Here is a 142,997-nt window from a genome sequence, read left to right as displayed (position 1 = left end):
GCATTTGGAGTGAGTAAGTTGTGTTTTGCCCTGCAATATTCCACCAATATCACGGCTTGAGACACCAGAAATGGGCGTCACACATTGTGCCCATATGGAGAATCAAGCCCAGGTTTTCGGCGTGACGAGCGAACGCTTTAGCCACTGGGCTACCCCCACCGCCCTAATGTCATTTAGAAAGCACGTAGAAAATGACCATATAATTTTAGCCACCTTCTTACCAGTTGAGTGGAAACACTCACGTGTTCTGCCCTGACTCTCGCCATGTCTTCGAATGAGTGAGTGAATTTAGTTTTACGCCGCTTTCAGCAACAGCTTATCAATATCACGACTGCGGACCATGATGTCTGCGATGAAAACAATAGAAACGCAAAAGGTAAAGAACGAGGTAGATGTGTAGGGGTTCGTAATGGGGATACCCGGTTTGTTAACTGGACATCCTGTCATAAGTGAGGAATTACTATGAGAGAAGCCCTATGAGAGGGAACCATGTTTGATTTTCACAATATAATGCCCATACATTGCATACCCCGTTATGTGTACATTGTAATTGCATACTGGACGATAACGTATTTTATGCACTAGGAAACAAGTAGTGCTTATAAAATATAATCATTATTCCAAGTCCTTATCTGCAGTGGCTAATGAATGTATTTCTGCCATGTTCTCTGCCTGTTGTTACATGTGTACTTGTGCTGGTTGTTGCATGGTATGGTCTTGTCTTACGGTACAGGAAGGTGTTTTTGATGATATGGTTTTAGGGTGTGTTGTGGTGTGGTGTGTTTCGTTGTGCTGTGTTCTGTTGTGTTGTGCTGTGCTCCACTTTGCTGTGCCCTAAAATGTGCTGTTCGCTCTGCTCTACTTTGCTCTGCTTCTCTGCTCTTCTCTGCCGTGCCGTGCAATCCTATATACGTAGGTATATACGTCTGGGCGCTAAAATCACATCCTTCCGTAAATAACTATTGTGTATATAAAAGAACTATATAATATGCGAGACACAAAGCACCAACTTGTATGAGAACATGAAAGCGTGCTATCCCCTAGCTGTTTCCTGCATGGGTGTGAGACGCTGTCCTTGACCGAGTCTTTCACCTGATTCCTACGTTTGACAATGCCAAGCCAAATAAAGAAAGCCAAGGTGACCCAGATGACACAGGTGACCCAGGTGACAGCGACAATTACCGAGATAATCTTCAGTAAGCTGCATGGAGAAATGATTTACGTTAGTGTAACACTCTCTGCTCCTAATCCGGATCAACATATCAATTAAGACGTAATCCGTATTCTGGAAGCATAATAAACAGATAGGTCTAAATGTATGTTTAAATTATCCTAGAAAATAATTTCCATTGTATATTTTGAAAATAATTCTACACAGTATTTTTTGAAAATAATTCTACATTGAATATTTTGAGACTGCTTTTGATTCAGTACCGCAAAGTGGATTAAGGATGATGATTATTGAAGACATGCGCAGCCATTGTTCTTTTATTAGAATTTTTCATAACACATAAGGATGTATAATATTATCAAGTTGCTCATACCTGAGCGTTAATCGAGATTTTTTTAAATACGACTAATCTGATTGGTACCCGCCAAGAGTCCCTTGGTACAAAAGTCTCTCTGAACTTAAGCCCCTCGCTAATTTGAGCCCTCCTGTCAAATCCCCCTCGATTCATGTATATCATATACGTAAAAATGTTCCTCACTGCACTTATATATTACATATAGTATTTTAAGTCGGAGAAAGCATTTGATGTTTTGGTTTTTTTTATTTCCATCTTTTGTAGCTACATTTTTCCATCTTGTGTGAATTGTCATAGATCAAGTGTGCATCAAAAGTGCGACTGTTGTGAATGTACTAGCAACAGATACATACATACACATGTATAGATTCTGTATATTATATAGAATTTACAGGAAGTATTTAATATTTCATTAAGTATAGTTGACTTTTCTCATTGCTCTTATATATTTTATGAAGTATTTTATTGTTTAATCAAAATTTAAACGCTACAAATTTCATGTCATTAATCATTTCTTGTAGACTTGTTATCATTTGTTTGATGATACACATTTCCTGTTCAATAAAATCATTTACGAATTACACATTAATTTATACAATATATATGATCTTCATCTTGTGAAGCAATACATTCTTTAATGCCTTAATCACTTTTGTCTTTATTTGTGTTGTTGGGTTTTGTTGTTGTTGTTGTTTTTCTTTTTACTAATTAACATTAATCTATACACTATATATGATCTTTATCTGATGAAGCAATACATTCTTTCGTGTCTTAATCACTTTGTCTTTATTTTTTTAATGTCCTCATAAATGATGTTCAGTGTAAAGAAAATGTACTGTCTCTGTCTCAAACAAAATTTCAACGATTTACTACCCAACGCAGTCTGTCTCACAGTCGCTGAACGACGTCATTTTACTTACTGTCAAGTCCTCTCTGAAATGCTAGAGCCTTTAATGGAGTCTAGATTTCTGCAGTTCAAATAGGTTTGTTGTTATTGTTTGATTAAAAATTAAATATTCAGTGAAACTCTGCTTCTCGTACCTTTGCATACAATGAAATATATGGCTGAAATTGTGTGATTTCGAATCCAGCAAAATTGCTTCTACCATGTGAATGATAAAAATACAAAGGTTTTGTTTGTAGTATTGTGTGTGTTTTGCCAAAGGTGTCATAGCTAAGAAGTTACATCTCAAGAAACGAAATACTGAAGAGGGCAAATACGATCATTTGGACAATGCCAGAACGGGACACAATGATCTTCCCATCTTCCCAAATATTTAAAGAGTCCTTTCAAACAATAATTCCAAAATTGGAAATACGCGGAGAACGGTAATAATATATTACATACTTATGGAACACATTACATGTTTATTTTGAAGACCATGCCCAAGGACCTGGTGACTGGATGAGGAACAGCTGGTTATTTTTCATCCAGTAAAACCACTTGCAAGGGTGAGATACAACATAAAGCGGCAAAACGATTCTCAAGATCATAAGTAAAATCTGTCATCATCATCATCATCATCATCATCATCATCATGTGTTAATACATGTCCAGCGTTGATACCAGGTGTACGCGACAAGACAAAAGTTGTGATACAAAACCTGGGTTGTAGTATATCCTGATTATCGTTGCATAATATGTTTATTAATTATATCATTGTCGATCGGGGTCCAGTCCGTGATTATCGGATCCCGTACATTAACGTGTTGAGAAACATTCCTTGGCGTAACTAATGACATGTGTCGACCAGGTCGGCGAGCCTGACCACCCGATCCCGTTATTCGCCTCTTACGACAAGCATGGGTTACTGAAGATCACTTCTAACCCGGGCCATAACGGGTTCTTCAATACTGTATTGTTCCATTCATGATATAGTTAGCGGGCCATGACAACGCGCTACTTCCAAACCTTTGCCACTCTAGTAACTTTACCTTCAATGACAGTTTTCTATTTTCGTAATTTATACATTTTTAACACATGAATTGTTCTTCGCACGATGTGGTTGAAGTAATGGCTGTGTGACGATAAATAACTCACTCACGCCATGCGTATATGATCCTCGACTATATACACGTTTTCTGCTGTTGACTTAGGTTAGCTTCATGGAGGTACATCATTTAATTGCAAATTTCCCAGGGTTTTTTTCGCGACGGTTCGGCGAAGTGGACAAAAATACTTGAAGTGGGTGATAAACATACTTTCGCCGTTGATCATGCTGTGTGAACAGTAAACTCAAGCACGGGATTTTCATGCTGTATCAACAACACTCACCAAAAACTGTGTATATGCATTTCAATTGTCTTGTTATAGCCTGCCATATATAAATTGGGTTTGTTTGCATAAGTTCTTTGTAAGCCAGAGAATACCCACTTTACACCCTCACGAATTTGCTTGCAAAAATTGATACTCGATAGTCGGGAAGCCCATCTACCAAGTTAATCCAAGAGGGTCTTGTTTTTAAATTTTTGTCCAGTACTCTTAACTGTAATCCATTTAGAGCACGTCATTTACACAATTTCTCTAAAGCTGCAAACCCATGTTCATGTGCAGAGGGGCAAAGTAAAAGGGGTATACATTTTGATATTTGCTTGAAGTGCACTTCAATTCCCAGATCTGCCTTAGAAGAGGTCAGGACTAAAAATTTACTTTTTGACATAACAAGATGGGTTACTGGCTTGTATGAAAAAGGGTACTGGGTAAGTCCTGTTGAAACGCCGTTGCTAACTTGAATATTAATCACGCGGTTACTAATCGGCTAGCACAGACGCATGTGAAAACAGTAAAGTAAAGGATCGTCCAAGACCTAGAAGACCAAGGAAGACCAGATACCGTGATGCCGCAGTCGTGCCACTATAACTATCACCTTACTGGGCGTCCGGCTCTCACGGATGACAACTCCTGGCCGCATCGTTTTCATAGCCCATTAGCAGAACAGCACCATCGAAAGATTACCATAGGCCCAAAGAAGCCCGATCTAAATTCCATCGAACATCTTTGGGGCAGAGATGTGCCTTTGCTCAAAATATGCTGGACTAAACACATCAACTGCGCTAGGAATGGCTGTGGTTCGGACACTGCAAATTCGACGCCTGATTGCCAGAATAAGGAGACTGACATGTGGTATCCATGGGAGGGCTGGCGTCACCATGTGGCTGGCGTCACCATGTGGCTGGCGTCTCCATGTGGTGTGGTTGTTGATGGAGTCGCAGTCACAAGAACCTGTGACTGTCAGAGTGGTGAGATATCCATGGTAACAATACTTTCCGGCAATTTTGATGTGTGTATTCCTGTCATGATACAAGTAAAGTGTAGTCAAATTTTATCAAAGTTTTCTTTTCATTTCAACCACAGTGAAATGTGTTACAGTTACCATTTTAATACTTGGAACTGGATTTTCAAAGAATTTACAGGAACATGTGGATTTTTTTACTTATATAACCGCGTCTATAGTCCTTGATACATGCTGATTCACGATGGAACGTGGGGTCGAAAATTGTACTTCATGTGAGGAGCATTAGGTAATGGAATGATTCATTTATCCAGTGGAACCCAACAGACTCGCACATTATTCGTATTTCAATGTAGAGATTCATATAATGGCACATTATAAACTTGTTCAACAAAGTTCTTCCAGGCGAGACTCCATAGCAAAGACATTTTGAAAGATTCTTTGTGTATATGTTCATCTCCTGTGTGGTTCTTCACATCATATACGCAATCCCTGTCGCTTAACCTTTTTGTCATCATTTCAAACGCTGCTTTTGGCAATAATTGATAAAAACCCGTGCCTTCAGTGTTTATTGTAGTCTTTGTTGGTAAAGTACACACTCAGATGAACAAGGACAGACTGGTGCTTGTATGTTCGTTTTTGAATTGCGTCATCTGAATATACTGAAAGCAACTAACCTCGCTGTACCTTTCTACATCTGTGGGGCGTTTTTAATAATATGCTTTAGAGCAGTGAATTATGTTATCTGTTGAAACTGTAGTTCATCATGTGTGACAGAATATATCCCTAACTTGCTGTCTGGAAAAACTCGCAAGTATCTCGAGCCTAAGTAAATTTGCTCACAATATCCATTTTAACTGGCTACTATCGGATCTGGTTCTAATTAAGACTCAAATATGTCCAAAAAATTAAAACTGATATTTCATCGAAATTTTGTCAGTCATATCAAAGCCAGTTTTAAAAGCTGTTTTCATTTCCGAGTGAGGAACATGGCTTTTAGGCTTGGAGCAATATTATAGCAATATCACACGCAATAAACAGGCACGGACTGATTTAACATGTACCTTACAGTTAGTGAGTGAGTTTAGGTTACATCACTATATACATTACAATATTTCAGCAATAAATAGACACACACTGATTTAACATGTACCTTCCATTGAGTGTGCATGTTTAGTATTACGTCACTTTTAGCAATATTCCAGCAATCACACTTCGGGACACCAGAAATGAAGTTCACTCATTGTACCCATGGGTGATCGATTCTAGTTATGTGGCTTTAACGTTTTATTTTGACCACAACGTTACCCCACCACCACCAGGCCAATGCACTTGTGGGTGAGTGAGTGTGTAAGTTTAGTTTTCTGCAGAACTCAGCAGTATTCCTGACAATTCAGTGATCAACAGCATGAGCACCGGTCTACGCAGTTGGGATACGATGACATCTGTCAACCATGTCAGCGAGCCGTTAGTCTCCCCTTACGACGAATATGGGTTACTTAAGATCAGTTCTAACCCGGAACTTCAAAGGATTATAGAAGTACAAGGAACAACAAGGCAAATCCGAGCAAACATCGACACTACCTGGTTCCATACATGTTGCTGGAGATATTCAAACACATATGACACCTTGTGATTTAGTTGTTCTTACCTTGGCACTCATGTAAACACGTTTTAATCAAAAGTCGTGGAAAACCTGTTGAATAATATATCAACACTGTGGTGCAATATTTACGATATCCCTTGGCCTGCATTGTTTGCTTTGAATGAACGGGGACATGGTGTTAGCGTTCGTAGGGATATCGATCGCTCGCCGATAGGTTGCCGTTGGCAACCAGGTAAACACGATGGCGGTCTAGAAAGATTTCCCTTCTGTCGTGTAGTGTAATGCTGACTAATCACACAGGCGAGTCATTTGACAAAGTAGGTCTATCTCAACATTTGGGATTTTACAACCGGATTTCAACATTTTCCAGCCTCGTTCACCTATCGAGCCTGTTGTGAAATACCCAACAAGGGTATTCAGAGGGAAAAGCCAATCAGCAAGCGCCTGGGTATTTACCTGTGTGTTAGGACGTAAAATCGACCATGTATATTGTGTTTCAGCACGTTTAGTACCCCGTGTGCTGGCAAGGTTGTGAGTACAGTTTTATTCCACACTGGATGAAGGATTCACAGGAATATTCCAGATTACATGCAGCATTCGCAGGTCTTTGCTTATATGCATGTTGTTGAAAAAACATTGGTCATATGAAGAATAACGGTATATCGGGAGAAGCCCAAGACGGTGTAATTATGAGCAATGGCAGAAAGGACACGCAGAACGGGTATTTGAACGAGGATTGGAACCACAATATCACGCTACCGGTCCAGGTTCGACCGAGACATGTTGAAAATGGACGAAAACGGAAACTGGTTCTTCATTTTGATGTGCGGAATACTGTACTGGTCGCGGATTCGGTGACTAAGGTTCACATGGAGCAAGCTCTCAACAGCTACCTATCTGGAGTTGTATGGGGTAATGTACAAGAGGATGGCGCCTGGAAGTGGCAGTGCGATGAGCCCTCACTGGTGCCCCCGCAAGATGGCGTCATTACGTTCTATCGGCATCTTGAAAAAATAACGGTAAAATGTCCGAGCGACCGAGAACGGCTCAGGTTCCTAACGGGAGATTTCACGGATACTGATACCGGATTAAAATTCTTGCCGCACTTCAAGAAACATTTGGAATTGCTGAAATGGAATTACTCAAGCGACGAAAGTTGTGAGCGGCGTCTCACCATGAAGGGAGTTGACGGTAAACCCTATCATTACATACTACCATCTGTATACAAGCTTATACATCAGTTGAAAGAGGACAGGAGAGAATTCGCCATTATCATAAGGACATACGGTTTGGATTGCAAAAATGTTTTATCAAGTTTATCCTTCGGACTGAAGGGGAATCACCCCGGTTTCCCTCAAGATGCCCGTGTGCCCGTGAGCACTTTTCCCGGGCACATCCGGCGCACGCAATCAGGGGAGATCACTCTGGAGACTTGGCAAACTGGTGTTGGGGATGTTTCAGAGAAACTTCAGCATGAAAGGGACATTTATCGTCATTTGTGCAATTCAAGTGGCATTACAGGGTACAAAGATGATTTTCAAATCTGGCAGAATAACAATTATCATCATTCTGTGGCAAAACCTCTGTGGATAGATCCGAGTGACCATCAAGTTCACCACATCTTCTTCGACGACAACTTCCGGGCTTATGAAGAGGACAGTATTGTTGACGTCCGCATGTTTGATATGGATGATAAGACCAAGGCTCGTGGTTTGACGAGGAAGGAACTAGAACGTTTTGAGGACGTGTGTTTAGTTCAAGCGAACCTCTTAGAAAGTATAGAAAACGAGAACTATTTCATTGAGAAGGTCAGCAAGTGCGAGATGGAGTACTCGAAGTTTCTCAAACTTGGTGCATTGTGATCACGCAGACATCACACATCCTCTCTCAACCAAAGCATTTCTCTATAAAGATGCACACCCAGATCGCCTCTGTAGTATCGTTTTCAGGACGCTGAAAATGTCACGAGGCTAAAATATAAATATACAAAGAATCTACTGAGTGAGTAGGTACGCCGATTTTAGCAACATTCCAGCAATATCATGGCGGAGTATAACAGAAACGGGTTTCACACACTGTACCCATGTGAGGAATCGAACCCTGGTCTTCGGCTTGACGAGCGGATGCTTTAACCACTCGACTAACAGAACGATGTCTGGTGTCCATCAGCGTGATATTGTTGGAATATTGTTAAAGGCGGCTTCCAGCCCACTCCCTCCGTCATTCTCGACGCGACTATGGTGGCAAGTATATTCCTTGTAATACAATGGCGCTATAATGCTCTAGACTACCGAGTACGATAACGTGGCATTGTCGGGATTTTCAGAATGATATTTCATGACTATTTACCAAGTACTTTCACAGGACCGGATGATATAGGTCATTATGTGATAATCTATAGCAGCTGAGGGTGTCCGAACACACAACGATCGCCATGCTGATAGTGTTCCTCGACAAGGTACGATGCCAAGGTAATAATGTCAGTTTCGAAAATGCATCGATTGTACCTGTGTAGCGTACCTTCTAAGTAATTCAATATAGTTTGCAGATTACATGAATTAGTTACACTAGGTGGAGCTGTATAATTTGTATACAGATAATTACTGGTATATAAATATATAAATATGTATGTGTGTGCGTATACATGTGTGTGTGTTTGTGTGTATACATGCATATGCCACATATATATGTTACATACATGCATATACATATATATATATACCAACAATTATCTGTATACAAATTATACAGCTCAACCAACTAACTACGGTGAGGTGTTTGGGCACGACAGCGTTTCAGTTAGGCTTAGTGCAATGAAATGTGATATTTCTGTTCTGCATGAAGGCCGACCATTTCATATTCTGGGAGTTGAAAATCGTTTGGATTGTGTTTTCTAAAGATATCATGATCAGATGCTAACGTTTCAGATTGTTGAAAAAGAAGAAATCGTGAGCCGTACAAATATAATGTTGCAGTCTGTTTTGCTTTATTTGTAATATTCGTTGTTTATAACTATTTATTGTAGGTTTTGGTGCATATTTCTTTTTTTCCAATTTCGAGCTGTTTTGGAGTTTAGGAGTTTGTTTTCGAGGGTGACTGGGGAAACAAACACGGTAGGCGTTTTATCAAATTAAAAAGTTTTTCATATACGCAGCCAACAAAATATCTGGTAAAAATGTCATCCTACCCCTCTCCCGGAATATCAGCAGGTCGTTCCTTTATACACTGTGTACGAGTATATTCCAAAGATACGTATACTGCTGAAGACAATCGCTTGTGTGCAGCTGCTAATAGCATCACTGTAAATCACAATGCTTTGTTAAAATGTTTCTACTTAGATAATCACTAAACAACAATGACATATGTGACCCGAAGTCCAAGAGGCATTATCCACTTGAATACTACAGACACAGTGATGACGTCAGGGAATGAATGAATGAAGGGATGAATGAGATTTTAGATCTGTATATAGAAATGAGGCATCGTTATTCAACCCCACCTGGTAGAAAATCAATTTTATAATGCACATTTGTGTCCTATGTGAAAAGTGAAAGTTTTTCGAGAATTTCAGTTTCATGTCATTGGATCTACCTCTGATTTTAAATTTACCAAAGAATCTATAATTAACCGCAAATGTGTCATTAATTTGAAATACAGATGCTCAGGGTTGTTATCGAGATTTATTATTCTGCAGAAACCAGTCGGTGACGTGACTGTTTTTTTTTTACTGTGCCCAATATATCGGTTTTTGGATGAGTGAAAGTGAGTGAGTTGGGTTGAATGTCTTTTTGAACAGTATTCAAGTTACATGACAATGTGTCTGCTAAAAGCGGGAGGAAATCCCGAAGTAATGCACGTCACACACAATTACCACCTTTCTACAACCACCAACACCAGTTCGAATACGTACGTAGACCTGTAGGAACAAACGGCTCAAACTCTGGGAATGTTTTTATAACTCCGATTCTAATGTAACTGCCAAACAGAATGGAAACATGTGATATGAGACTATACATTACGAGATGAAGATCAGCAGTATACAGTTGTGCATATGTAATGAAATCCAAAAAATACCTGGCGATAAAGTTGAAACGCTTTGGAGGAAACTTCGTGTGATTATTTTGTGGATTTCTTTACATCTATATCAAATATATCGTTATGTTTTGAAATTTTATTTTGTCATTTCACCAGTATCTTGTGTACAGCATTATATACAAGTCCTCATAATAGACATCTGTCCTCACACAAGAAAATTACTTAGGTAATATGTAATGATTTTAAGGCATAATATTTCTGTCATACTGTGATACCAGTGCCATTCTACTTCAGTAACTGCTCGCTGAAATATTCTTTATCATTTGGGATAAATGGTTGTTTATAAATGTATTGAAATGATAGGATATGTCATATCTATATGTCTTTCATAGCTGAAGCGGTGAGGAAACACGCAAGCTCACACAAGTTGAAACGTTCTAAATACAACATATTGAAATGGGTGTTCTTTCTTTGTTGTTTCTTCACAGTCTTCAGTCGGGGCGGGTGTCGAATCCCAGAGTCACACCTGAATTGATTATTCGTTTCTCCGCGCCATGAAAATACATTCAGGTACAAATATCAGACAGAAGCATGAATATAATTAATCATAGGCTTTTTTTAGATCTCCTTGTTTCATTTATGTCATCTGATAATATTTTTAATATTTTGAGTTTAGATATTATTTTTATTCACACCTCTTTTCATTTTTTTCACGCTGCAATCCATGCCACACGTTAGTACCAGGCTAGCTGGTTTCGTACTTGACTTATAGCAAAATAAAATAAAACGGTAAGATACTTAGCACCACATTGTCAGACGCATATAAATGGTGAATCTTAAAATATCAAAAGGTCTGAGGAAACCGTTCAAACTGAAAAAGAATGTATGATAAAAGACGTTAAATCGGACGGCACAGTAATTGCTTCCTGTGGAATTATCTTGATTAACGAAGCACAAGATTTACCCGGTTCAGTTGTGCTCAGCTAGTACATACTTGAAGCGCTACGCTTGTTTTACCCAGTCACTGGTTTGGTTGGTTGGTTATCAACATGTGCTTATCGGTGACATTATCAAATATTATACTACGGGATATTTTCGAGTTGTATAGTTGTATCATAAATAAAATAACGGTTTCATGGCGGTTTTCACTTTATAGGATTTCGGGTTGGAATACTCACAAGTCCCCACCTACCTAGGTTTGCATACTGGGTGCACGGGTTGATGATCATGATATATATATGACTGGTTTGGCGCATAAGACACGATCATTTAGACTGAGTCGTCATGCAGCTGAAATGCTGCAGACAGTCTGTCGAACAGACCCCTGAAGCAAATATATCCAAGAAAGCCCATTCAAGTCTAGAAAATGTGGCAAGTCTAGATTTCCTTAACTTCAGAAAATGAAGAAAGTCTCAGGGCTCCTACTTATTATATTACTTTTCTAACTATGAACATTTTTCATTAAAATATGTTCATTTCAGGGACTGGTTGTTACTCTACACTGCAGAGTGTGACGATAATTATAAACAACAATCAACAGTATCGGGTGACTCAGTGCGTAAACGGGTAGTGCAGTACTGTATACTCGTAGGTATTGTATCCCGTCACCATGGCAACGGGTAATGGACGTAACCGATGAACATCGGTATGCATTCAATGCAAGTCAAGTACTGACTGTCTGAAGGAACCCCACTGATACCGTATCTATCTATATTAGACACGCTACGTTAACACCGTACCTATGCCGTACACTATACAATGCATGGACGACAATAGGACGAGATCGACCCAGTTCAATAAATAGAGGCTAACGATCGTTAGGGATCCACTCAAACGGCGCTCAAGCGCTAGGAATGTGAAGGTCATAAGCCGGCGTACTTACCATTCGGAGTCAATACCTATGGCGGCCGGTTTATAGGAAAACGTTCCGCTTGAAGCTTCCCTGTTGTTGACAAACATATCAGTGATTTGAATGAATATATCGGTATCTGCTGCTGGAACGATGCTTTATATTTCTTTCATATTGCAGCACTGTTTTGCTATCGATTGATCTGTGGACATTTCGAACTATGGCCTATATCCATTTGTTTATTTAGTTGAATCAGCTTGCCATTTTGCTGAGGTAATTCATATGTTCCGTACTGATATATACATGTTATATTCTTTTTGGGCTGACAGCTAATGCATAAAGTGACATACTTCACGACTGAGTTTTAAGCAATGTTTCACAATTGAAAGACATACGTGGGCCTTTGGAGGTATAAACTGATAACCACACCATGCTGATTGTCGGTTGATAGGGTGTCACTACGCCCTGACGAAGTGATCTTTGATCACTGGATCGTGAGGTCGCGATAACTTGAGATGTGGTCATCATGCCGTCGTCATATAGATGCATCATGCATGGTGCGGTATTAAATGTGCAAATATGGACATGAACGCACACGCATACGCGCACACACACGAATGCTCATACACCCCACGCACACCAAACGCATCAGTCACCACACATAACGCAGCACAACACAGTCGGTTTGATAAAGGAGCAAATCACAATCAGTTCAATGTACTCACCTTAAACATGCTTGTAGCTCTACACTTTCATTACCCAATCAGTGTATATTCCATTGCCATTCTCTACTCCCTTGGGAGTATGCAACCCCAAAATGTTAACAGACATAACAATTTCAACCTACCGGATACTTATTCACTGCTGGGTAAGACCCGTGAAGATCCGGTTTAGAATTGATCTTCAGTAACCAGTTGTGAAAGACGACTAACGGGTGGTCAGGCTCACTGACATGGATGGCAGATGTCATCGTAGATCGATTCTCATTCTTTCGTTCACCGGACTGACTGGTCAAGACTCGGTTATTTACAGACCGGAATATTGCTGAATGTAGCGGAAAGGTAAACTCACTCACCACGGTACACGCTTGTAACGCCACATTTGTGTTATCCAGTGGGTAGATCGGTGTGCATTATATTGTCATTCTCAACTCCTTGGGCAACATACAACGCAAGAAGAAGATACACATAACCATTGCATCCTGGTCTCATGACTTGTGTAAGTCTGTGATAAAAAGGACCTATTTCACAAATGTATGTTAGCTTTCGGCATGTCTATGTTAAAGTATAGGACCAGGTTCACAAAGAGACCGTAAGTCCTAATCTCTGGTACAGACTTATTGACAATTTTCTGTGTTTATGCCTGCCTCAGTTGGCAACGTAGACTTTAATGGTTCATATACATGCTGACTTTTTAACTAATAATTGGATGCTAATTAAAGCACTGAAACATGAAACACAGAGACGATCAAAATAATGATTTTACAATTAAATACCACGAACTGGTGTATTTTGTTTCAAACCATGGATCAGAAATGATGGTTGTTAGCTTCGAAAACGGGGCCTACTTACACAAAGCGATCTTAGCGCTACGACAATCTTAATCTTATGTTGGAGAATGGGAGTTACAATCATTGTAGCGCTAAGATTGCTTTGTGCAGGTGGGCCCTGGTCGTGTAACAGAACAACTAGAAACCGGTGCTCATCGTCTGAATATTTTGTCATTTGCGTTTCTTCTTACGAATGTTTACTCCGGTAGATAAACATTTTGATAAGAAATCCTTCTTTAGATAAATCGCCATTCATTGATTTATCAAATGCGTTTTCATTATTTTTCACCAGAAATGGGCTTCACAGATTGCACCCATGTTGGTAATCGAACTCAGGTCTTCAGTGTGACGAGCGAACGCTTTAACCACTAGGCTACCCGGCTCTCCCCACGCAGATCCGATTTGCATGGACGTTTAGAGACAATTAAAGTTTTGGAGTTAATCCAAATACCACAATGCAGGTATTCTATCTCTACTTCAAAACTAATGGCTATGAAAGCAATGGTCAATGTATGTGTTGCATGTAAATGGGGAATCGAACCCAGGTCTTCAGCATGAAAAGCGAACGCTTTAACCAGTAGCCTACGCCTATTGATAAACTGCTAGACATATAAGCATGTCGTGCATGTATTTACAGTTTGACACATCTTCATCGAGGAGGATTACGTCATAAGGAAGAAACCTTGAACGACTTGCTATACATAGAGTAAGTCACACTGAGTCTTACATATTCTCTGATTTTGAACTTGACGGGGAATGGGTTCGTTATAGCTTTTAAGCTCTTGCAGGGGATCATCCTTTGGTTAAGTCTGGATATAGAGATTATCAGCTCAGCTTTTACAAATCATAAACACCATGCATTGAGAATACAATCATACTACGTAGAACATACACACACGAAGTACACTGTGGTTAAAACAAACTCATTTCGATCACAAATTATAATTTAATTACTTCAGTTTAGTTTCTAAAATTTAAAATAGGGACAAGGGCATACCGTTCGTTATGTACGTGTTCGCTATTAACATACTTTACTGTATTAGTATGCTGGGATATGTTTTACATTTACAATAACATTCGTAGAGTGGAGGTGCGCGGTCCTCTGAAAAGAGCTCAGGTCACAATCACTTAGCAACGTTGAGGTTGGAGAGTCCTTGGATGGGTGACCGTGTTTGGCAACATGATTCCTGAGATCTTCTTGGACGGCAGTCCTGCCCCACAACGAAGTACGTGTGATACATGTGGTCTCACTTAAGGCAAGTGAATTTGTTCAAATCTGCCTCGTTCATCCAGCAGAAAATGGGTACCCGGTGGGGACACGTCATGTGACTATAACCTTCTAGCACCTCACAGGCAGCTTCGATCATCCGGGATGATAGTGAACAGTCTGTTTGTATGCCCTTCGAGCATGCACTCGGTGTATGGAATTTAGCACTATAGAAGTACGTATTCTTATTATTATCAATAATATTATCTTATCATTTGATGTCATTTTGAAACTTTTTGTCTGTTTGTTTATCACTTAACGCTTCACTCAGCAACATTCCAGCTCCTAGTGTGTCGCTGGCGTCTGTAGATACTTGAATCTGGAAAAAGACAATCCAGTGATCAACAGCATGATTATCGTTCTATGATGACATGTGAGCCTGACACCCGATAATCATGGGTTATTGAAGACCAGTTCTAACCCGGATCCTTCCTGATCAAGTAGCTAATGTGTAAGATATTATTTCCTTCGGTGAAACAGATGTTTGACGAGGAACCATATATAACCGATGAATGGATCTTAAATATACTTCCTGACTGTTGACCTAATTCACATCAGATGGCGATATGAGCTGACGGTATCGGATTGGTTAATCTCATAAAAAAATTGTTAATCTCTATGCGACATGTCGCTTTATCTGCATTTACGTAGCAGTATGATGTAACCAGGATTTTCGATCCCGTTATCCAAATGCTATTTTAAATGGCAATTCGAAACCGTAAAGATAGGGTGGTCTGTTACCTGTAGCACGAGTGTTCCGATGATCTTACACATCGCAAATCTCTGCGCGAGTTATGTTCCCTTGTCATTCCAGGATGGGCTGCTGGCAGTTTTAACTATGATCGGTGATGCTGATGCACTAAAAGTTAAGACCCGTGACGGTCCCGGGGTAGAATAGGCTTTCAGCAACCCATGCTTGCCATTAAAGGCATCTGTGCTTGTCGTAAAAGGCGACTAACGGGATTGGGTGGACAGGCTCGCTGACTTGGTTAACACATGTCATCGGTTCCCATTTGCGCAGATCGATGGTCATGTTGTTGGCCAATGGATTGTCTCGATTATTTACAGACCGACGTCATATAGCTGTAATATTGCTGAGTGCGGCGAAAAACAAAAGTCACTCACAAAAAGTTACGCTGCATTAAAACGACACTTTTGCTATGTTTCATCTGTGTCGTTGCTATCAGTCTCTGCCAAACAAACACGTGCAGTGAAGTCATGTTTGTCGCTTCAAGACTGCATCGCTATTTCTGTTTCAGTGGCTTATATAAAGCTGTAGTCTTATACGACTCATGGATTAGCCGTGTCATCAGTCTTATGGTTACAACTAGGGCGGTTACCATAGAGGAATGCAAATACCAAAAGTAAACGTAATGTCACCATTAGTACAGTAGAGACACAAGTTTGCCTTGCGTGTGACGGGGAAACCCATCTACCAGCCTGAACCTGTCAGACCTATATATGGCACTGAGTAATTTCTACTATTAGAACGTATATTGACCACTGGCGTAAACCACGTGGTGTCGGGTGTTACGTAGGCCATTAACGGGAACCAGCAGTTTTATTGAACAGTCGTTGAACTAGCAGTGTTACTGAACACTGCCTGAAGCAGCAGCGTTCATGAATGAATGCACGCCCCACACTTTAAGTGATCAATGGCATAATGAGAAGAGTGTCACTTGTCATCGGTGACTCCACATGTGATACACGTGCCTTAACGCGGAACAAATTACGAAACTCTCAGTGTCCAAACTGACAAACAAGTTCTTAATTTAACTCCGAAACACCACCAAAGGTAGTACATTAGCTATAATACTTAATCATAGAAACATAAGTTACAAGATGGGACAAAAGCCAAGAAGTAAATTAAAATATTAAGAAACATATTGTGGCTTAATAAAATATTCAGAAACATATAAAAGAAATGTACCAATTGATGTACAATATACATACAATCACATTCAATTACAAATTCATCTACACAGCCTCGAACATCACAGTAAAAGGCGACTAACGGGGTCGGGTGGTCAGGCTCGCTGACTTGATTGGCACATGTTATCGGTTCCAAATTGCGCAGATCGATTCTCATGTTGTACAGACTCGACTATTTACAGACCGAGGCCATATAGCTGGAATATTGCTGAGTGCCGCTTAAAACTAAATTCACTCACTCACTTTACATCACATGATCTGTTCCCTTTGCTGTGTACAGAAGACCACGTGACACCATTAAAAGACAAGCATGGTGCACAAACACTTATCTGACATGTAATGCCTGCCTTCTATTCCCTGTGGGATAAATAATCTGTAAAAGAGGAAGATTTATTTGTATGTGTCTCACTGAATAAATATGGGTATTCTACAGTCAATAACTGCTGGTATATCCCCACACAATGAAACAAGTTGTCTTTTATGGGTGTGTCTCAGTTGTTGTTGGACTGCGACAGAGAACGTCACGTTTACATAGCCGTAATGAGGAAAGCACTGAGTAAAACGGCAATATTTTGCAGTAGACACGTAATTCACGTGGCGAAGGCAATAACTGGATTGTTTTACATTCCTGGCGTCGATTTTGTGTAATAAGGTTGAGAACTGCACGGTGAAAACAAAAAAAAAACCCAGCATGTGTAAAAGATTCAAGCCTTGGACAATTATAGATCGAGAAACCAAAACGATGGGCACGTTATGTACATGTATGTATTTCTTCGAAGGCTCTTTAATATCTGGGTTATCTGTCAAACAGAATGCTGATTGATTACCGGTGTTTTGCACGGATTGCACGTGATATACTCAAATCATTGCAATGTACTACACATACCCCGTCATATCGCTCCCCGGCACGTAACCAGTTGTATCATATGACAAGGATTTATGCCTATATAAGGCGTACTGCTTAGTTAAAGGAACGTGTGCAATACGTGTAAATAGCAATGCGACCACCACGTTGTGGTGTGTGCCTGGTAATGTACATAGTAAACAATGATAACATTACGAAGGACATTAAGTGCTATTATGTTTCTTGTCACGGAAGCCAATTTATCAGTTAACACAGACCGTCATCCCACGGGGGTGGGTGTTGGGGAGAAAAGGAGGAAGAATGCAGGACATGTGGCAGTTTGACGAGTAAACAGAACAAAACGTAAGGAGTAAATAGAACATAAAGAACTCTATTGATGAGTTCCTTCCTTCCTTGTCATCATCTAGCCTATTTACACCAACAATGTTACATTGTTCTTCCACTGTTCAAACTAACAATATATATTAATGTCACATTGATCTGCTGTATTACACTACCAATATCACATTGTTCCTTTGTTATTTACACTTACAATAATATTGTAAACATTAAACACTTACAATAATATTGTAAACATTCCTCTGTTATTTACACTATCAATGTTACATTGTCCTTATGTTATTTACACCATCAATGTTACATTGTCCTTATGCTATTTACACTATCAATGTTACATTGTTCTTATGTTATTTACACTATCAATGTTACATTGTCCTTATGTTATCTTAAAGTTCAATGACATGTTGGCGAACGTCTTGTTCCTAGGTGATCAAAACAAACAAACATTAAATCGGTGATTCATTTCAACGTTTCAACCATGTCATCCTGGAACCACCATCCGCATCTGTTAATCCTCGGACCCGTGACGATCAGTGTTAGAATCGGTCGTCAGTAACCCACGCTTGTAAGAGATGGGATCTGGTGGTCAGGCTCGCTGACTTGGTTAACACGTCATCGGTTCCCAATTGCGTAGATAGCTGCTGACCACTGAGTTGTCTGGACCAGACTCAATTATTTACAGGCAGCCGCAATACACCTGGAATAATGCTGAGTGCGGCGTAAAACTAAACTTACTCACTAATCCTATAGCGTCGTCTCAGCAGTTTGTAGCTCTGTGTGTCGTCTTCACAAACCTACTAGCTATTTTAATCTTCTATATATCGGTGTGGCCAATCTGCCTGTATCTGTTAATATCATATATATGTATGTCTGTCTGGAAGCTCTGCTTGTATTTCTTAACAAAATAATTGTCGCACGAACGAATGAATACATGCAGTAATTGAACTGAACGTACATTTTTATTAAATATTGGATAGTTAATAATTACTTTATCCATAATGGTAATTTTATTCGTGACTATGTTGATGTCTAGTAATGGGAGTGACTGAGTCACTGAGCTTCAGTTTTTGAAAAGGCCTGAATATGTTTCAACTAAATCTTGCTTACCCAAGCTGTACAAAGTATAATAATCTACCTAATACATCAGATACAGCGTATAAACTCGGGCATGGCGCTGGCAATCCAAGGAGGACGCTGACACAGGAGCATCTTGGCACAACCAAGGCATGCGAGCCGGTGCTCTGATTGCAGAGGCCTAGTCTGTAGTACAGACCCTGAAGTAAATATATCCAAGAGAGCCCATGCAAGTCTAGAAAATGTGGCAAGTCTAGATTCCCTTAGCTTTCATTCTGGAAATGAAGACAGTCTCAGGGTTCCATTTCATAAATTATTATTTTATAACTATGAACATTTTTCAATAAAGTTTGCTCGTTTGAGAGACTAATGGTTAGTCCAGCAGAGACCTAAACCACTGGATCCTCCTTACCCTATCAGGTTAGTCTAGCAGAGACCTAAACCACTGAATCTTCCTTAACCTATCAGGGTCTGACAGTCATTGAAGAGTTACGATACTTCCAGTGTTTTCCAGTGACGACACTGCTCTTCGTGGAAGAAGTACCTGTGGTTAAATCGATATGTTCCACGTCAGATATAGGTACTGTTGCACGGCAACCTGAATCGATATGTTGATCCTAAGATCCATAATGCTGTACCATGTCCCGACAATGGGAGCACTCCCGTGAGTGGGCGAAAAGTTGCTGAGGAAGGATTTTTATGTATACTGAGTCAAACAAGAAACTTCACATTCTTTCTTCAAGGAACTATAAAAGAAAAAGAGATGGTAAGATGGTTAAATTGTTATTATTTCATTGCTGAGATCTGTGTGATGTACGCGATACACTGACAGTGCCAAATCGGTTCCATTAGGCTACAAAACATGGGTATACAGAATGTCAAGTAACATGAATATAAAATGGGCCATGAGCCGCCATGAATGGAAAGAGTTGAGGGTTAAGCACCTGGTTGCGGTAAGCAGCAGGGTCTCCTACACCATGCAACTTCCGCCCCCGAATCTGTCGATTTCCTGTGCACAACAATGGGCAAACCGTTCAGGACGTCGTCTACAGACTCCATGCCTGTCGTCCGCGAATTTGAATGTAAACCTGGATTCATCGCTAAAGGCGACTCGATTCCAGTCTCTCTGGGTCCAACGGAGGTGACGTTGGGCCCACAGCAGACGTTGATGTTGATGAAACGGCGTCAATATTGGCCTACGATATGGACGTCGGGAATGGAGATTGGCAGCCCGCAGCCGAGTTCGAATGGTCTGTGGGGATAGTCGACCTCTAAACATCTCAGCCCTGGTTCGTGTAGCCGGCAGAAATCTGTCACATGGGTGACGTAGGGCGATTTGACGGTCATCTGCGTGGACGTCAGACGTGGACGACCCGACCTTGGGCGATCAGAAGTGGTGCCAGTTTGTTGTAGACGACGACGCAAGTCCTACACAGTACGACGGCTGCATCCCATTGCTCTTGCGACGTCAATAACTGATCTTCCCGCTGGCAATATGCCAACGGCACGTTCACGTTGCATATTTGTCAATCGTGGCATTTAAAGTACTGTTAGAACTGTGGTTTAAAAGTGGCCTCAATTCTTGAGGCCAATGCAAACACATGCAAGTGAAGAAAACTTCGATGCGAAGATCACGTGAGCGACTGCCTGTGCAAACTTGAGTTGACACTAACGTCATTTCCACGACGAATGGGATGGGTTTGAGTGAAGTTGAAAGATAGGGATCCCATTTCGGATACATAGATGTATCTTCAGAGAAAGAATATTCATTACGTTTAAAAATTACATTTTGTGAAGTTTCCTGTTTGACTCAGTATATGTTTGACAAGTACTAACTACAGAAGCATATATCCTGAATTTATTTATTTATTTATTTATTTATTTATTTATTTATTTATTTATTTATTTATTTATTTATTTATTTATTTATTTATTTATTTATTTATTTATTTATTTGGCATGGCATTAAGAGACATCTACTTCACTGAGTCAACACAAACAAATAACAATCATCCTGATGATGACAGTTTGTCATTTCCCTAGTGTATGGTCAAGTATACTGCGTCGTCACCCCTGTAGTGTCATGTCAGTATGTCGTTAATACGAGGTACCATGCCGCGTACAACGTAATGCTTTGAAGACAGGGAGTTCGACAGGGTTCGCTTTAAACACAATTTAACATGCTTAGGTTCAGTAATGTCAATATGTATTTGATGTCGTCCCCAATCAGAGGCTCTCTCCAGTGTGTCACTGAACCCCTCATGCTCTGATGGCTGGAGTGTAAGGGCGGCGAAAGTTAAGCGTGTGTTTTGGCGTTTTGATAACCTCAAGAGCATTCTATCAGGACTTTGACAGGAGCGTGTGATTTGACTTACTACTCCAGTGCTTTATAAGCGTCGCGTGTTAAACTGAGGTTGTAAATAGTCTCTCCAAGTATGTCCCACGCCATGGGGTCACAAGGAAACGCCATCATGTCACCCTGCCCCGATATCCAGTACAGTTTGATCGCCTTTCCCAACAGAAAAGACAAATGTGCTGAGGATCCGGGTTTGAATTGTCATTAGAGGCGACTAACGGGATCGGGTGGTCAGACTTGCTGACGTATCGTATCTTCTTGCATATATTGATGCTCATAATGTTGATCATTGGATTGTCTGGTCTAGGCCCGATTATTTACTGGCCGCAGCAGGCTTGATTACTTACAGTTGGAAATTGTTGACTGTGGCTTTATACAACAAACAAACAAAACAAAGCAAAACAAACACTTACATTCTGGTGTATCAACACGAGAAGGACTGTAAACAACAACGGTAACTAATATTATTTTTGGAGACGAATGTATCGTTATCGGTAACAGGTCAGATACATTTCTTTCCACCCTTTGAATGGAAATATTTCGCAGTTATCAAAATAAAGATAATTAGATATTGTTTAGACCCCTGAGGTCACAGGGTGGAACAGGTCTTAGATCAGCAACCCATGCTTGCCACGCAATTGCGCAGATCGATGCTCATGTTTTTAATCACTGTATTGTCTGGTCCAGACTCGATTATTTACAGACGAAGCGACTTATCGGGTGGTCAGGCTCGCTTACTAGGTTAACACATGTCATCGGTTTCCATTTGCGGACATCGATGCTCGTACTGTTGATCACTGGATTGTCTGGTCCAGACTCGATTATTTGCTGAGTGAAGGGTAAAAATAAACTCACTCACTCGATGCCAAATTAAAATGGAGAAATGCTCTTAAGTCAGTTGGAGACACGTACACCCATAACATTTACTATTCGAAAACATTATCCGATACACAATTTTTTTAAACATCATCACATTCTTCTTGTTTGATTGGCAGCCGGAAGTCACATGACATTCTTCTTGTTTGATTGGCAGCCGGAAGTCACGTGACATTGTTCTATGGCTTAATAAAGCCTAGTCTTTCCGTATTCCCGGATAACACAATGAACACGTAATCGAAACACGAGCGAGTTATGTGTATTTTCGCACGTATTAATCCTAACTTGCCAAGAGTCAATACTGACCTTTTGCGATAGTGGGATTTATCAAACAAACCTTGTCACCTTAATACAATCCACAAACACAGATACAGTGCAGTACAAAATAACATTCCATATGTTTCTGGAATTATATCATGGGTCGCTGAGAACAGAGCGCGGGTGCTGGTTTTACTTCAATTTTTAAAATATTTTTCCATTGCCACGGGTAGCAGAGTGTGATAGAACCACTCAGTCAAACCGAGGGAATCATTTCATAAATGAATCAGTAATATCGATAATACCTTCCGCTTTATTGTGATTGTGTGATAGAACCACACACACGCGCAAGCACGCACACACATCATTCATCATGGTGTCTCTATTTCTTGTTTTTTTACGCTTGGTTATTGAATATATTTATTGTATATAAGGATAAATACAAATACATATACATATGACAAAGAAACAAGAGGTAGAGTCACCATTGTAGATTAACAGTGTACATCAAATCTGTTTGTTCACAGCGTGCATTGGGTATGTATGTATCTAGGTAGACACGAATAGGCTGTGCGGGATTGATGTTTGACATCAAGTTGATATCAACACCTTATTAATCTTTCATGATTATCAATGGTGAGTGAATGTATCGATTTGTTTCTAGGTAATTAACAAGGTGATGTTTGAAAAAAATAACTCTTAAGTCGGCAAGATAGGATCATAGTATAGACATAATGCAAATCAGTAATGATTCCGTGTACCCATGTTGAAATTTTATAATTGTTCTGTTAATGCTGCCTAGGGAAATGTCACAGGGACTTTCCAGTATTGTTGGAATACTGTAAATTAAAGTTCCAGGGCCTAAAATTTCGAAGCTCTCTTAGCGCCGAGATAGTTATACGTGCCATCCATTAATGTTAACTTGCGACTATCTTAGTGCTAGGAGAACTTCGAAATCTGGCCCATCATAAGAACTGAAAACGGCAGACATTACCTCGTTCCAATCCTATATACCATGTGACTTGTGAAACAGAATATCAATGTTTTCACTGGGTGAATGAGTGAGTGAGTGAGTGAGTGAGTGGATAGCAACACCGACAACATTCAGAATGTGTGATATATACTCTACTGCTGTGATAAGACAACAGTATATACAAATACGACGACGACTTTTACTGATATATTGATAAACACCTAACTATTCACGTATTAGTCATGCATGACGTCATCGATCTAAAGATAAGCCAGGGGGTAAATCAATGCCTCGCATTGTATAGGCACAAACAAAAGAGCTCCGATCAGTCAACAGTCACTGTGTTGATACATATAATAACACATAAACACCTGCCTATATTAAACAGCTGAACGTGCCGTTCTTTCTAGACTTGCACATGTCTACAAGGTAATAATTAACAGTTTAAATGATAACTTTTAAAAAATGTAAATATTCCTCCAACAGACTGATGTCCTTAGTACTGGCCGTTTATCTAGACTTTCCTCTTTAAAGAATAGAGTTGCTATGCAACAGCCTTCAGTACAGCCATGGAACAAGGTACATTAGGCAGTGGGCTGTCAACAGGGGAAAGTATTACATTTGGGGATGGGGCGTTGTTTGATCCGGTACAGTGCACTTAGACTGTGAAATGATCGATAGGCAAATACGTACAAAATTATTGAACTTATTTTTCATTTATATGATTTCTGACGTTTCATTTACAATCGATATTATTTACCTGTCGCTATGATATACCTGGAATAATGCCGTGTTAATCAACATCTACGTAATAAGTATCATGTAACACGTGACATATACGTCATATAGACCCGTGAAGATCCGGGGTGGAATAGGTCTTCAGCAAACCATGCTTGCCATAAAAGGCGACTCTGCTTGTCGTAATCACTGGATTGTGTTGTCCAGACAATTATTTACAGACGAAGGTACTTATCGGGTGGTCAGGCTCGCTGACTAGGTTAACACATGTCATCGGTTCCCAATCGCGGACATCGATGCTCTTACCGTTGATCACTGGATTGTGTTGTCCAGACTGGATTATTTACACACATATATAGCTGAAATATTGTTGAGTGCGGCGTAAAACTCAACATGGCAACACGAACCCGAACGCTAGTGCTTGAAATTAAACACCATTACCTGCAAGCATTCTGTGACAGTTAATGAAAGCTGCAGTCGTCATTTGCAATTCAACTGGAAAACACGCGTCAAAATACCCCAGTGTTTAACACACTGGCATCATGGCAAATGGTACATAGGCACCAACGAAACGATGCAATGATAATGCGAAACAAATTCATACCAGTGAGTCTTTCAAATGGTTGATCGTGTCGTTTGTTAGGCATCGACAGTTGACATTCACTCCTCTGGTCATGGTTCACGTCTCATTCAGTAGTAGCATGGTCTCCCTATTCGTATCTCTTTGTCGTATCCTGTAGATTTATTCGTCTTGAAAGTATTTTGCCTTATCGGATAGTTCTATGTCATGCTAATAATTCACGTAATGATTAGAATAGTAGAAACAGTGCCAAAACAAACACTGTCGCTTCTAGTTGCAAAACACTACCCCTCAACTACCCATCATCATAATTATAAGATATCGAAATAAAAGATATCAAAACACTTCATTGGGTCCGTTGAGATATGAACATTTTAAAACTTTTACAAATGTTACGCCACCTGCGGAAATATTCATATTTCTAACCCTAAAAATGAGATTCAGATATGCATAAGGTATAGAAACCATGACAAATAGAAGGTAGTGTGGCATAAATACACATCGTAATTAATTGTCATGCATTGTTTGATCATGAACCCTTGTCCGAACATCGACAAAGTTGGCCTTGGAATTCCTGTTTCTGTTATTTTTTCATGAGCTGTTATTCAGTCGCGACTTAATGTTAATTCAACGTTTGTATCAGATATTAGTGTGTGTACGATCATCGGGGAGGCTATTTGACAAGGTGCCAGTATGAGAATAAACACTGGCTTTTCACTTGCTATTGAGTCAGTGGCGCCATTGATCAATGACAGGGACTATTCTGTATGTCAACATTATATGTTTGTACTTTACCTCATCGCTTAATTCGGTCAAAGGTGGCAGCTGTAATGATTTTACGCCTCTTCCAACAATAATTTGGCTGATTGACATTTTAAGCTGCGCTCCGAGCACACGCACAAAGATTTCGAAGAAAACACATAGCCTTTCCTGTAAAAAATTGAATGCGTGACTGTTGTCGTCAGTACTGCCCCAAATTCAAACATAGGTTACGTGGGCTGTCTTCCTCATCCACTTCTTCTTGATCTAACCTGGGCTTCTTCTCAGAATTAGCCCTCGTCGCTGACTCATAAATGGGCTATTTTGAAACCTCCTAACTATGATACCTCTCTACATGTTGGCCGCAGTAGAGCTGGGCCTAGATTTTCGTAGCTGTCATAAGTGCCATACGTTGACTCTAATTTACGACTATCTTCGCGGTAAGAGAGCTTCGAAAATCTATACCCAGGAATATTTCTGAGTGCACCCTAAAACAACAACAACCTAAAAAGTGACCCATCTTGTTGGTGGTTATATCAGGTCTCTGCATCGATAACGTCTAGGACTGATTGGTTGGGATGTTGCTTACCTCAGCAATATTCCAGTTATATGGCGGCGGACTGTAAATAAGCGAGTCTGGAAAGCGAGTCAGTTGATCCAGTGATCAACATCATGAGTATCAATCTAGGCGAATAGGATATGATGACATGTATTAGCCTGCGTAGTCAGCGAGCCTGACCACCCGATCCCTGTAGCTGCCTCTTCAGGGCGGATCCAGATGAGAAGCGAATCCCAGTGGATAGGAACGTCCATGGTCTGCGGTGCTTACCATAACATTTTACTAAACTGAAATGTCTCAACAGATTTAACCAGCCGGGCCAAAACATATGTCGTTGAAAACTGAACATAACTGACGTAAACACGTAGCGCCCATGACACAAACAGTGAAAAGTCATTAAAACAAAGTGACCACAGCAAGAGGCTTCTTGTGACAAGATTTGGGTACATGTGTGTGGGACGGTAAACAAACAAACACATTTCCACTAGAGCGTTTATTACATTCTACCTCAAACAAGAGAGACGTATATGACAATTAAGAAAATTTCATTATTATTCAACAATAAAGCACCTGCGAAGAACTTTGAAAATTACAATCCTTTCATGAAAATTTTGGGAAGAAATAAATGAATGGCGAAGTATCTCTACCATATTAGCTGTCACATTATTACACACAATTCAGCATTTGAACTTAAACAAGACGAGTCTGAAATATCGGCAAATTATACCATTTCTGTATATCTTTTAGCGACATGGCAACTAAACAAAATGTCTCTAATAAAAAAGATAGGTGTGCGCAGCCATCTGACGGCTGTATAAGAAAAGATCCTTACGTTATTTACAAAATTAAATGTGGACTCGACCAAAATATATTACAATCGCAAAGACACATCTTTCCAGTTATTGGCGGTAAATGTTCTAAATGTACTGTGCATACATTCCGAGCATGCTCTCTTGCTGACCGAGGCGGGCGGCAAAGGCGTAGAAACGTTGACGTCGCCGGAAGTAGCTTCCCTCCAGCGCCAACCACACCAACAGCACCCCCACGGTCAAGGTTGCGCAGAACAGCAGGAAGGACAAACAAATGGAAAACGTTATGTATGAGTCCATCCTTGCTTGACCAGTGCTCCAAGGGTCAAGGTCAATGCGGTGGAACTCTCGCTCTGTGCTGACGGTGAGGATGCCCGTTGCCGACGTCGTAATGGCGAGAAAGAGAGACAGGGAACCTAGGAACGCCCTCTTGCGTCTCGTCATCGGCCGCAGTTGGGAATACTGCTGATATACTGCTTCTATCCTCTACAAAACATATCGTGAAAATGAAATGGCTGATTTCACGATATTTAAGTCAATTCTTAATCATACTGAGAAGAAGTATTCCGTGTACTGTATTACACTGACTATATTCATGGAAATTATTCTTGTGCTACGGATTTCAGGATTAAGGGGTATTTTCAAAATCAGGCCTATTTACAAAAATTAATATTTTGTTATTTACCTTTTTAAATATTAACACGCGAGAGTATAGAAGAACAGAACATCTGTAAACGAATTCAAACAAGTCTGATATAATGGCAACATTTGAAAGTTTTCCTTAACGTTCAGAGTTGACATTTCAGCTTCAGCCAGCAAAAAAACGTTCTCAGCATTGTCGCTGAAACAATGACGTTTATAGCGTAGGATGACAATTGTATCTTACCCTCTGTTGTCTTTCCATGGACGCCGTCCTTGGTGGAGGAGATACAGAAGGGAAGACAACTCCACAAAGCTCGCACGTGTTGTCGCGCTTGTAAGTGACCCACTGAATGAGGCAAGACCTGTGAACTGATTCCAGTCCTCCTCGGCAGTCACACGATGTAGCCGTCATAGGTTCACCTGGATCACGAGGAAGATACGAAACAAGGTAAGCGAGTCTAGTTTTACGCTGCACTCATCAATCTGCAGATATGGCTGTCAACAGGTTAAGCATCATCAGACTCTTTCATATAAATACACGGGCAATGGAGCCGAGTGGTTGGAGCGATCGCTCGTCACACCGAACACCTGGGTTCGATTGACCCACATGGGTTCAATGTGTGAGGCCCATTTCTGTGAACGCCTCAGTGCTGCTGTGGTTAGAGCTTCCCCCGGAGAGCGGAAGGTCGCAGGTTCGATCCCCAACCGCGTCGATCATGTCAAAAGACGTAAAAATGTGGTACTTTTGGTCCTGACCGGCAGTCGGCATTAATGAGTACAAGAACGATTGGTCGGCATGGAGTCAGTATAACGTGTCTGAGAGGGGTATTCATGCTTACCTGAGACATTGTATCTTAGTGAGATGGTACTATAAAATCAGCTTACGTCTGGGCTAGTACAAGCAGGCACATATACACGCGTATTAATGTCGTCTTATAAGTGAAATACTGTCAAGTGCTACGTTAAACTCGATGTCACCTCATAGCCCCATCTCTGGTGTCCCACGCCATTATATTGCAAAAAGCGGCGTAAAAGTAGTCTCACTCACTCACAACTACGAAGTCAGGCTATAAGGTACGTCAGTTTGTGGGTTTGTACCAGTGGCGGGTGAAATGAGCAACGATTTCAGTCTTGCAGCAGTATATTAAAAGAAGTGTTTCAAGAAAGATTGTATCAAGAAAGAAAACGCCGACATGTTAAACAACCAAATAAAATACAGATTTATTATATAATCAGACACCAAGACCAATGCTGGATTGTGAACAAATGTAATTAGTTCCCTGTGAAATATTCAACGATTCCTTAAATGCATATTTACCCGTTTCTTTCTGGGAGAGCTGGCATATTCTGCAGACAATGGATTCAGTGGAACTTGCCGAGCTGACATCGATGCTCTCTTGCCTCACAACCCGTAACAATGGTCCATTGGAGGTGGTGTCGCTCTGTAAAAAGTGAGTGTGCGAGTTCTGGAAATCGAGATCTTGGTAAAACATCGATGGAAATGATAATAATATTACTGAAGGAGGTGTCCATTCAGCTGTGTTCATAACTTTAGCAGTGAGAGCCGTACCAATTTACTCTCAGAGGGTTGCACAAAGTAAATGACCTAGACAACTAGTTGTTAGACTTCCATCATGGCATTTGTTAAAGCTGCAGTGGCTGACTGGATTACATCACAGAAAATGGGTGAGTGTGCATGGTTTTACGCCACTTTTAACATTATTTCAGCAATATCACGCCGGAAGACACCAGAAATGGGCTGCAGATATTGTACCAATGTGGGGGAATCGAACCCAGGTCTTCGGCATCACGAGTGGACGCTGTGTAGCCTTGCGATTAATGCTTCCGCGCCTGGTCCGATTCCCGACATAGCTACAATGTGTGGTGTCCCCCGTTGTAACATTGCTGGAATGAAGCCGCATGAAACCCGACTCAATCAAATTGAACTATTACGATAGGTCCAGAAAAGGCAAAATACACTCGGGTCATTCCTACCAGCTGAGCCGGGTCGGTAGGAACTTCCGAGCTAGATGTCTCGTCTTGTGTATCAGAACTCTCATGTTGTGTATCAAATGGTGTCTCCTGCACTTCTCCACTGTCACAACTCGCGGCCTTAGTGGGTTGGTCCGTCGCTGAAGGTGTAACACCTAATGCCAATAACTCCATCTCCTGGGACGGCTCATTTCTCCTATCTTCAGCGGTGGTTTCGATGGCACCTTGAACATTAGTACCTTCAGTTGCCATTGTGACTCATAATTAAAACATGAATGCCATTGTCAAGATATTACACCCTGCCTGTAAGCTCATTGAAACTGAGCCTTAGACCTTGAGCCACGTGAGACACATTCCTTTATGACGTCATACGTTTGTGACGTCACCATTACCATGCGTAAACTTCAAGAGACTTCACATCATTCGTAACTACTCGCCTCTTTCCGTAACCTGAAAGAAGGCTTTCCGGAATGACCCGAGTAGTTACGAATGACTTCACATTTGATTTGTCACACTCGCCCCTTTCCGTAACCCGGAATAACACGAGTGGGTCACGAATGGAGACTTCGTTGAGAACTCGGCTCTTAATACCAGTGAAGTAGTTCGCGTTTTTGTTTTTGATTTCTTTTTTGAGGGAGTGGGTGTGTGTGGTGTTTTTTTGTTTTGTCTTTTGGAGGTTTTTTTTTTTGGTTTGGTTTGGTTTGGTGTTTGTTTGGTTTGGGGGTTTGGGGTTGTTGCTTTTTGTTTTGTGTGGGTTTTTTTTTTGTTGGGGGGGTGGGGGGGCGCCTGCAATATATATAGTTTACTATTTTCTCATTTGTATATGTTACTATTTGTCTTTGGTGTCAAACAGTATTGAGGGAGAATAAAGTTACAGTGGTCTTCTGGCATTCAATGTTTCTACAATAAAATATGGCCATGCCACAAATGGGTGAGTTTATAGTGGACATTGGTTGAGGCAGTATTGCATTACCCCAGAGACAGTGGTTGAGGCAGTATTGCATTGTCCCAGAGACAGTGGTTGAGGCAGTATTGCATTGTCCCACATTTGTCATTGCTGCCAACTTGCGTGCGCATATGCTTCAGTGTATGCACTTGAATAAACAGTTTGTTCATTGATATTGATGTTGATGTTACCTTTTTCATTCATATAATTTATTACATAAAAAGGTATACAATAACTGCCCCATACTTGGCTGTAAACTAACCCTGGCTGATACCACAATGTGTAATGTTCCTTTGGACACAAAGTACAAGTTTTCAAATGCAGCCTGGTCACAAACAGATTTGCTAAGGATCTAAATACAGCATAACTAAGAAACACTTTCAAAACGTGATATCTGAGAAGAGGAGAAGTGAAATACTGAAAACAGTAAATCGACATTGAGAATCCTGATATAAGTGCACTGTTAAGAACAACACAAGAGTCATTAGGCCATAAATTTATTGTAAATATTAGCATAGCAAATTACGATAAGAAGTTCAAAAAGTCTTAAACATCCATTTAACCAAGTATTGCAAGATAACACTTTGTTTTAAGTTCCGGATTACACAAACTGGAGGAGATTTTTATCATTTTTCAAAATAGTAGTCCTTTTGATAAATCATCAATAATGATCAGAAGTTACAATATTCATTCACACACAAAAATAATATCATCTGCTCCAAATGCTAGTTCGAACAATCTGGAATCTGAAGAAAATCAAAATTATGCAAATAATATAATGCTGTTAATAAAAACAGCATGAAATGGAATACATTTTGCCAGTTCTAAATGGCTCCAAACTACTGTTTAGAGAAACAGAAATGCCAATACCAAAACTGGTTTGCAGCTTGGAAATTCAAATACTTCAAAAAGATACCAAGCAAAAAGAACATATCCATTAACAAAGCAATTGCCTGTATATGTTTACTTATTATGTCACTATTATTTACCCTGAAACCTGACTTTTCATGATCAGCTTATTCTGGTTTCAGTGATCTGTTCACATAATGTTCAACAACATTTTGCATTTACACCCAGTTTCATAACATGAATAAAACTAGTTATTCTTTTCCATTGGTGTTTTATATTTTCTGCCAGATCATATCATTTAACAGTAATTAAAAAGTTGCTTTGAAGTGCATATTCTAGTGAGAGAGTTCGATGGACTAGTCTTTCATCCATGTCAGATTGGGTTGGACTGCTATGGAAAGAAAGCCATGAGTTTTGCTGGTTGAAAACGTTTACCAGTTTGTTGTACCAACCAGCTTCAGTATGGTGTCTACAGACCAAGAATCATAATTTCATAGACTCAATCCAAAGGCAACAAAGACTGAAATACCAAAAGAATACAATTCTCTACAAGTCCCCTCATAACCGAGAGAATACAGTTCAATCATTCTTACATGAACAAAATTACCATAGGAACAAAATACTGTTATCTTACAGTGCTCTATTTGTAGACACCTGTGGACACCGCAATAATTGTTCATTTCATGATATCACCCAATACAATCTAACATATCTATTTAAAAATTTCCAGGCAAGAATTTTGCACATGAAAATGTACCATGGAATGTAAAACACATCATTCTCTTGTATCATGATTATCATGTTGATGGACAGTCATCATCAAACAATTATGTCAAGATTTCACTTACACATTCACAAGCACAACATTAATAAATCAAACAGTTTGACTGTACCAAGTTATCTCATGGTCAAACGATGGACATCACCAATAGATGCATGTAAAATTAGCAGATAAATATATTACAAAAAGATAAGGAGTGAATGAAATTATCTAGGAATAATCAGGACATCATTAATAAAACAGATGAACACATCAAAAGGCTGCCAGTAACGAAAGAGTAAAAGGCAGTCAGTGTTACATACTTTACCATCTACTCGCCTTATCTTGTAGTTTGACATTATTTTCAATAAATTCAGTCCTGTATGAGTACTAGAATATGTTCATGTTTTGAAAACTGACAAAAATTTACAAGACCTGATTTTCATCTCAAATCATCTGTAAGGATCTTGACTATTTCAGATATTTTCGAAAATATTGTAACAAGCAATGAATCATTACTCAAAGCTTAAGTTAATGTGTCTCATACGGCAAACAAGGAAATAGTCAGGAATCAAATTTCACATGTACCTTCAAGACAAGAAAATCAAAAGAAAAAATACAATCATGAATTGTTTTTAGCAATAATGAATGACTAAATCAGTATTTTCCAATGGATTTCAAAGAGATAAAGCACAGCAAAAATCAAATCGAAGTTGCTCAAAAATACTCATAAAACAGCACATCAGTAGTATGGTCTGTAGTTGAAATTACACATTTTTGCTCAAACAGTAATACATCACAAAGGTGTATACAATTCTGAAACACACATATTCAGCCTCATGATAATGTCATAAGCAATTAATGTGATCAGATATTGTTTCAGTGTGCTACTCTCTTCCTTGACTTAACTTTGGGCAAATATGTACTGGTGATCTGATTCATGATAATAAACAAAATACATGAAATGCAACCAAGACAAGCATACCATGTTGTCCCAGTCACATTCTTACAGAACCAGTTTGAAAACATAGCAAGCATGAAGCTCACACAGACAAGAATGAAGGACACCAATCCTGATGTAGCATGGACAATTTTCAGATCTGCCAGTTTTAATTTTATTCTTAGGATACTAGCAAGAGCAGGATATTTCAACACAGAGCCACCCAGCATCTGCATGCAAGAATACCCAACGGCTGACATTCCAATGAGACCATGCCATGATGTGAAATGTTCTTTGTTATTTATTTCTTTATTGTAGTAGATAGCTGCGAATCCTCCAATAGCACAGGTAAGGGATGTAACCTGTAACATCCAGTGAAGCGTGACCTTTGTAGCTCTCGACTGTCTTGGTACAAGGGAACTGATTGGAGAAAATACCAGTAAGCCCTCAAACATTAGCAGCAGAAACTGAAAGGAAGTGAATGAAGCATCAGTCAGTGTGCACCCTTCATAACATGCAACTAGTTATCCTGTACCAATTTCAGGGATAATTTTCAACAGAAAACTATTAAGATTTAAAATAAATAAATTTTCTTTCAAATCAAAATATTACAAGTTTTCATACAAGTAAATGCTGTATACATGGTATACAGACAAGTAAATGGAGAACATGGCAAAGATATCTAAGCAAACAGGTTCATGTTCATGAAAACAGACACTCCATGAATTCAATGTACTTTATTTACAAACATAGCAAGGTTTATTTCTGAGTAGAATCATAAAAGTGTCCTTACTGCAATGGCCATCAGTGTTGGGTGCCATGAAAACAAGCCTGAAACAAAACATATATTTTTAATACAAGATCCTTGCACAGGGAGTCACAAGAAGTTTTCAGGGCAGAACTAAGGGCTCTGGCTCAGTTGGTGTTCTCTGTGTTCTTCATGTGCAGTAAAATTATATTTTGATCTTGCACTTTACCATGATTACATGCCAATGGTAGATCTGCACGTATCACATGTAATCAAGACAACTGGATCATAAGATCAAGTGCCTGCAGCTGAGTTGAAAGTGCTGTGTGTGCAAGATATTAACCTCATATATCCTAATATGTTGAATGACATATTTGATGTGTTTTGAGCCAGGGAATAAGTTAGAGAACTTTTCAGGACATAGACTAGAAGTTGTGAAACCAAAGTGTGTCCTCTGCTTACAAGCACTGTACTGGCAGCAAAATTCTATATTTTGGGAAACCCCAAAAGCAAGTATACATCATTAAACCCTGAAATAGGGATAAGAACTGATACATAAAACTTCCAACATCTCTAATATCAATTTCCATATACTGTGAAGTCAACTGTGTGGCAGTGTGAAACCTGACAATGGCAATTAATGTTTCTTAATCAATAAATATTAGAAAGAAGTCATTTTAGTAAACCGAAATCGGTAATAATTTACACAATGGTAATGCATTTTAAAAGCATCTATATGCATTACATTTTACACCCTAAATTCTGATAAAATAATACGACAAGGAAGTCATTCTTTCTCAGGGATGGCAGCAGATGAAAGTGATTTCAGCTTAAAACCAGCTGGTTGTCTGAGGCCCAAAAAGGGTCCAGGATTGATTGATTTGCATTTAAATCTGTGGATTTCCGGAAAACTGTCATCCCTGCTTATTTTTCTAAAAGCATCTCAGCAAAAAAGGAATCACTGTTATAGAAGCATTTTGGAAAATGTAGTTGATTCACCATATTTCCTCTTTAATGCACTACACAAATAACAGATGCATTCTTACATGACCCATGTCAATAGTTTACAAAAGAGTAGGTGCTTCAAAAGAAGTGATGAGTACTTTTAAAAACTACTCCTAAGAATCAAGCTTAGAGACAATGAGTAATGTATTAAATTCTGTTTAAGTTAACTCTCTATCTTGAAATACGTTTTGGAAACATGTTTTGTATGGAGACTTTGTAAAAGGTTGTAGGCTATGCAACACTATAGTTGAAATATCAACTGCCTATCTTGGCTTGCTAAACGAAAAGACTCTGATGCACTCATAGGAGGAATTAGATGGCACTTCTGTGCTTCAGACAACCACTGTTTCCTTCTCATGAAATGATGGCCTATCCTACATTGGTACACAGAACCTTAGCAAGGTAAAGATAAATATATAAATGTACACACGGTTGCAAAACATACATGAAACAATTCCGAATATCAAATTAAGAAAGAACGCTCCACCACGTGAAGACTAAGGAAACAAATCATGTTTAATTTCAGTGTTTATTTCCCTGTTCAGTTTTCATTATATCGCCCTTCAGGGGCACTATATATCCGTTTTGTTTTCACTTACTGGAGCCAGGTGCAGCGGTATATACGATGAATCCTGTAAAGAAAAGAGCGACAAAATGTGCAACCATTGTGAAAAAGAAGCAGATTTGAAGAAACTGAAATAATATGTGACCACAGGCTTATAGTATTCTAGAACAAACGACGTAGGCCACAACAATAACTGTCGTCTGCATTCGGGCAAAAGCCGAGTCCGTGATGGGGTACTAAAAATATCATTTGTAAAGATATGATGGATTATGATTTTTAATGTTTATTAGAATGTTCATAAATGGTCCACTATACCCGAGAACTGAAAGCTATATAACCCTGTTTGTCCTTTTTAATGGACGTACATATAACATGAGCTAAATGTGCTCTTTATAAATATGTAATATCTAAAGTGTCGTAGTTCCGTTTTAGTAAAGCATTTTGTACTTTACCAAGGGACATCACTCTAAATTACGGTGTTCGTGGTCAAGATGAATGCAATCAAGTGCATATTCTTTAGTGAATTCCACCCAACTGCTGGTCCAAAAATTACATATCAGGCAAGACATTGTCACTTTGTGTCCGAGATGAGAAAATGCAATATGTATATTAATAATCATGTTATGTGCACACAATGGTCCATTCACTTGTCGCGTTGTCTCCGCCTTCATCAGCTGTTCGGAAACAGCTGATCAAACTGATCCGTAACACTACAATCAGTGATAATCAGCTATGACATGACAATCTGAGGAAAGAGTTCATTCCGTTCCCCAACATTCTTTCTTCCTCAGACTAACAGAAGTACCACTATTTGGTTGAACCTTATACTGTACTTAATTTGGGGGGCTTTTAATTACTTTTATAACTCCTCTACGGCTCTAGTTTGTTGTGTTAGGTTTTGTTAATAATTCGAGAATATATCAAGTTATAAACATTATTTGGGATGGGGGACCGGGAAAAAATCCTTATCCAATCTAAACATATCATGGCATCTGGATCAGACAATTGGCACTGGTCCACTTTGTGCATACTACATGTATTTGCAAAGTCACTGAATCGGACTACCATATTCATTTTGATAACCCATGCTTTTAATTTAAGACGACTACAGGAATCACATGGTGCAATTCTGCATGCCCAGTGATTTCTTGGTTGACACATGTCATTGTATTCCAGTTGCATAGATCAATGCTCATGTTTTTCATCACTGGATTGCCTGGTCTAGACTCAGTTCTTTATAGACTGCTACATAGCTCAAATATTGCTGACAAACCAACCTACCAACATAGCCTTACACACACAGCTAAAATGATTTCGATGCACCAAAAGAATACCAGCTATTTACCAGCCATATTGTGTAGTGTCACATGCTGTAAAAGGTGAAAAAATTCAATGAAGCATCAAAATAAAAAATTTCATTAAATCAGAATATTTTTGGGACAACTTTCACTTAGTAGAAATGAGCAACGATTTTAAAAATGAAAGGTAAGTTATCACAAATGAAAAATATATGCACCTTTGAATAGAACTACAGAATTGTTTAAGTCAAAATGAATTAGCATGTGAAATTCCATAACCGTAACCTAATGTTTATCCTAATTTAACCCTAATGCTGTCCATTAAACTAACCCTGAAGGAGACAGTAATGAATGTCCATAAGAATTCAGTATTAATGAATCTCCACTGGCTCCCAGTACAAGCGACCAGTGAAGGTACAGGGTAGAATAGCCCTTCAGCAACCCATGCATGCTGCTGCACCAGGATATCTGAAAGAACTTTTCCAGAAATATAGTTCAAGCAAAAACCTGAGATCCAGTGATCAACTTTTGTTTACCATCCCCAACATCAAAGCTTTCAGCCAAAGACCGGTACCATTCTCATTCTGCTCCTTCTCTCTGGAACTGTCCTCCTTCTGATGTCAAAACCTCCATATCTTTAACTGTCTTCAAGTCCAAACTTAAAACCCATCTCTTCTCCAAGTGCTATCCGTGATACCTGTGCTTTGAGCAACTGCGACAGATGGAAAATAGCGCAATATAAAGTCATTTATTATTATTTTTATTATTAAAGGGCTAAAAGGAAAGTAACCTAAGATAGCAAAGTACTGACAACTCGAGTCGAGTTGCTCACATTTTTTTGCTTAGATTCAAACATGGTGGAAGGTATCCGGTATTCTGTAGTCTTTCCAAGATGTATTAAAAAGATACTGTACCTACCTGTAAATCAAGAGTAATGTACTTTTTTTTAAATTTCAGTTTAATATTTAATGAATGTATGTTGAAAATTGACATATGTGCCAAGTAATGATGGTTGTATGTTCAACATCCAACAAGATGATGTCAAAGAAATTGACATGTACGTAAACATGATAATACAAAGATTCCTTGATTTTACTCGTAATAAATTCATCTTGCCATTTCAGGTGCCAGAGGACTTCATGAGCAAAGAGGTTTTTGATTCTGTACACATTTACATCATCACCAAACCGGAACTTCAGAACAGACTCATCACTGTGTTTGTATAATCTTGTATTTTGACAATCCTCACCATCACAATGCCATGATCAAAATAAGTGATGTTCCTCACTCAATTTCTCTTTTTGAGCTATATGATATCTAGGTATTCCACAAGAAAACAGGGAAGATGGGGTAGCCAAGTGGTTAAAGCCTTTGCTCATCATGCCGAGCAGCCTGGTTTGATTCCCTACATGGGTACAATGTGTGAAGCCCATTTCTGGAGTGCCTTGCCATGATGTTGCTGGAATATTGCCAAAGGCAGTGTAAAGCCAAACTCACTTGCTCTCTCACTCAATCACAGTAAAACAGGTTGCCAAATATGCATTATAAACAGTGGAGGGCGAGCTGGCTAAAGTGCCAGGCTAGTGATCCAGTGAGGTTGAGGTGTCTGGATGAGCCCACCTGTGACCGGAGGTGAAACCTTGGAGTCAACTTTGTGTGCAGATTCTTCTGTGTTGTTGCAACCCCTAGTGTACAGTACACAACCCTGTGCACTTAAAAGAAATCATGAATCGGTTGGTATATGACCAGATGGTGGCCACATGAATACGTGCAAACGGCTAGTTGCAGGTACAACAGCATGTAGTAAACTTGGACAAAGTATTGTGACTGTGTGTCCCAGTCCTCCCAGCTGTGGATTCGATACCTCATTAGGATGAGAGAGTCACAACAAGTGTTGTATACTCCCAAGGGAGCTGAGATTGATAATACAATGTGACACTGAGATTGACATCCAATGATCAAAGGAAACAAATACCAGCGCCTTGAGCAAGCAATAGTTCCATGGATATGTGTGCTATATAAATATCCTAGAACAGTTACGACCAGCTTCCTTCTTTCTGTGCCAAATATATGCACCGTTGCAGAAAAGAAAATAATTTTGTGGGCAAGGAAAGTAAACTTGCTGAAAGAGTGTTGTTGAGCCATATTTTGGGCTGCAATAGGAACAACCAACAAGCTCATTGTATCATTTCTTTGGTGAAATAAATACTTGGTCTATGATTTCTTTCAAAATGTGCCTGTGGTCTCTTTAGTGCCAAAGAGCGATTCTTTGGAAGTGATTGAAATAAACTTGTAAATTTCAAGCAGCATTGCCTATGTAAAGATTGATGTCTGTTTTGTTCTTGTTGACAGAAATGCTTGGAATCTGAAAATAGTTGGCTGCCCCGTTTGTATTGATGATCCAAAGTACAAGAGGAATGCATTGATGTTTAACCTGTGTTTTGTGTTCGACAAAGATACCCGCACATGCAACTATGGATCAGTTGTTAAGAAACTGGCAGCTTACTTCACCCAACTGGAGGTAATTATTCATGCATCACATCAAGAGGTTATGTTGGGATTTATATAGAAATGTTTATTTAACTTTTGACTGACTGTTAACTTGTTAAGTCTTAAATAAAAATACTTCTTGTTTTTAATTGTATTGTGTTATGATATATGTGATATCTTCCTAACAGCTTCTATATTAGGAACCATCTCTTGCTATAACCATGAAGACATAGTGATTCAGTCACATTTCTTATCATATTGGGGTACAGTGGGGTTGCTGAGTGGTTAAAGTGTTCATTCATCATGCTGAAGACTCAGGTTTTATTCGACACATGGGTACCATGTGTGAAGTCCATTTCATATTGTTGGAATATTGCTAAAAAGAGTGTAAAACTAAGCTCACATTATCATGTAAGAATGATCAGTCATGATGCCATCAGCTTAGTCACAGCATAGGCATGCTTTTGCTATTTACCATACCACTAATCCCAAAGAGAATACACTACAGTACTTTTTACAGGTGTCCAGATATCTCTGTATTTTCAAATTTCAGCTTGAAACTGATGAAATCAAGGTCTGTCAAAGTATTGTAGACTTATTTTGAATTTTTGAATATTTTTGTTTTTGGGGTACTGGGTGACTCGTTTAGTGGATAGACATGTTGTACAACCCTGGTTTTGGTCCTTCTTCAGCTTGAAAGTGGTTTCCTGTTTGATGAGGAGAAGAGACAGCAGATACCGAAGATTATAACGCAAATCCTGACGGACCTCAATAAATATGGAAACTGTGCCATTCCCATCAGTTAGTACACCAGCAGTACCTGTTCAGTGCATTGCTATAACATGCCACATCTGGGACAGAATCGGTCTTCAATGACACATGTTTGTTGTAAGAGGCAACTAACAGGATTGGATGGCCAGGTTCACTGACTTGGTTGACACATCTCATTGTATCCCAGTTATGATGCAAATGATGTTGATCACTGGACTGTCTGGTCCAGACTCAATTATTTATAAGCCACTGCCATGTAGCTGGAATATTGCTGAGTGCAGCATAAAATTAAACTCATTCATTCTCTAGAATTGGTCTTCAGCAACCCATGCTTGTCAAAAGGGGCAAGTTACAGTATCAGGTGGTCAGACTGTCTTGGTTCATCTATATATCCCAGCAGGGTAGAGTGATGCTTGTGATGTCAATCACTTGGTGTGTGATCCAGGCTTGATTATTTATAGGCTAAGGTCGTATAGCATGAATATTCCTTAAAGTGACATTAAACAATAAACTGACAGGCCAAAACAGACTTTCCATTTTCCACATAGAACTGACGACAGAAATAAAGTTCTTTTAATTTCCTGGAAGATGTTAAGGTCGGCTAACACCTTACTGAAAGAAACACAACTGTATAAGCATTGGATGATGCCGAGTGCAATAATAATATGTTAATTAACCCAGTCTGTTGCAGTGTAGCACTTCTAATCTGGTAAATACTGATGAACCAAGATTACAACATGACCAAGAATAGTTTAAAAATATTGAAAGTGCTGCAGTATTACAAATCAACGGGGTCTTTGATTCTTGTGCCGTAAAATTTTAAATTTGTTGGCACCCAAAGTTTGAATATTGTTATAATTACAAGATCCTCTTGGCTATGATTTCTTGTTTCTGACACTGATAACAGATTTTGTTTTCTAGGGGAGTCATGTACTATATACCTGAAGGTAGCACCAGCCATATCTGACCCTCCACAAGTGCAGGACTACGACGTGCCAATACTGTTCAGAGACAAGGAGAGTGTTGTGGCATTGCCGTTGGATCTGACTACACAGCAGGTGAGAATGTCAGTGAATGATGATCTCACTACACAGGTGAGTCTGTGATTGCTGATCTAACTACACAGGTGAGTCAGTTTTTGATTGGTGATCTCACTACACTGGTGACACAGTTTGTGATTGGTGATCTCACTACACAGCAGATTAGTCAGTCAGTGAACGTAGGTTATAGTTTATTTCAATATACAACAGGAGATTAACCCTTTGTACAGAACAGGCAGAAGTTTTAATTTCACACGAACAATTTATTTTTCCCTGAGCCACACAAAATCTAAAAACACCCAAAGAACCAGGCTTCATTGTTATCATGTCTGCTGGAATTATCTCCCTTGATACAAAATGCTAAGCCTTGATCTATAGTCCAGTTTGTTAATGTTGGTATCAATACAATATATATGTTTGGTATTTACAGATTCTGCACTATGTTGATGGTTACTCCCATGTTGCCAAGATTGCTGCAGAGGCTGATGTCGAGATCAACTTGGTCAAAGCCTGTCTCCAGAATCTGATGTGAGCAGTTTGAGCTAAACTGTTGAGGATAAGTTTACAGTGAACAGGAAACCTACAGTAGAAAGTTTCTTCAGCATTAGCAGAAATTATAATCAATGTTGCTGCAGTAAAATGTCTGAAGGATTGTGATGTCATCAGTTGTAATGCTATCTCAGTTAAATACCATCACCAATGTCTCTGTCGCAAGGTGCTCCTCTGTACATTTGCACATGAGACACTTCTTATTACCAGGGACAGTGGGGTAGCCTGGGGGTTAAAGCATTCCCTTTTCATACTGAAGACATGGTTCAATTACCCACATGGGTTCAAAGTGCAAAGCCCATTCCTTTTATCCCAATATGATGTTGCTGGATAACTGCTAAATGCAGAGTATCTTACATTCGAATTTGTCATCAGATATTTCTTTGCTTGATAAAGGTTTAAAGCACTCAGTGTTTTAATTTAAATTGACTTGTGTTTATTTATTTTTATAACAAAAACATGAAGGCTAGATGCTGTAAGGTTTCAGGAATAAGAGGCTTGTACTGTGCGTACAGAGTTTGTTTGCTCTTATCTAATATTTGGAATATTTTTTCAGACATTACACTGTGATTAAACTGATATCCATTTTCCAGGTGAGTGTCATAAACATTTTTTTTCATGTTTGTGTTAAATGTTAGTTTTTTAAAACAAAACATGAACTGAATTTAGTAAGATCTGAAACAGAAGGATTGTACGTTGTAATGCCTGAAGACTTCATTAAGATTATTAATGAAGTGAAGAGATTTTTTTGGGATAGGCTAGCTGGGAAAGGCAGGGGCCATGGGCCATTGTGCACATCAGAATACAAAAATGGCCCTTTAAAATTTTGAAGTTTACTATTGATAGAAGGACAGTGGCCCATTCTAAATTCAGGAAGTGGCTAATAATCCTATGGCCCATTGTCAAAGTTTTCAATCCCAATCCCAGCATCTGTCAACTCTTTCACAGGCAGTAAGTGAAGCAATACAGAGTTGCATCCCTTAGGTTTTTCAGAATCCTGTGATAATTTGAATCCCTGATCCTCTTAGGTTTCACAATAGTGGAAAGCACCAGGTGTTACTTCCACCACAATCTGACATGTTTGAGTAAAGTTGTTCAAGATAGTGTTACCTGTAAATCCAACACATACTCACTCACTTTTCATTTCTTGATTGCAGTATTCAAATGTATACACAGTAACGCCAGAAATCAACACACTATTTGAAAACACAGCCCTTCAAATGGAATGTGTCCAGTTTGTAGCAAGAAAGGGTAAAACGACTACATATTTGGAAAAAGTGTCTGATAGTTTAGAAGTTTGCAATTTCTTTAATTGCTACCCTATGTTTAATTCCAGTCAAGAGTCACAAGTGCTTACAAAAATGGAATAGAAATTTTAGTCAGGCCCTGTGACTTCACTGAATGTTTCTCACTATGACTTAATTGTGTGGACATGTTTTCATGATTTGAGTGGGTTCGATGTATGGTCCAGTCTTGATTTGCAGGACATCAATATGTGACCAGTAGCTGGGGTATTGCAGAAAGTGGTGTAAACAATTATTCAGTCTCTCATTGGTCACAGTACCAAGGGGAATAGTTGTGTGGTAGCCTAGTGGTTGATGCATCTGCTCATCATGCCAAAGACCCAGGTTCAATCCCCACATGGGTACAAAGTATGAAACCGATTTCTTGTGTCCCCAGTGATATCGCTGGAATTTTGCTAAAAGCAGCGTAAAACCCAATGCACTCAGCTCTGTTGCTTTACTGCACAAAACTAAACTGACTCACCAACTCACTTGAGTTACAGGTTGTTATAGCCATGTATTTTTGAGTTTCTGGTGGTATTTTTATTGAGCTCAAAGAACATCTGTACGATGTTCATCTAAATATATCTGTCAACTTGTCAGGTCACACGCTGCCAGCGTTCCGCGATGTGTTCATGCTCTACAGTTCCTTCAGCCCGGGGACTACAGTCAAGGACATTTGTAACAGGATTGGCCCACATGCCCTTAAGGTGGACGAGAGGTACTTCCACACATGTATAGATATGATGGGATGAATTTCTGTCTTCAGCATCAATGAATGATAAGGGTTGGTGGGGTAGTCTAGTGGTTAAAGTATCATCACACCGAAGGTCTGTGTTCAATTCCCCACCTGGCTGATATGTGTGAACTCCATTTCTGATGACCCCGCCATGATATTGCTTGAATATTGCTAAAGGCAGCCTCACTGCCTCACTTACTGAATGATAAGGATTGGTGGTGTAGTCCACTGGTTAAAGTATTTTTTCATCTCGTGGAAGGTCTGGGTTCAATTCTCCAGTTAAAATCTGTGAACACCATTTCTGGTGACCCCTGCTGTGAACACCATTGCTTGAATACTGCTAAAATCAGCCTCACTCACATAATATGATGCATAACTGAAACATAGCTAAAACAACACAAAGCCAAACTCTCCCACTGTGAGACTAGATACACAAAACCCAGATGTCTTTCATGTGTTCACCTTTTCTATCTGGTTGGTTCTTCCAGGAAACTAGTTCAGTTCGGGCTGATGAACGGTCTGATTCGCCACCTTCACAAGTACCCAGTCAAACTGCCGAACGAACCTGGCCAGTCATCACGGCTACATCACTTCTATCAGTATTTTAAAGGGGTTCATCATTCAGATGAAATCTGCTGTCGGCATGGTATGTATGCATTTTCTTATTACCAAGATTTTGGAAACAGGTATCCAGTTTCCAGAACAAAAGAAAGTACATTGTGTCTTTGAATATCATAAATACTTCCCTACCCAAAAATGAAGATTAGTATGTGTATTGTATTTCCTTATCCTGACTCATGCTTATTATGCTTATCTAATCCCATTTTGTGAAGACAGTGGAACACTTGAAATCCCTTGAAGTACCTCTCTAACTGAAGCGGATGTACAGGATTTAACTAGACGAGGACATCTTCAACTATGCCCATTAAAATGGTTCCTGATTCAGCACCTCGACACCTCAAATCAGATAACTCTGCCTGTCTGACATTTGGATCCCTGCAAATAGACCTATTTGCCACAAGGTTCAACAAACATTGGTATCACCAGTGCCTGATCCATTAGCATTGGTAACAGACACTCTTAGCATCTCATGGGAAGGACTGAATGCATGTGCATTCCCTGCTCCAGTACAACTACTGAAGTCATCGGAAAATGAAAGCGACAACACTGATACAATTGATTTTTGTTCATCTCACAGATGAATATTGGAAGAACAGGACAGAACTATGGCTGCAGCAGTCCCTAAAGTGGGGAACTACTGGACATACCTATATTGCAGTCAACAGAATCCAGTGTGGCCTGACCCACCACCGTTTCTGTCGGATTCTGTAAGCATAAGCAGCTTGCATCAGGACAAGGAAGAACATGTAATTTTCAGAATATAATTGCTATTTTATACTCATCCTGACTAGGCGTCAAACCCTCCTAACCACCCATCTCATGCACGCTGAATTCCTAGTAATTCTTGTGTTGAGTTAATGAGTTTTCAGAAAGTGACAAGCATGGCTGGTCATGTGACCGTATTGGCAGGAAAGGGAGGGTTCCCGTGGGTGAGTGTATTGTACATCCGCTTCAATTAGAAAGGAACTTCAAGAGATTTCAAGTGTTCCACTAAATTTGCATAGAGGGAGGAAATAAGCATGAAAAGTATGAGTCAGGATAAGTATAAACTATCAATATTTTATTCAGAAAATTATATTCAGAAAATTCAGAACATTTTTGACTATGGAAACATGTCCTGGAGATGATAAACAAAAAGTGCTGTTCCAGGATGAGTAATGTTATTATTTCAACACAGTGATAAAAGTGAGTCTGAATATACCAAAAGTAGATAGCATGCATTATTTATAAGCAATTATTGTACATCAAAGTATTGATGTTTCTTTCTGTTGTTTTACGCTGTGCTCAGCAATTTGCTAGCTGTATGATGGCAGACTCTGAATAATCAAGTCTGGACCAGACAATCCTTTGACACTATAGGTCCCATTACTAAGTGTTGCTGGCAAGACGCAAATTAACGTAGGCATTTTGCAACAATGATGTTGACAAATCTTTGTCCAGGGATATTCTCGCAGGGTGTAATTTCAGATAGATTATAAAATAGGTATGAATCAGTGTTTTCAATATAGACCTTTGAATGGTTACCATGGTTACAGGTATCAGTCAGCAGGAGCTTGATGAGCGGATAGAGAGTGACTCCAGTGTTGTGGTGTGTTGGAAATGACCTGTGACTGAGAATTTAGATCAGAACAACATGGACCAACAAGCAGCCCAACCTCGATATCTCCAGGGTATACGATCTCCACTATACCCTGGACGCATCTACGGCTCAGCCCGATAATTTTATTACCTCCCTTTGCTGGCTCCGCATTCTCACAATAGCCAAACAGCTAGGCCGCCGTTGTAACCAAGCCTTTCAGTGTCAACAAAGGTAGCAGTCACAAAGGTTTGCTCACAGTGCATCTCATATTTTGGAGATATCATACAGACAAATTTATAGGTCCGAAACTTTTAAAAAATATATGCAAAAACTCTTTCTACCTCTTACTGAGAAACTTTTCATGGTTTGTTTTGCCAAGTTTAATCAGTTACATAATTTGAAAAGCGAAAGCGAGTTGTGATTGGTTCGCTCAACTTCCCAGCGTAACACCTGATTGAATGAAAAGCCAGCCAAGGGAGGGAATAAATTTAACGGGCTGAGCCGTAGATGCATCCAGGGTATAGTGGAGACTTATCTCCAGAACGTATGCCCTGGAGATATCGAGGATGCAAGCAGCCATGTCAAGTGGCAACAGACATTTGCAACAATTTCAATGGCAGTGCATTCCAAGTGGACTGTTCGAAGACTGGTTGTTTGTGACATCGTGTGATCTGATTCCCACAATGTGTAAAAGTTTGACAGCATCAGAAAGTGCTCAGACATTATTCACTGGGGATACACAACATGGTTGGTGTAGCTGTGTTTCTGGAGCTGTGACTCTTGAAGACATTCAAAATGAAGTGTGTTTTTAAAATATTTTACATGTTTTCCAACCCAACCCAATCAAAGAAGCTTCTTGATGGAAGCGTGTCTAAAATTATTTGTTCTTTCAACGAATCCTGTTTGTCTTCTTACAGTCTCACACCTTCACAATTGCTTTGCCGGTGTTGGCTCCATGGAAGAGTCCAACAAAAGCTTCAGCCATATTCTCAAAGCCTTCTGTGATTGTTTCACGATACTTTAACTTGCCCTGAAAACAAAACCAAAAATAACACTGAGAATGTGAGATTCTTCTAACAAGTATTCCATTTCACAACTAACAAAACATTCTGACAGTTGTTCATGTCAGGGGTCAAAATGTAATTTTAAAGTCACCTGTGAAAGGGCAAATGACTTTTAGAAACTTGTCCTGACTTATTTTCCACTTGCCCTAATTTTACAACATAATTATAATGATGTAATTATGAAAGAATGGTATCTGATGTAAATGTTGAATGTTTAATGAACTGTTTATCGAAAAGTGATAAATAGCAAAGAAAGATAACTCTGCTTAGTTTATTTGCAGTTTGAAACCATAAGCTGAAATTATCTAGTAGCACACAGACAAGTAAGATGCCATTATCTGATTCCCCAATATGAAAACTGACTTGTCCCAGGCATTGGGCAATGGGATTTTTTAACCTTTGCATGATATGCAACGTAGCTGCCCAGTGTTAGAAGTGATGGAACCTCATTTGAACAAACCTGGTCATTTGTTCATTACCTGTTTTATCCAGTTGATGACCTGTAACTTGGCTTCTGGCCAGTGTTGGAAGTAATGGCGACACATGAACCCCTTCATTGTGAGCTGCTTGATCAGCATCTGCCCATACACCAGGGGACCTGCATCAAAAGTGAACAGCAACAGCTAAACCACAGCACATGCAGAATGAAATTTGGGTTAGGCACAGTGAGGATATAGCTTAGCTGGTGGGTCACTCCAATACTCTACCTACCCAGTGGTACCTAATACATCTGCCACAGGCCACATGTGATGATTCTTCACACCTTACACAGTCCATTCAAGCAATGGCACAATTTTTTTTCTGTTTCACTTTTGACATGTCTCCACATCTAAACATACGTATGAGATATGATGACCTCATCATTCTAAAATATGCAGTCTAATTACACGTAGTCTCAGTACTTTTCGTTATACTCCACTACTGAGTCTACCAAAACCTAACAGAAGGTAGCGTTAGGTAACCTTTGAGTGAGCTATGACCGTCCCAGCAAATGCGGGAAGGCCAAACGGATTTAACCAATCAGACAACTGCAACTGTTAAGGGTTTGGCAGGACTTAAAAAATTCGCTAGTCACTGACACTGATCCCTAAATAAACATAAATCTGCATAAAACACTGGTATTTGGCCTGCAGTATATACGCTTAGGGCTTTCTGATGACATGGTTACCATAAGCTAAGATTTCCACAAGCTGACATCCTTCAATATTGACAAAAACGTTATTTTCAGGGACTGTTTACTCAATGTTGACAGTATTGTAGCGTGCTCCATGTGCGTTACCCGGTAACGACCATTTGGAAAATAGCATTCGGTTTTGTTCGGGTACAAACCTTTACGAGGTGAAAGTTCATAATGTATGTGCAAATGTCTACTTTCGTGATTTGATAAGCTATGTTCTGATTGGTCAATCTCAAAGGTTACCTGACGTGACCTCATAGTAGGTTTTGTTAGACTCTGTAGTGGAGGTGTAACAAAAAGTACTGAGACAAGTTTACTCCGACTGCTAAGATATGAAAACAGCGATTTCCAATTGCATGGTTATCTGTTGTTGACGTTGGTTCAGCAGCTCCACATGCTCTCATCAAAGCCATTCAGGGCATTTACACACTGTCTGCATCATTATAGAGATGCTACACATCTATCTATCTATCATTCAGTTTTTATAGACACCACGATGGCAGTGTGGGTTACGTCACAGAATTTGTGTGCCTGACTCTGAAGGCAATGCTCTGAATCATTGGAGGGACTCAGGCTTCACAACTCCAAATTTGTTCAACCAATATCCTTGCAATCATTAATGGATCATTTCCAGATTGGAATAATCACTTGTTTGTTTACAGGACAGGTACACATCTTGTATTTTTTGTCAAGAATATTCATTATTCAGTGTTGTTCAGCAGACGTTGGGAGTCATGGTCGCCATTCTTTGGCTTGAAATTACACTTTTTAAAGTACTGAGATGTAACTGAGCTGGTCAAGTCTTGATTATCTAAAATAATTATACTAATACAACTTATCACTATATCTCTCCTATAGATATAAAAGGTGATCCCAAAATTAGAAAACAATACATTCAAATGTGTTCAAGTTATTGACAACTGAAATTCCATCACGTCTAAAATATGTCAATTGATGTGTCTCTTCAAAACTAAATATATTGGAATGCAGCTTTCGACTGCATTTTCCCTTCAAACAGAGATGTAATTTTCTGAATAAAATTGATATTTATACTTATCCTGATTCATGCTTATTATGCTTGTCTCCTCCATGTATGTGAAGATAGTGAAACACGTGAAACCCCTTGAAGTTCAGTTCTAATTGAAGCAGAAGTATAATACACTCACCCACTGGAAGCCTCCCTTTCCTGCCATTACGGTCACATGGCCATCCATCCACTATTTTCGCAAAGAGGGAGGAGATAAGTGTAATAAGCATGAGTCAGGATAACAGTCTTCCAATTTTGAAAACAATGCCACCAATGCCTTTTCATGTTTCTGGTTGAAATTTGTAAATCACTGTAATTCTTTTGAAAAACCTGTAATCCAGTTTGCACGGCACCTCTCCACTCACCTGTCTGCGGTTTGCCGTCGTACCTGTACTCATCTATCTGACCACACACTGCAATACGGCCAAACTGCTTAATGTTGAACATCACAGTGCTGGAAAACTCACCCCCAACCTGCAACAATCACATGACGCTGCTCTCTCTTTGAGTCAACTAGTTATTCTGTTATTTGTATCAAGTCATCATTTTTATCCCGTGGCATGTAATGCGGGGGTATACAGTTGACGCCTAGTCCGTCTGTCCGTAATCAATTTTTTTCTGGAGCATAACTCAAAAACTGTTCAATATTTTTAGACCAAAATTGATAGATATAATAATCTGAACATAGGGTTGTACCTCACACAAGCCACATGGCTAATTTACAAGACAACAAGAACCCCCCCATTAAGAACTGTAGGAGAGTTATTGTGTGATGTGTCATGCCTCCAAATACAGACATGGAAAGAAATTATTACCAGATTGTAACCTAACTGGATACACTGGGCAGTGTTTGCCCTTAACCCTGAAAAGATGCAGGTTCTAAGGATCCAGAGCCATAAAACGTGTGTAGAGCCAGTATTTTATCTACAACATAAGTAATTCCCAGCAAAAGAACACTGACAAACTGAATTAAATAGTTTGATTTAACTCAATATTGGGGATGAAAATACTATAAGGACATGCAGAAAACAAAAGCAGTTCGTCCAAGTGTTTTTCAGTCCGCTTCAGGCCTACGGACAGACGTTAATTTCGAACAGTGACCCTGGGTTTTTGTGGAGATGGTGGTTAAATAGCTGGATTCTGGATATTTATAATGTGTTACTGTAAAAGGTGCTTTAGCTTTCAAACCATAACTGAACTGATAGTACTAGGGAAGATGGGAATAACAGATGAGATCCGTGCCCCAACACACCAGAGTTATGTACCTTGGCGTTGTAAAGCGTTAGGGAGTGTCAAACTTAAAAGTTTCATTTGAGTGAGTTAGTTTAACTCCACATTAAGCAATATTCTAGCCACAGCACGGCAGGGAACATCAGAAATGGACTTAACTCATTGTACCCTTGTAGGGAATCGAACCTAGGTCTTCGGCGAGACGAGCAAACACTTGAACTATTAGGCTACCTCACTGCCCGATAGCTTCATGTGTCCCTGAACAACATCAATGGTCTTGACCATGTATCTGATAATCACTAACTATTACAGTCGATCAGCAGGAAATCATGTGACTTCGGCTACTCACGTTGTCGAAGTAACAATCCACCCCTTCAGGAGCTGCTTCCTTGATGCTGTCCTGCAGCTTTGTCTCCTTATAGTTAAACACTGCATCAAACCCAAGTTCATCTTTCAGCCAATCACATTTCTCCTTGGTTCCTGCATAGCCAATCACTTTACAGCCCTACAATGCAGATGATGCTTCATTACTTTAAATGTTGTGACTGTTGACACATTGCTGCAAAATGTTGATGCAACATGAAATTTTACATCACATTTTAGTGACACAAATATGACACAGTTTGTCGGTTGTTTCTATGAAGGAATGTTCTGTTACACCAGTCGATGCATATTTCTTTCACAACAACTTGCTATCAATCAAGTTTGGGCAGTTTTAATAAGTGACAGGAAGCACATGCAATGAACCACAAGATTTGGCCATGATGATGTCCCATTCCTCAACCAGCATAGTGCAGGAGTAAGCAAGTATTGAACATCTTAGCATTGTGACTATTGTCAGTTTATGTTGAAGCGTGAACAATATTAGCATTTCAAATATCATAAGCCAATGTTTAAGCATTGTTAAAATCTAAATATTTTAGATATTTAAATACTTACCTTACCATAGACCTATAGCATATTACCTCAAGCTTCGCTTAGTAGGAGATCTGACGGAGTTGAATTGCTATTCAATCTTGAAGGGCTACCTCGCAATCGACGACTGTCATGATACAGACGTATCTGGATCTCCCCACTGCGCATGCACCCAGACTCCACGAGAACTTCACTTTTACTTCTCAGTCCGAAGAGTCCGTAGTGGGGAGGAGCATCCAGCGTTGAGAGGGACTGAACACCCTATGGTAAGGTAAGTATTTGAATACCTAAAATATTCAGATTTTAACAAATTTTTCACCTACCTTACCACAGGCCTACAGCGTATGGATACAACAGACAGGACGGTGGTGCAGGACTCCAGAGGACTGTCAGCGTCTTAAGATCCCACGTATGCCTCGGGGCAGCCGGACCACTACTGATTCACTGTACGTCGGTCTGCCGCAACAATCTCTCGTGATGGTCACTGGAACCAGAATCAGAGTAGTAAGTCACATACTAACCACCGGAGGGTTACGGTACATTTTCTTTTGTAAGTACAAGACCCATATAGACCAAGGTAAATAAGATCGCACCTTATAGGGCGGATGGTCCGAAAGACTGCAGCCCCTCCATATCTTCCACCGCAAGTCCCACAAATACTGTAGAGGACCACCAGAAGCATCAAGCCATAATGTCAGGAACTGTACATATCCTAAGCAGGGCCATAGTCAAGGCTAATGCCCGAATCTCATGCAGGTTGTTAGATGACGGGTGTGGAAGATTCTGTGCGTCATAAGTCCCAATAGTACTGCCCCTGAGCTTCCTCGAGCACCGCAAATAACGTAAAAACTCTGCCAGGAACTGGGGTGATGCTAACAGCGGGTCTTGTGACTTTTGGGCACAGAACTTCTCAAATGTAGCCCACTGGTCATTATAGTGTGATCGGGTGGAAGCTCTGTGTACCTAGGCAATGATCTTCGCTACTTGAGATGAATACCCCTTGGCCCTCAAAGTCCTTTGCAAATGGTCCATGCACATAGATGAAACCGCGTTGGGTCCGGGTGCAGTGTCCGACTGTGGGGATGGCGCAGCAACTGATCCCACTCTGGAAGCCGGAACAGATCTCTTTCTGCGAGACGTCACAATTCTGGGAACCACATCCTCGCTGGCCACCAGACCAAAAGCAGACTGATCCTCCCTGTGAGCTTCAGTTTCGCCACTAGCGCTGGTACTAATACTGGCGGCGGGAAGGCATACGCATCCAGTCCTTCCCAAGACATCAACAGAGAGTTGACCACCCACACTACCAGGTCTGGTATTGGAGACACGTACACTGGAAGCTGAGCGTTGAGCTTTGTGGCAAATAGGTCTATCAGCAGTCTAGGCGGAACATCTGATCCAGTAGGGACTTGACCTGGTTGTTCCCTGTCTCAGAATCAGCCATACCACCGTCACGTCCGAGACAATTAGCAGGTTAGAGTGGCGTAGCATCGACGCCCAGTGGCTTACAGCTAGAATCACTGCTTCCAGCTCAAGATTGTTGATGTGCCAGTTTGCTTCTGCGTCGGACCAAAGCCCCGAGGCTGTCTGATCATTTAGGTGCGCACCACAACCCTGGAGTGACGTGTCGACAAATAGTTCGTGGTCCGGCACAAACTTGGTCAAACAAACTCCTTCGCAGACGTTCGACTCAATCATCCACCAGCGTAGGTATTGATGCAGATGTACTGGAAGCAACAGGCACGTCGTAACATCTTCTGGATATATGTACGGGAGGAGGTACCTCTGTAACGGACATAGCATCAGGCACCTCCTGTGTGTTAAGTCCTGCACTGTCATCAGTAGGCCCAATACAGACTGCCACCCTCTGAGAAGCAACGGCTCTGACAGTCCCCTAGCTATGAACCGGGAAATCTTCTCCCATCAGTCATACTGTGTCTGGAACAGGCCCCCGATAAACACCAATTCCTGATGCAAGATGCAACTGCGACTTTTCCTGGTTGATTATCCACCCTAACTGCTCTAGGAGACAGATGGCAAAGTCTAGCTGTCTGCGTAACAACTGAGGTTCGAACTGGTTGAGCAGGCAATCGTCTATGTATAGGTCGAACTCTATCTGCCCGAAATGAAGAAACTGACTGATGGCCGTTGTGATTCTGGTCAATAGCCAGAAATGCCAATGTGGAAATACCAAATGGCAGGACTCACCACTGGTAATGTCGATCCTCAAATACAAACATCAGAAACATCCTGAGCTCCATCAAGTAATGGTCGTTGAACGCTGTCCGGACATGTCCTAACAGGTCATGTAGCATTTTGCCTTGCCATAGGAATAGCGACGACAGGTGTTCCTATTGGGACTTGTTAGGCTCCCTTAAATCCACAGCCGCCGCTGAAGTAGCTGATGCTAGCGCTGAGACAGGCTTTAGGACGCGCCACAGCTCCGTGTCAATGGCCAACACAGCCCTGGAGTCTGCAAAAGTCAAGACTATGCACCTTGTAGTCCTGCTTCTTCGACGCTCTGATCGTAGCATTCAATGACAGCTTTGCAAAGTCTTCATTCAGTGAAGATATGGCGTCAGCCACCATGGGATGTGGTGGGATCATCAGTTCTGGTTCCATCCTGATAGCCCTAGCGCTATCTACCCCTGACGCCGGGGAGGGTCAATCAGGGAGCCTATCAGCTATCTAGTCATACATTGCAGACAATGGCAGGTACGATCCCTCTTCCTCCTCATAGTTGGGGGAGAAGTATTGCTTTTCGTCAGTATTCAAAGAAATGGTCGACTTGCGCTCCGGCGCCTGCTTTCTGTGCGCCAACTGTTTGGCACGAGGAAGAGATGCTGACCAGGACTGCGAACCCAACTCCCTCTTCTGCGGTGGAGGGATCTGCCCCAGCAATCCGGTGAACTGGACAGCGAACGGCGATGCAGACATACACTGGACGAACTGCTCCGAGGACTTCTGGACCTTGACCTCCTGATGCCCAATCGTCCTGTTCTCACTCTATCACTGATAAAAGCAGTAGCGCCCTACTGCGCTCCAAACGCCAGTGCGTCTGACCCTGACGCGGCGCCGGTAATCGGATGCACTCCTCTCTTGGCATCGCCCCTGTAACGTCCAGGATCAGCAGAGGAGCCCTTGTCGGAGGTGTTCTTGAGATACGCCTGGCGTCATCGATGGGGCAGGTACAAGTAGCACTCTCAAAATCCGTCGGTATCGGTATCGGTATCGGCATCGGCATCGGCATCGACGTTGGAATCAGCATCAGCATCGGAAGCATTGTAAGATTCTGTCTCAGTGTCGGCTCCACCTGAGCAGAAGTATCCAACACTGTACCAGGTGTCTGCATCCCCGGCGTACTGGGAAGAGATACTCTCAATCCAGAAGAGGATGCAGGAGAAAGTGACATTTTTTTCGTAATTTCTGTGTCTTCCTTTTCCTCACCACTGCCAAAAATGCACTCCCGAAAACACTGTACAGCGCTGCAGAAGGGTGCAGGATACTTTAGCACAGTCTGGACAATACGGGTGTGGGTCCTTGCCAGACTTCAGGCCCTCACTAGCCTCACAGAAATGACGTGTTATGCACAACTACTGTAATAAACCGAAATAAGAATGTGATAACAAGAATAACAGGAAAATACCCCTTACCACGTAATGGACTGCTCCACTCACACGTGCAGCAGCCTGCTTGCAATAGACAAGTGAAATAGTTGCCTCTTTGAAAAGGAACAGCAAAATTTAGACTAAATACAGCGCTAAGTAATACAAAGCTTAGATGCAGTGGACATAACTATCAACAGAAACAATCCGCTGACAAATGAAACTGATCCGGTAAAAAATACGGAAGCACAACGAAAATAGGAGACACGCTACCATGTCTCTTACGAGGTAGCCGACAAGTGTACAATAACAAAAATATACGTTATAATCGACACAAAGACTGAAAAATATACATACCACACACTAAGAACCTGAAAGGAATCAGTGCAAAAGCGTAGTACTGTCAAACTTTATTAGCTGGAACAATAAATCTAGCAACCCAAACAGGTCTCAATCAGACGACGCTTGAAGAAAAAGTGAAGTTCTCATGGAACCTGCACGCGTGTGCAGTGGGGAGATACAGATACTTCCGTATCATGGCAGTTGTCGATTGCGAGGTAGCCATTCAAGATTGAATAGCAATTCAACTCCGTCAGATCTTCTACTAAACAAAGCTTGAGGTAATATGCTATAGACCTATGGTAAGGTAAGTAAAAAATTAGCCCTTACAACAAACTTAATAATAAATAATAATAACAGTCCATTTATCATGCACATTACTCCATGCACAATGCATGCACAATGCATGCACAAGGTGCCCAATAAATCTGATCATTATTACCCTGATTTAAACCAAGCTGCCTATTATGTGCTAGAAGGTGGGTGATTACATGACTTATTCTAGGGGGTACTCATCTTCTGCTGGGTGAACAGAGGCAATTTTGAACAAACTCACTTGCCTAAGGTGAGACTACATATGCGTTATGCACTTCGTTGTGGGGCAGGACTGAAGTCCGAGAAACTATCGGGAGTCAAGCTGCGAAACACAGTAACCCATCCAAGGATTGTCCGAGCTCGATGGTGCTTAACTTCAACTGATTCGTGACCTGAGCTTTGCACACAGGACCACATACCACCACAACTTAGCACTTTGATTAATTTTGCCCTGTGTTAAAGGAGTTACAATCAACCGTGTGAAATGATGTTTGCTTGTCAACTACACCAAAACCATGTGATCTTGTAGCCATGATCACAGTCCACCATGAATTTAAGAAGTGGCATGGGTGCTGATGTTATATTGTGAGTTTTACAATGTAATCAGGATTCTACGAGTTGCCACAAATGAATAAACATTAAAGTGCTTCATTCTTGTCCACCTTTATTTTTGCCATCTGTCCGACAAGGCTGCCAACAGCCCCTGCAGCAGCATTCACCAGGACAGTCTCCCCCTGCACCGGCTTCAAGATTTCCTCCACCCCAAAGTAGGCAGTCATGCTGGGGACACATAAGGCAGTGAGTGAGTACATATGAACATGCATCAGATATAATTATGAAATATGTGCTTCTATTTTATACTATCACATATCATTATAATGGTCTGCATGAATCATATATCCTAAGGAGGTCACATTCTGCTGCTCATTGTAGTGCACAAGAATTTACTTCACAATTAATGATAAGGGAGATTTCAAAACATTCTTTTGTGCTTTGATAAAGTCCAGATAATCCCCTTACCCAATATCACACTTTGAGTATGTCCAGCAAAAAGCCCTGACCAGTATCAAATTTTGAGCATATCCAGATAAACCCCTGCCCAATATCAAACTTCGAGTAAGTCCAGATAAAACTCTGCCCAATATAAAACGTTGAGCTAGTCCAGATAAAACTCTGCCCAATATAAAATGTTGAGCAAGTCCAGATAAAACTCTGCCCAATATAAAACGTTGAGCAAGTCCAGATAAAACTCTGCCCAATATAAAACGTTGAGCAAGTCCAGACAAAAATTCTGCCCAATATCAGGTCACACAATTCAACATAAGTCCCAGGATCATCAACCCTTCAATAAACACACAGACATGGTGACAGTCAGATATTACCCTGGCATTCCAACAGCTCCAAGGGCAAGGGATGCTGGGAGTTCTCCAAGGGGAGGTAACTGTTCCAGGATGGATGTATTGGACACAATGGTATGTGAGCGCCAGCCAAGTCTGGCCAGAACCATCATCCCTACTGGGAAACTGTCACTCTTACTGGCGGTCACTCTGGAAATAACATCACACTGCCTTAACTTAAATTATCAGTATGCCAGATTGTTATTAATTATAAATCAAATCCAAATAACACCAAGCTGTACATGAAATTCAAATCAGGGATTGGGAAAAGCAGCGGCCATGGGCCACTTTGCACATTAGAATGAAAAATGGCCCATTAAAATTTGGAAGTTTACTATTGATAAAAGGGCAGTAGCTCATTCAAAACCCATTGTCAAACTTCTCTTTCCCCATCCCTGTCAAATTATAAAAAAAGACTAGAACAACTTATTATGAAAGATAAACATTTACAATCGTATTCTGTAACAAAATGGATACAGGGCGTAGAAGTATGACATATACAAATATGTCAGATCTATGAATGCCTATTCAGCTTGAATATTTATTCATGCCCACCAAGTATTAACAAGAGTGAGTGAGTGAGTTTAGTTTCATGCTGCACTCAGCAATATTCCAGCCATATGGTGGCAATTTTGTAAATAATCAAGTCTGGACAACACAATCCACTGAACAACAGCACGAGCATCGATCTACACAAGGACAAGCGCTAACTAAGTCACTTAGTCTGACCATCTGATCTCATTAGTCACCTTTTACAACAAACAGTCACCTTTCATAGCAAGCATGGGTTGCTAAAGGCCTGTTCTACCCCGGACCTTCATGGGTGGTATGAACAAGAGCTATGAACATTTCAAATATGTACCCCTGAAATGCCAATAAGCCTAGCCCCACCAAACCAGTGGTTGATGACAAGAGCACTGATACACCATCACAGAATGAATCACGTTAATCATTGTGACCACCAAATCATCACAGCTTGTCAACTGTATAAATGTTGGTTTACATTCCCAAATACACAAATGCTTGTGTGTATTTGACATTAACATCCCCCTAAATTTCGAAGTTTCTTGATTTGTACAGCTATTGCTGGACATATAACTTAGAAACTCAGAGCCTAACTAGAGATTCACTGCAACGGGCATGTGCTTATTTTAATCACTGTCAACAGTGGGTTATAATTGGTCTTCAGAAACCCATGCTTGTTGTAAGAGGCAACAAATGGTGGTGGTCAGGCTTGTTGACTTGGCTGACACATATGATTGTATCCAAACCGCGTAGATTAATACTCTTGATGTTGATCACTAGATTGTTTGTTCCAGACTTGGTTCTTCACAGACTGCCGCTATATTGCTGGAATATTGGTGCATTGCACTGAACAACAAACAACAAAGAAGTGAGTGAGTAACCAATGATGTGTGTCAACCAAGTCAGTGAGCCTGGCCACCCAATCCTGTGTGTCCCCTCTTATGACAAGCATAGTCGTGTTTTATGGCAAGCCTGGGTTGCTGAAGGCTTATTCTTCCCCGGACCATCATGGGTCTCCACAAATCAAGTGTCCACCTACCTGGCCACTTGCTCTCCCTGCATCACGTCTCCGACGGCAACCTTGAACAACCTGTAACACATGGACAAGTCTTGGTCAAACTTGCAAGGAAATGAGATTCAACATTTTATGTATTTTATGCAAGAGAGTTGGTATACATCTCATCCACATGCTATATTGGCATGAAAAGGCAGGACGATGATTTTAGTTATCATTTAAATCATTCTTCAAAATATTTCTGATTGGAACAGTAATATTTAGTGTCATGAGTTTAAAAGGCACTGACTGAGGACTAGCTTTAGAGGCAGCAAAGTAAATGATGTCAATAGACTGTCACGTCACTGAAAACAATGACATTATCGCTGTCTGCAGTGCATTGTGATCTGTTTTAATTTCACACGAGTTCATTGTAGCAATACCTCTCTTGGCTTCATACCATCGAGGAGTCTTGGGGTAGCCCAGTGTTTAAAGGGTACGCTCGTTAAGCAGAAGATCAGGGTCAATTCCCAACACATGATTAAAAAAAGCAGTGTGTAAATTCCATTTCTAATGTCCCCTGCTGTGACATTGCTGGAATATTGCTTAAAGCTGACTTGGCTGATACGTCATCGGTTCCCAATTGCACGGATCGATGCTCATGCTTTTAGCACTGGATTGTCAGTAAGACTCGCTGACTTGGGTAACACATGTCATCGTGTCCCTAGCAATTGCACAGAATCCATTAGATTGATGCTCATGCTGTTGATCAGTAGAATGCCTGGTCCAGGCTCGATTACTTACATAACCGCCACATACAATGTAGCTGGAATATTGTCGAGTACCGCGTAAAACTAAACTCACTCACACAAGCAGTGTGAAGTCCATGTTTAGATGATAGAGATCATGTTTAGATGATAAAGATCATGTTTAGATGATAAAGATCATGTTTAGATGATAAAGTGTGAACGATCATGAGGTGTATGACAAAGCATTTAATCTAAGATCATTTGTAAAACATAACACACACATGTGAACACTTCAATGGAATTTGAGAATATAACTGTAGTGGTGTATAAGGTTACACATACCTCATGTAGGGATCTACAGACAGGAAGACTGCTTCACACAGAACCTCTGCAACATAGTTTAAGAGAGACATAAAACATCTATGTACCAGTTATGTTTGTGTTGCTATATGCAAGATTTTCTGATCTCATAATAACTAATATGTCATTATCTCGATGTCAATAACTAATGTGTCACTATCTTGATGTCATGATCACTAATGGGCCACTATCTCAATGTCATAATCAGCAATACGTCACTATCTCTATATCCTTAGATAGATGAGGCAGTGTACATCTAATAGTTAAAGGGGCACTGATGCGGAGCAATTTCCATGGACTGGTGTAAACTTTTGTTATTGTTTTTCTCCTGTGAATATCCGGATGATATCCCAGAATTCGTGACTGGTTTGTGACCTCTGCCGCGCAGTCCGTATGCGCTCTTGATAGTTTAATTATAGACAGATCAACTGAGGTGAAGTCATTTTTACTTCATTACAAATGTATTATGAAAACAAATGAAACACTTTGAAGGTGAATCATCTGCCAGTGGTAGAAATGGTAAAAAAAACTATTAGGACGGGAAAATATCGAAGCCAATGTACGTCTTTATATTTTGTCTCATAACCCTAATTAGTTTATTGTCATATTTGTATGATTTTGAAAATTAATGAAAGAACAAACAATCTGCTTATACTCATAGTAAATTTCTAACATAACAGCAACATTTATACATTGTACAGATTGCCAATGTGGATCCTATTTCACACACATACGCAATCTAGTGTGTGTTTTCCGTCATATAGATTCTGCTGAATGCTACAACAAATAAATTAAAACAAAATGCAAATAATGAATGTAAAACAGACTAATTTAATAGCAACGATGTCAGGCTACTACCTTGTTCAGGAATGTATCCATCAGTATCCACATAAAAGAAATCATATTCCATTCATCTGCAGCTGGTAAATAATCCTTCTCTGTGTCGGGTGTCTTGCAACTGTCTAATTTACGAAAAAGTAACACATCGTTTCACGTCTTTCGTTGGTGAAAACCTGATAGCCCTCTCACTGGTCACCCAAGATAGCACACCTGGCAACTGATTGTATGATGTCCGCTATTCTAAGTAATTTAGTTAACCAATAATGAGCAATCAATCAATCAACGCAAGGGTGGTTAATTCTTTGAAGGGAGGATTTTGTTTTTACACTCGCCCTTTACGACAGGGTGTAGTCATCTACACATACTGCCTTTTGACAAATCCGCTAGAAGATAACAGTAATTAATCAATCAGTGTGATATCGGTTAATCCTTTGATCAATGTTTGTTTTTGTAACTCAGCTGATAAACCCTCTTGCATCACTTACATGCACATATTACATAACATACAATACATTTGCCATTACAGACCTTAATTTATAATGTTGAGTATTTACTCCAGACAGGAGAAATGCCAAATGGGAACCTTTGTTGAGTAACTTGAGTGGTGTTACTACTAATTATACCTGTTATAAATTCATTAATTGACCATCCAGAGAATGATGACAAATAACACCTGTAGGTTTACACCATCAAACGCCAGTTACAGCAAGGAAGATGTGTCGCATGCAGCTTGAAAACACTTAGGGGCCGAAACTGTTTTAAGGACACCAACGGAATTTCGTTACATAAGGAATATATACAGGCATTTGCTGTGTACTTGGGTAAATAGCTGAAATAAGGGGGTTTTTTAACGTAAGAAAATTTTCAGATTTCTCTACCAAAGGCAAAGTCATCGGGTTTTTTTTGTTTACAAATTCAAATAAATCAACTGTGTGTTTTTATTATCATAAATAATAAACCATTGCAGCTACCATAGCTACCAAAATTTACGTATGATATTTCCTATCACAGCTGAACCAACACTCAAAACTACCTAAATATAAAGCTTTGCAATGTTTCGGACTGAAACAAATCGCTTGCTACGTGCCTGTAGACATCATATTTTCATGTAACATGATTAAATATAGAGGTTAAAATCACAGAAATAAGATCAAATTGGATCAGTAACTATGCCATCCCAGCATCCGAAAAAACCTACACTGCTGGGATATTTTGTTACGATCAGACAAGGAATACCATGGATATTTTTAAATAATGGCATATGATGTGCATCCGGCCTCCTGACTGTTTAGGTGAATAAATTCTGCTAATATTGACAGGAGCCCAGTTCCTTTGTCCGTCACGGTCGAAGGAGCGGGCGCTGACCAATTTGCAGTTTGGTTTCGTAATTAGGTTTCGTAATTTCGTAACATTCGCTCCGCATCAGTGCCCCTTTAAAGCATCTGCCTGTCTCACCAAAGACCTGGTTTCGATTCCCAACATTGGTACAATGTCTGCAGCAGGTGTCCTCCACCATGATATTGCTGCAATATTGCCAAAAGCAGTATAAAACCATACTCATCCATCACTCAAACTAACTTGTATTACCATGATATCTTGTCTGTCACTAACGCTGACAGCATTATAACTTGTGTATCTTAAACGTGTGGCATGTCTCAGACATGTAGACAGACAGGTGTCCCTACACAGTAATAAAAACTGTGGCAAAACCCATGAACATTTGATCTTCCAATATATAACTGGACCAATACTATGTGCAAGGTACTTAATTCCAGATCACCTGCGAAACTACTGCCTTCACCAATGCAACAAGATGTCTCAAGTGCCTTAGGGCACACCATTCATGTCCACAAACACCTATACATATTTCAGTGCCATATTTCATGCCTGTTAAAAGCTCTAGAAAAATGAATCTGCTTTCCCACAAGGTAACATATCACAATGGAACTTAGATGCATTTCCACAAAATTATTAAAACAGAACGACCTACTCTAGGTAGCTTCATAAGAAAGTCATACACAATATGGAAAAAGTGTTGGACATTGATAGTTTTGACTGAAAATTTTTGTCATTAAATAACTTCATCATATTTTGTATATGACTGCATTAGTCAAGAAATGAAAAGGTGTACAATCACTCAACACTAGAGCTGTGACAATATATTGTAGCATCGATAATCCTTGATACATTAATAAATGTACTGATATTTTTTTCTGCATCGTGATACGTATCGTTGACCTTATAATTGTAAATTTTCATCAGAAACCGAAGGTTATGTCAAAATTTACACTAATACCTGATATGAAAATATATGTTTTCAAAAGTAAATAACTAAAGATAGCATATCGTGATGTGCATCAAATCATATTGTACCGTATCGTTCCAAGATGTCGCGATACATAACGTATCATGAATTTTCTGTATCGTCACACCTCTACTTAACACCGACTTATACATTATGACTGTGATGGTCTTGGGGGTAAAATCTGGTGGGCCTGTTCTTGAAAGTGTCCCAGCTAAGACAGATCTTTACTAGTTAAGACAGGAGTTGGGACATCCTACCGTTACAATAAGACCCATTCTCAAAATGATCCTATACCTGTCCTAATTTGAGCCACTGATCCTGGCTAGGACATTGAGCTCTTCAAGAGGTGAGACAGAAAACCTTCATTAAGTTGGGGATTCACCTAAATATTACCCATGATTCACTGCAAAATAATCGCATATATTAGGGCAACTACAGTCTTGTTTACAAAATAAACGCTAGGACTAGAAATCAAAGTAACAAGTTTGAAAGTGGAGACATTCAGCTTTTGATGGACTTACTTTAAAGTTTTTGAATTGTTCGAAGGCTTATACATGTCAAATTAGCAATTTCGTAGCTTGATTGACCATGTTGATTCAACTCAACAATTAGATTTCTTTGGTCAGGTGTCAATTCTCGGTTGATTGGTGGCATGACAGCAGACGACAAAAACATAAACAACACAAGGGAGGTAATTGCCTATTATAGGTGTAACACATATTTTGTGTCCTGTGAAATTTGTACCCCAAATTGCATTACAATTGGTGGCTTATCAGCATGGTGAAACACTTTCAAAGTCAATTAACCTACTGCTCGAAACACAGGTAACACAATATGATTTGCGAACATATGCCTTTTGGACACTGACTGTATAAAGGTGGTGCGTTTCTAATGTTGTTCAGTATGATCACGAGAGAGCTAAATGCATGGTAAGGTGGTCAGACACAGTGATTTGTTTGATTGCATGTGTCATTCTATCCTAACATATATACTAATCAGTACATCACATAAAAATCAGATCACATCCCACAAATGTGATCACATTAAACACGCGCACGCGTGCATGCACATACACGGGTGACATGGATGAAACGGTCTATACCTCCATCTTGTAATGTGTCAGGAATGTTTTCCGTCACCAGCTGCAGGTTTGATGTTTGTGGCTGACCGTCATATTCGTGGGCATAAACCCATTTCCTTGCTTGCACCATTCTGACACTTTGCAATATCTATGCCTCTTGACACAGATTCAAGTCACGTTCACGGCGTTGATTAGTTGTGCGCCGGTGTAAAATTGAAATCATATCCGCGTTGAAAATGTACCCGTCGAGAACACTGAATTATTACCCTGACTCACTTTCCAACGCCAGGGTTTTTTCAGCAGTGAATAATCACCCGACTACTTTTGAAAATTAACACGGGCCACCTATTGAGAAGATACCTTCGCTGAATAATGACACATCGGTGTAGTTATATGGTCTCTGGTATATGTAGTGTAGAAACAGCGAGCGTCATTTGTCACACAAGGTATCCTATCAACACGGGACCCGGGTTAATGTTCAGCAGCAGCCGGGTGATTATTCAATGTTGAAACAAGACCCCTGACGTTGGAAGGTGAGTCCTGGTATTAAATCAATGTTGACAAAAGTACCTGGTGGGTTCCTTTTCAATGTGGGTAAATTTTCAACCTTACACCGGCAAGCCATGCCGCCTTTGCAATTGCAGACCGCTAAGGAAAAAGGTATTACTCCCAAATCTCTTTCAAAATTAAGACAAAAAGGTAAAATATGAATACAGTTATGTTTCTGTTACAGCTCAAACGCGATTGTGGCGGGTTTCTTAATTCACTGACACCCCCCCCCCCCTTGCGCAACGTATGTAGTCTAATATGAAAGAGACCGTGCACGACTGATCATGATCGAATGCACTTTTAAAAGCGGCCTTCACACGATAAACTTAAGTTTGACAACACATGTTGTTGAAATGTTACTAGTTGTCAAACTCGCGCTTTCACACGCCAAACACAAGTTGTCAAACTTATGTGTCATGTGAACGCTACGGCGCTATCGGTGCGGCCACGTGACAATTTCGTTGACTGCGATTGGTCATTTCTTAACAACACGCGTTTGACAACACTTCAGACGTTAAACTCGAGTTTGACAAAACCGAACGTTTGATGGAAAAGTTGGCGAGAATAGAAACCGATCCTATTTCTCGACAACAGATTGACAACTCTGAAATTGGTGTTGGTGGCGAGTTGTTGGAATGTTCACACCAGAGGCCATATATGACAGATATGATATAAATACGGTCTCTAATCACACACTCAAACTCACGTTTGACAACACGACAAACTAAAGTTTGACAACAAACTTTAAAAACAAACTTTAAAGTGCCGCCAGGTACTTTTTCAACATTGAATTAATACCCGGCCTCGCTTTTCAACGCCAATGGTCTTTTTTCAACATCGAATAATCACCCGGCTGTTACTGAAAATTAACCGGGGTCACGTGTTGATACATCATCGATATCTCCAGGGTATACGTTCCGATAAGTCTCCACTATACCCTGGATGCATCTACGGGTCTGCCCGATAATTTTATTACCTCCCTTTGTTGGCTCCGCATTCTCAAAATAGCCAATCAGCTAAGCCGCCGTTATAACCGAGATTGCCGTTGTCAACATAGGTAGCGGTCGCAACTGTGAAGGTTTGCTCGCAGGGCGACTCAGATTTGGGGGAAATCATACAAACAAATTGACAGGTCCGAAACGTTAATACAACATATGCAAAAGCTTCTTCCTTCCAGAGAACCTCTGCATAGTTTGTGTAGCCAAGTTAAATCGGTTAGATAATATAAAAAACGAAAGTGGGTTGCGATTGGTTCGCTCAATTCCCCAGCGTAAACACCTGATTGGATAAAAAGACAGCCAAGGGAGGTCATAAATTTATCGGGCAGAGCCGTAGATGCGTCCAGGGTATAGTGGAGACTTATCGAAACCTATACCCTGGAGATATCGAGGATGGTGTTGATACGATACCACATGTTTGCCCCCACCCCCCACCCCCCCCACCACCCCCCCCCCCAAAAAAAAAAAAAAAAAAAAATTATCCTAGCTGTTTCCTCCAGATTTTCCGACTATCATACGCTTGCGTGGGCTGTATTGGATATATTTGTGTCGGGGTCTGTCTATGAGTATGACAAACATTATTTGAGTATGAACACTATGGCCAGAAGTATATTTTAGGAGACTGTAAATGACTGACCATGAAACGGTCATTTTATTCCACAGTAAACTCACGCTTAGTTCCTGAAAATGTATCATTTTGATCGGGTGGGTGACTTGATCAACACATGTCATCGTGTCCCATGCAATTGCGTAGAAGCCGTAGATCGATGCTCATTCTGTTGATCACTGGATTGGCTGATTTTTTACAGACAGCTGCCTTATAGTTGGAATACCGCTGAGTGTGACTTCTAAGTATGACACTGTGTTTGTAAAGAGATTCTCGGAAAAAGACGCTTAAGGCATGAAGCAACGACAATGAAAATTGGATCTTGTTAAACTCATTACTATTCACATCAAGTTTCAGATTTCGGCTCCATAGATAGATAGATAGATAGATAGATAGATAGATAGATAGTGAATGGGGCTATTTCTTTGTTTTTCATATATGGTCTTGAGGAAGGATTCATTAATGTAGTTCTTCACAATTGAGTGTTCGATGTTAAAAGGGTCTGTTCAATGGGCAGTGCCAAGACTGTAAACTCTGTTGTAATCAGTGACTTTGAGACGGCCACCATGAGAGCAGTTAAGTCTGTATTTGGGAATCACGTGAAAACCCAAATTGTTTCTACCACCTTAACACCTGACGGAAAATAGAACAATTTGGACTTGTCACACTGTACAAGGAGAACAACCATGTCATATACACTCTAAGATTAGGCTAAGATGCAACAAGGGCTGTTCTAAGAAAATATGATTTGACAAGTGCCAGTATTAGATTTGATCTGAAAAGTGGCGCTGCTCAGAGTTCCCCATGCAGGTACTAGCTCCCGGTTTCTGCCTGGTTTTGTCATGTTTGGAATGTGTTCTTACAAGCTACAGAGGGCGATCAGGATGATGTAGTGTTAATGATCCAAGCATGCAGCTTTTGTCGGATGTCTGATACTGGCCCAGCTTTAACTCCTAATGAGGCGTGGGCATTGGTGATTACTGTGTAATATAATACGCCACTCTCACTTTCCATTTTGATCCATATACTTGAGTTTTCCCAGGAAAGTTACGATATGGCTGAAATATCGCTGAGGTGACTTAAAATCATAACCTGCTCACTCAGTTTACCAGATATGGTTGAAATATGTTGTTTTTGTTTCAGGATGGTTAAACACAGGTTGTCCTCTGTACAACTGCTAACTTTTCAGGAAGAATGCTGAGACCTGACGGAGAAGGAGCGTGGATCTCGTATGCAATGGATTAAGCGATTTTTGATGGACGGATGTCAACGTGTCGGACTGATTGGCCTACACATCTTTAGGAACTACTTATCAAAATATATTAAGTCGAGCATTTTACATGTTAAGACTGCATATGTAATGTTTAGGCCTAGGTTAAAGCAGGGATACTCAAACAACGGCGTTTAGCATTTCAATGGCGAAATGTCATATTTGTCACACACCTCAATTACACCCTAACAACTTTTTAAGTCATAAAACTGTCACTATTACTCGCAAATAACTTTCAGCTAAAGGTATGTTCTCCTTCTAAATATTAAACGAATGTGTGAAAGAAGTTTTTGTCGGCACAATTTAGTCTGTCTTCGCGGTGAATCGAGAATAGAAGCCAGTGAGCTTTAACTTACCAACCTGAAACTTTACTTCAAATCTACTGTCCTAATACGGACACTAATACCAATTATTTGACTTAAACTGAAGTGACAAAATAGTTAACCTATCTTCTACATGTTGGATTTCAGTTGTTACAACACTGAACGAACTAAATCAGCCGTTGAAAATAAACCGGGCTCAATCTTAAATACTATGCTGCCACCATATTGGCTACACTGGTTACGTAATGACCCAAGACATACGTTCTGCGGCTTTTCGAGGAGTTTCTTCCCCGCCTCTATATTGGCTCCCTGCTCAAAGTGAAGGTTGATAACGTTTGGGGTGCCATCTTCCGTGCATGTTAGTGAAGTAGCCCATTCGAGAATGTTGGATGTTGCTAGTTGAATGCTACCGTTGATAATGTTTCCAGCTGCCTTCTGTGCAAGTGTCTGGCAAGTGTCAAGTTGATGGCTGAAGAAATTCACAGACGCGCACGCGGACACCACATACGTTGCACCAACTTATTAAAGCTGATTAGGACTAGAATGTTAATCATATTCGCTTTGCATGTGGTAGGTTGAGACTGTTTTACGCTAGACACTACAGTGATGTTGTCATTGGTAGTGAGATGGAAAGATCGGAAGCAGCAAGAATCAGGCGCTCAATTTATTGTGCAGACTGCCAACATCAGGACTCCTTGGAACTTCCGTTACAAAAACCAGGGAGCCTATACAGATGTTTAGGAGTATCCCTGCAGAAACGTATTGAACGACTACGTCTCCCTTTAAAACTGACGTCCGATTCTCAGATCAACCTATCGGGTACATCCATTAATTCCAAATATATATAACTACAAATTGAACATTTTCCAAGCAAACGCGTGCAAGGTTCAAAATCATCCAGTGAAGGTCACACTTGATGTGGACAAAAGGGCCAATGTCGATAGCATATCAACTCACACAATAAACAAATGGTGGCCAACACACGCACACACAAACATTCTATTTAACACATACATTCTGCAAACTTGGGTCTGAGTTTTCTGTGCTCTTGGTTGAGAATTAATGCATGGCATTCCTTACATCATATGGCTGTATGTATATCTCTCTGGATGAACGTTTGGTTAGTACCCAAATGATCTGTGTTAGAATTAGTCTTCAGCAACCGATGCCTGTTGTAAGAGGTGACTAAGAGGATCAGGAGGTCAGTCCCACTGACTTGGTTGACACACAGGATCATATCCCCGTTGCCTAGATCATGCTGTTGATCGCTGGATTGTCTGGTCCAGACTCATTTATAAGGTATAGTCTGTCTGCAGTGAAAACGTCCTCATGAATTTCCCTTTAAAGCAAAAGCATGACTCAAATAAAGTGAAATTAAAATTGCCAGCACTCACGTTAACTTTACCTCACCAATTGAAACTTTAAATCTCATGATTTTATTCCAGATAAGATAAAAGTTGCTTAACAAATGATCATAGTTTCAAGTCACATTATTTGTTTGTATTACAAGGGGGCACACACAACAAATGAAACACTAGAACTTGAAGGGTTGGTCTAACCTGCTCACATACTGCTTTGGTTTCTCTGTTGCAACTACTGCACTTACCCCTTTGCAATACAAATCAAAAATACTGATTTGAATCCATGATGGTTTGTTCTACAACTTTTATCCTTAGTTGAATAAAACTGTGAGACTTAAACTTTCAAATAAAATGGCAAGGTAAAATTATGAGGATTTCGCAATCTTAATGTCAGTACATCTGATTTACTTATTTGTTTATAGTGAAATTCATTGGTACATTTTCACTGCAAACAGATTGTAACTGTCACTGGCAATAAATTAAGTCACAGAAATGCCTGTAAACAGCGTCCTTTCTGCCAGAATCACGTTTCAGAGTTACTCCCCCTTGGTTCCCCCTTGCACAGAACTATGCCTCTTTGCAAAAATATACCCTGGAAGCTTCAGAAAAATACATTGACTGGTCAGAAGAGTAAAAATATATCTTGCAAAGAAATGTATTTTTACCAAATTTATTTAAACATATCTTTCTAAAAACAAAAAATAAATACATCAAATTAATATCATTGCTTAGCAAGTTGGAGGAAAACATCTTCTACACAGGGCAGCTATGGTGAGATGTCAGACACAATCTTACTGTGAAAAACAGTGCTTAGAGTGTGACGTCATTAGTCACTGATAGCTGTGCTGTGTAGACAGTAGCTCCCTCACAACTCATTGTGTAAAGTCAAATATTGTAACAAAACATACAGAAAAGGTCTTCCAGAATGAAATGTAAATATGAAAGGCTTTGTTTGAGTGGCATTTTGGAAGATGGGAAGTAAAATATTTCAGAAACTATATGGATAACACCTTTATTTTGTGAGTGTGAAATGGAATCTATATTGAAACGTCACACTCACGATAAAAAGGAGCTGTTCTCCGTAAAGGTTTGTTCAATAACGAAAGATTTTGACAGTACTTCCACAACATTACTTGAATACAATCTAATGCAAAACTAGTGTTTGATAAAAGATTCAAATATTACCAATATTTTTTAAAACATACAGATCAGTTTCAAATTTTGGAAAAACTGAAGTTAGTTTAAGCACATTATGTATATATATTTCTATAATTTCTGATAAAATATGATCAAAATGCACCAATCTGAATGTATTTACCCAAAAATATATTGTACAAATCAAAACTATTTCTATATTTACTCCAAATTATGCAGTGCTAGAACACAGAAGTGTTGTTCAACAGCAAGACACAGAAGATGTAGAGGTAGTATGTGTGTCTGTCTAGGGGTAGGAAGATCCAGAGCTGGGCGTGGCATCCTGTGGGGTAGGGCAGGCCTGCTCTGGGGTGGTTAACCTCATCCTCCTCCCCTATACTCAACCTTGGGGTTGTTCGGTTGGGCTTCTACCACAGGGCCATAGCCATCTAAAAGTTAGAGAGGCATTTGTCAGAATGGTTGTAGCAATGCCGTACAGTGACTAGAAGTGGCTTCACCACTTGTACTCATGCTAATACCCTGTGAAACAGAAACATTTGGGACTTCAAATACCAACATAAAAAGACTTCTTCTCAATCTGGGATCAGTAACCTGTGAGCATGCTTCCATACAAAGGGGCTGACCCACTGAAAATCTGTACACAGTGCAAGAGCTCCATCAACCAGACCAAACTTTGTGTGATACGATGCAGTTTAGATCCTGATCGTTTACCTTCACATCGCTTCCAGCAATATCACAACAGGGGGGATCGGACCCAGTTCATCAAGGCATTATCTACTAAGCTATCCCACCATCCCTGCAGACTTACTATGTGTCTTACTGCTGCCTTTGCTCATCACACACTCTCTTTCCCTGATGCCCTTGACCTCTGACCCCTCCTCTGAGTTTGACTTGCGGCATGCTTCCTGAATCTTTTCAGCAACATAGCTGCAAGCTGTAAAACAAACAACAGTATTATGAAACCTATTTCACCATTTCAAAAACATAGTATGTTTCTTACATATTTATACCTCAAGTGTGACAAAAAACGAAACAAGGCATTACATTTGTTAGGCCAAGAAAACGTTCTGTACCAAATACATACCTTATTCCATTTTTAACGAAATATACATGACAAAAGTGCAAAATAGTGTTGTAACTAAAAGTAATACTCAGCAAAATCTAACTTGGTGGCAATGGCACTAATTAGAACATTTGAAACCTGGCCGACTGCAAAACAGCTAATGTAGTGAAACCCAAACTAGCATTTCATGTTTACTTTCGATTAGTAAACAAGTGATAAAACATACTCACAGATTTACACACACACACAAACACACAAAACAAAACAAAACAAAACAAAACAAAACAAAACAAAAAAAACTGACATTCTGACAGGTAGAAAGAATGTTTGAGTTAGGGAGTGAGTGAGTATGGTTTTACGCCACTGTAAGCAATATTCCAGCAATATCACAGCGGGGAACACCAGAAATGGGCTCCACACATTGTACAAAGGACATATTGTGTTTGTTTTACTAGTTTGGTTAAAATGGCTGTTGACAACAATGTTGTTTAATGTTGCAGCCAGTAATATGCCACCTACAAGGTGACGGTCGGTTCAACCAAAACACTGTTACCGATCATTCATTATTGGAATATATCGCCCGACAACGGTCTCTAAAAGCGGCTGTAACCCTTGTTATGAAACATGATTCGGTATCTTGACACAAACAACGTGAACAGTCAGTGACACAAAAGCTGCTATGCATAATGAGCGCTTAGCTGATTTACTGACAGCCACGGGTTCCTCACCTTTTATTATTAATCATACCATCCTGTAGATTTCGTAATATTGCGCTGAACGCTGATGTTCGCGATATCTTGTTTGGGTTCAGAACTTCTCACACTGTTTACCTTTCTGACATTGCCGATGACGTCGTATCACGTGATGCACGAGGGTCACGTGCTAAGCGGAAGTGCCCTTGTAAACAACCTGTCAAGTTCATGTGGTCGTTCGTCTGTCAAATACCGTCAGCATCACGGTGGATACCTGACGTGACTGCGATGACAACCCATCATTAGCCGTAAGTCGCATTTATTACAAATTTATCATGCTATATTCAGTTTTCAAAGGCTGTACACCTCCAACTCTAAATACGACTAGGGCGTTTTCGGATTTTCATGACGAAGTTGATAAGCTCAACTTGGTATAGATCTATTATGGATTTATTGTAATTTCCATTAAGAATAACATTTTACCTATATTCCCCTCTGGCCTTTTGACCCCTAAATGGAACTCTTAGTTGAACTGAAGTGTAACAAACCGACGTATTGATTTCATGGATTTCACTATCCGTGAACATGCATTTACTAGTACCCAGCAGTTTTTCCATTTAAAATTATGCCTTTGTTATACGAGTGATAAACACTGGTATGAAACTAATTTTATTTTTATACAGCACAAAACAGCTTAAGTGCTAAATATTTGTAACTTGTAGTAATTCTGCTTAGTTTTAAAATATATTTGATATATCCACAACCTTCACCTGTGCTGTATATGAAATAGAATATCAATATTTTTTATTAACATTAAGACTGATGTAGTGGCCACAAAATTTGCGAGTCCTGTGCTGGGATTCGAACGACAGACCTTCCGTTCCGAAGTCGGATGCCTTGTCCACATGACCAAAGAGGTTAACCCCATCAAGGTACGGATGTCATCTGTGGGATGACTCCACGCCCTGCTACACTGACTTTTACAGAAATTATTGAAAAACTGCTGTCTGGTTTCAAAAATTAAAATGTACACATGGCAGTGGAGAGCTTGGTTATATCAGACGTGTTAAACACACAGTGTCAGAGATACCTGAATGGATCAGGTGCTTCCTTGTCATATCAACCCGTAAGGTTCTATTGCTACATGGGTCCAGTGTCATCAGTGTTGTGACAGGGCTGCTGTTTCATTTGTTTATCTTGGGTCCGTACAGGAGGTTGAGGCTGGGGGTATGGGTGGCCCTGTGATATAAGCCGTCCTTTGGGAACCCCAGCAAGAGGAATGATCGATTATGGGTTTGAATTCTTGTTTGACTAATGGTGTGTCTGGATTTGTCAGTTGGCAGTGAGACTAAGACCTTTTCAGAGAGAGTTTGATTGATGTTTAAAAAACGATGAAACATAGCAACTTTTGTATTTCTTTTATATTGTTAATGCAACTTTTGTAAGTGGGGTTTTATTTGACCGGTATAACTGATTGCTGTCTCAAAACTACTAATAACAATGCAAGGTTAAACAGATTTACAGCAGCTTGTTCTCTTTGATCACAAGACAGTCAGTGTCTTTGCATCATAATGGCTATGTATCGATTGCTTACAATAATATCTTGGAGATACCTTTCAAGATAGTATTTTACAGTATTTTCTCTTGTCAGTATAACCTACGTAGACTCTCCCATTCTTTTAGATAAACATGTGTATTTAAATTCATTTTAAAGTTAGACCAAGTGTATCATTAATACGATTGCTATTTGGCTTTTGCATGTCATATTTGAGAGATAACAAGTAGATAGATGCTCATGTTATCAATCACTTCATCATCTGGTTCAGGTAATTACTTATAGATGATGATTAACTAGGAGTACTTCTAAGTACAGAGTTATACAACAAATTAAATCTTATGATGTGTAATTTCTTTATGACTGTATGTGTTTAACCCAGGAAGTGGGTGTGTCTGGGAATGAGTATGAAGTGCTCCTGCAGTGAAATATGCTATTTTGATTATGTCCTGTATGTGTTTGTATGGTTTGTCACTTACACACACAGAGTGCACTCAACTTAGAATGCACCTGCTGCTTGTTTGTTTTTTATTGATTTTAACAGCAGTCTGCAAAAAAATATATATCAGAGGTATCTTTGAATATCAAACTGTGCACTTTAAGTATTTAGAAAATGTTCGAAATGAATTTCAATGTCATTTTATAGTTGTTTGAAGAATTTGATAAGAAAGAAAGTACCACTTTCTTTTACTGTCATTATGCGTCTCCATTTATCTGATTACCAAGGAAAGAAACTAAAGTAATCCTTAAGTGTATGCATTGGTTAGTCTGATGATATTTTCTTTCAACAGTTATCATTATATGCAATTACATATCAGATAATTGGGAGCGTGAAGAGTGTCAAGTATAACAGATGACAGTTTCAAAGGTCAATATGTGGTATGATATGAACACTACTGTATGATAATATCGTACCATAACATGATTGTGAAATGTATCTGTTTACAAGTGAATGTAGTACATTTTAACCTGTTTCAAAGATATTGTCACTGGAAGGCAAACAGCAATTAATGCACCAAGAGATAATCTCCCAGCACTGGGGTGATATTGATTGGTTATTCAATATGCAATGACAAGATATATCGACAAGTGTAATACGAGTTTTGTTATTACACCCCCAGAGTTACGACCAAGTCTGTTGGTTCTCTCACAAATGTAAGCTGACCTTTGTTATTGATTGGTGTGTGATAAATGTTCATGTTACAAGATACTACATGTTCTCAGACAAATATATTATACTGGTAAGTATTGCAACATGTGTTGCGCAGGATCAACCATAAGCTGCAAATATTTATGATGTTATGATAATTCAACTGCCATTTGAATTGTTATGGCTGAATATTTGTGTATGTATTTCTGTCATTTTCCCAGTTCAAAATGTATTTGAACACAAAAAAATCAGTCCACAGTTTTTGTAGAAGAATGTCTTTCGGATGATTACTAGTATCATAGGTAATTGGCAACTAACAGGATTAGATGGTCAGTCATTGACTTGGTTGACACATGTCATCGTATTCCAATTACATAGACCAATGCTTATGCTGTTGATCACTGGATTGTCTGGTACAGTCTTGAACCCTGCGATAAAGCATGGAAGAAACTAAGCTAATTCACTCACAGATCATTGTTTGTGTTAAACAAGTCATAAAACAGCTGGTATTGTTGGTATGATTTAAAATATTGGAGTAATTTTCTTTTATGAAGTGTTTTGTGATGAAAGTTATGCTTGGATTATTAAATTGGCTAGTTGCACAGTCACACCTCTTATAGCAGATGGAAATGTATTCATGTACATGTGTCTCAACAGTTGTGTAGCCAGTTTCAGTGGTGAATTGTCACACAATCTGCAGTTTGTCTCTATATCTGATGTTGCTCAAATGTAATGGACCTATACTGCTCCTGCGTACCGCTTCTGTATCTGTATCCTTCTGTGTTGGCAACATACATGACAGAGAAGTGAAATTTGACAGGACAAAGAATTCAAAAAGACCCCTTGACCTGACACTCAATTTTGTACTCAACTACCTATCAGAGCATCAGGTACAAAAATGTGAAGACTTGTTTGTTTCTTGTTTAGTTTAGTACCACTCAGCAGTATGCTAGTTGTATGACAGCAGTCCGTAAATAATCAAATTATGAACGCCAATCCACAATATCTGGATAGGACAACATGCAGTAAGCTCCTCAGAACCTGATCTTATTAGCTGACTGTTTAAAACAAGAATGACATACTCCTGTACCCATAATCGTTGTTGAGACATGACCCAGAAATACTAAACCAGCTTCATGTCTCTGGTTGCTGGAACAGTGAGGGGAAGGATGGTGAAAACATGTGTTCTAGTGGTGCACTTCTTGAAGCGTTCTTATAGGACTAACTGTTATGGTGAGATTCATGTTGAAACCCTCACATCTGACAACGTGTTATGGGGAGTTTCATGTTGAAACCCTTCACATCGGACAACATGTTGTGGTGAGATTGATGTTGAAACCCTTCACATCGAACAGTGTGTTATGGTGAGATTCATGTTGAAACCCTCACATCGGACAACATGTTATGGTGAGATTCATGTTGAAACCCTCACATCGGACAACGTGTTGTGGTGAGATTGATGTTGAAACCCTTCACATCGAACAGCGTGTTATGGTGAGATTCATGTTGAAACCCTCACATCGGACAAAGTGTTATGGTGAGTTTCATGTTGAAACCCTTCACATCAGACAACATGTTGTGGTGAGATTCATGTTGAAACCCTCACATCGGACAACGTGTTGTGGTGAGATTCATGTTGAAACCCTTCACACTGAACAACGTGTTGTGGTGAGATTCATGTTGAAACCCTCACATCCGACAACATGTTGTGGTGAGATTCATGTTGAAACCCTCACATCAGACAAAGAGTTATGAGGAGTTTCATGTTGAAACCCTCACATCCGACAATGTGTTATGGGGAGTTTCATGTTGGAACCCTCACATCGGGCAACGTGTTATGGGAGGTTTCATGTTGAAACCCTCACATCGGACAACATGTTGTGGTGAGGTTCATGTTGAAACCTCAGATAACCACCTTATTTTTTTTCACTTACAAATGTTCTTTTGCAACATACTGATCAGATTCATTGGTTTATCAAGGCATTACTTATGTTAAAGTCATGAGTTGTACTATTTGCAGTTTTTGAAACACATGAAGTTGACCTATGCTGATGGTGAATTCAAATGGTAATTTATGCAGTGCAGCCAGCCATACGTTAGACTTTTTCGAAACACTAAGTTGGCTTTGTTTTTTATGAATTTCTGTTGATGACATAGTTTCTGGTGACTTCAGATTTGCATCTGTTTGTGAGTTGTCGTATGGGTTTTCCTTGTCTCATTCATTAGCCTGTAAGAATTGTTATGGTCGAGTAGATCAAAAACAAGGTTATAGAGTTATTGTACATTAATCACAACCAGGTAGTGTTCATGTATGTTCAGACCCATGAAGAATTGGGTTATAACTGATTTTCAGTAACCCATGCTTGCTTTAAGAGGAGACTAACAGGATCGGCTGGTGTGGCTCGCTGTCTTGGTTCACACATATCATCATATTCCATTTATGTAGATCTATGCTCATGATTTTGATCCCTGGACTTGATTTTTTTACTGACCAGAGCTGTTATGATGGCTGGAATAGTGTTGACTGTGGCATCAAACCACAGGCAAACAGTAGGGCAAATGGGGTTGTGTAGCATACATGCGAGGGAAGCGAGCAAAGGTTGGCAATGTACTTCCCTCACTTCGGATCGAAAAATATTTTTCATGTCAAAATAAAATATTGCCATGATCAAAGGTACGCTCCCATTTCCTCCCTTGGTTGTGCTCTCAGATTTTCTACCCCATGTTTAATGATTACTCATGTGAACTACGTTTTATTCAACATTCTAAGTGTCACTCGTGGTATTTAGATCATTCTTTGCCTCTGTTACCCTTGCCAGCTTGTGGTTGAACGGAGTGATGGACCAAGAATAAGTAGAAATTAAAAAGAAATACCATATTGCCTAATTTTATCATGAACCTGTTGGAGTTTTTTTGTCTTATCTGTCATATTATTGTATTGTTAGAATTTTCATACTATTTATTCTATTTATTCCATATGGAATAATACCCTCCTGTTCCTTCTCTCTGTTGAACCGGAAGCTGGAAGGGGGAATGGAGGTGAAGAACAGTCTGATATACCACGAGTTGTGCTGAATATGTTGAATAAAACATATTTCACATGAGTTCAACATGGGGTTGGAAATGTGAGAGCACAACCCAGTGAAGAAATGGGTGTATACCTTTGATGATGGTGATACATGTATTTTATTTTGACATGAAAAATTCATTTTTAATCGCATGGATGAAGACTTGTCATATTCTCTATGCTGTGCAACCCATTTGCGCTACGGTTTGCCTGTGATCAAACCTACCAGTCAATCATGTATATGTAAAAGAGAAAGGGAATGTGCTTCCTTTGGACATGCTAGGATCCTGCAATTGTAGGTGTAAATCTCTGATCACACTGATAATGTTTCTGTATTTGTAGTTATGGCCAGGGGTGGTTAAGTGTTGGCCCGTCACACTGAAGACCTAACTTAAGTCCCCACATGGGCACAGTGTGTAAAGCCCATTTCTGGTGTCCCCCATCCTGTGATATTGCTGGAATATTGCTTAAAACAAAACGCAAAGAAGTTGTAAACATCAGAGACATTAGTATCATATCCTGCTTTTGTCTCATCTCGTGTCAACTTGCCAACATATAATCTGTATGATTGGCAGTCTGGAAATTGGCGGATAATGATAAAAGCAAAATGATTTATGGATGACACTTCCAATATTCTTTTATAATGAAGAGTTCCAGATCCTTGTCCAGTCCGGCTGGACACTGGAGTAAGGATCAATACTTGATTTTATATAACTGGAACACAGTTCAAGCAATGTCAAACCATTACTCTCTCGTTCTCTCAACTACTTTGGTCACTGTGTTTCATTTATATCAGGCTTACTGGCTTAGTTAACACTTGTGATTGTATCCCAAGTGTGCAGATCAATGCTCATGATGTCGATCATTGCACTGTCTGGTCCAGACTTGATCATTTACAGACTACATTCTGCCATATAGCTACATTGCTGAGTGCAGTGTTAAACACAAACAAACAAGAACATTTATATTTTACGTAGCATATATTTTAATGTAAATTTGATGTCAGGAATTAACATAATGGGTATCCAGGTAGGGTAGGCTAATAATGGATGGGGTACCCAGGTTGAAAATGTTGACCCGTCCCAGCCCTAGTTCCAGAGGTAAAAACCTAAAGTTAATCATGCCTGCCTCCATACACAAATTCCACCATTGCATGCCTTGCCAACTGTATTTGCATTTATTTCACAAGTGTATTTAGATAACATTTTTCTGATTTTATGACAGGAGATGTAGAACTCTGTGCCATGGAATGGCAACATGCGGCTTCTCTGCAGCATTTATAGTAAAATGTTAATTCTTCCCAGTGTCATGACATATCCAAGCTTCTCACAGTGCCCCAGTGCTGTCAGTATCTGGATGTGATATGTCTGCATCACACATGTATTTAGCAGAGTTAGTTCTGATAATGAAGTAAGGATAGCACCATCGTAGTTACACTTCTATTTTGGCTTATTTCATCTGTTAAGTTGTTTGTTTGAAAATATGTGTTTTGGTTTGTGTAACGTGAGGTATTTTGCACAGAGTGTCTAAACACGATGTTTACGCTAGTCAGTAGAGTTCCACTGAGATCACTGCTTCTTTATAATGTGATGTCACGACCAGTGTGAAACTCATTTATTACCAGGTGTTTCATCACACCTGTGCAGGTCATACAGAGAGGATGTTTACATGTTACCTGTAAGGTAGGTCATTAGTTCTCACAAATATACCATACAGGCTGATACATTTCTCAGTGTAATGTTAAACAAACAACAACAAAAAAGACTGTTGCTTTTTTTAAGATGCTGCAAGTAGATGACTGTTTACAGGGATTGAGCCATACCTTGTTAGAGGCCGATATTTGGTGCCAAGTCTTCTGCAAATGTCAACAAAGATTCTGCTATAGTTATAATTAACGTCTGGAGTTGTAGGTAAAACATGTATCTGGCTGGTTGGTATGAACATGAGAGTTCAGTTATTGCATTATATGCAGTTAGGGTTAAAACACATGAATTTCAGATGGTAAGTTCCAAATTTGTGCCAGTCTTGAAACATGTTTGCTAAAATAAACCCTTAGTGTCTATGCAAATTGTATTGGTTGTTCTCAATGAATGAAGGTTATGGGAGATTCTGACTTGAAGCTTGCAGGCAGCACCACACCCTCATTCAGCTTGTTTACCTTGAAGAATGCTTTGAACAAGTTGATTGGTTTGTTTGGATAGCTCGTTTGAAATAAGCTCAATTACAACAGACAACTGACGCATGGGCGTTGTTCTAAGAACCGACAAATCACAGAATGAGGAAGATAAAGGGAAAAAGATCAGCATTGTTTATACATCCGCTCATGTAATTAACAATCTTTTTACTGAAGAAGTCTTTAGATTAAACAAATCTGCCTTCTTTTACACACGATAACATTTTAAGAACCTACTCCCAACGAAGACCAAACTAATAGACTCACATCATTTTATTGTCAACACAGACAGTGAGTGAGTGAGTGAGTGAGTGAGTGAGTGTGTTTTTAGGGCACTTTTCCATCAATATCACCGTAGTGAGAGCAGAAATGGGCTCACTCATTGTAGGCACGTTGGGAAGCAAACCTGGGTCTTCGGTATAACAAGTTGACACTTTTAACCATTAGGAAATCTTTCATCTTCCATCTTTCTTTACGTTATGAAAATCCTGTTCATCTTGTCAAAAAGTTTTCCTCTCATGAGTCCATTAGTTTCTTTTGTTGCAATTCTTTGTACAGAGTTGTGCCACTTGAGCGTGACACAGACCAATAACCGTGGGTTTGATTTTATCCCAGTGTTTGTGTTTTTTATGTATGTGACAGATGTGGGAAGATTGTAAAAGATCTGCATCACATGTTGGGATATAAGTGGTATAGCAATTTCCTCTGCATGAACTTCCTACTTATCTCATTTCTACAACCACCAAGAAGTCTTGTAAGTAGATGCCTTGATAAGTTGGTTTAAAAAGTCAACCATAATTTGACTTCTTTTATGTTCCCTGCAATCAACAGTAACCTCAACTTAAACTTTTCTTCTATGTTGTTTTTTTGCTTATGAATAGTTAGATTAGAAACATCATTCAAGATATGAAATGAAAACTTTCACCAGATTGTACAACAAAGAGGACTGGTAAGTAAAAACTTTCACTAGATAGTATAAAAAGCAGGACTGGTAGGTATAATTCAGTGTGGCCTTGTTGGTATTCTGTTCAGATGAGTGAGAGAGTTTAGTTTTACGCTGCAAACAGCAATATTCCAGCTATATGGTGGCTGTCTGTAAATAATCAAGTCTGGACCAAACAATCCAGTGATCAACAGCAGTTATGAGCATCGATCTGCAATAGTTCTACAGAAATACATACATCAAACTATAGTTACAAGAAAGTAAAATCAGGGGTCCCTCTGAGTTTGTTCTGACTAGTTTACTGTACATATGCATTGCCCTTTGTGAGGATTTGGAATTTGTACGCAGTTGTATTTAGAGGGTATAGATATACAAGTAATAAAACATCATGGATAGATTTACTTATACCGGTACCAGTTAGGATCAGGGTCTGAGTGAGTGAGTGAGTGAGTGAGTGAGTGAGTGAGTTTAGTTTTGTTTTGGACAATCCAGTGACCAACAACATGAGCATCAATCTGCGCAATTGGGAACCGATGACATGTGTCAACCAAGTCAGCGAGCCTGACCACCCGATCCGGTTAGTCGCCCCTTACGACAAGCATAGTCGCCTTTTAGGGCAAGCATGGGTTGTTGAAGGCCTATATGCTACCCCAGGACCTTCATGGGTCAGATATATACAACCAAAGGTAGCTAAACAATGGTACCAGTATAAGTAAAGTGCTCCTACACACTGATATACAAATTCTTTCACATCTGTAATAGGCATTTTAAAAAACGAACTAGATATTATTCAACAAGGTCCCATTGTTCTTGCAATCTACCTGTTCATCCAGTAAGTGAAAGATGGATACTGGTATATGCGCTGTCTCACTGTACATGCACAAGCACCTGTTGCTGAGTGAAGAATGCCAGGTCTGCCCCTGACAGGCATACACAGGTGTATGTGGACTGGAACAGCAGTGTAGAGAGAAGAGTCTGAAGCACAGGGTGCATGGTGTTAAAATTTCACCACACATCTCTAAACTAAACTGAGATTAGGCTGCAGACATACAAGATAGAGATGGCTCCCTGTTGAGGTGTATTTTGTTCCCGCTTTGGCTTTCTTCCCAACCACAGCAGAGGAAACGTGATCTGGTATCGGGTGTGTCGGATAACTAGCTACTCTGTATTAACACTGTAAAATAGAAGATACAGCTATGATTTGATTCACACCAACACATACTTGTCTTTAGAGACAACTGATGAGATCAGTTCAAGGTCAGGCTTGCTGACATGGTTGACACATGTCATCGTATCCCAACTGCATATATCAAAGCTTATTGTTGATCACTGGGTTGTCTGGTCTGGACATAAGTATATATGGACTCCGACAATATGGCTGGAATCTTGCAGTATGAAACAAGTCACAAACACAATAAACTTGGTGTGAAACCTTTATGAAATAAGAATTGTATGATGAGATGGCCTGCAGTCATTTTAAAGAAATACATCTCATAATGGAATAATTACAGTGTGTCAGTATTAAGAAGTATTTTTTCAGTCCTAGGGCCATATTTGTACCATGGTGTGTCAACAGAATTGAATGAAGGGAACTTCATGTTAACAAAAGAAGTCCATATAAAAATGCAAAAGTCAAGTTTCATAATTTCACAAAATCCCTCAACTAACACTGGAACAAAACTGAAGCAGTATATCTTGAAGATACCGAATTGATAATGATTTCCTCTATCAGTGAGGGAATGTAGGCAGATTCACACCTGGAAACATAGTGACACATGGGAACAAGTGTTTGATATGTTTCTTGACAATAGTAAGTTTCATGTTAAAATATCTTTGTGTCCTTGGTCGGTGGGGTAGCCTGATGGTTAAAGTGTTTGCTCATCATGCCGAAGACCCAGATTCAATTCCCCACAAGGGTAGAATGTGTGAAGCCCATTTCTGGTCCCCTCCATGATATTGATGGAATATTGCTAAAAGCGACATAAAACCAAACTCACACAGGCTCCGTTTCAATAAAAATTATTTGTTTCCTATCAAAGTACTATGTTTTCAGAGACCAAGCTAATTTAGTCAGGGTATGTAATTTCTGCTCACCATCACTGATCCAGTATCTGACAGAAAAATGCAAACCACAGTTCTAGCAGTATCAACTGACGAGCAGGAACACAAAACAAGCGTGAGGTGTACGTGCTAACCAGAACCAAATGTGTGTTTCCTCCCAGGTAAACATGATCTGGTATTGATGAAGGTGAGGATGAGCCTCCAGTGAGGCTGTGTATCTCCCACATTCCCCATCCCGCTACACAACCATTCAGTATCAGGCCCAGTGCTTCAGGCTTGCTGTGCAGTCCCAGTGACCAGCTGGGATTTTCAACAGATAATGGTCGCCTTGCTGTCAGATTTGGGGCAAGAACAACTGCGATCAAGGATTTTGGAAATGAGTCGTAGAGGCCCACTTCTTCCAAAGCAACTTGAATATTGGTTGAGCTTGTTGTTGTACCCATGCAGCATGAGACATTGCTTGTAAGATCGATCACAGCCACCCATATTTTGTCCACATGTTACCAAGGTAATATTCAATAGGCACCAGTCTGAGATTTTGATATTACAAGTGATGGGTGGAATATGTGAAGCCCACTTTGGTGTTATCGCTGGAACATAATTAAAGGTCTTTTAAACTGATACTCAGGCACACGTGCCAAGTCTGTATTGTTGACTCTGTTGTTGAATAGCTAACAAATCACATTGTGTAAATACATGATGTAGATTGTTCACAGTGGTACTGTTTAGCGTTTCAATGTATTTCAGCTTCTGGTTCCTAAATCTTTGTGGTTTTAATGCATTGTTCTAGCAATATTCAAGCACTATCAGAAACATGGCTACCCAAAATGGCACAATGTTGTGCCAATGTAGGTAATCAAACCCAGGATTTCTCTTCATCCACTTGGCTACCTCACCATACTATTGGTGAAACTGAGCATTAGGAATGATTCTTGACGTGGGTTGCAAAGAGCAACATTTTTCAAACAATCCAATACCATCCAACAAGAACAGGAAACATGAATTACGCAGGTTACCTACTTATGATCTTACCTATCCCATTTTATATCTGTAAACACTGAGAGATAGAATTGGCCTTCGTCCTGAATGTCTTGTTGTGAAAGTGTGGATAGTGCGTGTTTTGTGTTAGTCGGAGTAAATACTCACCAGACATAATGTCAAATATACATGCTTGAAAGATTGTAGACAACAGAAGCTGCACTCATGACTTAAAACCATCAACCAGCTCATAAATAAACAGGGGTATCCTCAGGGGCAAAGGTAAATAACACAATCATGTCTTATTGTTGCAGCATGTTGCCTGGTTAGCATTGAACATTAACATCATTAATGCAGTCTGATAGATGAAACACACATGCAACTTCATGGGGTTATGGTAGAACAGTTGTAAAATCTAAGTTCTTGTCAAATGGGACTGGGGCGGTGGGGTAGCCTAGTGGTTAAAGCATCCGCTCGTCACGCCAAAGACCCAGGTTCGATTCCCCACATGGGTACTATGTGTGAGGCCCATTTTTTGGTGTCCCCTGCCACACTCACTCATTCACTCACTCAAGTGGGACTCTATCCACAAAGCATTTATAGCCTTACGTCATTCATAAGCCAATAGTGTAGTACTTAGTTAGCATATATCATAACGTTATGAACACTTTGTGGATCTGATAGAGATGTTCAGATGAGCTTTTTCTGGTTAGATATGAAACTTGCCAGCCCTGACCAAAACTAACCTGCTCGCAAAATATGTTCATGTAGAAGTCTAAATTCTAACTCAACCCTCAAGCAGTTGAATTTGAGAATCTAGCAGTCTGTGTTGAAAGTAACATGTCCCGGACAGTCAAACACTGGGGGAGCATTTGGGAATTTCAATTTTCCAACAAGAAAAATACTTTTATCAGAAATAGGTTACTGGGTTTTCTGTTATGCTGTTTATTTATTAGACTGCTGACCTCATGTGCGGGTGATTTGGTGTCTTGACTCTGAGAGCGTGGGTTCAAATCCCAGGGGGTTTTCAACCCAACAAAAGTACAAGAATAAATACTTTACGGAGAAAATGTTATTCCAAATATAATGTTTGATCACTTTCTAAATGGTATTGTATATATTTTCCCTGAGTTTACTGAATAAAAGTAGCCACATATCGTTTTGATAACATCATTGAGAAATGCGTATGATTTTATCTAAAAGTTAAAGATGTATTTTTTTATCTTAAATAGTGCAAATATTTCAATATCATGTGGAAAACATATTAAAAGTCATAAACACTTCCTGATACGTAACTCAGATGTGTTTTCATGATTAGTGATTAGGTATGATTTTTTCAAGGTCAGGTTTAAATTGTCCATAACTGAGACCTTTGCAAATGACTGTACTTGACAAACAGACATCATTCGGGTGATGAAATTATTGTAGAAGTATGTTCAGACTCTTAAACCCGACCAGCAAACATCCTCCATAATTAAAGACTCAGTAAAGCTCCAGGGTATGTTAGCTGGATGATGTGTTGAACATGTTCAGTTACTTTGATCCTTGCCAGATTCAGATAAGACCTGAAAGCGCACCTAATGGGACAGCCTTTCACTTCATCAGTGAGCAAATTATGGTAGCTGTTGGGTGTGATTAGCTATGTAAGAGAGATAGGACGGATCAGTCCTGTGGACAGTCCTTGCAGTTTGCCAAATGTTACATGCCAAGTAATATGGCATCACAGTGATGTAGGGGTAAAGCAGTAGCCTAGTGGTTAAAGTGTTTGCCTGTCATGTTGAGGATCTGGGTTTGATTCCCCACATGGATACAGTATGTTAAGCCCATTTTTGGTGTCCCCACCATGATGTCACTAGAATATTGCTAAAAGCGGCAAAAAATAACAAACTCACTCACGGTGATATACCAGTATGCAATGCATAGTTACATAGTTATGGCATAAGTCAGGAGAGAAAATATTGAAAACATTATATGATTTGGCACTAAATGTAAATCAGTATTCATGGTCCTTCTACTACAGACATTTGGCTTCCCTTTGTTGTGTCATAATCTTCTTACCGAGTAAGCAGTTTTTATCTTTGGTATGTCAGCAATAAGCCTATGCTTGGGATTTCAGTAAAGCTGTAGCCGTACGATACTTCCATTCTTAAGCTTTCAAGTCTACAGCTGTTTCTGCAAAAATCATCCTATTGATCATCATTATATTGATATTTGCTTCAGTGTGATATGCATATGAACAGTAATAGAGTGTTTTCATAGCATGGGAACTACTGCCATATTATCTCAGTCGTTTAATCGATCATTTCCTCCTTTCAGTTTTTGCTGTGTATTGACCCCACATGTGTGCTTTTTTATTAAACTTAAAGTGGTAGCCACTTAGCCTAGCGGTTAAAGCATTCACTCCTCATGTTGAAGACGCAGGATTGATTAGCCACATGGATACAGTATGTGACGGCCATTTCTGGTGTAGAGGTGGGATGGGTAGGAAAAGATGGAATGAAGTACCCGCATGTACTTGCCCAATCGGAACTGAGTACCCAGAAATGTAAGCAATACTGTGTTTCAACCAAGTGAATATTCAGTCATGATTTGACAGAAATTATTATGGAAAACTTAAAAGGGTGGAATAAAACTGATCTCAGGCTATTTAATTTATATCTGCTTAACTAATATGTTAAAACACAGAACTATTCGTTCCTGCTGTTACTGTAACTTGATTACTCACTGCTCATGTGCAGATACATTACAGCCATTAATACCTCCACTGATTGGACAAAACCAATGACATAAATGTGCGTTACATCAGTACTGAAAAAGACAAATTACCATCTGCCCTTGTCTTACAGTCTGAGTACTAGAAATAGGACTCGATTCCAGCTGTACCTGACTGGATTCGAGTACCTGTCCCAGCTCTGTTCTGATGTCCCCCTCAGTGATATATCTGAAGACTATGGCTTGATAGCATACATTGGTACAATGTGTGAATCCCATTAGTGGTGTCCCTCATAGTGATATTGCTGGAATAAAAGTGACATAGAACTAAACTCACGATCTCAGTCTTAGTTTTACAATCATCTTATGACCTGTGTCACTTTGTACTGACCTTCAAGACTAAGATTAGAAGCTGTGATGTAACTAGAAAAAGTAATAACTGCCCACTTCATATTTTGTAAAAATCTATTGAAAGATATTTTTGGTATGAATTGTTGAAGTACAAATGTAGCGATTTGTTTTTATGCTTGGCAAAATCTGCATCATTAGATACTGTATTTAGCCACTGGCAAAAATACTCAGTCTTCTGAGTCGGAAGACTAATTGCTAATGTGAATTTACACTAGCCATGTCATTTTTTTTGAGATCATCCATTAGTAACTGAAGATTCTTTGAGAATGTAGCCCTGACCATGTCACAATTGGTATCCCAGCTGAAGGACATCCACAGGTTACACAAGTCAGTTAGTGGGCCCAGATTTTCAAAATAGACTCAAGGACTGCTTCATGGCATCTCAAGGAGGCACATTTTGCCTGTACCAGGGAAAGTCAATTTATTTGTATCACATTTGTAGTTCGTCATTATAATGGTCCACGGTTGGTATCTTCCATCCTTAAGTTATCTTCCTTTACTCTTACTTGCAACATCAAACACAAACAACTTTTTTTTTTCCCCAACTTTCTTGGAAAGGACCCTGATTTTGGAATTCGGGATAAATTCATGATAGATGAAAAAAATGTATATATTCATTTGGTGACATGTTTTCAACAAAAATTGCTATGAAGGTTTTTGTCTAATAAACAAAATTGGAGTGCTGTATGTGAACATATAAAACCATTACAGTTTGTAGAATGGTAAGGCAGATTATTGTATCAATTATCATCAGTCCTATACATTATTTTTTTTTATTTTTAATATTATGTGACAAATGCAATAAAAAGCAGAATTTGACATTATTAATTCCTACTTTATCATCAACACCATCGAAAGGTGGCCATGTTGGTGTTTATGGACTGTCTGTATAAGTATATATAATTATGTCTGCCATTAATGAGGACTTGAAGTCAGTGTGGGGCATAGTGAGTTTCCAGACAAAGTCAATAAGCATTGGACAAGCCTCACAAGTATGATGACATTTGATCCATCACCATAGAAACAGATAACTGTTAACTCGTATGTCCTAGAATCAGTTGGAACAGATGCTGCAACTTGTGCATGGCAGAGAAGTGACACAGTCACACGCTGGATATGTTGGAATTCTGGGGGTTAGCATGGGCAGTGTGAGTTTTGTTCAGTAGCTTCACTCAGGTAGGTGCATGCTCGGAAGTTAGATATGTCAGGGAATGGGCCCGATCTAGGATGTGTCTGCTGAGTGGATGAGGCATCTCATGAATTATCTATTTATTTATGAGGGAGTGAGTTTTATGCCGCAGTTATATCAGCAATGTCCCATCTGAATTGTGGCAGTCTGCAGTTAATCAATTCTGGACCAGACAATCCAATCAACTGCATGGGCATTGATCTGCACAACTGGAAACCGATGACAAATGTCAACCAAGTCAGCAAGCTTGACCACCCCATGCTGTTAGTCACCTCTTGCAACAAGCATGGTTTACTGAGGATCAGTTCTAATCCGTATCATCATTGGTGAATTATTTGTGTGTCAGAGAGATCTAAAGCTGTCTGTATACCCAATATGTCCACGGAAAGAAACCTTTCAAAATTTCCCTCTAGACCACAGGACCAGTAAGTAGACAATAATTAGTGGTCTTGTCTGTACTTCACTGGTCCAAAATAACATTTGTAGAATTGCATAACAATCAATACAAATTTCACTGGCCACCAGGATCACTGCAAAGTTTAGAGGTCCTGATGAACTTTTACTAGCCTGGGACCACAGGACCAGTAGAAATTTTGCACACTGTATGTCATGTCAACAAGCCTGACCACCCGATCCTGTTAGTCACCTATGAAAATATACATGGGTTGCTGAAGACCAATTCTTACCCTATGGTTTCTACCCTCTTGGGGTGGTAGAGTAGCCGAGTGGTTAAAGCATCCCTTTTGCACACCAGAGACCCAGGTTCAATTCCCCACATGGGTAGAATGTGTGAAGTCTTTAACTAGTGTCTGCTTCCATGATATTGCTGGAATATTGCTAAAAGCAGCATAAGACTAAACTCACTCACTCACACTCTTGTGGGATCATTAGGCTTGCTCAGTAGTGAAAGTGGTTAATCTTTATTCCTCTTTCCACATGGGTACAGTGTGTGATGCCCATTTCTGATATTGCTAGAACAAAGTAGCATTAAATAAGACTCTCGTGGATGATATTGTTAGTATGTCAGTGGATGAGATATCCTGACGACAGTGTTCTCCCAGCAGATGAAAACCTGACAACTAGAATCATTATCTTGATCTATTACATCATCAGTAATCAGGGTAATACGATTAGTAGAAGATGAAAAGCTCTGGCTCAGGGCTGTTTCCCGGCATCCTATGCTGGTCATAAGATGCATGTTAATGAATCCAGTGATTAAGTGAATGGGTGAGTGTGTCACTTTTAGCTACTTTTTACGCTACTTTTAGCAGTGTTGCAAAACATCACAGTGGGAGACCCCAGAAATGTGCTTCACATGTTGCACCCACCGGGGAATCAAACCCTGGTCCTCAGTATGACAAGCAAGTACTTTAACCACTAGGCTTCCCCACCTCCCTCTCAGAGATCATGGTTCATGGAATGCCATTGTAACCTGATGGTGTGGTGTGATGCTCATGACATTGAACACTGGACTGTTGGTACATTTAATTGTTTATAGGTCATCTCATATATTGTTGACTGCAGCTGTAATATGCCAACTAGTAAACAAATAAAAAGCAAAACAACATTTTTAAATATTTAGAAAATGTCATGAAAATGACAAATAATGATATGTTTGATTGGCATTTTAGAAGTTGATGAATGAGAAGAAAGGTATGATGTTTAATGGACCATAAGTTCTTTATTGTATCATTACACAACATTTTGATATAGATTATTATACTGTTGTTAGGCAGACAAATAATGCTTTGTAAGTTAATGTAGGACGATGTCAGGACTTTTCCCAAGTGTCCAAAAGAAGTCACCAGCAGGACAAATAATGGTTTGTAGGTGAATGTAAAACACAGCTTTCACGATGTCAGGACTGAGACTTCTTAAGTGTCCAAGAGAAAGATGGAGATGTTGAGTAAATGGACCAATTAAGCAAATACCAGTTGCATCCAGACAAGCAATGGGTTTTCATCATTTCCTCAGGGATCAATAAAAAGCTTGGCAGTAAAAATAAGCAGACAGTGCCAGATTCTTCATATGGCAGATTTAAATGTTAAACCGCCATTCTAACAATTATCAGCTGCAGTGAAATCAATGTTGGCTCCTGAGCATGTGTCATGATCGAAGTGTTCAGCTGTCAGCATGACCCAGGACGGAAGACTCGGGGGACAGATCAATTAATACCTGATCCATTCTCAGTTCACCTGGATGTAACCCAAAAAAAACCCATCTTATATCAGTTCTGTGTTCTGGATGTGGGTAAACAGAGTACATGTTGAATGTGATTGCATACAACAAAGTTATGGAGATGGTCAACTCCTTGAGTCCTGTAAACACCACTGGTGACATTTGAAATAAATTTATCATTAGTATACCATTCAAACAAAGAAGGAGATATTCCATTTTGGGAGCATACCACTAGCCAGTGCCAATATATATGAGAAAAAGTAATGTATATCCATACAGATGAAACATTTCCAGAGGAATGGAATAAATTGTGACATTTTCCATTAATTCTTCTTCATCATCTGTTTCTCCTCGGCTTCATCATTTGTATTTTATCAATCTGGTAAATCTGATATCCCCAACTTTATGTTACAGAGGTGATACCACATGTTAGCACTGTTACAGGGTGTTATATCATGAGTAACAGTGGGTAATATCGCATTTTACAAGGGTAATGTCTCATCTTGCATGTGAAATATTGCATTTCACAGGAGTAATATCTCATCTCACAGGGGTCATACCTTTCTCAAGAATAAGAAAAAAAATTCATTGTCCCTGCTTGAAAAATAAAATGCTAATCATAAGATATATGGGAGTGAAACTTTGACTATGCAAGGCAGTTTGTTGAACACCAAAACATTGGTATCTCAGAGAATTTAAACTTAAGTATCTAGCAATATTTGTGTTAGAAATCAAATGGTTGACGATGGCAAGGATGATAAGGTCTCATACAGGGGGTGTGGTCAGAGCAAGTACTCTCATTGGTCGACGCTTGCTATCGTCAGTCATTTATGTCAAGATCGTTTAATTCAGGGTCAAAATCGGTTTTCAGTCAACTTGTAGAAATAACAATAAAGAACCAATCACCCATGACTGTGTTTAGCCGAAGTTTTAATCGATGCAATGGTAGTGTAGCAATCGGCAAAGCAGGTGGGTGTGGTACACTGAAGTGTCCGGCCTTGTCTCAATATATTGTACAGTGAAGCGTTTTAAGTCGGAGGTCATCTCAAAATTTTTATATTTTAAAGAAATCTTTAATCCTCGCAATGACATGAGGACCTGGGGGCCTGAGCTGGTGTACCCTCAATATTTGTTTATATTCCCTTAACCCAAAAGACAAGGGGACCGTAAACAAACATCGAGAGTACATAAAATGACTGAAAAAGAGAGGGAGGGAGTATGGTTTTGTGCCTCTTTTAGCAATATTCCCTGGGTTGATGTACCCTCGATGTCTGTTTATGCTTCCAAAGGGACAAGAAAACACATTCAGAGTTACCTCAATTCCATCTATTGGCATTTGCAAGGCATACATACATCATACATGATTCAGTGTTATTTGATATAAAGAACTACTACCACCAAGTACCAAATGGGTTTGGCATTCCCAGCAGGGTACATTGAAATGTTACTTTAAATGTTTGTAAGCAGATACATTGAAAATAAAGGAAGAGCCAATCAGAAAACGACATTTATGTGGGAGGTAATGTGTTATGGATAAATTCAAAAGTTGATATATATTTCAGAGATTAAGATGACCGAGGGAGGATGGTTTTATGTGGCTTTTAGCAGTTTTCCGGCAGTATCATGGCAGGGAGTCACCAGAATTGTGCATCACATGTACACATGTGGATAATCAAACCTGGTCTACTGTGTGATGAGCAAATGCTTCAACCACTAGACTGACCCACTGTACCCTCCAGGGGTTTTCAAAATTAGATAAATTGTCTATACAATAAACACAATTATTCATAAATAAGGATGTACCAGTTGTTAGGTCTGGATGTGCCCAGAAACTGATACACCATCTGTAATGATAGATTACTAGTATGGTCTCTTTCTGCAGTTCACAATGACACAGTACATGTGGTGTAAGAGAACTAAACTGAGCATGTAATTGATGAAGCCATTGCAGCCACACACTTCGTTTGAGATACCAAACATTGATGCCATCGCTTCTCAGTAAATCAATGGCTGGTTTGTTAATTTGACAGACACAGCAGGTTAAGTAAGACTGAGTGTGTCTGTGTGGTTATCAGAGACCTCAGCCCCCAGTGTGGAGCAAGTCAATATATGTTCGACTCAGACTTGCTGATTTTGAGAACACTAGCCTTCTCATTCAAAACACACCAGCTAATTTGAAGGCGACAAACTTTCACTTTCAACAAACACAAGCTGATGTGACTGAAATATTCTTTCAGTTACAACAAATACCATATCTGATTATGACAGAAATATGCCTTCACATTCAACAAACACAACCTGATATGAATGAAATATGCTTTCACATTTAATACACATCAGGTGATAAGAATGAAATATGCTTTCACTTTTAATACACATCAGGTGATAAGAATGAAATATGCTTTCACTTTCAACAAATACCATCATCACATGTGAATGAGACGTATTATTACTTTCGACAAACACATTGGATTTGAAGCCAACTGATTTGCCATTTCCTAGATTTCACTGATGTGTGAATCAAATGTCGTAACTCTTAATGGGTGTATGGGAACCAGCACATTTTATAAACCAGCAATCAGTATGACCTAGTATTTGACTCATCTTATGCCATCATAATTAGAGGTAACCAAGGCGTGTCTTCGTTTGACCTGGTAGCATTTGAATCAGTTACAGGCACAAGAGCAAATATGAGAAAGTTATTATCTTTCAGTCATTTTTTCCAGATGGGCATTGTTAACACATTGTAAACCAAAAGTCACTGTGTACTATAATCTGGTAGGTTTAAAAACATGATCAAATGGTATTTGATTCCCAGAAGCTGCAAGACTGTTCACTGCATATTGATACGTAAAAACATCGCAAACAATTGTTTTGTTGTGTCATCAGCAGTGGTGATGTCATTCAAAGTATATTGTGACGTAAAGTCAGAATGACGTCACAAATGAGCAACTCCAGAGGCTACCATGGGAACCAGCCAAAACGGCCAGCTGATGACACTTCACTGCTGTACCCCTACTCGATGTAAACGAGTGCACACAGTAAAAACCCTTTGGTTTACTTTTTTGTTTACACTGTCAATAAACATCATGTGTTGGCCCGTTTCTGGGTGTTATTGAATATTTGAAGCACGGGAATATTTCATTTGAAACCTGTGGCTGACGCCATTGGTTCCAAATGCATTCCCGTGCTTCAAATACTCACTAATACCCAGAAATTGGCCAACACTGATGTTTATCACCTAATTATGTCCCCTTGTTCCTATTTGACATGTTACATGTTTGGCAGTTTCATAATGAAATAAGGGTGAGCGGCCACTACTTCCAGGGGGCCATTACTTCCCCATTTTGGGAATCAAAACCAGGTCTTTCGGGTACTTAGTGAACGCTTTAACCACTGGGCTACCCCACCTGTGATGATGGCAGCCATAATATGGCTGGAATGTTGGCAAGAAACAAATAAAACAAAAGTGATTTCTCTGCTACCATTGAGTTCTCTGTGTGACAATAATTACTTAATTTTGAATGGGTCATTTTATATAATAGATGAAAGAAATGATATCTACCATATCACTTTTGAAAATATAATCTGTGTTTGACACGGGTTTATGCCCTTTTTCTGCATCACTCTTGAAAAGGGTTTCACTTTAGTCATCCTATTTATAGCAGCTCTATCATGATTAATACACAGTACCCTGTTTTGTTGCCTAGGGATGCTTCCTCCCTTTTCAAGGAGCTGTGACATGCAGGGGAGATAATGCTCACTGATGTACAGACCTCTAAGTATACAAGGGCTATTACAATTCAGTTGTTCATTGAATTGAATGATTTACATTCTTCATGAATTCAGTTTGTCATTCATCTTCATTAGAATCATATATTTACATATTTTTCGTGAGACTTCTTTAAATGAACACTGATATGACCATATTAAATCTTATTAACCATATATTATTTTAAGGAGGCAGTAAACCAGGAAGTACACTGTCAAAAGTCTCACAGCTATTTCCTGGTAAATGCAGTTGTGCTACTCAAAAGAAATAAGAGAAAACCTGATCCTTTCATCCTGAATGCAAGAGAATTGTCACTATATGGTTGTATACAGTATGTATATCATAGAATTGTCACTATATGGTTGTATACAGTATGTATATCATAGAATTGTCACTATATGGTTGTATACAGTATGTATATCATAGAATTGTCACTATATGGTTGTATACAGTATGTATATCATAGAATTGTCACTATATGGTTGTATACAGTATGTATATCATAGAATTGTCACTATATGGTTGTATACAGTATGTATATCATTTTAATAAACATCAGAAGGTGTGTTTTGAATAGCTAACAAATAATTTTTTTTTTTGCCTCAAGTCACGGTTATATTCTTGGGTTTGATCATTGCGTACAGGGTTGTTGGGTAGACATCATCCAGGAAGTGTATTTTCACAGCAGAAGTGTGAACTGCCTGAACTGATACTTTTTGAAAGTGCTCTACCTAGAAACAGCTTTGTTTGTCTCAAACAGGATGCAAAAGGCAGAATTCACAAATGAATTCCTCCTGCAAATTTAGGAAAAAAGTTAATTCAGAGGTACTTTGGCATTACATTTTGAGATCGTGTCTTACGTAATGATATAAACTATTCCACTATAAACTATGCCACAAATCACTGTGTAAAGTTTCTGACTTAACTGAGTGAGTGAGTGAGTGAGTGAGTTTTACCACACTTTTAGCAATATTCCAGCAACATCACATTTGGGTACACCGAAAATGGGCTTCATACATTGTTCCCATTGTGGGGAATGAAACAAGGGTCTTCAACATGATGTGCAAACACTTTAACCACTACCACCACCATTCTTAATGCATGAGACCTGGAATACCTTTCTTGTTGACTGTCTGGAGCCATGATACATTATAAGGAATCCAGATTATAATTAGATATGAGGTACTCAGTTGTATTAATAACTTGTATAAAATATCTCAGGTAACTTGAAACAGGTAAACAAACAAAATGCAAAAGTAAAAAAAACTTAATTAATCTTGAAAAAAAAAAATTCTGTTTTTTCGGCACTCATCACTGAAGAGTTGAAAAAAATATGTCACATTTTCTATAATCTCTGTCTGAAATATGGATTGTACCCAGACTGGTTTTGTTTTGTCCCAAGAGTTCATGTTGACCGAGGATAGACGGTGTGACTACAAAGATCAGAAACTAGGATCAGAAACAGCTGCATGAGGAGAAGATGCAGTTAAATTGCTGTAAACCACCTCTGATCTCCTTCAACAAACATTATCCCACTTAAGTCCCTCAGAGAAATATTATAGGAATTATGTCTTGCCATTAACAACATCAAGAAATTTTTGCTAATCAGCAGGAAACAAATGCATGCAGGTTGTGATGAATGTCACACGATGATCCCTACTGTCGTATGCGGCATCTTTACCCCTGGCAACACCCTTTCTTGCAACAGAACTTTATTGATCGGAGATTGATCGGGAAATGACTTTACAGTTTATCTTCATGAAGTGCTGTTAATCTCAAACACAATTTCTAATCAATATGACATTTTGTCAGTGTGAAGAGATCGTCCTTTCTCTAATCCGGGTGATTATGATTTCAGACAGTGGATGACCCTTGAGAGCCGCCTGCTTGATGACGGCGACGTGAAGTCCACATGATCAGGGGACCATGAGTTTCCGCCAGGCCCTTAGATCTCGCTTCAAGGGGGATGTGAAAGCTGAAGAAGATGGGGGAACACTTGTACGGAAAGGGTCGGGCAAACGTCCCAAGACTCTTGTTGACCACAAAGAAGGAGAGGAGGTGAGAGGAAAGGGGTGGCATCTTCTGATGACATTATCTTTGGAGGACGTCAAAGAATCAGACGTAGTTTTAATCAAATGAATCATAGGGCACTGATGAAGATGAGCATCTGGGCCTTTTGGAACTAATTTAAGACTTTTCTATGCATAAGGCATAGTCATATATTGATCATTTCCTGTGTTCTTGTAGCATTAAATTTTGAGTAAGTAAATTAATCACTGGCAGGATGAAAATGTATGTCTTATTGAGTATTTATTTGGTTAAAGTATGTTTTCCAAATTTATTGTTAGCAAAACATTTTCTATTTATTTTGGAAAACTAATTATGTATATAATTGTTGTCATTCCACTGGCATACAATCTGAAAGTCATTGAAATCATTCAATTTGTTTAAGAAATGAGATTGCTAGGACATCATTCTGAAAGCATTCATGAAATTTACATGTAATTTATGGTTAGAATATTAATGATGATGTTTGTGATTTTCATCATGTGTGTGTCAGAAACATTTGTTTGATGATGTTTTAAAATAAGAATCTTCAGGAGAGTCATTTTTTATCCCCCCGGCATGTAATGCGGCAGGATCTAGTTGATGCCTCGCCTGTCCATCCGTCCGTCCGCCTGTCTCCGAAATCATTTTGTTTCCGGAGCATAGCTCAGAAACCATTTAATATTTTTAGACCAAACTTGATAGATATAATAATCCCAACCTGTAGTACACTGTGCCTTTTGCTATTTGCAGAGTTTGGGCTTTTTTTTTTTTTTTTGTTTTGTTTTTCCATGGAACATTTTGGTGTTAGTCTAATGGTGGGGTGGACTTCGTTCTCAGAGGAGCAGAACTAAAATACCATTCAGTATTTTTCTGCAGAACTTGTTACATACATCAGTCAGAATCTAAAGTGGTACCTTTTGGTACTTACAGGTTTTTGTGATATATTATTTTATCGATTTCCATGGAAACATTTTGGACTTAATCTCAAAATGGATGGATGGGCTTCGTTTCCGGAGCAGAACTCAAAATCCGTTCTTTATTTTTCTGCAAAACTTGGTAGAAATATCAGTCAGAACCTAAAGTGGTGCCTTTTGCTATTTACAGGGTTTTTTTTATTTCTTAGCTTCTCGGTTTCCATGGAAACAATTTGGACTTTGTCTCAAAAGTGAGAGGTGTTGTTTCATTCGGAGCACATCTCCAAAAGTTCCTAGTGTCTGCCAGCCAAACTTTGTAGATATATGTGGCAGACCCCAACATGGTTCCTTTTACTATTTACAGGTGTTTGTGATTTATGATTTTCTGGGTTTCCATATAAACTTTTCGGACTTGTCTCAAAATGGATAGATGGGCTTCCCTTCCGGAGCACAAGTTGAAAACTATTCAATATCTTACAGCAAAACTTGGCAGATATTTGCGGCAGACCAAAGTGGTGCCTTTTGCTATTTACACTGTTTTAGCATTTTCATTTTTCCTGGTTTCCATTGAAACAATTCTGACTTAGTCTCAAAATGGAGGGATAGGCTTCATTTCCAGAGCACAACTCGAAAACCATTTCATATCTTTCAACAGATCCCGTCAGATATATGAGACAGATCTTGAAGTGGTGCCTATTGCTGTTTACAGATAAATGGCATTTATATTTTTCATGACTTACATGGAAACGATTCAAACTTAATCTAAGAAAACATTAAGTAACTGTCAGATTATTTGTCCTTTCAAATATATTGGGGGGGATATATGTTCTTCTGATGACTCTTGTTGTATATACATGTACTCAAAGAAGATATAAATGTGGGTGACTCAGTGTGTTATGACATTACAGGGTTCCATACATAAGCAAGCAGATACAAATATTTCCTCTCATATGAATATAATTGAATACACAATATCTATGATATACCATACAATTTGATACAAAATATTGCCATGTTGACACATACAATAGCTTGTAACATATTGCATTCTTTATGAATACAAATATTTATAGTGAATGTCTAGTGGCATGCTAGAAATTATGACTGTTATTCTGAGCATTGAATTTATCAAAGATTGATTGTCATTGATTTCTCAAGCATTCGCTCGTCACTTTGAAGACACAGGTACCTTTTGCCATATCGGTAAAATATGTCAAGCCCAATTCTGGTGTCCCCCATCATGATATTACTAGAATATTGCATAGACTCACTCACTCACCCACTCACTTCTATTTTTATGGAAAAGACCAATTTTAAACATTATCCCCCACTGCGCACGTAGCATGAAGTGGGGGAATATAGTATTAGGTTCCGTCCCTATGTACATATGTTTGTATGTACGGATTGGAATATCTTAAGAACCGTTGACTAGATTCTTCTCATGTTTGGTATCTAGGTTTGTAAGAAAGAAAGGTCTCAGTCAGGTTTGGTGATCTTGACCTTCATGTCAAGGTCACAAGGGGACGTCAGTATTTTACGTTGTCAGCAAGATATTTCAACAACTGTACACTGGATTTTCTTCATATTCAACTCCAAACTTTAGCAAGGGAAAGTGCAGGGCTCAGTCAATTTTGGTGGCCTTCAGTTAATTTTCAAGGTCACAGCACCACTTTGAAGATTTTAGCATGTAAGCTTATTTTTTTTACCTAAAACTATAAACTTGCAAGAAAAAATAAATAATGTAAATAATCGAGTCTGGACCAGACAATCTGTGATCAACAACATGAGCATCGATCTGCGCAATTGGGAACCGATGACATATGTCAACCAAGTCAGCGGGTCTATATATATTGAACTTAATGCTGTCTGTGATCTCATGTTGTTATCTACTATTTCGTGGGTGTTAATGATTAATTTTTTTCGTTGTTGATGTAACTATAGGAATATAATCCAGTTAGAATTTATGACATTTGAGGACTGAATTTATGACATCTGAGGAATGAAAAAGTCTGGAACATTTGTAATAAAACATTTGTGTGAATGTTAAAGTGCATACACTTTCTTATCTATTGATGTTTTTATGGAATAATTCTGTTCTGAATTCCTAAGGATATTAAATACATATCGGTAAGTTTTTTCCTACCTACTGACCAGGGTTATCTGAACAAAACAAGAAACATATTTGAACCATTAAATGCATCCTATTTAAGGACAAAATCATTTGCATGGAAATAAATGTACTGTTTTAAATAGTTCAAAGTACCAAGGCAAGGACAAACCAACATGTTTGACAATGGCCAAAGTAAAACAGGTCCTAGCCTTATGTTGTTTACGCTCAGAAAACAAGTGTACAACAATGACTTCACTATACAGTGGAGTTTCAGTTGATGCTAACAAACAGCCTGTCTATTTACAGTGTTATCCACATCTAGACTCAGATAAATAGTATTGGGATGGACATGGTAAATACTAGTAGCCATGGTAATAGGCTTTTAGAAATAGAAATTCTTCACTTTTCTTTAATATCTGAATGGTGTTATTTGAATAATCATTGTGAATAAGTTGGAAAAACATGTCTATAAATGTGGGACTCGACCCCCCAAAAGTACTAGAATTTGTACTTTACTGGGAAAGTGAAATCCCAAATATGACATACGTTGCATTTGACCACTTTCTAAATGGCATCGTGTAATCATAGCTTTCGGCCGTGGGAGCCGTGCCAATTCACACTTATCAGAGGGGTACACAAAGTACGCAGTTTAGACTACCTGTTACCCGACTTTCATTTTTGTGGAAGTCGCAGTGGCTGAGCAGCCTAGACGGCTGACTTTGTGTGCTGGTGATTAGGTGCCTGACTCTGAGGATGCGGGTTCAAATCCTGGAGGGGACTCGATTGAAAAAATGATGTAGGGAAAATGATGCATTTCATGACTGTGAGACTGGCTAGCCTGTTGCTGAAATGGCAAGGAGAGGTTTGCAGCCTACATTGTTTTCAATGTGTATATGTATTATCAGTTGTGACCCAAATGACAGGATATGGATTGTGTACATGATGGTTGCCGGAGTCAGACCTCTGTATCATTTATAAGCACCTGGATAAGATGTCTGCACTGAAGCTTAAATTGAACAAAACTATAAATAACTCCCCAGCATTACAGACACTCTGTCTTTGGAGCAAGGTTGGAAATCTTCTCCAAGGAAATTAACTGACAGAAAATAGATGGCTGGGTTTAAAGGTTGGACCTTTCTTAATGAAATGTGTTGAGAATGTTTCGTTAAGTGAACTGAAATAACCTGTGTAACATGTTGTTAGTGGTCTGGTAGACTAACATTAACAACCTCCTGGTGAAAAGATATTTCATGACAACCTCATTGAAGTATTGACAGAATCATGTACTAGTATTGATCACGACAGTCATTATGCAGTTAAAGTTGAGAAAAAATCATTCATTCATTCATTCATTCATTCATTCATTCATTCATTCATTCATTCAAGCCTGACTAATTCTGATTCTTGTTTTGACGGATCTGCCTGCTGTGTTTTATCTAGAATAAGAAAAAATTAAAAATTGATTTTGTTTCTCTCCTTGTTTTTATTCATTTTTTTGCTTTGTTTAACACCGCACTTTATGCTCAAGCTATATAATGGCAGTTAATAAACACCATGACCTGATAATCCAGTAATTGACCTCATGAACATTGATTGGGACACCATTGGGACATGAGGCATGTGTCAACCAAGTCATTGAGCCTGAACATCTGATCCTTTCAGCCAGCTCTTATGATCTGATCACAAGACTGACAAACAGGTTTATCACTAACATGAGAACTGTGTAGTAAGTTGTTGTGGCAATCATATTTCCCAATATTTGATATGATGTCAGCTTAATAGCACTCACGACTGCATTGATATAGCACTGTTTATCTGTCTCAGTAATCTGTAGTGTGTTTACCTACTGGGCAGAATACTTGGCTGGCATACATTATTCAGTGCCGTTGGTAACATGATTTGCTATATTAATGTAAGAATGTAACTTTATCCATGTTTTATTCATTTGCCCATGACACTGACAGTCTCAGTGTAGCTGTAGTGTACTTAATGAAGGCTTGAGGTTTATTTTACAGCAATAGTTTGTACTGTGTTACCGTCTAGTGTCATATTATCTATGTGTGACACATTGTTATTGGTTAATAGAGTACACCAACACTGTCATCATCATCATCATCATCATCATCATCATCATCATCATTGAGCTTGGTCTTATATTGTATAACAGGGCAACAGTTGCATGGTTTAAACCTGAGTTTGTTTCTAATTAGGGGATAGACCCGTGAAGGTCCCGGGGTAGAATAGGCCTTCAGCAACCCATGCTCGCCATAAAAGGCGACTATGCTTGTCGTAAGAGGCGACTAACGGGATCCGGTGGGCAGGCTCGCTGACTTGGTTGACACATGTCATTGGTTCCCAATTGCGCAGATTGATGCTTGTGTTGTTGGTCACTGGATTGTCTGGTCCAGACTTGATTATTTACAGACTGCCGCCATATAGCTGGAATATTGGTGAGTGCGGCGTAAAACTAAGCACACTCACTCACTCAAATACGAGATAAACGTTATGTGTTGGCCAATTTCCTGGTGTTATTGAGTATTTGAAGCACAGGAATGCATTTGGAACCGACAGCGTCAGCAGTGTTAAACCTCACACACTCACTCACTCACTCACTTACTCACTCACTCACTCACTGATGTGTGAGGAAGACTTATTTAAGATTACCTCCTCCTGTGTTTCAGACATTTGAGGTGCTACATTCAGACAAGGAAGAGGACGGGATGTCCTTCCAGTCAGCCAGCTCACACAGCCCACAAGGGTCCGAGGCATCCGACATCGTGACAGGGTTCAAGGATGCTGACGAGCGGGCGGTGTTCGAGAATCAGCTCACTCAGCTCCAGGAACAGCTTGTAGCTGTCATGATAGAAAATCAGACACTGCGTGAGTTCCATCAGTGGAATTTTCAGTTCTCGAGATCTATACTGTATGGTGATTCATGGTGCAGGGTTGGTTCCCACGGGTGTGAGAATTGTACAAATTCCAGTAATGTATGATCATATTTGTTGTTTTATTGCTTAACATACAGTACTCAGCACTATTCCAGCTTTATGTTGGTGGTCTGTAAATAATCAAGTCTGGACATGACAGTCCAGTGATCAACATCATGAACATCAATTTAAACATTTGGCTCACAATGTCAGGGTCAGCCAGCATGACCACCTGATTCCGCAAGTCATCTCTTACGACACGCATGGCTTGCTGAAGACCAGTTTGAAGTCAAGACATTCCCATTGTATGCTTGTGATCAGAGCTGAGTTTAATGTCAGGACATGTATCTTTGGTTGATCATTTGGAGTCATATTACATTAACAGCACCATGCTGGATATGTAGGTGCATGAACCAAATCTGCATAAGCAAAGCGCATGAGTTTTGAACCTTTTTCACAACCTTACATTCAAATACAAGCTCGTATATTTTGAATCATGGAATGGTATGTTTACTTCTCGATTTAAGTAAACATTCTTGTTATGATTTGTTATCAGCTGTGGCACTCTTTGGTGGCAACATAAAATCTGTTGCCTCTGGTCCAACCCAATAAGTAACTAAAAGGTATTTTCTCATGTTTGGGTTTTTAGAAAGTGAATTACTTTTGCAGTTTTCATGGGATTTTGAACCACTGTTGTTAGAGATGTATCTCCCTGATCAGAAACTTGTTGGGATTTTGATCCACTGTTGTTAGTGATGTATCTCCCTGATAAGAAACTTGTTGGGATTTTGATCCACTGTTGTTAGTGATGTATCTCCCTGATCAGAAACTTATTGGGATTTTGAACCACTGTTGTTAGAGATGTATATCCCTGATCAGCAACTTGTTGGGATTTTGAACAACTGTTGTTAGTGATGTATCTTCCTGATCAGAAACTTATAGGGATTTTGATCCACTGTTGTTAGTGATGTATCTTTCTGATCAGAAACTTGTTGGGATTTTAATCCACTGTTGTTAGTGATGTATCTCCCTGATCAGAAACTTGTTGGGATTTTGATCCACTGTTGTTAGTGATGTATCTCCCTGATCAGAAAGTTATTGGGATTTTGAACCACTGTTGTTAGTGACGTATATCCCTGATCAGCAACTTGTTGGGATTTTGAACAACTGTTGTTAGTGATGTATCTTCCTGATCAGAAACTTGTTGGGATTTTGATCCACTGTTGTTAGTGATGTATCTCCCTGATCAGAAACTTGTTGGGATTTTGATCCACTGTTGTTAGTGATGTGTCTTCCTGATCAGAAACTTATTGGGATTTTGATCCACTGTTGTTAGTGATGTATCTTCCTGATCAGAAACTTGTTGGGATTTTGATCCACTGTTGTTAGTGATGTATCTCCCTGATCAGAAACTTGTTGGGATTTTGATCCACTGTTGTTAGTGATGTATCTTCCTGATCAGAAACTTGAATAACACCATGGAACCTATGTGTACCCAAAAGTCAAAATCAAAATCTCTAACACAATCACAATCACTAATGTGTTTTTTTCCATTATTCCTGTACTTACTGACCCCATTGAGGGTGGAGAAGAAACATATGATTTGAAGTGTTCAATTCACCACATGAGTACAAGGTGTGAAGCACATTTCTGGTGTCCTCCACAGTGCTATTTCTAGAATATTGCTACAAGTGGCATAAAACTGTACTCACACAGTCACTATTGACATCAGACACGAAATGCTGTCAGTGTGGGATAAGGCAAGCAGCAGTCATTGTTAAACTCAGTCTGTTATTGAACTCCAGAAACCGAGCTTCGTGACTACCGTGAAAAGTCATCTGTCGACAAACTACGCCAGGAGCTTGAATACCAGAAGCATCGGAATGAAATGTTGGAAGAAAAATGTTCCTCACTGGACAAGAAAAGGTGAGTGGACAAGGAGTATCATGAGGCTTTCCAACATGAATGAAACATTAAAACATTTCATAAGAGAGGACCCGTGAAGTTCCGTGAAGTTCCGTGAAGTTCCGGGGTAGAACTAGGCCTTCAGCAAACATGCTTGCCATAAAAGGTGAATATGCTTGTCGTAAGAGGCGACTAACAGGATTGGGTGGGCAGGCTCGCTGACTTGGTTGACACGTCATTGGTTCCCAGTTGCACAAATTGATGCTCATGCTGTTGATCACTGGATTGTCTGGTCCAGACTTGATTGTTTACAGACTGCTGCCATATAGCTGGAATATTGGTGAGTGATGTAAAACTAAACTCACTCACTCATAACAGAAGAGAAACAAGGCCATGCTGATTGAGACACGGGTTGACAGCGGCTGAGTGAATCTAGGACTGGAACAGTCCCGATATTGACAGTTTTTGTATGGTATGCTCCAGGTGTGTTGGTTGAACTGGTAGCAATATGAGGCACAGTCTGATACACAGACTATGTTTTTATGTAAGCACAACTGCTGACACAATCATTTTGATGAGTAGGTAAACAGTGACAGTAGCTTGATTACTAGCCTGAAATAAGCTTTAGTAGCTTCAGTAGGTTTAGGTATAGTGACATCAGCTAGATAGAAAGCTATAGTAGCCTGAGTAACAGTGGCCCAAGGTAGTGTGAAGTAGTTGAAAGTAGACCGATAGTAACTCAAAGTAGCCTGACAGTGGAAGAACGATGGTTTGGATATATGGGGGGGGGGGGGGGGGGGCACTCAAGAGTTACCTCCCTTTAAGACATGTAAATTCTACTATAATCCTTAATGCACATATTTTAGAAGTCAGACATATTAGCAGATTATTTCAGTTTTGAAGTGCTGGGTAGTGAGTATGATGTAATTGTGTTACTAAGATAGTGTTTCCATCAATCTGGTAGAGATTATGTCACAGAATGATCAGGGATTGGGAAAGAGATCTTCGACAGTGGGCCATTTTCAGAATTATTAACCATTTTCTGAATTTAGAATGGGCCACTGCCCTTGTATTAATAGTAAGCTTTCAAATTCTAAGGGGCCACTTTTCATTCTAATGTGCAAAATGGCCCATGGCCCCTGCCTTTCCCAATTCCTGCATGATAGTGAGCAAACTATCTGATGCCAATCTGGTCAAATAGAGTTTGTCGTTTAACACCCCATGTGGCTAGAGTCTGTAGACTAATCGAGTCTGGACCAGACCATACAGTATTCAACTGCATGAGCTTCGATCCGTGCAATTGAGAACCAATAGCATGTATCAACCAAGGCAGTGATCCTGACCACCCGATCCTGTTAGTCACTTGTTACGACAACCTTGGGTTACTGAAGATCAGTGCTAACTCAGATCTTCATGGGTATGATCAGATCAAAACAAAGCATAGGTCAGGATAGCCTCTGTGAAAGTCCTTATCATTTATATGTTAGGTCTCGGAAGGTTCAGCGAAGCAAGTCCGATGCTGACCGGCGCCGACTGACAGCAGAGGTGGAGCCTGGCATCGAGATCACCGAGGAGGACAACATTGGTGGTTGGTGTCACATCTGTAAGGCATGTTTGTGTTGTCTGGGCGGGGACAAACTGATGGACGATGTTGGGACAAGACATAAAAAATCTGTGTCATACTACAAGAGAAGGACTGGAGTCACATCTGTAAGGCATGTTTGTGTTGTCTGGGCGGGGACAAACTGATGGACGATGTTGGGACAAGACATAAAAAATCTGTGTCATACTACAAGAGAAGGACTGGAGTCACATCTGTAAGGCATGTTTGTGTTGTCTGGGCGGGGACAAACTGATGGACGATGTTGGGTCAAGACATAAAAAATCTGTGTTATACTACAAGAGAAGGACTGGAGTCACATCTGTATGGCATGTTTGTGTTGTCTGGGCGGGGGGACAAACTGATGGACGATGTTGGGACAAGGCATAAAAAATCTGTGTTAGACCACAAGAGATGGACTGGAGTCACATCTGTAAGGCATGTTTGTGTTGTCTGGGCGGGGACAAATTGATGGACGATGTTGGGACAAGACATAAAAAATCTGTGTCATACTACAAGAGAAGGACTGGAGTCACATCTGTAAGGCATGTTTGTGTTGTCTGGGCGGGGACAAACTGATGGACGATGTTGGGTCAAGACATAAAAAATCTGTGTTATACTACAAGAGAAGGACTGGAGTCACATCTGTATGGCATGTTTGTGTTGTCTGGGCGGGGGGACAAACTGATGGACGATGTTGGGACAAGGCATAAAAAATCTGTGTTAGACCACAAGAGATGGACTGGAGTCACATCTGTAAGGCATGTTTGTGTTGTCTGGGCGGGGACAAATTGATGGACGATGTTGGGACAAGACATAAAAAATCTGTGTCATACTACAAGAGAAGGACTGGAGTCACATCTGTAAGGCATGTTTGTGTTGTCTGGGCGGGGACAAACTGATGGACGATGTTGGGTCAAGCCATAAAAAATCTGTGTTATACTACAAGAGTAGGACTGGAGTCACATCTGTAAGGCATGTTTGTGTTGTCTGGGCGGGGACAAACTGATGGACGATGTTGGGACAAGACATAAAAAATCTGTGTTATACTACAAGAGAAGGACTGGAGTCACATCTGTAAGGCATGTTTGTGTTGTCTGGGCGGGGACAAACTGATGGACGATGTTGGGACAAGACATAAAAAATCTGTGTTATACTACAAGAGTAGGACTGGAGTCACATCTGTATGGCATGTTTGTGTTGTCTGGGTGGGGACAAACTGATGGACGATGTTGGGACAAGACATAAAAAATCTGTGTTATACTACAAGAGAAGGACTGGAGTCACATCTGTAAGGCATGTTTGTGTTGTCTGGGCGGGGACAAACTGATGGACGATGTTGGGACAAGACATAAAAAATCTGTGTTATACTACAAGAGTAGGACTGGAGTCACATCTGTATGGCATGTTTGTGTTGTCTGGGTGGGGACAAACTGATGGACGATGTTGGGACAAGACATAAAAAATCTGTGTTATACTACAAGAGATGGACTGGAGTCACATCTGTAAGGCATGTTTGTGTTGTCTGGGCGGGGACAAACTGATGGACGATGTTGGGACAAGACATAAAAAATCTGTGTTATACTACAAGAGAAGGACTGGAGTCACATCTGTAAGGCATGTTTGTGTTGTCTGGGCGGGGACAAACTGATGGACGATGTTGGGTCAAGACGTAAAAAATCTGTGTTAGACTACAAGAGTAGGACTGTCGGGGTGTAGAAGATCCTCATTAAATTACAAGATAGTTCTACTTGGGACTGAGATCTTGGAACCTGTAAATAGCTTTCAACATCATGCTTATATCATGGTCACACAAACAAATTTGCTCAAAATGAGAAATTATGTCTGTCCAAAACTTCAGCATTTTCACAAGTTTAGTGCTCAGTCTGTATCTACTTGAATGAACTGATGACGAAGAGATAATATTGCAAATACTGAAAATAATTTTTTTTGAGGGTTCAGTTATAAAAAGTATCTGGTAGCATCGTCATCAGTAATTGTTTAGTTCTGGTAACTTTTCTGCTATTATATCATTATAATAGTCATACAGCACACAGAAATGGGTGTATAAATTGCATGCAGGTCATATTTTGTTTACTCGGTGAGAACATGAGGTATGGAACATGTTTACTGGTTTAATTTGTTTTTGTTTGGTCTGTTGTTTTCTTTGGGATGTGTGCATTTGATTGCTTTGTGTAATTTTTAGCTGTCAGTGTTAAGTTTGCCTTGTAGTGTGTTCAGCTCACCTAAACACAAGGTTTGTGTGAGTCATGTCATAGTGTGCTCACATCACTTACCCTGGGATGAAGGATCATTCCAGTAATATTGACTCCTATGACACACCATTCCTCTTTTACCTTACAGAAGTTTATATTTTTTTAATCTGCTCAGACCTTATTTTTTGTTACATCATTATAAACATTGTGGTTTACTCTGGAACCAAGGGAATAGTGTGTGCATGTCACCTCGCAAACCCCATATGATGAAACACAATGATTTCATGTATGATTGAACATAGTGATTTTATAACTGCTTCCTTGTACATTGATTCATACATGTTTACAATAATCTAGTGGTTAAAGTATGTGCTTGTCACGTTGAAGACCCTGGGGTTTGATTCCCACATGGGCACAAGGTGTGAAGCTCACTTCTGGGTCCCCTGCCATGGTATTGCTAAAATATTTGTTAAAGGCTGCATAAAAATAAACTCACTCACTTCATGTCAGTAGATATTCAGTCAGTCTTGATGATGTGTGCAAAATGACAGTTGTAATTTTTAGAATATGGTACTTTTATTTTAAGTAGTAGGGTTGCCTACTAATTGGACCCGAAACAGTTAAGGGTTTGTTTAGAGGAGGACAGCACTTAACATTATGGTTAGATGTTTAATGTGGTAAATACAGTATTATGATAGTATTATAATAGCTCTATGAAATAACAGAGTCACTGTCAGTCACTATCACTGATTGTGCCATGTCCTGTACTCCCAGATGTCACTGAGCCAAGTAAACCTCCCAAGAAGCGGAGCTGGTATGACCGAATGTGGGAAGCAGTGATGAAGGTTGTCTACGATGTTATGGATGACTTCTCTGACGTCCCAGACCAGGAACATGAGGAGGACCCTGACGGGGACCCACTCACAGTCAAAAAGTACATATGTCTTCAGTCCATCTGTTGTAGTTGTTGTCAGGGTCTACCATCTGTAGTACTTCAGTGGGTCAGCGAGAGGGACCCACTCACTGTCAAAAAGTACTTATGTCTTCAGTCCATCTGTTGTAGTTGTTGTCAGGGTCAACCATCTGTAGTACTTCAGTGGGTCAATGAGAGGGACCCACTCACTGTCATAAAGTACATATGTCTTCAGTCCCATCAGTCCTTGTTGTCAAGATCAACCATCCAGAGTACTTCAATGGATCAACAAGGGGACTCACTCACTGTCAAAAAGTGGTCACCCATCAGCAACATGTGACTGGGTCAATGAGGGGATCTGCTCACTGTCAGAAAGTACAAATAAACTTCACAGGAAATACCCATGTGTAGAAGAAAACCTAGGCCTTTGGTCAGGACATTTTTATCATTCTTCATTTTCTCATGATATCATTGTAACAGTTGCTTCATTCTGGAAGTGGCAACATGTCCTTGGGTATCTGTATTGGGTATTTGTGGCAAGTATCTCATTCTTTTCACATGGATCGTTGCTCATGCTTTCAATCACAGTTTTTTCTGGTCCGCCATTAGTTTATGTGTATGCAGTAGTGGTATGGATGTACTCTCAGTCGTAGTAACATCTTTGTTTTGTTGCAGATTAAAGGACAACATCAAACGCTTTGGTGAGTACTTTCCTCTTTGGTATTTCACATCACATTTCAAGAACTTTTCTGGCATGTACAATATTAGAAAAAGTTTTTTGATATGATCCCAGTTGCCTCAGTCTTTACTTGAGAAGTGTTTTGTATGTCACAGGCACAGAGGCAAAGCCCTATTTGTCTACAGCACGAGGCATCTATGATTTGCTCGCATGGAAATCACCACCATATACTCTCATTGTCTTCATTGTAAGTACTCATAAACCGTGTTACCTGTTTTATGAATCGGTGTAGACTTTGTGTATAGAATAGAATATTTCTGAGGTTTTTAAAATTTAGGTGGTCATTCCCACAAAGTTATCAGCTAAAAATATGCTCACCATGATCGTCTGAAACACAGGTCAGGTATGAAATCTTTCAGAGTAAAAGTATTATGAAATCTTTCAGAGTAAAAGTATACAACAGTATATTGCTTGGCCCATATTGGTCAGGGTATATTGATGGACATACATTAACATGTAAAATCCAGCGGAAAGACAAAGATTATCAATTCATCATTTCTACAAGAAACATCGATAATTTGTTCCCATATTCTTTTCCTGCTTTCACTTAAGGACCATGTGATCTTATGTCATCACAAGTAGTCTGTCACATATTAATGATAATCCTAACCACAAGTTAATTGAAGATGTAAGTTTTACCAATTTCTTCATGTATCCGTGTAAAATTTGACATGCAGTAAGATTGTGCTTACGGGAAATCCCCAGATATGTTTCTTTCCATGTTTTCAGAGTTGACATAGGATTTTGTCATATTGAAAGTATTATGTTCATTAGCTTTCTGTTGCTGAGAAAATAAAGATAATTGTGACAAATGGTGGATACAATTAGATATCCAGGTCAGTATCTGTCTTTTTGACATAAAGTTTGTCTTTAGGTGGACAGAGCACCAGATAGCGGCATACTGTATGCTGCATCAAGGTAATCTAACATGGATATATTTTGGCCATATTTTCAGGTGTACATGTACTCAGTGTGGGTGGGCTGTTTCCTGCCAGTCATGCTGTTCTGTTTCACCTTCAGGCTGTTCATCAACTACCTCAGATACAGGTAGGCAAGGAAGCATGAACATCCAAATTAGAATTGGTCTACAACAACCCATGCTTGTTGTAAGAGGCAACTAACGAGTTAAGGTGGTCTCGATTTGGTTGACTCGTGTCATTGTATCCCAACTCTATGTAATGGTGCTCATGATGCTGATCACTGGATTGTCTGGTTCAGACTGAATTATTTACAGACCACAGCCATTTAGCTGGCATACTGCTGAGTGTGGTGTTAATACACAGGGGTCACATTACTCAGGTGGGGAGATGTGAGATGCTTTAATATACAGGTGTCTTGGTATACAGATGTGATCATTCTAAGGTTTGGCACAGGTGTTACAATGCCCAGGTGGGGAAACATACAGGTGTGTCTGTACACATGTGGGGAAACATACAGGTGTGACTGTACACAGGTGGGGAGATGTAAATTTAGTTCTGTGATGGTGGGATAGCCTAGTCGTTAATCCATTTGCTCATCACACCAAATACCTGGGTTCAAATGTTCACATGGGTTCAATGTGTAACGCCCATTTCTGGTGTCCCTGCATATTGCTGGAATATTGCTAAAAGTGGGGTAAAACTAAACTCTGAATCCTGCCATTGTTCATCTCATCATTGTTTGTAGGCATACTGTTTCATAAATATCTGTGCTCTGTATACCTGTCAATGCGTGCCTGTGGTCATAGGCTCAGGATTCAGCTCATGTTTAAGAGGAACATTATATTGACAAAGACAAATGAATATGTTGATAAAGACGAGGGCATAGTTCAATTTGAACTTCTTTAGCTGCTTTCACAAGACATGACAAACAAGTATAGATGAATGAGGTGAGCAGACTTCCAGCTCAACCCCAGGCAAAGAGGAACAAGGTACCTGACAAGACACTGTATGCTGTGGTAGTGATACAAATTAAGAATGCAGAGTAAATAATAACATACAAGTCTCAAATGGCTTGGAGACATAGCTTGGGAATTGTAGAAATATTTGGACAATGGCTGTCCTGAATTGGACACTATAACATACCCTGGTGAACATGTGGCTTCTTCAGGGATTTACTGTATCTTCCCTCAGGTGTGATATTCTCTCTTCCAGAGGCTGGAATGTGACCTTCAACTTCTTCAATCCAGCAGATGAGGAGAAGGTGAGTGTGTTGATGTTTAGTAAGGCCACAGTCTGGGGTCTCATGCCACAAGAATAAGTCTAGTCACGCATACCTTCACATACCTGTGACATGGCCAGGTCGAAAGGATCTGTATTATAATTCTCTCAATGTCACCACGGTTTCTGACTTATTTACCCCTTCTTTTGTGACCTTTACCATAATTTATATCCAAGTATATGACTGGTTCTGGAATTATTGTGTTGTTCAAAAGTTGGACTCATTATTCCAAACCTAGAAAGAAGAAAAGTGAACAAGATTTACATTTAAGAAACGTTTTCCGTTTTCTTCGTATCTAACTATTATGTTCTCAGCAAGAGCAGCTAGACTGCTTCAACGTGAATACGCAAATTCAAGGTACTTTCCAAAACTTAACAAGAATCCTCAAGTGCCCTTTTTACATGATTTTTCTCTCACTTCTCAATTTTTTCACAAACAGAATCAGCTGAGATAGCCTGTTTGGTATAGCAAAGAAAATTGTTGCCATTTCTAAAACTCTTAAGTTATGTTTTCAGGAAGCTGAGGACAACAAAGACCTGGGTGTGTCTGACAAATTCAACCTGGTGCTGCAGGTGGCCCGAAAAGTTCAGGTGAGCTACAGCAGCACATACATTGACGTCCCAAAGTTCAGAGCCATCATGGGACTTCTTGTTGCCAGGGACCAAATCAAGATTTGCGCCCACTCTTAATGCAGAACCAAACTATGCTATTCAGAGTTATCTCCCTTTGGCATAACAGTCACCCTTGTTCAAATCTGGATTCCAAGATCTTTGTCTAGTTATCTATTTCATTAAGATCAATGTATGTAAATGTTTCAAGGCTTGTCACTTTTCCTGTGGGTTTCACCAAATGATAAACATCTGAGACCACTTGATAAAGGCGTGAGAGTATACTCCAAAACACTGTTCATCAACACAAACAGTTGCCATCCATAAGTTCGTACCTGTATCTGAGATCTGCGTCACCCTGGCTTTCCTCTCACATCAAACTAAAATGGTGTGATGTAACGGGAATACTGTTCAAATCAGTGCTAAACCCAACTCACTCACTCACACATTCTGATTAGTGCTGTCGTCAGATGTCAATTGCATAAACAGCTAAAACGTATTCCACTCTCTTTAGATGAGAAATTCTGGCAAAGTTGCTTCTGACATCATATATTCCAAAATTTTGAATAAACTCAGAACAGTGAATAGTGAATCTTTTTCATTTGCAGAACTTCCTGGGTGCTTTTGCTGATAGTCTGGAAAAAATCAAAAGGTAATCATGACAAAATGTGAGAGATGGAAGGCATGCAACCAAATGGCTGTTTCATGAACATGCTTATCATGATGAGTTCTAGCAAATAAACTAAAATTAAGTATGACAGTACTGAAGTTGATTGGAGATTTTATGAGGTCTTTCCAACATAATGTGTAATTTCAGTATTTTGGTAAATGTTTTGTTTGTTTTTTTCTTTTTTTAATGTTTTGGGTTTTTTTTATACAATTTTACTAGTTGCTTACAACAAGGATGACCTTATGTATTTATGCAAGTTGTGGAAACAAAGAAAATCTCTGAAAGTTTGACTCATGTCTTTTGTTGCAGCTTGCTGACATGGCGACACCCCCCAGCATCCAAGCAGCTGTTTTTTGCTGTGTTTTTGGGTGCTGTTTTGTCCTGTATATTCCCAGCTACCCACCTGTTTTACGTTGGTGGTAAGGAGAGGTTTTCTACCCACTTGTGACTGTAACTCAAGTAAAATTCTATTTGGTCGAAGTATATACATCTATTATTATCAAACATTGCAGGAGGCATTTCTTAATGCATGTCTGTTTACAGTAGTGTTGACAGATGGGAGAACAGATACATGTTTGGTCGGACCATGTGGTATGGTATCAGATGAAGAGAAGGTGGGATGAAAAAAAGAAATATTTTATGTATTATGGCCCAAAATGGGTGTGGGTGTGGGTGTGGAAAATGGGTGTGGGTGTGGGGTGTACTACTCAGGAGGGTCGCCCTTGTGTTGCACCCTAGATAATTTCCAGGGTATATGTTCCAGTAAATCTGCACTAGTTGACTGGATTTATCCACAGCTTCACCTGATTATTTTATGACCTCCCTTTGCTATCTCCGCCTTCTCACAGTGGCCAATCATATAAGCCGTTACAACAGCTGTTACAAGCTGTTAGCCAGTGTCAGCAAAGATGGCGACTGCATTGTTGCCAATTTTAATTGATAGAAGTATGGGATTGGTACACTCAACTTCCAACTTTGAAACCTAATTGGATAAAGAACCAGCAAAGGCAGGTAATGTAATTATCAAGCCGTGCTGTAGATGCTAGGGTCTGTACTTCACCATTTGGATGTTCACTACAAGACATGAATGTTGCCAGGTTTGCTAATGGGCGTTAAGCTGTTCCTGGTCGACTACCTGTATCTGAGGTTCCCAAGGCTTCGGCAGAAGTACGACACCTCCCACCAGATGTGGCTCAATCTGCCAACTGACGCCGATTATGAGAAGCGCAATATGAAGTCTGAACTCAATAGGGTGAGTTGATTGTGTTGCGAGCGGGATAAGTTGTTAAAAAATGGCTGCAGAGTTGATCGATATAAATTGGGTTACATTTTGGGGAGTTCTTATCACTGCTCTTTAATGACGTTCAAGGCATTTTTGTTTGTTTACTTGTTTGTTAATACCACACTCAGCAATATTTCAACTGCATACCGGCATTCTCTCATTAATTGTATCTTGACTAGACAATCCAGTGATCAACTGCATGAGGATTGATCTATACATTTGGGATGAGATGACATGTGTCAACCATGTTAGTCATCTCATATGACAAGCATGTGCTCCTGAAGACTAATACTAACACTGATCTTCATGGATCTCAAGACATGTTGATTTAGGACTCATTCATATGATGCCAGTTTTACTGTTTAGGTAGTTACTGGCTAGATACAGTCTACGTACTGGCTTGGTGTTGTCTTCTTTCAGTACATTCTTCCATCCAGCCGCCAGGATAGTGGGGATGAGAAGCATGAGACTGCTGTAGGGGACAGTATGTCCACAGATGACAGGTCCTTCTGTGAGTTGTTCACCCTCCCGCCCAGTGAGTGTCCATTGCCAGGTGAGTGGGTCCAAGTAATGCTTATTGAATGTCTGAAAGCAGGTGCATTGATCCAACCAGCACATGTTGAATGTCTAGTATCAGATGATTTGATCCAACCAGCTCATGTTGAATGTCTAGTACCAGGTGATTTGATCACCTGTCCAGTGGCCTGTAATAGATGTGTTCTCTAGATCATATGTTAAGTGTCACATGCAACCTAAAACACAACTTTGCAGATTCTGATACCTTTCGGTATGCACTTACCGAAACAAATGATCAAAAATGCCACTTCAACCTATAAAGTGGAAAATATTGCGATGAAAACATTCCCGCGAAATCCGTGTTCAAACAATTCACTATATACGCTCATAACGCATGCACGGCGCATGAGGTCATGAGCAATAATCTAATTTTGGTTGTGTACAGAAACAAGTAAATAATCTACTCGATGCATAAAAAAAAATGCTGATCGTGACAAGCGGACTCTGTCACAGAGAAAACTCAATGTCTGGGTTTTTTTTCCCCCCTTTTTGTCTGCCTGCCTGTCTGCTTATGACAATAAGCAGTACAGAACTTCAGTTACTGACCGTTTGCAATTTGAAATTAACACCTATCGCTCTTATGAGCCATAGACAAACAGCCGGCTAAGCCTATCAGCAAATGAAACAGTAGCCAGTGACAAGGCATCGTTACACATAAGTGCACATCCAACGGCCCTGACTGGGTTCGGTATCGCGGCTGCTTCGTTTTGAGGGAGGTAAACCCAAGTGCAAAATATTGCATTTTTGATTTGCGATTAATCGCTTATAATTTTGTTTATTTGGGTTTTTTTCACAATCACCAATGCATTTTATATATCATGAACAAGTGATTAATGTGTTTTAATTATGTTTGATTTTTGGCTGCATGTGACCTTGAAATGTTTTGTACCAGGTGACTGTCTTGGTGTCATAGTGTCCAAATGTCATTGGTCCCAGCATCTCGTAAATATGTCTTGTCTTCTTTCACAGGGTGGCAGGGTGGGAGGCGATGTACACTCATCAACAGAGAGAAGTCACTCACCGCTGCCTTCAAGAACGGCAAACTGTATCTCACCCGGAGGTAGGGCTTGATAAGAAATTGAATCTCACCTGAGGTATGGCTTGACATGAAACCTACATTGCAAAGAATCATGGCTTGACAAAGACATTGACAATGACCCAAACGAAATGTACATGTTTCATGTACTTTACTAGTAGATATATCTTGTGTAACTGTTGATTAGTATTCACCTCATAAAGGGGCAAGGAACAGCCCACAAATGTTGTGTATGCAATAAAGAAGTAGTTGACATCCATAACATTTTTTTTTATAAACCCTTTTTAATGTTAGAAGTTCATCATGTCACTCGTATGTATTACTGAAGGATACTGAATATTGTCCACCTTTCGATATGAGACGCCATTCACCATGCAATGCATAGAATACTTCAGTTTACTACATTGAGCTTACAATAATATAATATACTGATACTGTCAAAATCAGATTCAATGGATGGAGATATTTATTGAGTTTTATTTTTCAGCTTTCTGTGTTTTGAAAGGACAAAAACTCCTTCACCTAAAAATATTGTCATCCCATTAGCTGACATTTCAAGAATGGAAAAGGTAAGTCCTGTTTGTATCACGGAACAATCTCATTGTTCAAGGATGTATCAAGGAACAATCTCATTGTTCAAGGATGTATCAAGGAACAATCTCATTGCTTCGTAAATGATGAGCAACAACAAAAGGGCAGTCGGTTCAGTAATGAGACAAATAATGAACAAACAACAAGTTTGACAGATATTCTTTAAATATCACACTATGGACAAGTGTAAAATAAAATGCCTTTGCATCACACCTTTGAACATTATTTATTAAATTCCAGTAAGTCATTATTATCTCATAGCAAGCCTAACACAAGATGTTAGAGACTTCCTTCTTTTACAAATTGTTTTCTTCACATGTTATGTTTCTCATCCCTATAGGCTAAGCCATACTCTTGGCTCCCTGGGGGAGGGATGGCCATTGAGATCGCTATTGCTGGCTCCGACAAGGTGGGTGTGGAATAGATTTTGATCAGTGCTAAAGAATTTCATAGCTGCACAGGAGTTGCATCCATGACAATACCTGTGCTCTGGAAAAATTCTCATCCTCCAATGTCGCATAGTATCAATTTTCCTCCCGTAATTGCCTAAGATTCAGAGCTGCTCGCCTGGCAGGGTACAGGGATTCATGGTAGCTCCGCAGAACACAGAGGCCGTAATGTCATTGTCAACTACTTCTTCTGTTTCTGACTGTTATTTTGAAATAAAGAACCAGGCTGTTCTCCCTAGTGATAAAAGATCACAGTAACATCATCTGGCCCCGATTTCTCGAAACAAACTTAAGTCTGAGTTTTGACTTAAGTTCAAGTTTTTGCTCAAATTAGAGAAAATGCAGGAACATGCATTTTCCGGAATGAAAGGAAACTGGTATCCAGCTCAAACGTAGTAGACAATCTGAATTTGGTGGACAGATTTCTTTAGTTGTGTGGACTTATTTAGTTTGTAAAATGCAGTTGAGATAAAAATTCAACTGTTTCAAATTGTCAAACTCAGTGTGAGATTAGAGTTAAATCTTCGGTTTGTTTCGAGAAATCAAGCCCTGGACTAGTGTCAGACTGAGCTAGATTATCACAGGACACAGCAAACTTTAGAATCAAAGAAGCTAATGCTTTCTTCATTTTCAAAGTTTCTGTGATAGTGGAATGTTCTTTCTTTGGAAATGCCTGCTGAACTGGCAGCATGATTCATTGTCATTCACTGGTAGGCCTTCATTACATCATGAAATCCCTGGAGCCTTTGTGGTTTTACTGATATCATAGGCAGAAGATACCGTAATGGCCCTGCCTGCGATGTTTCACTCTGTTGCCAACCTCGTTACATTGGTGTAGGAAGAGGTATGCTTCCGTTTTGTGGTACTCGTCATCGTGGAATGCTTTTTGGTGTTAACATCTTGTTCATCCAGTCAGTATGTTCTTTATCTTTTTACAGCAGCAAAATATTTGCTCAAAGTTTTTGTGTCTGTATCTAACACACATGATTGCCACTATAAGTATACAGTCCTTTACCTGGGTCTCAAAACTAATCAATCCACTCACATGTAATATGTCTTCTTTTCCCTGTCTTCTAGACTTTCATGGTTCCCAGCTATTTCAAATGAAGTTGAATACCCTATATTCCAGACATATATATTTGGAGCGATGATAAATCGAGACGAAGCCTATGACAGTATCCTCAGCCAAGGCCGTAAAGCCAAGCTTCCCTGGGCAGGGGAAATGGAAGCACCCCCCTCGGTGCCAGCAGCTACTTCTACTACAGTTGCCATGGCAGCTGCTTCTAGATAAATGTTTGCTCAAGATGGTAACCAAGTTATGTCTCTGCATGTTTGGTAGTGAGGTTTTAGTTGATGGTGCTTCAGTTTATGGTGCTTTCATGTATTGTGTTTTTAGATGATAGTGTTGTTATGTTTTGTTCTTTAGATGCTGGTGCTTTCATGTTTTTTCTTTAGATAATATTGCATTCATATTTTGCTCTTTATATGATGGTGCGTTCATGTTTTGTTTTTGTTTTTCAAGATAATGGTGCATTCATCTTTTGTTCTTTAGATGGTGGTGCATTCATCTTTTGTTCTTTAGATGGTGGTGAATTCATCTTTTGTACATAGATGAAGAAGCTTTCATGTTTTGTTCTTTAGATCATAGTGCATTCATGTTAAGTTCTTTTGATGATGGTGTTTTATGTTATTTTGCATGGTATTGTGAGCTACTTGCATGTGTCCCCAACGTCATTGCATTAATCCAAGGTCTTACTGCAGTGCCATGTCAGTGTTTCAATCAATCAAGCAGGATTTAATCACTGGTGATTGGGTATTGTCAAAATGAACCAACTTAGTGTTTATTTGGTATTTTAAAAAAATCTCATATGGCAGTGTGTTAGTGCTGATCATCATTTCATTATTTTTACAATTGTGATCATTCATCTGTTTATTTTGTTGTCATTTATGGTTGCATCCATCACTACGTTGAGTGAGTAAGGTTTCATGAGGCAAATCAGCAGTATCATGGCAGGGACACCAGAAATGTTCTTCACACATTGTGCCCAGGTGGGGAATCAAACCCAGGTCGTCAGCTTGACTAGGAATGCTTTAACCACAAGACTTCATCACTTCACCAAATCACTGTGGTATAACATGTAACCAATTCAGCTTCCATTCTATTAACAGTTTATTAACACACCTGTGACCCACTGTTCCTTAATGAGTTTGATGGCTACCAGTTATGACGTTTTCTAATCACTATAATACATACATGTAAAAAGTGTTGGCATTCTTCATTCTTCCAAATGATCCTGAGGAATTCTTCAGCCATGTCATGAAAATGTCAAATGTCAAGGTCATGTCATAGAAAAACAAATGTTTGTGCTTACACCTTCTGTCAAAGTAATGTGTGTATTATATGCCTTGTCTGGGATGGGGCCTTACTTTCAAATGGATTATGTAACACTGAAAAAAGTCAAGGTCAAGGTAGGTAGTCAGTTGTCAAGGTTTCAGAGATGCGGTAACCCTAGATAGGCATATTAACTTTGATTCTTACTCTGTCTTTGCTAAGCCTCATGCAGTGTTAATGCTGTGTTTTGTCAAAAACTAATGGCTGTTATGTGTATTATTATGCTGTTACTGTTTATGCAGATTGTTTGGTCTGAAAGTAATGGTTTCTGGGTAAAAGAATGTACATGTTTTCATTTGAACATTATTCATTCATGCTATGTTTCATCAGAACATCGGTGAATTAATCCCTCTGCAATAGCAGATTTTGACAGTCCTGTTCTCAACTCAAGTAATTTTGTTTCAGAACTCTCAAACTGTTATTCACTTTATTTCCTTTTTCAGTTGTTTTCTCTCACCCAATGTACTCGACTGAGGCAGCACTCACACTGATTTTACATGTCACCATTTTTCATGAAAGCTTGACTTTGATCTTTGTTCAGAACTATTGATATTTGATAAAAGGGAAAGGAATGTGATTTTCAATGTGTTTGCTGATGTAAATCTAATCCAAATGTCAGTTAATTTTTTGTCGTATCTGAGTCATCTCGCCTCAAATGTGCTCCTTCCTTTGACTCTTTTTAGTTGTGTACCATGAATATCAGTGCCATATAATTGTCCTTATTACTGGCAAACAAGGATAATTTGGACCAGCACAGCAAAAGCTATATACAGTGCATGTGCAGTGCATGATGATGACATTGACTCAGCACGTAACTGCACATGCCTTGCTCATGAGGCTTTCATGTGGTTGGTGTAGAACTTGATCGTGGATCATTGGCGCCTTCACTCACGATGGCAAGGGCTAGTGAGTAGCATTCATATATGATAATACGAGTCAACTGTCAGGTCAATGCTGAACTAATCCTTGTTTGCCAGTAGTATCCCCAGTCAATATGCACAGAATCCATCTTTACATGTTAGCTGCAGAGGTGTGGCTTCTGTACCTTAAAAATGCATGAGTATCAAATGAATGAAGTCTGAACATGAGAAAGATGCCACCAGTCATTCAGAGTTGACATTAGTTTGGTTTGTTCTAATTCAGACAACAGTAACATTGATGAAAACACCTTCAGCATGATCATGTCGGTCTCATTTCAGCCGCTGCTTCTAGGAGGTTTGCTGAATCGAGATGAATTGTTCGACAGCTTACAGGATTATGGTTTGTTTAACGAGTTGCCATGGGCTACAGGACAGATGCCAAAAGCTGCAATTGTTTCCACGAGAAACAGACAACATGTCAAACAGTTTCAAAATTTCAGCATTGGTGCATCGTATGACTAAAGTGCTCAACAGGGGTTACACAAAACCAGCCCAGGGATACAGCTCAACCGACATAATGATGTGTTGTTCAAGATGTTAGTCCAAAGGGGACAAATCTGATGTTCAAGGCTTGTGATTTTTGTTTGTGCAGTCAGTGTGTTTTCCCAGACAGGGAGAGCCAGATAATTGTTTTTAGATCACAATTTTTCAATGTCATCCAACATGTCCAGTGAGCAATTCCAGGGGCCATGAAACCAAGGTGTTATTTTGGGAACGATGGGTGTCTGGAGAAATCCCAGACCTAACTCTGAGACTGTCAGTGGCTGGACCCTAAGACAACAGTTGTGTGACCTGCCCATGTGAAAGTTGGGCAGCTGTAATCATTACTGTGCAATGTTTCATGTCAAGTCTATCAACATTTCATGTCAAGTCCATCAGTGTTTCATGCCAGGCCATCAATGTTTCATGTCAAGTCCATCAACATTTCATGTAGCACCTATTTAGTACTTCATGTCAAGTCCATCAATGTTATATGGCAAGTCTCGGTGTTTCATGCTAAGTTCATCAATATCTCATCTTAAGTCCATCAACATGTCATGTCAAAACTATCAACATTTCATGTGAAGTACATCAATGTTTCATGTGAAATCCATCAACGTTTCATGTGAAATCCATCAACACTTCATGTCAAGTCCCACAAGGTGTAAATGCCTGTATCTTCAAAACCCTATGTGTTAATTCTCTCTGTTTGCCCTCAACATGACAAAAATATTTATTATTGGCTTTTGATAGAAAGTCATCATTCATTAAATTCATGAAGGTTGTGTATGTGGGGCATAGTCATGACTGCATAGATAACAACCAGTACAATCTGGTCAGGATTCACAACATTTTCAACCAGATTCCACCAATATGGTTATATTAAAAATCTGACATATTTGTTGGAAAAGATGCCATCAGTAATGCAGACCAGCTATTGATGACATTTCATTCATTGTCACTAATTAATAGATTATTAATTGATTGATAGTCACTTGATATGACTTATGATGGGAAAGTTGTCTTTGAAGAATTTAGGTGACCTAATGAATTGTAACAGATTGTTATGTGCTACTCAATTCTCCGTTGGATAAAGAGGTATGTCAAGTATATTTAGATATACACTAGACATAATTTGAGAATTGTTTTTTGTGTATCCAATTAAAAAGATAGAGGAGAAAATATTTATTAAACAAGTTAATGATTTGGTATCAATCGAGTGAAAGCAAGTTTAATACACAACCTTGCAAGGTTTTTATTGAAAATGGTATTTTGCAGAAACGAGTTCAGTATTCTATTTGTTACTCTCCAACATAAATAGATAGAAACTGTGTTCCATATGATGGCTCAGCTATCTGCGAGTCAAGCAAGGTCTAATGCCACTGTGACAGAGGAATTAGCATTGTGACGTAATAACTGTATACCATTATGATGTCGTGAGTCCAGCATCAAGCGATGTTATTATACAGTTAGTAATAATATTGTAGATTTATTAAACATTGATATGTTCAACGGGTAATCAAATGAATCAAAACTTGTGGTTTATATACTGTTCAACTTCTCATAAGGATATTCAGGTATGTCAGGTATATATACACTCAATATGAGAATTTTGTTGTGTAGCCTGGAAAGATGGAGGAATATTCTTATCAAAAGTGGAGCAGTACATTTAACAACACCATCCAATCAATCATGCTAATGGTGAAAACTGTTCCTAAATGTAACGAATTCAAACTTCACTCATGCTAGGTATAATTAATTGCCATACTGAGTTGGTATCTCAATTCAGCATCTCACTGATATTTTCTAACTATGATCCATAATGTTTTTAAGGGTGTTTTGCCTCATATTTCAAGACCATTTCTTTACTAAAAGGAAACTATATGTTTAATAGGTAAAAGCATTACGGAATCACAACATTGCATTCAATTATTTTTTTATGAAATTTTGTTAACTTTGATTGAATAAGATCTCATCACAGTTTGGAGACGGCATGGTTTTCAAATGAGACTCATAAACAGAAATATTTTTATCGCTATGTTTTTAGAAAAGGTTGTGCCTGGACATATCAGTTTGATTTGCTCTAAGCGTATTAATCAAAGCCTTATGACATTGGTATATTCTACATATATCATTGGTGCATATTAAATAGGGCATCAAAGTTTTTTAGAAGCTATTTTTCTAAAAACATTAAAATACAACCGAGTTTTATGGATTTTGTAATTTGTGAATGTCATAGTAGGATTTTATTTGTGTGACTGATTTTTTATAGGATTTTGAAAGAGCTTTTTAACATATTGATAACAGCTATTTAAAAAATGTTTCCTGTCATCTTCTTGGTGCTCTCTTCAGATTAGGTTTTGCTCATATGGTGTGAATTAATATTCCCAGACAATCGATAGATGCACTCTTGTATGTGTATCTAGAGAACTTACTCATAAAATTTTGTAGTGCTGTGTCAGTCATAAAGCAATGATGTAGTATAGAGTTATGATGGCCCACAATGTTACAAGTGCTTTCGTGGACGGGACAGAGTTTAGTGGATACGTTTTGAAAAGGAACCTTCTTTGGATCAAACCTTAGAAGTGAAATATATAAAGAAAAGTATTATTTTTTGTAATGTGTCAATTTATATGGAAGCTTCACCACCAAACATGCATATATAATATCTTCATGACCAAAATGACTGAGTGAAAACATTTGTGAAGGAAGTATTTTTTCAGGAATTGACGTCTATGATTTTTTGTTTTTAACAGAGGCATCAGTGTCAAAATGGGGTCACACTGTTCATTTGTGTATCTTGCAAACCATACCTAAATCAATTTTGGAAAATTAAAAGATTAAAAGATTCAACACAAGCCATGCCTATTCTATTATTGACCAACAAAACAGTTGTCCATTATTGGGCATGACCTAATTGTATTTTGGTGTAGGGAAACACAACGTAGACCAAACATTGCTTGTTTATCCAATCAAATGCAACAGAATCACATTCATTTATGTATTGATGACAAACAAGACTATGTACTGTCACTTGCTTGGCCATGGTGTTTAGAACTGTATACAAAAGACTGTATTACAGGGGTTAGTATATACCGTTCCAAAAAAGTAGGGGATATGCCATTTTGCAACCATACCACTAGCCAATGGCAATGCATATGAGAAAAAGTAATATATATCCATACAGATGAAACATTTCCAAAGGAGTGGAATAAATTTTCACATTTTACCTTTATTTCTCTTCATTTTGTTTTTCTTGACTTCATCATTTGCATGTTATCAGTTTTGTAAATCCCAAATCCCCTACTTTTTTATGGTATATTTGAATGTTGTCATTGTGGCTATGTCAGCCTTACACAGTTATTTTCAGTATTCTTAGAATGTATCTGACAAGATTGGTTAATGTTCATTTTGTATAAAATTATAATGTACTTTTTTATAAACAAAACAGCTACAGTTTTTTTTATCATGACCATTTTTTGGAGTAAAGATGTCCCCAACTGTGAAGGGAAGAAAAACTGAAAATTTGAAATAGAGTTTATGTCTCAACATTTTTAATTTATGTGAAAATTAAGTTCAAATATTCAGTTTGTGAAGATGAATTCATTCTAGTCCAGTTTTACACACAAGTGTTTTATAGGTTTTATTTTGTTTGCTCAAAGCATGAAGTGTGACCAAAGTTATTTTTCATATATTTTAAGCTTAAGCTATTTTATAAGATTTTATTTCATTTGTTATGATTTAGTCCAATATGTGATTATTGTATTTGGTTCACTGAATCCTATCCATGTGTTATGCGCCATGTACTTAGTCCCAGCAGTATATTCTCTCTTGAACCTGTCATAATATTGTTAGAATTGGTTTCAGTAAACCATACTTGTTATAAGAGGTGACTGATGGTCAGGCTTGCTGAACTGGTTGTCACATTTCATTTCCAGTTCTCATTCTCACTGGAATGCCTGATCCAGACAAAAAGGCACTCTCTCCAGCTGCCTCTTCTTTTGTCTTCAGGCAAGAAATAATCAAACAAAACATCAGTTTGTCGTGCAGTCATTGTTTATGATCACAAGGGTCAATATTTGCTGTTAAACTGTTTTCTTTGTGTTAGTATTGATTTTTATTTTGAAGTTGATATGTTTTCTGTGTCAGAATATTTGGCAATGCTGGGTTGTATTTTGGATTTTGGTTGCATTGAGAGTGTCCTCCAATGGTATGAAATATGGGTTCTGCTTGAAGTATGAATGTTGGAATATTTTTCAGTAACTGCTTTTAAAAATGTACATGCCATATTTATCTGGTGTGTATGCTCTTATGAAAAATACAATCAGTGATTAGACAATCTTTAGGTTGTCTTCTGAAAGGACATGCAGAAAAATAGACATCTCAGTGATTAAGTTCTTTTAACAGCAGTTTAGCATTCAGTGTCAGATGGAACACTTAAAAGTGTGAGTTTATATTTTAGGGAATTTTTTGTGTTTTAGAATAAGAAAATAGCTTGCACTGAGTGAGTCGGTTTGGTGAGTAAGTGAAAAGCTGAGAGTGAGTCAGTTTGGTGTGGTGAATGAATAGCTTGCAATGAGTTGGTTTGATGACTGCGTGAAAAGCTGACAGTGAGTCAGTTTGGTGATGTGAGTGAATAGCTGGCATGTACGGAGTCAGTTTGGTGGGTGAGTGAGTTAAAAGTTGACAGTGTGTCAGTTTGGTGAGGTGAGAGAATAGCTGGCATTGAGTGAGTTGGTTTGGTGAGTGAGTGAGTGAGTGAGCAAAAAACTGACAGTGAATCGGTGAAGTGAGATGAAGTGAAAAAATTTCACTGAGCCCGTTTGGTGAGTGAGTGAGGATACATTGGTTATACTATGACTAAAACTCGAGGGGGGATTTACATGTAAATGTAGGGACATGTAGGGATACATAATGTATTTTGTAGATGTGTATATGATGTTTTAGATGAAATATTTGTATTAAGATATTCTCTTATACTTGTACATGACAGTTTTCTTTTTTACGTGATTTATTTATAGGTATGTCTTTTTATGTTGAATATCTAGTTTCAGGTAGTATGTATATATTGCCACAATGTTGTCTTGCAGCTATAGAGCTACAGGGTCTATCATGCTTGACACTGATGCCATTGATGTTAGAAATGCTATACATTTTCATGTTTTCATGGGTCTTTTGAAATAGTCATATATTTTTAGCATAAAATTTTATTATACGTTTTAGCAACTATTTTAAACTTTCGTTTACTTTGTTATGTAGTTTGTGGCAATCTGTTGTTCTGATTCATCAAATCACTGAGTGATCGTCCAAGAAAAACAAAAAATCTTTTTGTTTTCTTTGTTGAGGCCAGAAGCAAATGTGAGTGCAAGCTGCCAATCCCTGTGTTGAGGGAAACATTTGACATAAATGGAGTATTATCATAATGGAGATGTGATTATATTTTCTTATGTCCTCACTGGTTCATTATTCAAAGGACTTTAAAGTTCCTTTTCAGTACCAGCATTGGTGACTGTATCTATCGTATCTAGTTGAAAATTGTTAAATTTATAAGAAGCCACCCTCTGTAACTCCAGAATTAGCTTTTGGATAAACTCACACTAAAATCTGAAGGTGTTCCTGACCTAGATTTTTCAAGCTCTCTTAGTGCTAAGACAATCGTAAGTCAGTGTTAAGGTGTGGCACTTGCAACTGTCTTAGCGCTAAGAGAGCCTTGAAAAACTCGGCCCTGGCCAGTTTCAGAAAACTAGCATAGTGGTTTACAGTGGCATCAGTTTAAATGTAGCTTTTCAAAAAATCGTTTAGATATATTTCTGCCAATGAAACAACACCTTCTTTGGTTTCTCAGATAGTATAAATGCAGTTTTTCAAAAAATGGATCAGATATGTTTTCCCTTGTGAAAATGACACATTGTTCTATTTCTCAATGGCATCAGTATAAACGCAGCTTTTCTGCTGAAGTTGCCTGGATGTGACCCCTGACCTTGACCTAAGTGTGGACACCTGCATAATACCACGCCCTTTGCCTGCCGACCAAGGGTCTCCCTGGACATGGCCCCGACTGTGATGTTTGTGTATGTGTAGCTTCAGTTGCCAAATCCTTGTGTGTCTTCCTGTGCCTTATGCCAGCCAATGTTTACTGTATGTGGTCATATTGTATACAGGATGAATATTTTATATATGATAATGAAAACAATCCAGCAATCTGTATGTCTCTGGGTTTTTTGTTTTTTTTGGTTTTTTTTTTTTGTGTGTGTTTGTTTCCAATAATCATCCCGTGACTGACTGGAAACTTGCAATATTCCTTCCTTCCTTGCATACAACCAGTGAAGATCCCGGTAAGAATCGATATTCAGCAACCCATTCTTGTGGTAAGAGGTGACTAAATTAAGGTATCGGGAGTTCAGGCTCGCTGAGAGGTGGATTGTAGCTCGATGCTCATGCTGTTGACCACTGGATTGTCTTGTCCAATTTTGCAGACAGTGGCCATGTATCTCGCCTGGAATATGGTCGAGTGCAGTGTTAAACAAGAAACAAACGTTGTTGCATAAATTCTTCTTCTTCTTCTGATGTTCAGTATATTGTTTTAGAATTGGTTTCAGAATATCATTTTTGGTATTGTGGGGCTGTACATAAACTGTTGCACACTCTGTGATTGGCACTGAGAAGTCTACGTATATATTTATAATTAAATACGTTTTGAAATAGGACAGGTATTCAGAATTGTTCATATATATGCCGTATGAAGAAAAAGACGATTGCTATTGGGCGCATTGCTGTTCAATCCGTCAAATCACTGGATACCAAATTTAGCCCGCTGCTTCTACAAACTAAAAGTGCTTGTAATCCAGCCAAACACATTTAGCGGAACCACTCCTTTAAACGGCGTCTCCCATTGCCCGTCTATCGTTAGTGAGTCAATGCGTTGCATTACCAGAATCGGGTGCACAGATTCGCCTGTCGCGGAAATACCGCAGGGGTTTAGACCTGCGTTTCAAACATACCTCGTAGCAATAAAAACAGCTGTGGAAATGTAGCACCTAGCCTGGGTTGTATCAAATCATCTGCACCAGTTGTTGTTTTGGGAGAGGATATCTTAAACTGAGGAGGGGCGGTGGTGTAGCCTAGTGGTTAAACCGTTCGCTCGTCACGCCGACGACCCGTGTTCGATTCCCCACATGGGTACAATCTGTGAAGCCCATTTTCTGGTGTCCCCCCACCGTGAAATTGCTGGAATATTGCTAAAAGCGGCATAAAACTAAACTCACTCACTTAAAAAGGAGGATTTCATGAAAGAACCATGTTTCGATAATGGTGAGATGTAATATTGGTAGTGTAACAACAAACAAAAATCTGAAGAAAAAACGCACTAAGCGGAAGGTACAACTTTTCTTTTACTAGAAATGTCTGGTAAAAATTTTGTTGTTTTTATGAAAGGATTATTTATTTTCGAATTTTGTATTAAAAATATAATCTGAAATATATAACCCAAATGGTTTCAGGGCTGCAGGTATAATTGGCAGACCTTTGTTGGGGGATGTTTTGCAATATAAATCTTTATGATTCCTGTCTTGAAGCAATACTGAAACGCAAGGGGAGGTAATTTACCTTTTTATTATTATTTGATGACTATTTTACAAAACGATAAAGATTAAGTAAAGAACAAAGTGAAGCAAGACAAAATCCAGCATTTATCCATGAATACAATACTTTTCTGAAGAAGCGGCGTAAAATCTGAATGTCACGTCCACGAAAATCTGCAAAATAATGTACTGCTAAGAAGCCCACCCAAAATTGTAGTTCAGAATCTCTAGAGATTCGTCATCACCATACTCTATATCACTTTGCTGACAACCATGAGGCAAGTTAACATACTGGATTGTGTCTTCAGAGACAGAAGATGAGGGATGCAGATACAGTTTAATAAGATGTGGCCGCGAGGTGGATGATGACGTTTAACTACATGCTATACACCTGGAAATAATTAAGCACCTCAGTCTACATATTTCCTCATGAATTTAACATTTAAACTTGTATTCCATCTTTATTACTGACAATGCAGTGTTTTTGTATTCAAAGTGCCACTCCTGTACTGGTATACAGAATACGGAATGATCATCTGATGAAAAACACCTGTGGTAACTATATCATGGTTATGGCACTTTGACTATCGTTTCCACTGTTTTCCCAGCTGTTTCATATATAAGTACACACGAGCATCTGGAAATTTGTCCAACTCTGTTTTCATAGGTTTGTCAGCTCGAACTATACCTATGCTCGAAGGTACCATAAAAATTAGGCAAGTGTCACTTGCAGATACATTTGAAATGATACAAGAAGTTCGGAACGTAAATGATAAAAGCACGGTGCTTAACGTTCTTCCAGGTGTGTACGCCCTATATAAATTTACTGTGATTGGTCTATCTAACTGAAGATGTACAAAACATATATACACTAGATCAGTGACAAGGGGGTACATTGCTTAAACTCCTCCTGAGGTGAAATATTAATAATTCCAAGAACCCTTATACTTTCAGGACTGCTTCACCAACCGATTTATGTTCACAGTTGAATCAAGATATCACGATCTGGTCAAAACGAGTAGCCCTTGTAATTTCCTTTGCGACGTTGATCATCGAATTCTCTTGGATTTTTAAAATGGTAATTCATAACATTAATCCCTGATACAATCCACAGTAATTGTCTGAAGACTTCCCGTACAATTCCAAGAAAATGCACAGCATACAAGCAACCGGAACAACATACAACCAACCAGAATGTCCGATACTGCATAGAAAGATTGTTCGACCAATCACACATAGCGCGAGAAGCGCTCTATGGCAGTCCCCTTGCGCCATCTGCAGCATCGTCTGTTCTTGTCTTCAAGTCGGAACCGTCGGCTGTGAACCTCTCTCCGGTGATGCGGTCCTCCACGCGTCTCGGCTGACCAGCTCCCGGGGCAAATTTCTGGAGAGTAGTGTTAAAACGTTTTTATATAACTTCTCTTTGAGAGGCATTTAGAAGTTGGATCAGTAGAAAGTTAGTATAGTTAGATCGAGCAAGTGATCAATCAGTTGCCATTCACTTTGCAAACACACTTTTTATATCATTCGCTTACACAGAATGTTTCTGACCAGCAAATGTTCATCTCCCCCAAATAACGACTTTTGCCAGTACATTATCTTGTGTACATACATCTCGGTAAACAGGACCTGCGTTCACTCGTGTGGTGGGGAAGGGAGGCAACTCGTTTTACTTGAAAGCCAAACCAGCGCTAGTTGTGGACCTCTCGCTCAAAAGAATATTGCGTATCAGTCAGCTTGTCAACATCAAACTTCTCTCAAAATAGATAATAATGAATATGAACGGGCGCTGTGTTGAGGTCGGTTTGTCACTAGCATTCTTACTGGTAGGTCAGACCCAGTAATGTACCAAATGTAAAATGGCAAGTGATAATCAAGGGCGGGTAATTCAAGAACGGGAATGTATTCAGGTCTTTTTGTAGGTTTACCGAAATGCCAGCCCAAAACATGTACTTCTATCATTCATTAAAATAGGTTGTAAATGTAGGAAGACAATTTTTCATACTTTTTCTTTTTAATTCATGTTTTACAATAATGGAACGATAACAAAATAAGGGTGAACAACTTTTCTGTTACAGTGAGAGCGACGATCTATATTAATGTCCCTATTCAATGTTAGATGCAATTTTCAATGCTTCGGAAACATTCAAATTGAAGCAAAGCAAAGGTGATATGTGAAGCGTTAGTTGAGAACAAAGAGGTAGACATGCACGAAGCCCAAAGCCATGCCCAGACACATTAACGTAATGTATTAACGGAACAAATTTATTGGCTGCTATACCACATCAGACATAATTATTCGATACCATGTTGTAAATTTGCTAGAGCCGTCTATCATGAGAAATATAATTATGGCATATCTCTCTCAAGGCACCTATCCGAGCAGATATATTTCATGTATTTTATAGGCTCTTGTCAGATGGCGATATATTGCATGCCTGTTTCAGGTACCTATCAGAAGGCGATATGCTGTATGGCTGGTTCAGGCGCCTACCAGAAACCGATATACTGCAAGCCTGTTTGAGGATCCTATCAGAAGGCGTTGTATTGAATGCCCTTTTAGGTATCTATTACAAGGCATTACACTGCATATCAGACACCACTCAGATGACGATATATTGTAAGCCTGTTTCTGGCACCTACCAGAAGGCAACTTACTGCATGCCTGTTTCAGGCACCAACCAGAAGGCGACACACTGCATGCCTATTTGAAGATCCTATTAGAAGGCTATACAGCTTCCCTTTTTGAGGTATCTGTCAGAAGGCGATATAGTGCATGCCTGTTTCAGGCACCAATCAGAAGGCGATATACTGCAAGCCTATTTGAAGATCCTATCAGAAGACTATATACAGCATGCCTTTTTGGGGTATCTGTCAGAAGGCGATATACTGCATGTCTGTTTGAAGCACCTATCAGAGGGCGATATATTGCATGCCTGTTTGACGCACCTATCTATTGTCTACTCACGGTCGTTCTCATCTTGCTTACGACGACATCCACGATGAGGAAAATGACAGCCAAAATGGCGCCAACAAGCAGCAAGAGAAAGGCGACGCTGAGATCACGTGGAAAGAGTTTGAACACTGTTAAAGGTGCGTCTCTCTGTTTCTTGAACTGGGCGTTGGCATCCGGGTCTCCGCATCTCCGCGTGTCCCACCACTTCCGGTGCAGAGCTGTGAGCTCTCCACTCTCCCTTAACTCCAGTAGAGCCTGGTTAATCTGCTGTCCAAGACGGGATCCCTTCCGTGTAGCGAATCCTAAACCAGTAGGGAAGTGGCTGGCTCCGTACACCATGACATCGCAGTTGTAGGTCGCGAAGAAACTCGCGCTGGCAGATTCCATGAACATAGCGTATTCTCCTGTAGCTGATCTCACTCGCCTCACCCCCTCTTCGGTAGAATCGACGAAGGTCTGTCTGCTGTCGATGTAGTCAGCCAAACGTTGGTAAAGTTGGACTGGGCTTGTCCTCAAAGTTCTGTAGGCGTTACCTCCCCTGATGACCCCGACGTTTACCTCGCCGTCTGAGAGAAGGTCGTTTATGTCACGGAACGGCATCGATGGTAGTTTCTCCTGCCTCACCAACAGAAACGCCGTCATGTTGGCGATGTAAGCCACGATGGCGATTAGGACGAATATAAACCAAAATACCGCCAGTATGCGACCAGACAGCGACCTTGGCGTTTCTCTGTAACCTGGAGTTGCAGATAAAAAAAACCATATGAAATAATATATACGAGGTGGATATTGAAAGGCCATAGTTTCAGGTTGTAATCTGAAAACATGCTGTCTCTAAAGTTAACCTGTGACAGGTCTGAGAGATTCCAATTTCATATTTGTCGTCGTGGTCCAATATATACAACGTTGATGGATGAGTGGCGTCACTTGGTTCAATGATCACTACTCATCCCTTAAGTGATACTGAACGAAGAACGCCATTAACATGGTAGTAACGATAATGCAAACTGTATAAAATTGTGAGACTGAGACTGTTAGGTTATTGTAATCGTTTGGACAAGTGTAAGCGTCGCTCTTTGTGTTTGTCTATAAATTGTTGGAAAATCTTTTAGGGATCGGTTGACCTTTAGGTTGAAGAGTGTTAGAAATATTTGTTCGATGTCAGTTTTCCATCCTTGTCAACTGATACTATCTGTTGAAGAACATTGTTCAATGTGTATTGTTATGACGGGGCGTTGGGGCGTCTTGTGCTTAATGCGTTTGCTTATCCCGCGGGAGACCCAGTTTCGATTTTCCACATAGGTACAACGTGTGAAGCCCATTTTCTGGTGTCCCCCGCCGTGAAATTGCTGGAATATTGCTAAACGCGGCGTAAAACTAATGTCACTCATTTGGACAAAAATATAGTTTCCCTCACACAACCGGAAATCATACCGTGAACCGTTTCGCCCATTTGACAAAAAATGTGCCTGGGACACATTTCAGTGACTAAAACCCACCTTGCCATGTCAGTGTACTGAACACAAACATTAGTGAGTCCCTAAGTCCAAAGCTGTGTCTGGCGCCTCGGGGATCCCGTCCTGGGGGCACCTGGCTCCATTCGTAGGGGTCGAAGCGGCCGATGACGATGAAGAGGAAGGAGACCACGAAGAAGGCGACGAGGATGAGGAACCAGAGCTCTGTGGAGAAGGGTTCCACCATGAGACCCAAACCCTCCGGTGTGTGTTGAGGCTTCTTGACCAGGAGTCGCAAGTACTGGTTGAGATAGGAGCCACTGAAGTCCACTGCCGCGTCGCGTTCTGGAGTGATGGTCAGGTCCGAGGCAGCAATGTCTGCTTCCTGGAACAGATGGTATTGTCACATATACTGGAACTGAAAGCATATACCCTGGAATGGAATCTTGTGATGGATTTACTGAAATAATGAGAGAACGTCAGCGCGAGAGAATACCCAGTCAGAAGTATCCTTAGAAACAAATTCCGTTTGGAGTAAAGAAAAAAATAAAGTCGACCTTTGTTGAACTGATCACTGAAATTCAGAGATGACATCAAGTGTTCGCAGAAAGGTTCTACTGGCAGACCCCGTCATGGACACAATTGGAAGACTCGTCCTGCCTTTGGCATATTTACTAGTAGCTGTTACAAGACTGGCAATTCAGAGTATACAGACCTCTATCCAAATACTATAAAATCATACTGTCTAGTCGATGGGAATGTGTCCAAGTTCGTGAAAATCTTTCACATACAAACGTAAAACATAATTCACATTTGCTCTATTTTTGTTTCGACCGCAAATTCCATGGCAACGGCCTTTCGCCATTGTATGAAACACCAAGCTGCGATCTGTATGGAAGGTCACGTTTTGGGAGCCATAAATGTGAGGTTTAGGCGTACGTCCAGGGTTAGAATGTGATACAGTGTCCAATACAGGAAATATAAATAGGAATATATATAAATAGAAACAGAAATAGGACTTTGCGTACCTATCTGAAAAGTGGAAATTGGCACGGCTCTCACGCGGAACGCTATGAATTCACAATGTCATTTACAAAATGGTCAAATGTAAGCTGTGTTGTTCTTCTTTTTTCAGATTAACATTTTTAGGCCGACATTGCTTCTGACACTAAATGTCAGTCTAACTAGATCTGTGTCGTTACACCCATACTGTTACACCGTTCTAGAGCACCATGTTCCAGGAGACCAACCTGTCTCTGCAGCTCGCCGATCATGCCGTTCCAGACGCCCCTCGAGTCACGTGATCCGTACAGGCCGTCCGCAGATGGCCGAATGTCGTACCGGAAGCGCAATTTGGAGGCGATCTTGTCGAGGAGGTCCACCACGAAGCCCTCGTAACCACCGCCCTCCTTCATGATGACATAGGGCTGAGACTGTAACGCCAGATTAGGACATTAGAACGTTGAGTAACTCGTGTGGCCTTTTATCAATGTCTGGTTGCTATTCAATGTGCTAGTGGCGTAAGTATGGTGAATATCACATACACGGAACATTATGGTTCTTTAACACATTAACTCTCCTCTGTTTGGTACCAATGGAACCTAAAATGGGTAAATGTTTTCTTTGGGTGTATTCTAAGACCGTCAAGAAGACCTCAGGCATGAACTTCAAGCATTGTTAAAATGTTGCTACGTAACACAAACGTGACTACGGTCATCTACGCTATTGTAGACGAAGTTGAGTATTTTTCATTGCAACGGATTTTAATTTGAAAAATTTTGTTATTCGGTATCTCCTTTCTCTTTTGTTTTAATATTTTGTGGATTACTAGTTCAATTCATTAATCACTGTAAAATTGATGCCAATGAGTTTCAACAAATATAATTAGTGATCGAAGACAGTTCCAGTTGTTGTAAGTTCGGTTCAACGCTACGTGTTTTCCGAGTACGTATGTTGTAAAGACGACTTAATATATAGTACGCAGACTTACCGGGACGGTCGTCACCGTGTACGTCGGCGCTGATGGAGTGCTCATCGTCAAGTTGGGACTCAGCTGAAAATACAGACAGACTTTTGAATTGAACACTAAGATCCAGTTTAACTGGTTATTTGCTAAGATTACGGCCACTAAACGGGTCTGACTGATTGCATGTCATTTTGTTCCAATTGTGTAACTCGATGCTCAAGACGTCAACACTGGATTGTCTGGTCCAGCCTCAATCATGCACAGAAACTGGAAAATATCTCTGAGCGAGTCGTTAAACGACAGCCAAGTCAAGTACCAACATCTACTTCTGAGAACCTGATCGACGCAGCAGTCGATACATTCAATATATTGTTTCCAACTTACCAAATTAAGGTCCATAATGCCGCCCTGTCATATCTAGCGTCCATGACAAATGGATATTGCCGAGTTGAATTGACCCCAAAACAAACTTCGTTTAGTTATAATTATAATCCCGAAGGAAGCGTCCCTGGAACACTTTAATCGCATTCTCATTTCTTTATTACAGATTTTGTATATTTTGACCCATGTACTTTATACCTTATCAGGACAGGCCAACCCTGTTTTCCGGCAACACGTTTCAATACTGATTTTACGTTTTCTGTATCGTTATCAACACTCTTTTCCCTTTTACGATCCGTGAAGAACCCGGTTAGAATTGTTCATCAGCAACACATGCTTGTCGTAAGAGGCGACTGTCGGGATCGGGTGGTCAGACTTGTTGACACACGTCATAGTATCCCATTTGAGTAGATCCATGATCATGCTGTTGATCACTGTATTGTCTGGTCCAGACCCTTTTATTTACAGGCCGCCGCCATATAGCTAGAATATTCCGCAGTGTGGTGTAAAACGCACTCACACCGGATATCTTTCACGTGTCGGCAGACAAGCGATACAGATTGTTGGTGTCTGGGTCCAGATGTTCGAAGCGATAAGATAGTTGTAAAAGCCTTACATTGATTTACAACGATCTTAGCGCTAAGAGAGTTTAGGCCATGGTGTGTAATAATTACATCTGGTGTTTAATACTTACATCTAGTCTTACAGAACAATAATCAAGAGAACCGTTCTCCACATACGCGCGCACGCACACACATAAACATACAAAATTGTAAAGTTAACAAAAATATATAAGAATAAAAACATCAGAAATAGACAGTGGAAAACAACGTAAATACGTGACAAATAGAACAAACAGAATATATCAGGTTAACACCGGATGATAAAAGTACAATTACAACTGTCGTAGCGCTGCGATCGCCTTGAGGAACTGGCCAAAGACCTTATCTACTGCCGTGCAATGCTATATGAAGTCCACAGACATGTCAAAATATCCGCCTGGATATTTTTAGAGCCAAGAACCAAAGCCTATTTATTTACACCAATCTAAATATGGTTGTAAGGGCGGCGTTGTTTCCTGCTTTGACACAATATGACGCCAGTCAAGCTCCTAGCAAGGTTCTCTAAGCACCAATCAGAAGAATCTTTATGAAGACAAACAACCTTCCAGAAATGTCAGTTCCTGCCTATTATACTGTCAACATGTTGGTATTATCAGATGACAGTGCAGTGGGGGTCTGGTTATTTCTGGAAATGGTAGCAATTGTCAGAAGTTGTCAAGCCCCATGCACTTTGTAAGTAATCATAGGTCTTGGAACCTGCACATTGTCAGTTGGTTGAAGCCACGTGCTCAGAGAAAACTTTCCGCCATTTCCTGCTTATATCGATAAAAGGTATGTGGTCGGCGGGAAATGATATATTTTGTAGAAATATGTTCTTCAATGAGTTCCGTGAAAGGAAACGAATTTTTTTTGACACTTTCTTAACAATCGAGAGTTCGGGGATCTCTGCTTGTTTGAAACAGGATCCATATAAGGAGAATTAATAAATTTTAGCTGCGATGAGTTTGTGGGTAATGTTTTTTGCTGCTATTATCAATATTACAGCACCCATGTGGGTAATCGAACCCGGTCTGCGGTGAGACGAGCGTACGCCTTAACCATTAGGCTACCCCTTCGACTCTTTAGCTGCATGGGGAGATATTCTAAAACAGTAACACATTACTATTCGTAATAAGCAATAGTAGTACATCAACTCGACCTCTATTATTCTAAAGCTGTTTAACTCAAGGCCATGCTAAAATTTATCATTAGTCGAGCAGTGTGGATTACGGCTAATGTCTCTAATCTCTGATAACACAACTCTGACTTCACCAGATTTGACTCGGGTTATCTCATTAGTCTATTTGATGTTTAACGCAGCACTCAGCAGTATTCCAGCTTTATGGCTTCGGTCTGTAAATAATCGTATCTGGCCGAGACAATTCAGTGATCTACAGCATGAGCACCGATAAGCCTAAATGGGAATCGACATGTGTCAACCAAGTCAGGAAGCCTGACCACACAAGTATGGGTTACTGAAGATCAATTCTAACCTGGATCTTCCAGGGTTTAGTTTTTTGTAGACAACTTTGAGCAAATTATCTGAAAACTCCAAGCAAGTATACAATACGTTGACAAGCTTAGATTTTTTTCAGTTTCAGAACTTCTAAACAGGAACAGATTTTCTGGACTCCGTCATATATTGTTGGACGGTGTAACCAAATTGTTAATAGTATTTTCATTTAAGAATTTTAATTCTTCACTTCTCTTTCTGAAATGTTTCCACTGCATTGCTTCCACATGCTGTTTTCACATGATTTAAGCAAATTCAGTTTAAAATACGGCTTATAGCAACTCGGAAATGTGCCCCTCCCTGAGTCGCGTGTCAGAGATGATCTCACCGGAAATATGTGTGGGGTTCAGCCCTTTTAAATTGAGGTTTGTCAAGATGAATCGTGGAAATATAACCACGGAATAAAGCCATGCACTTCTGGTGAACATTCTCGTGGCACAGTTTACACCTGTGTTGAACTTTTGAGGAGGAAGGAACATAATTTTCACTGACAAGAACAGCATTAGGTATTAGTTGCCCCATTGTAGAGAGCAGTTTATTCCGTAACAGAAGATTTTTGTGACAGATATTACTCCTGTGTTGAACCATCTGTCGAAGCAGCCACAGTATTTCCACTGACGGGATCGTGCGTATAAGGTATATTTGATACAGTGGACTGTCTATTCCGACATCTGAAGTACCCGACAATATTAGAATTCCTGCATGTTTTAGGGGTCCCGGCAGTTTTCGTCTATATTATCATTTATCATTTAAACATTGAATTATCCGACACCTGTACATTCAGATACCGATCAGTATACCCCACTGAGAGTAATGTATTCCATAGAGGAACGGTTTCATAGCACAGATTAAACCTTAGACTCCCCAAGCCTCTGAGGTAATAACTAATCGTTAAAATGATAATTTCTTTGAAAACAAAATTCATATATGAGATTGGAGTGTACTGCCCGCTTATGTAGACTTGCCTATAGGGTCACTATACATGCACGGGCTTAGTACAGCCTTGGAAGGCTACGTAAGTTTAGCTAATAGGAGCACTATTTTCACTGACAAGAACATGAACATAAGGCAACTTTGCTACCTCCAATGGCACAGATTACACCTGTGTTGAACCATCGGATGTGGGGAGGCACACTACGGGCGTTAGGGTGGCTGTGTGAGTGGGTATCCTGTATCGGTCCCCGAGGACTAGAGACACACCTTCTATGTGGGGCAGGGCAGATTGGCTGCGGAAAGGTCAGAGATTGTCCGTGGCCACACAGATGGATGGATACAACATGCACGGCTAATCAGCCACACGTAGGGAACCACGACTTCTGCAACCCCTTTCCTAGTACACATGCCATGAATATGATCTACACTCAGAGCTTCTTAGGAAGTAGGGCATTGGGTGGAGTAATCATGACCCCAAAATACTGAAATACTTATCGCTGTAAAATACATATATAGTCAGCTGGTCGTGTTGGATGCTTAAAGAAAAAGATTTGGTTGTTTTTTCACATCACTGTTATTGTCTTAACCGGGCAACACTGGAATCAGATTAACCTATTACCACGACCCCATATACGCACAAATAAGGTCACCTACCAAGTACTAGTTGCAGTAGGATCTGTAAATCGTTTTGTTTTAACTTAGTTTGTACAACGTTCTCCTAAATGAAAACATAGTGTTTTCAGGAAGTGCTAGAACCTATGCAAACAGCAATGGCTGCAAGTAATTCCGCTCAGTCTTAAAATGGGCGGTTCACGAAACTTTCATCAAATACGCGGTTCTGAAATATGTCTCAAACAAAATTGTCATGAATATATATTCACTTAGTCGTCAAACAAGTCCGTCTACTGACTTGACATATCTCGGTAACCAACATCAGGCAAAGTTTGAATTCTTATATTTAATCATATAAAGTGTATTGATTGGAGGAGTTTGAACTCATGTGACATCGCATCAAGTACATTCCAGTCTACGCATGGCGTGGTGGAGTCAAAGAGTATTTTTTGAAGAAAGTACAATTCATAGAATATTAAGAAGTTCTCAAATTCGCCCAACTTTTGACATGCCATGTTGTGAAATACAGACACAAATATACATGTACAAAGTCATGCATCGAACTAAAACAGCATCGAACTAAAATGGCTGGACGTGTTCGTCTTTAATCAAAGGCGCCAGTTTAGCTAAAAATACATGTTTAAATGTAAATCATGTCATAACAATGTTATGTAGACAGAGGCTAACACGCCACGCACGAGGCGGAAACAAACTCCCAATCTGAGTCATAACATACTTATTCATATGGTGCGCTTACAATCTGATGTGAGTCTTGTCAGAGCCAAGTAATGCCTCTCCCCAGAAGAGATTTCCCTCTTTGCACGTGTCCTTCAGTAAGTGCGTTGGGAATTCCTGAAAAACTACTACCACATGTGTCAACACCCTTTCACAATAGTTTGGAACGCAGCAGAGAGAGGGTCGGCTGTCATCGAAACATGGACACCAGAAGATCGTGGCCGCCATCTTGAAATTCAAACCCCTTACCGGAAATGATGTAAGACATTTTCGAAAAGTTAGCCGCTGTTATTTCTGTCATCGTTTTCGGCGTAATAAGGTAAACCTATATGGTTTGTAGTCACTCTTTTAAACACGAGACTGTGATATTGTTTTATAAATGTACTGAACTCTAATCATTCAAAACAGATGGAAACAGGAGGTATTTCATGATGGTTCATGCTTTGCAGTCACTTCGAGACTTGACAGTACGCTGAAGCCGGGAGTATTGTTATAACGGTTACTCAGAGACAATGTTGGATGTTTCTTCCACATATTGATGGTACTTAGATATGAAACCATGACCTTTGAGTAAAGACCAGAAACGTGCTGCCCTCTGGAGGAGCTTATACTCTAAGGCTGTGGGGCTCCAGTTAGAAACGTAGCTAAAATAAACCATCCTGTACATGATATCCGTGCCATTGCTAACAGAATACCCCATGGTCTATGACCAGGTGCTAAAAAGAGAATGTATCTCATACACCACTTGCTTTATGCCAGGTGCTAAACTGAAGATTGCATGTCACAGATAGCTACAAATTACATAAAAAGGGTGGGTGTGGTTTAACCACGCTTTTAGCAATATTCCCGCAATATCACGGCGAGGAACACCAGCAACGGGCTTCACACATCACATGTTCTAGGGCCAGGTGCTAAACTGACGATTGCATGTCGCAGATTGGAACAACTTACCCATGGGAATTGCGTATACATTTTCGGGAGTTACAGCATGTCGGAATATAAATGTTTCTTTAATATCGGCTCGAAATGCGTTACAAAACATCCCATTGTGGTGGTGAAATTAAAATTTGCCTTCCGCACCTCACCACAAAATATATATTCAACAGTCACATTTTTCTGAATCTGGTTCTACGTTCCTATTATTTGTTTTTGAATATATCCAAGTTTGTCCATGTCCATGTGTTTATCACAACTTGTTTTAAATGTACTGCTGCATATCCTGTTACACGATGTTTGTAATTTAAGGTTTTTATAAACGAGGTCACGTGAGAGAGTTGTATGTGTCATTCATTAGCTGCCAGTCTGACAACACGGTGTTCCAACTACAAGTTAAGTCAACATGACATTCGGCAGCCTCTCGGGTGCCTGACATCCGTGGTTTCACCAATACATGTGCTTCTCGGAGGCAGGAAAACAGATTGATCCTTGAAATGCTCTCAGATGTATGGCACCTTCCCTTCAAGGCCAACGTCAAACAGATTGCGCATGTCGTTGTCACGAAAACGTCTACGGACGGGAACAATCACTGTCGATCGTTCGGAAACATTTTCCATTGGGGGAAACATAAATTATCGTTGAAATGATACGAATGCGTCATAGTGATGACACTATTTGTTCGCGAAAATACTACTGGTGGCACCTTTCACTCATGCAGTTTACATAGCAAGGAAGCTATTTGCCTGACCGTGTGCAGCAGTACTCCTGGGTGAAAGTTATAAAGAAACTAAGGTTTTCCTTAAGTCAAAACAGAAAGTCATAAAAAAGCAAGACATTCCTTTCTCAAAAACTTTTAAGTTTCATTTCAGGCTTAAGTTATTGTATTTTCATGAATACTCTCCCTGCCATCTCTGTCTTCCTAGACTCATGCAATCTTGGCCAGAAAATCCGTGAATTTCAAAACCACAGTTCGTATAAAATCCATTTTGATGTGCGAAGTCTCTGTAAACTAAACATCGGACCATTTAGAATCAATGGGTCAAGTGTATATTTCAGAGTTGATTTTTTATAATTTTTTTTTACTGTCCCTGATATCCCTGGACGCAATCAGTCTTGGTCAGAACATCCATAAATCAAAAAAGGGGAAAAAACGCTTGTACAGAATCCCAGAATCCCCATTCACGAAAGAAAACCTCTGTAACCTAAACATCGAAACATTAGGAATGTTTCAAAGACTACACCGTCAATTCTAGACTAACACTTACTCCCTGAAAATATATAATACTGATACTGATAGGAATAAACGAGCCCATTTGAATTAAAAAGGACTCCTTGTAAGACTGAACCTTACGAAATCTAGACTTCCTTCATTTAGTGCTTTAGCATTCCAGGAAGGGTTGGGCGATAAGAAAATAATTGTTTAATAGTTACTCAAAACAGCTTTTTTTTCATATTAACAACCAAATAGTATCACCATGGAAACAAAACTTTATGCCACCCACACGCGTTTTGTTCTGCAACAACAATCTCCAGATTGAGTCTTACCTTGACCTTCAGTTGAGGTTTGAATGTGATGAGTGACAGGTGCACGAGCTGAACACCTTGCTCTGTGATTTGAAACAAAAATACGCGTTGTTGATAATTTTGAAGAAGAAACTGTTTGATACCTTCATCTACCTTAGGGTCCGTTATACACGGTTAACTGTGCATAACTGATGAGGGAGACAACTCCAGTTTAAGACTTCTTCATCTTGTCCAACCGCCTAAACATCTACAGCTGGTGATACCGGGGGCAATGTATATTACATGGTCCCTGCTGGTACTTATTGCATTAAGAATATCAGAACAAATAATTGTTGTGGCGTCAGCGACTTCAAAATCATACCAAGCAATTCCGGATGAAAAAGCACAATCTATGCTTTCAGGAAATGTGTGTTGACACGATGGTACGACAGTGCTGTCTTTAGATCCCTTTTCAAAATACATTCTTCAAACTTTTATCAACACTGGAGATCGATTATAAGTATCGTTATAGTTACGTCGCAATCACAGTTTTAGAATAAAAACCTCGGAAAATTATTCACAAACTTTGGAAATGTTAGGTTTAGACTGCACAAAGAAATAAGCATACAAACACTTCACAAGGCAAGACAAGTGACGCATGAACGTAATACAAGTTAAAATCAAAATATTCACATGAACCGATATAAATATCTGAGATATAAAATCAGTTTGACTTACAGCCATTGTCAGAGTTGTTTACGTCCAAACCGAGAGCCTAAGTTGAAAAGGCCGCCTTCCCTTCTCCTGTCGAACTGAATACTGATTCTAGCGACCCGCCAAAAGTGCCCGCCAACTTGCCCCGGAAGTAATACCTCTGAGCATAGCATTACTGGAACCAGATGACGGGAGTGCTTTGGCCAGATGGATAATTGTTTTCGAATTGAAACATACTGTTTTATTTTGCTGGTGGACTCTGCATCTAGAAACCTGTAGCATCAATCAACTCGAAAGGATAGAAAACAGGGAGCAGACACCCGGAACCACTCATGAAAAATAAATAATTTCATATCAATTTAAATTTTATGACACAGAAATGTGCTAGACCGAAACAAGCCTCAAG

At 39.5% G+C, this 142,997-nt stretch overlaps 7 protein-coding genes and 1 long non-coding RNA gene across 11 annotated transcripts; 3 read left to right on the top strand and 5 right to left on the bottom strand.

The window, feature by feature from the left end:
• Positions 1-6,988: 6,988 nt before the first annotated feature.
• Positions 6,989-10,855, top strand: LOC137296351 (uncharacterized). The gene has a single exon (XM_067828132.1). It carries the CDS (start codon positions 7,010-7,012, stop codon positions 8,225-8,227), a length of 1,218 nt encoding a protein of 405 aa, XP_067684233.1. The 5' UTR covers positions 6,989-7,009; the 3' UTR covers positions 8,228-10,855.
• Positions 10,856-27,291: 16,436 nt separating this feature from the next.
• On the bottom strand, positions 27,292-30,069 carry LOC137295581 (uncharacterized). The gene is made up of 4 exons (XM_067826996.1): positions 29,821-30,069; positions 29,144-29,267; positions 28,070-28,245; positions 27,292-27,669 (listed from the first exon to the last, which is right to left on the bottom strand). Exons 1-4 carry the CDS (start codon positions 30,067-30,069, stop codon positions 27,292-27,294), a joined length of 927 nt encoding a protein of 308 aa, XP_067683097.1.
• A 1,178-nt stretch (positions 30,070-31,247) lies between these two features.
• Positions 31,248-35,806, bottom strand: LOC137295832 (transmembrane reductase CYB561D2-like). The gene is made up of 3 exons (XM_067827387.1): positions 35,665-35,806; positions 34,106-34,143; positions 31,248-33,779 (listed from the first exon to the last, which is right to left on the bottom strand). The coding sequence occupies exons 1-3, from the start codon at positions 35,729-35,731 to the stop codon at positions 33,252-33,254; spliced, it is 633 nt and encodes a 210-aa protein (XP_067683488.1). The 5' UTR covers positions 35,732-35,806; the 3' UTR covers positions 31,248-33,251.
• Positions 35,807-36,087: 281 nt separating this feature from the next.
• LOC137295677 (GATOR1 complex protein NPRL2-like) lies at positions 36,088-46,890 on the top strand. The gene is made up of 11 exons (XM_067827154.1): positions 36,088-36,190; positions 38,053-38,144; positions 39,281-39,449; positions 40,111-40,219; positions 41,111-41,247; positions 41,660-41,757; positions 42,335-42,371; positions 42,936-43,029; positions 43,665-43,782; positions 44,289-44,446; positions 45,957-46,890. The coding sequence occupies exons 1-11, from the start codon at positions 36,122-36,124 to the stop codon at positions 46,022-46,024; spliced, it is 1,149 nt and encodes a 382-aa protein (XP_067683255.1). The 5' UTR covers positions 36,088-36,121; the 3' UTR covers positions 46,025-46,890.
• On the bottom strand, positions 45,565-64,557 carry LOC137295678 (prostaglandin reductase 1-like). Of its 2 annotated transcripts, XR_010957591.1 has the most exons (10): positions 63,945-64,557; positions 59,680-59,725; positions 58,634-58,684; positions 57,055-57,219; positions 56,335-56,452; positions 50,848-51,003; positions 49,634-49,742; positions 47,544-47,662; positions 46,551-47,030; positions 45,565-46,112 (listed from the first exon to the last, which is right to left on the bottom strand). XR_010957591.1 is itself a non-coding variant. In XM_067827155.1 (9 exons), the coding sequence occupies exons 1-9, from the start codon at positions 64,051-64,053 to the stop codon at positions 46,920-46,922; spliced, it is 984 nt and encodes a 327-aa protein (XP_067683256.1). In that variant the 5' UTR covers positions 64,054-64,557; the 3' UTR covers positions 45,565-46,919. The 2 variants fall into 2 exon arrangements, 1 of the variants encoding a protein (XP_067683256.1); XM_067827155.1 differs by having other exon boundaries at positions 45,565-47,030.
• Positions 64,558-69,685: 5,128 nt separating this feature from the next.
• On the bottom strand, positions 69,686-72,119 carry LOC137295835 (uncharacterized). Its single transcript, XR_010957606.1, has 3 exons — positions 71,978-72,119; positions 70,995-71,120; positions 69,686-70,614 (listed from the first exon to the last, which is right to left on the bottom strand). It is a non-coding gene; the product is annotated as an uncharacterized lncRNA (long non-coding RNA).
• Positions 72,120-72,126: 7 nt separating this feature from the next.
• On the top strand, positions 72,127-121,874 carry LOC137295833 (GRAM domain-containing protein 4-like). Of its 3 annotated transcripts, none has more exons than XM_067827391.1 (20): positions 72,127-72,249; positions 95,989-96,188; positions 101,885-102,083; positions 103,936-104,056; positions 105,523-105,623; positions 108,626-108,785; positions 109,440-109,465; positions 109,599-109,690; positions 110,459-110,550; positions 111,636-111,684; positions 112,218-112,292; positions 112,919-112,962; positions 113,290-113,399; positions 114,078-114,232; positions 114,683-114,815; positions 115,808-115,898; positions 116,362-116,443; positions 116,806-116,874; positions 118,044-118,221; positions 120,506-121,874. In XM_067827391.1, exons 2-19 carry the CDS (start codon positions 96,057-96,059, stop codon positions 118,203-118,205), a joined length of 1,893 nt encoding a protein of 630 aa, XP_067683492.1. In that variant the 5' UTR covers positions 72,127-72,249; positions 95,989-96,056; the 3' UTR covers positions 118,206-118,221; positions 120,506-121,874. The 3 variants fall into 3 exon arrangements, with proteins under 3 accessions (XP_067683492.1, XP_067683490.1, XP_067683489.1); XM_067827389.1 differs by having other exon boundaries at positions 72,160-72,249; positions 105,523-105,638; positions 120,506-120,585; XM_067827388.1 differs by lacking the exon at positions 118,044-118,221 and having other exon boundaries at positions 72,160-72,249; positions 105,523-105,638; positions 120,506-120,779.
• Positions 121,875-128,297: 6,423 nt separating this feature from the next.
• On the bottom strand, positions 128,298-142,733 carry LOC137295834 (glutamate receptor 2-like). The gene is made up of 6 exons (XM_067827392.1): positions 142,616-142,733; positions 134,687-134,749; positions 133,947-134,129; positions 132,742-133,081; positions 131,255-131,979; positions 128,298-129,670 (listed from the first exon to the last, which is right to left on the bottom strand). Exons 1-6 carry the CDS (start codon positions 142,619-142,621, stop codon positions 129,539-129,541), a joined length of 1,449 nt encoding a protein of 482 aa, XP_067683493.1. The 5' UTR covers positions 142,622-142,733; the 3' UTR covers positions 128,298-129,538.
• Positions 142,734-142,997: the final 264 nt, after the last annotated feature.

Source organism: Haliotis asinina, chromosome 9, assembly GCF_037392515.1.
Source record: "Haliotis asinina isolate JCU_RB_2024 chromosome 9, JCU_Hal_asi_v2, whole genome shotgun sequence".
NCBI classification, from domain to species: Eukaryota; Metazoa; Mollusca; class Gastropoda; order Lepetellida; family Haliotidae; genus Haliotis; species Haliotis asinina.
Note: the sequence above shows the minus strand (reverse complement) of the source record. Positions and strands in the feature narration are given on the sequence as shown.

Bases quoted from the DNA above. Each gene is read 5' to 3' on its own strand.
- LOC137296351 (XM_067828132.1), top strand. From the start codon at position 7,010: ATGAAGAATAACGGTATATCGGGAGAAGCCCAAGACGGTGTAATTATG.
- LOC137295581 (XM_067826996.1), bottom strand. From the start codon at position 30,069: ATGGCAACTGAAGGTACTAATGTTCAAGGTGCCATCGAAACCACCGCT. The intron at 28,246-29,143 runs GTAAATATGCAT...CTCGTGATCCAG, and splicing joins GCTCTCCCAGAAAGAAACGG to GTGAACCTATGACGGCTACA. The intron at 27,670-28,069 runs GTAAGATACAAT...TATGTTTTGTAG, and splicing joins CCATGGAAAGACAACAGAGG to AGGATAGAAGCAGTATATCA.
- LOC137295832 (XM_067827387.1), bottom strand. From the start codon at position 35,731: ATGGTTGCACATTTTGTCGCTCTTTTCTTTACAGGATTCATCGTATAT. The intron at 34,144-35,664 runs GTAAGTGAAAAC...GTTTTGTTTCAG, and splicing joins TACCGCTGCACCTGGCTCCA to GCTTGTTTTCATGGCACCCA. The intron at 33,780-34,105 runs GTAAGGACACTT...ACTTCCTTTCAG, and splicing joins CAACACTGATGGCCATTGCA to TTTCTGCTGCTAATGTTTGA.
- LOC137295677 (XM_067827154.1), top strand. From the start codon at position 36,122: ATGAATGCAATCAAGTGCATATTCTTTAGTGAATTCCACCCAACTGCT. The intron at 39,450-40,110 runs GTAATTATTCAT...GTCCTTCTTCAG, and splicing joins CTTACTTCACCCAACTGGAG to CTTGAAAGTGGTTTCCTGTT. The intron at 40,220-41,110 runs GTTAGTACACCA...TTTGTTTTCTAG, and splicing joins AAACTGTGCCATTCCCATCA to GGGAGTCATGTACTATATAC.
- LOC137295678 (XM_067827155.1), bottom strand. From the start codon at position 64,053: ATGGTGCAAGCAAGGAAATGGGTTTATGCCCACGAATATGACGGTCAG. The intron at 49,743-50,847 runs GTGAGTAGCCGA...TGATTGTTGCAG, and splicing joins TGGATTGTTACTTCGACAAC to GTTGGGGGTGAGTTTTCCAG. The intron at 47,663-49,633 runs GTGAGTGGAGAG...CTTTTGATGCAG, and splicing joins CGACGGCAAACCGCAGACAG to GTCCCCTGGTGTATGGGCAG.
- LOC137295833 (XM_067827388.1), top strand. From the start codon at position 96,057: ATGAGTTTCCGCCAGGCCCTTAGATCTCGCTTCAAGGGGGATGTGAAA. The intron at 105,639-108,625 runs GTAAGGCATGTT...CTGTACTCCCAG, and splicing joins TGGTGGTTGGTGTCACATCT to ATGTCACTGAGCCAAGTAAA. The intron at 112,293-112,918 runs GTGAGCTACAGC...TTTCATTTGCAG, and splicing joins AGGTGGCCCGAAAAGTTCAG to AACTTCCTGGGTGCTTTTGC.
- LOC137295834 (XM_067827392.1), bottom strand. The intron at 134,130-134,686 runs GTAAGTCTGCGT...CTGGCGTTACAG, and splicing joins ACACGGTGACGACCGTCCCG to TCTCAGCCCTATGTCATCAT. The intron at 133,082-133,946 runs GTTGGTCTCCTG...CATCTGTTCCAG, and splicing joins TCGGCGAGCTGCAGAGACAG to GAAGCAGACATTGCTGCCTC.